The 142,235-nt window shown below is 43.2% G+C and overlaps 4 protein-coding genes across 4 annotated transcripts in view; all 4 read right to left on the reverse strand.

Annotated features, from left to right (window-relative positions):
* Positions 1-8,280: 8,280 nt before the first annotated feature.
* LOC141967807 (myosin-1B) lies at positions 8,281-28,625 on the reverse strand. The gene is made up of 38 exons (XM_074921956.1): positions 28,422-28,625; positions 28,188-28,331; positions 27,938-28,094; positions 27,314-27,341; positions 27,102-27,216; positions 26,930-27,022; positions 26,752-26,815; positions 26,571-26,669; positions 26,362-26,465; positions 26,142-26,280; positions 23,660-23,778; positions 23,415-23,564; positions 22,506-22,676; positions 21,518-21,827; positions 20,815-20,888; positions 20,550-20,637; positions 20,346-20,463; positions 19,417-19,540; positions 19,204-19,340; positions 18,264-18,519; positions 16,594-16,836; positions 16,312-16,488; positions 16,088-16,233; positions 15,910-16,000; positions 15,432-15,821; positions 14,772-14,898; positions 13,750-13,868; positions 13,278-13,474; positions 12,696-12,879; positions 12,445-12,610; positions 12,156-12,280; positions 11,634-11,942; positions 11,330-11,533; positions 10,287-10,412; positions 10,022-10,192; positions 9,831-9,935; positions 9,476-9,571; positions 8,281-8,835 (listed from the first exon to the last, which is right to left on the reverse strand). The coding sequence occupies exons 1-38, from the start codon at positions 28,623-28,625 to the stop codon at positions 8,683-8,685; spliced, it is 5,823 nt and encodes a 1,940-aa protein (XP_074778057.1). The 3' UTR covers positions 8,281-8,682.
* Positions 28,626-40,100: 11,475 nt separating this feature from the next.
* Positions 40,101-58,248, reverse strand: LOC141967808 (myosin-1B-like). The gene is made up of 38 exons (XM_074921957.1): positions 58,045-58,248; positions 57,811-57,954; positions 57,561-57,717; positions 55,599-55,626; positions 55,387-55,501; positions 55,215-55,307; positions 55,038-55,101; positions 54,857-54,955; positions 54,648-54,751; positions 54,428-54,566; positions 52,352-52,470; positions 52,112-52,261; positions 51,319-51,489; positions 50,726-51,032; positions 50,305-50,381; positions 48,946-49,033; positions 48,733-48,850; positions 47,907-48,030; positions 47,685-47,821; positions 47,328-47,583; positions 46,186-46,428; positions 45,909-46,085; positions 45,677-45,822; positions 45,499-45,589; positions 45,022-45,411; positions 44,774-44,900; positions 44,420-44,538; positions 43,948-44,144; positions 43,372-43,555; positions 43,122-43,287; positions 42,845-42,969; positions 42,381-42,689; positions 42,043-42,246; positions 41,545-41,670; positions 41,280-41,450; positions 41,089-41,193; positions 40,757-40,852; positions 40,101-40,253 (listed from the first exon to the last, which is right to left on the reverse strand). The coding sequence occupies exons 1-38, from the start codon at positions 58,246-58,248 to the stop codon at positions 40,101-40,103; spliced, it is 5,823 nt and encodes a 1,940-aa protein (XP_074778058.1).
* A 42,482-nt stretch (positions 58,249-100,730) lies between these two features.
* LOC141967805 (myosin-1B-like) lies at positions 100,731-122,612 on the reverse strand. The gene is made up of 40 exons (XM_074921953.1): positions 122,600-122,612; positions 122,348-122,394; positions 118,732-118,972; positions 118,508-118,651; positions 118,258-118,414; positions 117,115-117,142; positions 116,906-117,017; positions 116,725-116,817; positions 115,556-115,619; positions 115,366-115,464; positions 115,169-115,272; positions 114,950-115,088; positions 114,585-114,703; positions 114,339-114,488; positions 113,226-113,396; positions 112,058-112,364; positions 111,870-111,949; positions 111,361-111,448; positions 111,149-111,266; positions 110,859-110,982; positions 110,637-110,773; positions 110,280-110,535; positions 109,411-109,653; positions 109,013-109,189; positions 108,781-108,926; positions 108,603-108,693; positions 108,125-108,514; positions 107,768-107,894; positions 107,557-107,675; positions 107,087-107,283; positions 106,487-106,670; positions 106,236-106,401; positions 105,959-106,083; positions 105,457-105,765; positions 102,807-103,010; positions 102,309-102,434; positions 102,044-102,214; positions 101,853-101,957; positions 101,614-101,709; positions 100,731-101,018 (listed from the first exon to the last, which is right to left on the reverse strand). The coding sequence occupies exons 3-40, from the start codon at positions 118,933-118,935 to the stop codon at positions 100,863-100,865; spliced, it is 5,826 nt and encodes a 1,941-aa protein (XP_074778054.1). The 5' UTR covers positions 118,936-118,972; positions 122,348-122,394; positions 122,600-122,612; the 3' UTR covers positions 100,731-100,862.
* A 13,192-nt stretch (positions 122,613-135,804) lies between these two features.
* The window catches only part of LOC141967806 (myosin heavy chain, skeletal muscle, adult-like), a 19,685-nt gene continuing 13,254 nt past the window's right edge, over positions 135,805-142,235 (reverse strand). Inside the window, exons 30-40 of the mRNA XM_074921955.1 lie at positions 142,159-142,235; positions 141,559-141,742; positions 141,308-141,473; positions 141,031-141,155; positions 140,529-140,837; positions 137,879-138,082; positions 137,381-137,506; positions 137,116-137,286; positions 136,925-137,029; positions 136,686-136,781; positions 135,805-136,090 (exon numbers count right to left, since the gene is read on the reverse strand). The exon at positions 142,159-142,235 is cut by the window's right edge and continues 120 nt beyond it. Coding sequence (XP_074778056.1) covers positions 135,935-136,090; positions 136,686-136,781; positions 136,925-137,029; positions 137,116-137,286; positions 137,381-137,506; positions 137,879-138,082; positions 140,529-140,837; positions 141,031-141,155; positions 141,308-141,473; positions 141,559-141,742; positions 142,159-142,235 — 1,719 coding nt within the window. The 3' untranslated portion in view covers positions 135,805-135,934. The remainder of the gene's footprint in view (positions 136,091-136,685; positions 136,782-136,924; positions 137,030-137,115; positions 137,287-137,380; positions 137,507-137,878; positions 138,083-140,528; positions 140,838-141,030; positions 141,156-141,307; positions 141,474-141,558; positions 141,743-142,158) is intronic.

The following is a 142,235-nucleotide window of genomic DNA, read 5'->3' on the forward strand; positions in this document are numbered from 1 at the left end:
TGGACACATGGGCCCTCCAGCCTGTTGTCTGACTCCAGGTTCTGCACTCACACCCCACACACACTAAGTAGGGAGCCCTCACCCAGGACAGAACTAGAAAGGAGTTTGATAGCAAGACAGGAAAGACTGCAGTGATCAAGCACAGGGCATGGCCAGCAAGTGTACTGACCAGCCCCTATTTACTTGCCATTGGCCCTTTTTATCTTCTTACTCCTTTATTTTCCAGTGTTTGTTCCTGGCCAGATCACCAACCCCTCCTCTCCCACACCTTTTGTTCCTCCCTTAAACATCCCTGTGTGATCCTGACTGCTCTTCCCCTGCATCCCACAATGCGTCCCATACCCCAGCAGCAACCCTCCTCAGTTTGAAAGGAGAGCTGCTCCCCGTGGCTTATGGCAGTGGGTTTCATACTTGGATCTTGGGCCCTGTGGGAGCCCTGGAAGGGGTTAGCAAAGGTGCCTTGTTCCTCGGGGGTCCCCACTGCACCCTGAGCTGGAGGAAGAGTGCCTTTGATAGCTCCTGTGACAGACATGGGAGTAGCTGGGCAGGACTTCTTCTCCTGCCATTGTGTCTGTGTTGTTTTGTGGGTTTGCAGACAAGTTTTTATCACATAGTGTAACACAGGCCACTCAGATGCCTGCATGCTAGCTGTGCTTTCTGTGTGGGAACAATGTGGCATCTGCAAAGGAGGTGGAAGAGAAACCCTAAGAAGCACACACAGATCTTTCATGAGGTTTTGGGATTTATTCCTGTGACTGTCCTGCTCCAAGAAGTTGCTGCTATCAGCTATTGCAGGGGTGGGATCAGCTCCTCAGTCAACCTGTCTCTGCAACCTATCGTACCAGTGGGGAAGAACCCCAGCTGCAGCCCCATGTCTGAAAAGATTCAGCAGAAGTCAGCCAAGCAGAGACAATGTAATCGCTGAACCAGACTGAAGCCTTATGGTCTTCTTTCTGTAAAACCGTGAGTAAGATGGAGCCTTTTCCACTTACTGCTTTTGCTCTCCTTCAGACTTAGCTGAGGCATGATCGCTGTGAGTGAAATATTGTTTAACTGTTGTTGAAAATGTTTTCCCTGGCCAGAGATGTTTTTCCATATTGCTGTTGTGTTTTAAGACTTAGCAGCAGCAAGACACTGCTTAGCAATGGACATAGTATGGTACTGCAATAGTGTCTTCAGGCGGTATTGGAGAGTATCCCCCTGTCAGAGTGCCTCTAGTGCACAGAAGGCAGAACCAGGCTGATAGGGGTGTAGAAGCTTGGTGGTGCTGCTCTGTGAACAGAGTGTGTGAGCAAGCATGGAAAAGGGATGAGTGCAGGGCTGGTAACACACAGCTATGGTGTGATCACTCAGACTTGGGGCAGACAGGGATGGGGTAAGTCACAGATGCATTTTGAGGGAAAACAAGAAGAGTCAAACTTGGTGTTTTTACTGATGTTAGCATAAAGTCTGAGGCCTCATCAATATGATGTTGTGCCATTTGTGAATGTTGAGATGCCAGATAGGCTAGTGTGGTGGTTTAAGCCCTGCTGGGACCTGAGAGCACGTTGCCCCTCCCCCACCCTCAGCCGGTCAGGCTGGCAGTGAGGCACAAACCCCGGGTTAAAATAAGAAGAGATTTAATACAACAGAGTGATAAACAATCTGAACAACAACAGTAGCAATGATAACAACAATAAACAGCAATAACAATGAACAAATGAAACGATATACAGAGAAATACCGCTAACTGGTCACGGAAACAGGTTCCTGCCACCGAGCCCGCCAAAGAGCAAGGTAAAAAGGTTCCACCCCTGGACCTGACGCCAGCATGGTATGGATAACCCGGCTGGAGAGCCCTTCGCCCTCTCTCTCTGCTGGGGAAACCTAACCCTATCCTAGTTCAACCAGGACAGCTAGGTGAGAGCCTTCACATTTTTTTCTGGTGCCAGTGGTGTCACTTGAATGGCCCAATAGAGTACAGAACCTGAAGAGACCAGATATATTGCAACCATTCTGGTTGGCATAGCGCACCAGTGTCTGTGGTGTCTGCAAGGTGTGGCAGGCTAGCAAAGAGAGGGAGAAGCTGTTGTCCAGCCTCTTCTTTGGGGTTTGACTACTCACAGTCAGCCTGTTAGACACAGCTGAAGTGTACATATGACCTCCCCAGCCGGAGGAGGTTTGCTGTACTTGCCACAGCATTGCACAGCCCTGTGACCACACCAGCTGATGTCCATGGGTGTTGTCTGTCCCACAGGAAAAATGTTATCAGCTGCTGCCAGTAGGCTTACAAACTCCCCCTCATGGCTGAGCTGCCCTGTTCGGTTGATAAAATGGACCTGTCAACCTTGGTTTCTGTAATGAACTGATATACATCCCAGAGTCTGGAGAGATTTTGCAGCCCATGTTTTGTAATCCAGGGTTTCATCCTGTGCATACACTGCAAAATAGATAGGAAAGAGCCTGTGCAAAAGCAAACTCCTGTCTTTATACTGCAAGGCAAGCAAAGCTGTTTTCAGAGAAGGTAGTTACTGTCTGTAAAGTTTGTGTGCAGAGACAGTAACTACACTCTAGTTAGAATTCCACACACTTCCTGAAAGAAAAAGATGGACAGCCTGAGTCAGAGGCAGGAAAAAAAACATTATGAAAAGTAGGAATCAGGGCTCCCCAAAACCCAAACAGTTCTTTGGCAGGTAAGGGGGTTTCTGAGCAGGAAGTCCTTCTACAGCTTTTGTTTCTGTGGCATACATGAAAACAGGTCTATCTACATAGCATAAAGGCTGCATGCGGATTTGTCATGTTTTTTCTTCATCTGAAAGGAACTTGATAGCAAGACTTTTCACAGTGGCAATCAATCCTGGAGTCTTCATTTCTCAGGTGTCTGACCTGTGACTCTGCAAATGGGTTTGGAGATGTGATGACACTCAGCTAGGACTGCAGTCAGAGGAAGCTGTCCTGTAAAGCTGCAAAATGCTTATCAAAGTCTTGAAATAGGATGCTAAAAATAGTGACTGCTTTTGACCTTGATTATGTCTCAGTGATGAAACAGTAACATACATCTTCATGTTACTGTGTTGCTGATGAAAAAATAGCTTTGGAAACATTATATATATGTGCATGTGTGTGTGTGTGTGCATATTTATGTGTGTATATACACAGATATATGTATGTATACACACATAGATATATATGATGCATAAATTGCATGCAGTAAATACATTAATATGTAATGTTTCACACATGTATCTTATAACCTTGGAAAGCCTTTGAGGAATTTATTATTTCCATCTTCAACCTTGGTTTGAATAATACTCATTAAACACAAATCAAAGGGGAAAAATTCCTGAATACCTCTCAGTCATTGAATACTGTTTCGTAAGAATCAGACCTATGGAAAACAACTAAAGGTTATATAACCTATTACATAACCAAAGTGACTGTGGTAGACTGACCACCAATCATAATTCTGACTTCAGAATTCATAATTCACTATAGAATTCATAAAATTTAATAACTTTATTTTTTTAAGAGGAAACTGGAGGGTTGCGAGTGGCTGGCAAACCATTTAGAATGATGATCAGTTCTGAGACCTGTAGTATTGTTCAGTCTAACCTGTGTTCACTAAGAAGCATAGTGGCTGTAAGATTTGTCTGAGACAGTGATGTCTCAATGCCAAATGGCAGATGCATGGTGGGCTAGATCACTCCTCTCAGAAGAAGTCAAATGAAGAAACTAAAACCAGAAGTCTACTGTAAGGAAAGCAACTACATTGTGTTGTTTATCATAGCCTTCTGCTCTGGACTTCTTCAAAACACAGCAGATAGATAGCACCACAGACCTGAGGACAGGGAAGAGAGGAGGAAGAAAGTTTTAGGGTATGGCCCAACTCAAAATGAAAATCATTGAATTTCCTTGGTGCTTGGAAACTCTGATGAGTCACCAGGTTCATCATACCAATGAAAAAAAGGAGTCAGACAGGCCCATTGTCACACTAGTTAATTGCCAAACATTTAGTAGTGCTAATGGGTCTATCAAATGTAGTCATCCTTTTCCTAGATGGCTATTTTCTCTATTATCCTACTGTCCTGGTTCAACTAGGATAGGGTCAAGTTTCTCCAGCAGAGACAGAGGGGGAAGGGATCTCCAGCCGGGTTATTCATACCATGCTGACATCAGGTCCACGGGCGGAAACTTTTTACTTTCTCTTTGACTTTTGGTGGCGGGACCCATCGTGTCGGCTTTGTTCCCTGACCATTTGTGGTATTTCTCTGTATATCGTTTGTCTTGTTCACTGTTATTGCTGTTTATTGTTGTTACCATTCCTACTGTTGTTGTTCAGATTGTTTATCACACCGTTGTATTAAATTACTTCTTATTTTAACCCAGGTTTGTGCCTCACTGCCAGCCCTACCGGCTGAGGGTGGGGGAGGGGCAACAGCAACGTGCTCTCCGGTCCTGGCAGGGCTTAAACCACCACAGCCTTAATTGGCGCCCAACGTGGGACTGATATAAGAATAAAAAGGGACAGAACCTGACCAGAGTGTGATATAGCAATCTGTTGGGTGTAATTTTTCTGTTTGTATTTGTTTGATAAGAAATTGTTTGCAATGCTGGCCCACTTGCTTGCTTGCTTGCAGTGCTGGACATGCTAGAGCTCCAGTATGAACTGGAGTCGAAGTGGTACGCGACGACTGACATTGCTAACGCGTTCTTCTCCATTCCGATAGCGCCAGAGTGCAGGCCACAGTTTGCGTTCACTTGGAGAGGCATCCAGTACACCTGGAATCGATTGCCCCAGGGGTGGAACCACAGCTCCACCATTTGCCATGGACTGGTCCATACTGCACTGGAGAAAGGTGGGGCCCCAGAACACCTGCAGTACATTGATGACATCATTGTATGGGGGAACACAGCCGAGGAAGTCTTTGAGAAAGGGAAGAAGATAATTGAGATCCTCCTGAAGGCTGGCTTTGCCATTAAGCAAAAGAAAGTTAAGGGGCCTGCAAGGGAAATTCAATTCCTAGGAATGAAATGGCAAGATGGGCGTCACCACATCCCAATGGAGGTGATAAACAAGATAACAACCATGGCCCCACCAACCTCTAAAAAGGAGACTCAGTCTTTCCTGGGCGCTGTGGGGTTCTGGAGGATGCACATCCCCAACTACAGCCTGATTGTGAGCCCTCTCTACCATGTAACCTGCAAGAAGAACGATTTTGAATGGGGCCCTGAGCAACAACAATCCTTTGAGCAGATTAAACGTGAGATTGCCCAAGCAGTAGCCCTCGGGCCAGTCCGGGAAGGGCAGGAGGTTCAGAACATGCTCTACCCCGCAGCGGGGGAGAATTGCCCTACCTGGAGCCTCTGGCAGAGAGCACCTGGGGAGACCCGAGGCCAACCTCCAGGCTTTTGGAGCCGGGGATACAAAGGCTCTGAAGCTAATTACACACCAACTGAGAAGGAGATACTGGCAGCGTACGAAGGAGTTCGGGCTGCCTCAGAAGTGGTTGGCACTGAAACACAGCTCCTCCTGGCACCCCGACTGCCGGTGCTGGGGTGGATGTTCAAAGGAAAGGCCTCCTCCGCGCATCATGCAACCGATGCCACATGGAGTAAATGGGTTGCGTTGATAACACAACGGGCTCGAATAGGGAACCCCAGCCGCCCAGGAATACTAGAGGTGATTACGAACTGGCCAGAGAGCAAAGATTCCGGGATGTCACCAGAACAGGAGGTGACGCGTGCTAAGGAGGCCCCACCATATAACGAGCTGCCGAATGAGGAGAAGCGATATGCCCTGTTCACTGATGGGTCTTGTCGCACTGTGGAAAACATCGACGGTGGAAGGCTGCTGTGTGGAGTCCCACACGACGGGTCACTGAAGCTGCTGAGGGACAGGGTGAATTGAGCCAGTTTGCAGAGGTGAAAGCCATCCAGCTTGCTTTGGATATTGCTGAGCGGGAAAAGTGGCCGAGGCTCTACCCCTACACCGACTCGTGGGCAGTGGCGAATACCCTGTGGAAATGGCTGCAGCAACGGAAGCAGAACAACTGGCAACGTAAGGGTAAAACCGTCTGGGCTGCTGAAGTATGGCAGGACATTGCAGCCCGTGTGGAAAACCTTGTTGTGAAGGTCCGCCATGTTGATGCCCATGTACCCAAGAGTCGGGCCACTGATGAACATCGACACAACCAGCAGGCAGACCAAGCTGCTAAGATCAGAGTGGCTCAGGTGGACTTGGACTGGCAGCGCAAAGGTGAACTCTTCATAGCCCGGTGGGCCCACGAGACCTCAGGCCACCAAGGTAGGGATGCAACATACAGGTGGGCTCGAGATCGAGGGGTGGACCTTACTATTGACACCATTGCAGAGATCATCCAAGGGTATGAGACGTGTGCTGCAATCAAACATGCCAAGCGGGTGAAGCCCCAGCAAAATGGAGAGTGATGGCTGAAATATAGATATGGAGAGGCCTGGCAGATGGACTACATCACACTGCCACAGACCGCCACAGAAAGCGCCACGTACTCACAATGGTGGAAGTAACCACTGGATGGCTGGAAGCTTACCCAGCGCCCCACGCCACCGCCCGGAACACCATCCTGGGCCTTGAAACCCAAGTCCTCCGGCAACACGGCACCCCAGAGAGAATTGAGTCAGACAACGGGACCCACTTCTGATACAACCTCATAAGTGCCTGGGCAGAAGAACACGGCATCGAGTGGGTCTACCATATCCCCTACCACGCACCAGCCTCTGGGAAGATTGAGCGCTACAATGGACTGTTAAAAACCACACTGAAAGCACTGGGAGGTGGGACCTTCAAAGACTGGGACATGCATCTAGCAAAGGCCACCTGGCTAGTCAACACAAGAGGGTCTGCCAGTCGAGCTGGCCCGGCTCAGTCAAAACCTCCACGTGCTGTAGATGGGGATAAAGTCCCTGTGGTGCGCATGAGGAATATATTGGGAAAAATGGTCTGATTTAGTCCTGTGCCAGGCAAAGGTAAAGGCAAACCCATCCACGGGATTGCTTTTGCCCAGGGATCTGGGTGCACCTGGTGGGTGATGCAGGACAATGGAGAGGTCCGATGCGTACCACAGGGGGACTTGATTCTGGGTGAGAACATGCTGTGAATTATGCTGTGCCTTTGTAAATTATTATTTTGTTATTGTAAACTGCTAAATGGCAGCTGGACATGACGCAGATGGTATAGAATAAAGGGGTGGATTATGTCCCGGTTCAGCTAGGATAGGGTTAGGTTTCCCCAGCAGAGAGAGAGGGGGAAGGGATCTCCAGCCGGGTTATTCATACCGTGCTGACGTCAGGTCCAGGGGCTGAACCTTTTTACTTTCTCTTTGGCTTTTGGTGGCGGGACCCACGCGTCAGCTTTGTTCCCTGACCATTTGCGGTATTTCTCTGTATATCATTTGTCTTGTTCATTGTTATTGCTGTTTATTGTTGTTACCATTGCTACTGTTGTTGTTCAGATTGTTTATCACACTGTTGTATTAAATTTCTTCTTATTTTAACCCGGGTTTGTGCCTCACTTCCAGCCCGTCCTGCTGAGGGTGGGGGAGGGGCAATGGTGACGTGCTCTCTGGTCCCGGCAGGGCTTAAACCAACACACCTACAGAGGCCATTTTGAAAATTTTCATTGTTGATAATGTAGATCAGTACATCTTCAACAGGAATGGTTGATTTGACTTCTCCAATTATCTAATTACCGTGTGGAATATGTCACAATCATGAGAAGGTCTCAGTGGCTTGAATCCCTTCAGATTGTGGAAAGTTCTCTAGAGGTTAGATTATGACAGAGAAAGTAACACCTATTTCTCTCTTTCCAAGGAGGTGACCATGGCTTCTCGGTTGTATGCTGATATCTACGAAGTATGAAAACCCACAGTTTGAGTGAAGCCAAACTAAGCAAAGTTATCTGGATTACCCTGGAGAGTATGTAGGAGCTAAGTGGCTGCCTGACCAGCTTAGAAGATTCAGGGGACTATAAACAATAAACAATGAACACTGACCATGAGGTAGCTGGTTGTGCTGCCCTTGGAATGCTGGTTTGCACATCACTTCCATGATTGAAAGTTTAAAAGTAGCTCTCATTTTTATATGTCCTCTAAACTATGTTTCTAAGTGGCTTGAAGGACTGAAGGGGTTTAAACTGAAAAAAGATCTAGTAAGAAAGACACATGATTTAGTAGAACAACCAATGATTAGACTGGATTACAGGAAGATGCCGTAAATTCTTATTATTTGGACAGAACCTTTGAATTAAAACCTATTTTATTCCTAAAGCAGAAGTTTTAAGGGAAAATTTAATTCTATTGCAAAGAAATAATGTTTTTCTCCCTTAAGGAAGTCTTAGATAAAATTCCAGAATTTTAGAGAATGAAGGCAGATATCTGATTAGACCACTTTAACAGTGGCTGAAACACTTTAAAAATACCCAGAGCAAGATTTTTAATTGAATGAATTTAAATAAGGAAAAATATAAACCTTATTGAGAATTCAGAATAATGATTAAAATACAACAGGGCACTTCTCATTATTTCCATGGGAAAATCTCTACTATTTTTATTATCTAGGCATTAATTATCTAGAGGTTGATGAAGCACTAGGCAGTGATTACAAAATCAAAGTGATAGAATTTCACATTTTGTGCAATTCTCTTTCACTTTACACTACTGAAGGCATTTACTCTTCACTTTCTGCCTTCTTGCCAATTTCGCGGCTCTTTGCTCGGAGCTTGTTGACCTGGGACTCTGCAATGTCAGCCCGCTCCTCGGCTTCCTCCAATTCGTGCTGGATCTTGCGGAATTTGGAGAGGTTGACATTGGACAACTCCTCCTGGGAATAGGAATAGAGATAAAATAGGTTTTAAAATGCACTGCACTGGACATGCTGTGGTATTTCGCATTTACATTAGAAAAAACCTCTGACTATGAGTTAGTATGTAATTCTCTCCAATACTTCCAGGGGTAATCCAAAGAAATAGCTTAAATGCTAAATGTGTAGATGGTTAATAATATATACTAGGAATCCCTCTCTGGATATGAAGTGCTAATAAAGTTTGGAATTTTTGAAAAAAGAGTTTATAATTACAGATATTTCCATTAAATAATTTCCCATTTATTTACTGCTATAAATTATATATTACAATTTTTAAGGTATATTTTTTTTCCCTGCTAGGCAGAAATATGTAATAAAGAAAGTGAAAAGAAGCAGAGACCTACTCCCACATAAACCTGGCCTTTGCTGCTCTTCCCAGTGATGCAGTAATGCTCATAGAAAATGTATTCTACACCCCTCTAGACCTCTGAGCTGTTCAGCCAGAACAGCCGTTAAGCTGTTTTTCCTCAGTGCACAATGAGAAAAGGACACAAAATTTAAGGGTTCAAACACAGGTATGCAGGGGGAAAACACCACTACACCACCACAGAATTCCACCTCCACCTGGATGGAGACTGACTCTGCACACAATACTTACAGCCTCCTCAGCTTGTCTCTTGTAGGATTTCACTTTCATTTGAAGCTTGTCCACCAGATCTTGGAGCCTAAGAACATTCTTCCTGTCTTCTTCAGACTAAAGAGAAGAACAAGAAAGAGAAGCACCTCTTTGCCTTCCACATGAAAGAGAGAGTAACACTCTTCATAGACCATTGCTGCTAAGACAGAGGTAACAGGCTGAATCTTCCTAATGTGACCAGAAAGACAGTTTCTTCTGATGTTCTCAGTCTTATGCTTTTCAACTGTGTGACTCAGGACAGAAAGAAATACCTAAGGGCTATATTATGGCAATCTTCAAGAAGAGTGTGTGAGCTCATGGAGGCTTCCTGCCTTACCTGGTAGGTGAGCTCCTTCACCCTCCTCTCGTACTTGCGCACACCCTTCACAGCTTCAGCGCTGCGCTTCTGCTCAGCATCAACCTCTGCTTCCAGCTCCCTCACCTGCAATGAGAAGCCCGGCTTTGGAGCTTCCGTGCTGCTTACTTACATGACACGTTCTCTCACGCACAACTCAAAGCCCTACGCACTCTGGCCTCCAGCTTCTGGATTTGCTTCTTGCCTCCCTTCAGTGCCAACTGCTCGGCCTCATCCAGACGGTGCTGCAGGTCCTTCACCGTCTGGTCCAGGTTCTTCTTCATCCTCTCCAGGTGGGCACTGGTGTCCTGCTCCTTCTTCAGCTCTTCGGCCATCATGGCTGCCTGAAGGGAGCAAAGGGTGAAAGCCATTTTGGGGTTGGAGACATTTGGGGGAGAACACATCCACCATTAGCAGTGAAAGGAGCCCCCAGCTCACATCTGTGATGGCCTTCTTGGCCTTCTCTTCAGCATTGCGGGCTTCCTGGATCGTATCCTCCATTTCACCCTGAATTTGGGCGATGTCTGTTTCCAGCTTCTTCTTGGTGTTGATCAAGCTGGTGTTCTGTTGATCAGCATCAGAGGTTTGTTTTTGTTAGCTCATGTTTTTCAAATCAAGAACATTACAGGATTTTGAATAATTTCAGGATTAGTTACATGAAAGATGGATACCACAGATTTTTCTGTAAAATTTCTTATCACTGGGAACAATGCTGGGTTTTTTTTTTTGTCCAACAATTAATTTTATAAATTTGAAAAAGAGTACATAATCTGTGCCACATCTCATCCATGAAGGCTGGCACAAGAGAGTAATAAAAATATGGTGAGGGAAGTCAGCATAATGCCTTCTCATCCACATAATTAGAGAAGAGTAATTCACTCTCATCAATGGAAAAGAGAAAAAATTGTAATGTAGATAGGATAGATTCCTTCCAGGATCTTTTCAGCATTTTAAACCAGACACTTTCCATAGATTTCATCATTTGATTGTTGGATGACTGCTATGACATGTAGCTCATAGTAAAGCCTGACTGACATGGGCTGTATCAGAGCCAGGAGTTCATCTCTACTTTCTTGCTAGAGTGGACAGCAAATTTTTGAAGGAATATGAGAATTCTCTAGTGCTACATCTCAAAATAACAAGGAATTAATGTTGCTGTTGTTCCAGAGTTTCAGTTCCTGACTGCTCAGATGGCAGACTGTTTGGCAGGTGTGACTAAAATATCTGGTCCTGTGAATAAGCGTCTTTCCTCTAGAGTTCATGTTAGGATGAAAAGAAGGTAGAAGAATGGGTTTCATTGAATGAAACCTGGGAACACAGCTAGTATACACACTTCTCCAGAAAAGATCTCTTTAGTATCATGATGATTACTTCAGAAAAGATAACACTCGTTTTCAAAGCTAAGCCTCCAGTGGTGACTGGAATAAAGCATACAAGTGTTCTACTTACCAAGAGTGCCATTTCTAACTAAGTGACCTCACCTGGGTATGGAGGAGCTGCACGCGCTCACTTGCATCCATCAGTTCCTGCTCAGCCACCTTTCTACACCTCTCTGTTTGTTCCAGGGCTGCCCGTAGCTCCTCAACTTCAGCCTGCAGCAGGTTTGCTCTGCGCTCCACCATGGCCACCTGCTCCTTCAGGTCCTCCTGTGTCCTGAGAGCATCGTCCAAGTGGATCTGGGTATCCTGTAGAGCCATTGAAAGAAATTATAAGCAGATTCAGAGCTGTTTGGCACTGAAAATGTCAGCTAAAAGATTTCTCTGTAGGCAAATTTGTTCAGCGGACCTTGAGCACTGCCTGCGTGTTTCTCAGGTTCTTTTGTGCCTCTGCAGCCACGCGGTTGGCATGGCTCAGCTGGATCTCCATTTCGTTCAGGTCTCCCTCCATCTTCTTCTTCAGCCGCAGGGCTTCGTTCCTGCTCCTGATCTCGGCGTCCAGGGTGCTCTGCATGGACTCCACAATTCGGAGGTGGTTTCTCTTCATCTGGTCAATCTCCTCATCTTTCTCTGCGATCTTCCTGTCAATCTCAGATTTCACCTGGTTGAGCTCAAGTTGGAGGCGCAGGATCTTGCCCTCTTCATGTTCCAGGGAGGCCTGGAAAAGAGTAAATTAGAATAATTGCTATGTGAGAAATGTTGAACTTGAGGCTCTGAATAAAATGTATTGCCACATTTAGATAATATCTCTACACTTTTATACAAACACTCTTCTCCCTCTTCTCCTCTTGGGTCTGGTAATGACTTCACAGTGCTTACACTGAGATAGAGATCCAAGATGTGTAAGAGGAAAATAAATAATCCTGTGCACCTCAGCTTCTTCCAAGGCAGCCTGGATTTCAGATTTCTCCTGCTCAGTCTGCTTCTTGACTTTCTCCAGCTCATGAATCACCTTTCCCCCCTCTGCAATCTGCTCCGTGAGGTCGGAAATCTCCTCTGTGGGAACAAAGACCAGTGGTATGGTCAGGCACAGAGCTGAATGGGAAGGGCACTGCCACTCCAAGGTGACAAGCATTTATTCAGAACTCTAGGCACAGTTGGAATGCTCAATAACAAGCTTATGAGAAAGCCCTGCCAGGAGCAGAGGGCCAGGCACTTACGCTGCAAGTTCTTGTTCTCCCGCTTCAGCGTTTCCAGGTGGTCCAAGGACTCCTCATAGGCATTCTTCATCTTAAAGAGCTCCGTGCTGAGAGAGCGAGACTCCTTCTGGGAGGCTTCCAGCTCAGCCTGCGTTTCCTCATACTTCTGCTTCCATTCTGCCAGGATCTGAAGAGAAACGGGGCGTCAGTATGCAGGTGGCAGTCGGGAGGACATGCTCTGCCCAGGAGCCCCGGGGCTGGAGCCCAAAGACCTTGTCAAAGTTCTTCTGCTTCTTATCCAGAGCCGCGCAGGCAGCATTAGATCGCTCCACGTCAATCATCAGGTCCTCCACTTCATTCTGCAGCCTCTGCTTTGTCTTTTCCAGGGAGGCACATTTGGCATTCACAGCCTCAACGTGTTCCTCTGCATCCTGCAGGCGCTGTGCCAGCTTCTTCCTGGCAGGAGATAAGCAGAGCTCTGGGTGAGGAATCAAATAGGAGCCTGTGGTGTACAGCCAGTATGATTTGCACAAGAGCATACTTAGCCACTTGGTAGGGTGTGATCCCCATTTACACTGCAGTGTAGGATGTCTCCCAGCCAGCCACTGTATTTCTATGTCTAAATCTTGGGCTACATCAATTCCCTCTCGGCTATTCACACAAGCGACTGTCTGCTGTTCTGTGTCTGAAGAGATTTGTTGCTTCTGCTTTTCCCCAGTGCATACCTGCTCTCGATTACATTTCTCTCCTCCTGGCACCCCATCCCAAAGCAGAGCATTGACCTCTTGCTGACAGTGGTATCCTCAAATTTCCATTCTTAGTCTCTGCCAGCCTTCCCCACATGTCCCACGTACTTGGCCTCCTCCAGCTCCTCCGTGCGCTGGATAGCATCCGTCTCGTATTTGGTTCTCCACTGGGCCACCTCGCTGTTGGCCTTGGACAGGGCGCGCTGCAGCTCCCCCTTGGCTTCCTGCTCCTCCTCGTATTGTTCCCGCAGCAAGTCACAGTCGTGGCGAGCTGACTGCAAGGCGTGGGCCAGGGCGTTCTTGGCCTAGGAGAAAATTGTAGTGTGACAGTGAATGGAAATCTCCTGGGCAATGTCCTGTGTTGATTCACACTGGATTATTCTGCTGTGAGAATGATGGCAAGGTACTGAGTGAGAAAGGAAGATCTGGGTATCTACAGAAGAATTAATGGATAGACTGCAGGGAAGGGAGAGCAAAGCTAATATGAAAAGACTTTCACTGCCTTACCTAAGTGGTCATTTTCCCCCCTCTCATCTTGTTGATTCTGTGATTTGATGTGTTTCTGATAGAGCCTTCTCACCTTTATCTCTTCCTCTAGGTGCCTCTTGAGTTCCTCAATCTGTTGGGTGAAAGCCTGCTTGCCCCTTGACAGCTGAGAAATCAGAGCATCTTTCTCCTCCACCTGGCGTGAATATTCACCTGGGAGAGTTCAGATGAGTAAAAGAACATTTTATATGACTCATATAAAAAAATTAAATTTGATAATTAAATGCTTATAAAAATATTTTCTGTTAAACTTTTCTTTAATGGAATCCTAATCACTGATACCTATCCATATCTCTGAGTATGCCAAATTATTTATCTTAGAGGCAAGAAATTAAATACTTCATGCCCCTTTGTCCAATATCTGACTAGTTTTGCTGTATGTTTGCACTAAGTCCAGTGGTCACTTCAAGACTTGAGTTTACAGAATGACTACTATATTTTGTGCATTCTCGGCTATATCACTGTTCTCTCATGAATGTATTCTGAGAAGTACAAATATGAAGTCTAGGTCATGAGATAGGTGAATTCTTCTTTGAAACTCTTGTCATAGAATCATAGAGTAGTGCAGGTTGGAATGGACATTCAAAGGTCATCTGGTCCAAACTTTCATGGGAATGGCAGCCTAGATGAAATTATCTAGCACCCTGTCCAGTTTTGTCTTGAAAACCTTCAGTCATAGGGCCTCTACCACACCCCTGGGGAGGTTGTTCCAGTGACTGGTTGTTCCAGATCCTTAAACACGTTACTGGCCCTGATCCAGGATGTCTGTATCTCTCTGCTACTGGGAAACCTAGCACTGGACTCAGCACTACAGGTGAAGCTCACCTGTGCTGAATAAGGGGAAGGATCACCCCCTGTTAGCCTGGTGGCAACACTTCTCCGAATGCACCTCAGGATTCTGTTGGCCACCTTTACCACAAGAGCACATTTCTGATGTGTTCAGCTTACTTTCCACCAAGAACCCTAGGTCTTTCTGACCCCCACCCCCACCCCCCCCACCCTTTTTTAAGCCCCAGGTCATATACAGTGTTGTCTTAAAAAACAAAACTATTTTACCAGATTCTGTTTGTAGTCGAGCTCTCTGAGCACTGATGTCATTAATTGTGCGCTGTTGTTCCTCCTCCTTTGTCTTAATCTCACTGAGCTGATCCTCTAGGGAGCGACATATCTTCTCCAGATTTGCCTATTTGCATGAAGAACAGAATTAAAGATGACTGGTGATTCAATACATAATTATTGAGAATCTGAAGACTTATGAAGGGAAAAAAAAGCGCCAGTAATTTAAAAGTAAATGGATGATGGAACACTGAAACCAGGAATTATTTTAAATTTCTGTTTGGCTTTTCATGATTACATCATTGAAGTATTTAAGGAAGAAAAGGAAAATAAGAGCAAAAAGGAAAGTGTAGGGTAGGAGAAATTTTTCTTTAGAAGAAACTAAATCACTGTCCTTTCAATGTCACTGTATTCTGAGCAATGCAATGAGACCCTATAGTTCCTTAGGTCAGGTGCTTCAGGTAAAGCTTTTTAGATCTCCTCAAAGAATACAAAATATATATATATTTATACAAATTATACAAATACTGAAATATATAAACTCAAATTCAAGTTGTAAAGTGCAACTAATTATTTTAATAATTAATGTTAATGACTAACCTCCATTAAAATATAAATACTTCATAATGTTTGAATTACTATAAAGGAATATTTCAATACCTTGGCTTTGGAGACAGACTCCATGTTACTGGCCAAGTCATCAATCTCCATCTTCAGCTCACTCTTCTCCTTCTCCAGCTTCTGCTTCACGCGTTGCAGGTTGTCGATCTGCTCCCCAAGCTCAGCTGTGCTGTCCGCGTGCTTCTTCCGCAGGGCGGCAGCCGTGGCTTCGTGCTGCAGCGTGGCCTCTTCGAGGTCACGGCGCATCTTCTGAAATTCTGCCTCACGCTTCTTGTTCATCTCGACCTGAGCTGCTGTAGCCCCTCCTGCTTCTTCCAGGCGCTCGCTGATCTCCTCTAGCTCCCTCGAGAGGTCAGCCCGATGCTTCTCTGCTTTTGCCCGAGAGGTTCGCTCTGCCTCAATTTCCTCCTCCAGTTCCTCGATACGAGCCTGGGGAACATTAGGGACCCTTCACACCCATGCCCTCCTCCTTCCTGACCTCAGACTGGGTGAGAGGGGGCCAGGGACAGAGGCTCGCCTGCAGCTCCTTGATCTTCTTCTGTAACTGAATGCCCAGGGCTTGCTCATCCTCAGTTTTGCTCTGGATCTGGCTGATTTCAAAGTCTTTCCTGTGGGCAAAGCAAACCGTGTCAGAGCTCAAAGAGGAAAGACAAGTGCACCAGCCCAGCACTCAGGTGCCCCACAGCCACACTTACTTCTTCAGTTTCTCATCCAGCTGCTGCTTATCATTTTCTAAATCCATTATTGATTCCTGGTTCATCTTCAGGTCTCCTTCGAGTTTCCTCTTGGCTCTCTCAAGGTCCATGCGCAGTTTCTTCTCTTGCTCCAAGGACCCTTCCAGCTAAAGAAAGAAGACCATCAACGCTTTATATGCCAGGTCTAAAACCATACCTACCTTGTTCTGGACAGACATGCTTACGTCATCCACTTGCTGCTCCAGCTTGGTCTTAGCTTTGGTCAGCGTATTGACTTTGTCCTCTTCTGCCTGCAGGTCATCCAGTGTCTGCTGATGGGCCTCTTGGAGGGCTTTCTTCTCTTTTGTCAGCTTGGCAATGGTCTCGTCCAGGGCTGCCATCTCCTCTGTCAGGTTTTTCACCTTTGAGAAGAACAGAGCAAGTGTAAACAGAGGCAGTAGATACAGAAGTCCTGCAACAGCACAGAAGTCTTTTCTGAAGTTCGAGTGATAGGTTCTGCTTCATACCTTGTTTTCAGTGGCATGTTTTTCCTTCTCAACCTTGGCCAGTGTTAACTCAAGGTCATCAATATCTTTCTTCAGCTCTGAGCATTCATCCTCCAGTTTTCTCTTCTTGGCTGTCAGCTCGGCATTCATCTCTTCTTCATCTTCTGCTCTTTCTGTCAGCTCTTTAATTTTGGCTTCCAGTTGGATTTTGGTTTTGATGAGCTGGTCACATCTTTCTTCAGCATCAGCCAAACCATCAGCTTCCTACACATGATTCATTTAAATAAAATAGTTTTGAAATAGTTATTTTTTCTTACTGATTTTTAAAGAAATAATCATTATTTTTGAAGCAGCTTTACAATGTCCTTTGTAGTTAAAACATTGTTAAGAGTATGTATTTGATAGGGACTGCCTCCAGCCCATAAAATAAAGAGATATATTATCATACTATAAATATAGGCTCTGAGATTTTTTTTAAAAATGCCTTTTTGAAAAAGAAATCACAGAGGCAGATTTTTTAGCATACAGTGTTTAAAACTTGAATGCTAAAACCTCCAACATTCAACTGAGAAAACCTTATTACAACTCTCCCACGAAGATTTACTGAATATACATTTAATTTTTGTTTTGGCAAAATGTCATGTTAGGATCACTGTTTCAAAAATAATAGTTAAATGAGACATGTTTCTAGCCCTTGTGGTCAAGAAGAGTTTGGAAGGGAGACTGGTGTTTACCAGGGCAGTGTCAATTACCTGAATTTACATGCATTCTATGATGCAAGTTACTAAGAAGTATTCTTTATTTTCTACATACTGATTGTTCTTTTCCTCTTTGTTCTAGTGAAGAACCATGATACCAGCCAGGCATAAGACTTTATATAGCTGAGCAAAGTGTTGGGGCTTGTCTCATGTAGATTTAGAAATCTGACGTGATGTGATGCAGTCCATTCAGTGAAAAAAAAAACCAACCAAAACATTTTGGATGAATTGTATCATACTCTAACAGGATGAGTTTCTCATTTCTGAAAATGAAGGGAAGCTCAGGCTACTAGCTCAGATGTAGATATTTAGAGTGTGGACATCAAAAGGGGGTCAGATCAATCCTAAGTCTTGCTGGTAACAACAGTTTTAAGGGGATTATTGGTGCTACCTTTTTATTTCCAAGGAAAAAGGGAAATCTCCGCTTCTGTCACTCTTTTTCCCGAGGAGACAGGGGCCATAAATGCTAGAGAAATGCCTGACACTCTCGGCCTGTCCTACTCCACCTGAATCCACTTGTGGTTCTCCAAATAAGAGGTATTAATAGGAGCTTTAGACTACCTTCACTGATCAGATCAGATGATGATGAATCAAAATTATATAATATCTGAAGTTTTATAAAGACATGATAACTGCTGCTGTAAGTTGCCATATCTGAGTTAAAATATCATGCTTTAATCTGTAGTATTTACTAACCGGAAACTGATTACTTCTCTCTTGATTTAAAAGTGTAAGGAACCAGCTGCAATATTTCATTGCAAATTTATAAATATTTGAAGATTTCAAGTTAGCTTTTCTACATGGCTTTCCTTCCTATTTTATAAAACCTGTATGTTTTAAAAAATACTGGTTTTGGATAATGTGTCTCTTACTGAGACATTTGGGATCATTTTACATAAGACATTACAAACTAAAAACATTAGTAATACTCACAGCCTGCACTTGGAGTTGCAGATCATTTTTTTCCTGCAGTAAAGAAACCATTTTCTCCTCCAGCTCCTTCCTCTTTGCCTCAGACTTTGCAAGCTCTTCCTTGGTTTTCTCAAACTCCTCCTTCATGTTGGCCATCTCCTTCTCAGATTCTGCACTCTTCAGCAAGGGCTTGATCTTGAAGAACAGCTTCATCCAGGGCCAGTGCTTCACGTTCATGAATGCACGAATGTTGTACTGGATGCAGAAGATGGACTCCCTGAAAGGTAACAAAAAATATGTTACATATTTTAAAATTTATAGTACATATTTAATTGTAGATACGTATAATGTGATTTTCTATGTTCAGTACTAGTTTTATATCTGTGTATATAAAATATTTACTAAATCTTATTAAATATATTTTATTATTAATACTTAGTATATTTAATAGGTACAAAATACATATATCTCTGAAGAAAACCCCGTAGTGTGACGTAGATTGTCAACCTGTATGGATGGTTTTGAAGTCCAGATGTTTGGCTCAATTTCATGGCCACAGAAAAGTAACACTTCCAGAAGATGACTTGGTCCTTTTCATGAAAATTATCCAAGGGAAGAGAATATTTCTCTTGTGATAAAAGTATACATTTCTCACCTTTGATTATAGTGGTGAGCTAAAATAATTAGCGTCTGGACATACATGTAATGCAGCCATTTACTGAACTTATCAAAAAATTAGTACAAAGGGGGTTAATTATTTTTTTTTTTTCCCCCCTAAATTGGGATTTTATACTGCTTCATCTACTGCCAGGTTATACTCTCCAATACATCCATATTGGTAGACTGAATAAAAGAGTAATAAATGAGATTTGGCAAGAAGGAGCTTGTTTTCAGTTTTTGTTCATGTCGTTGTTATCTGATGGGGATTGACCCAGCAGGCTAAATAAGTATAGCTATCTACCTCCTCTCCATCATTTTCTTGAACTCCACTCTCATCAGGAAGCCCCTACACATGGCCTGGGTGCGAGTGATGAGCTGTGTCAGCTTCTCATCCCTCATCTCCTCCAGAAGTCCCAGCAGCCCAGCTTTGAAGAACACCTTGAGAAAGAGAATGTTGCAGCACATCACAGTGAGGTATTGCAAGCACAGTACATCAGTCAAGCAGGGTTTGTACCTTGGTGTGGCCAAATTTGTACTGGGTATGATCCACATCGATGGATCCAAGGAGCTTCTCAGAAGCCTTCTTGCTATCAATGAACTGTCCCTCTGGGATGGCACTGGCATTTAGCACCTTGTACCTATGGGGGGAAGCAGAAAATTAAGGTCAGATTCCTGAAAGCTCAGTCAAACCTGTACCAACTGATGCCATTGGTAAGTTTTTCTGAAGGGGGACCAAGATTGGAAGAGAGGTGAATAAGTATGAACTCCGTTTCACTGTTTAAAATCACATTGTCATTGGTAAATATATTTTTAGGAAAAACCTTGAATTTTCCTTAGTTCAGAAATTCTTGACACAGAATGGGTACTGCTTTCCATGGGTAACTGCTGACATACTCCACATGCCCTGTTATCTAATGCCTTATCTCTAAATGAGAACTTTATGTGCAAGAACAAAATATGTGGACAGGAGAAATTCTTCATCCAAAATAGTGGCAGTACATAATATCCAAGTATTTTCCAGCTGATATAGATCAAGACACAAGTTGGTTTTATTTATTTGGTTTTCCAACAAGTTAGTCTTGAATATCTTGTAGTTTCTTTATTCACATTTTGTGCTGATGGCCACAAGTCATCTTACTTTGCTACCCAGAAGTTAACTAATTCTAAGCTAGTCAACTTAATTCCTGGATAGTTAATTAAAAAATGCTTTATCCCATACCAGAGTGTGCATCAAGGATGGGAATAAATTGCCCTTTGAGAATGCCTGTTCTAGTTAGCTATAGAAAGAAACTGGATGGCTATCTTGGAAAATTGACTTTTGTATGCCTACAAGTAGGTACAATGAACCCCTCCCATAGCACCCACAGCACATAAAACAACCAGGAAATGCAAATTATTCAGCATTGGTAGATATGGTGGAGGGAGGATGACATGGAATCTGACCTCTGTTTAAAGTCTGCATAGAGTATTCTGCTGGGGAATCCTTTCCTGCAAATTCTGATCCCTTCCAGCACACCATTGCACCGCAGCTGATGCAGCACCAGCTCATGCTCCATGGCACCTAATAAATGACATAATGAATTGGTATTTCATTGAACTGCGCAGAGAAGAACAGAGTTATCATATCTTTGAACTTTAACAACTCACCAGGTGTTTTTGTTTCATTAGGAATAAGGCACCGCACAAAATGGGGATGTGTGCTTCGCAGATTGCTCATCAGCTTGTTTAAGTTTTCCTTAAGATCAAGAGCAAAGACTTGGGTTTAAAAATATTACTAACACAATCTCTATGTTAGATAGAGTAAAAGCACTGTAATAAACCATGATTAGTTTTGGTTTAGGTTGTTTTGTTGTTTGTTTTGTTTGTTTGTTATTTTACAGAACTTTTGGGCAGTTCTGAAAGAATACAGTACCCGGAAAAGTGCTGAGACAGTCTGGAAAGAAGAACCCTTCTTCTTGCCGCCCTTCTTGCCACCGCCACCACTCTCTAAACAGTAATATTTTAAAAAAGAACGACAAAAGCATGCAGTTAAAATCTGAAGAACTTTGTGTGTTCATCTTAAAAAGATTAAAAATGTAATAATATGATCAAAATATGCAAATGCATATACTATTTAAAGTTACAATGGGAGATTTGATTTATTCGAACAATAGAATGGAATCTAGTGACTTCAAGCTGAAGTTAAGGAAATGCAAGGAGGAAATAAATTGTAATATTTTGCACAGTAAGATATTTAAGGAATTAAATAAAATACTAGTAAATACAACAAATGTAGTCTTTATGTATCTTTCTATCCAAGGTTATGCATAAATTTAGCAGCATGTTGATACAATTGATTGTATCCCCTGAAGTATTTGGGATTGTCCCATATTGCAGAAATCTGGTCCATCAGCTAGCCTGTGTAAATGTTGAAGTACAGCTGTCTGATCATCAAACCTACAGATCTATAAAGGTCTCTAGGGAAATGTAATATCTTTTATTATTCTGAATGACTGAGTTCCAAAAAGTAAGTGAGGTTTTGGCTTTTCAGTTTTTGAACTGAAAACATTACTGTGAAATATTATAATGATCCCCCCCCCCTTAAATTATAGTAGAATTGATTTAAAAGAAATCACCTGCTTCTGCTCCACCAACAGAGGCAAAGAGTAATGCCAGTGTCTTCATTGATGATTTCTGGTACAGCCCCACAACAGTTTCATTCAAGGGATCCTTGTTCTTCTCAAGCCAGCCAGAGATGTTGTAGTCCACTGTGCCAGCATAGTGCACCAGGGAGAAGTGGGCCTCAGCCTTGCCTTTGGCAGGCTTGGGCTTCTGGAAGTTGTTGGACTTGCCCAGATGCTGGTCATAGAGCTTGTTCTTGAAAGAGGTGTCAGTTGCCTTGGGGAACATGCACTCCTCTTCCAGGATGGAGAAGATGCCCATGGGCTGGAAGAAATAGCAAGATGTGAAGGAAGAAAGTGTGGAAGCAAGAAGTAGAGAGAATGTATATAGGAGAGAGGAATGGAAAATAAAAATTGTAGAAATGTCCTCCCTTCCCGAATATGTAATTTTATATTTTTCCAGAAATGTAATTTTGTTAGTGGATATGCCATCAGATATATGAATGCAAGCTCACCCATAAGTTTCATGTTTGTGATCTAGCATGTAAAAATTCACTATATGCATGTTAGTTGAAGATAGAAAGCAAAATAAATTAAATCAATAGCATTCAGATATAAGGGAGATTTTACACTACCTAAATGTTTTTTCTTGGAATCAAGATCAGAAATTTCTTTAAGCATATTAAAATAGAAGTTGGTCAGTGTATTTACTCACTCAGCAGGCATTAAAAAAATACACTGATTTGAGTATGAAATCCAGAACCGTGATTAGGACTGAAATTTTTTCCTTATGAAAATCATATATACTATGTGACAGAATCCCACAGGCAGTGAAGGAACAGGCAAATAAAAATGTATATGAAATGCTTGAAACCCAGAAAGAAATCATGTTATGTGCTGCATTATGTGAGTGCCACACATTTAGAGTGGTCTAATTTAATCTTAGAAGATTCCTTTTACGTTTTACTTCTGGAAAACTATTAAGTATGTAGGGCCCAAGAACCTTCTCAATGAGCTCAATGCAGGCAGCCAGGTCCATGCCAAAGTCAATGAACTCCCATTCAATTCCCTCCTTCTTGTACTCCTCCTGCTCCAGCACGAACATGTGGTGGTTGAAGAACTGTTGCAGTTTCTCGTTGGTGAAGTTGATGCACAGCTGCTCCAGGCTGTTGAACTGCAGAATGCAGAGACTTACTTGTGAAGTTCAGTTACAGGAACACTTTTCATCTTCAAATAGGTATTATTTTCAGCCCATTATATCTATTATCGATTAGTCCACTATATCTATTATTACTATCCATCCATGATAGGGATCCTTAATTTATAGTTGTGGGTCTGGACAGGTGACTGACATATTCCATCCTCTAATATATCTACCATTTCAGGCTCTGGCACTGTCTCAACACATTTCTGTTCTCTGAAAAGAGTTGCAGATCTTAGTCCATGTCCAGCTTTTCACCTACTTGAATTTGTCTATATTGCCAAGCTATTCCCAAGAATTCAGAGGGAGTCTGGCTTCACCATTAACAAAATCTTCCTTCAAGACTGTATATTTTAACTTCTTCAGAATCTGTTTCTGCTATTACCTAACAATTATTCAACATTTTCATATTGGTTTTCAATGCAGTTTTCGCTTCTGCATGCAACAACAGACTTCTATAAAATTCTGCAGCCATTGTGGGATACTATGAGAACCAGAAGAGTGCCATTCCTACATAAATGTCAGGATTATCCAATAAGTAAAAAAAAATCCATAATTTAAAAAAACAAAACAGAAAAAAACCAACACCCCCCCCCAAAAAAAAACCAACCACAAAACCAAACAACAAACCAAACAACAACCAGCAGCCCCAAAGTATTCTAGTTTCTTAATGCCCTTTCAAGGAAACTTGTATGAAGATCCTCCTCTTACATCAAAGATCTCGAAGCCAGCAATGTCCAGGACACCAATGAAGTACTGTCTGGGCTGCTTTGTATCCAGCTGCTGGTTGATGCGGACCACCATCCACAAGAACATCTTCTCAAAGACAGATTTTGCCAGAGCACCTACTGAATTGTATACCTAAAGAAAAGTAAAATAAAAGTTACCATCCAGGGCAAAAGAGGAAGTTCAAACTTCTTAAGGTCATTTGTTTTCTATCATCACTTATTTCTTACCTGCTGCACGGTTTGACCCTTGGTCACATATTCATTCCCAACCTTGACTCGGGGGTAGCAGAGGGCCTTGAGCAGGTCTGCTGAGTTCAGACCCATCAAGTAGGCAGCCTTGTCAGCAACTAAGGAAAACAGCATACAGCAGTGTTTAATATTAGCTCTCCAGTAAACATATCTTGAAGTAATTCAGAATCCTTTCTGCAGAAGCCACATATACTTTGTCACATACTTCAAAATATGTCATTTTTCTTGATTTACTATTTTTTTCCCCATTTATTTTAGATGATTGGTAAATCATAGAATCATAGAATGGTTTGGGTTGGAAGGGACCTTAAAGATCACCCGGTTCCAACCCCCCTGCCCCGGGCAGGGACACCTTCCACTAGCCCAGGTTGCCCAAAGCCCCGTCCAGCCTGGCCTTGAACCCTGCCAGGGAGGGGGCAGCCACAGCTTCTCTGGGCAGCCTGTGCCAGGGCCTCACCACACCCACAATAAAGAATTTCTTTCTTACCTCTAATCTAAATCTTCTCTCTTTCAGTTTAAAACCCTTACCCCTCATCCTAACCCTACACCCCCTGATAAAGAGTCCCTTCCCCTTTCCTGTAGCCCCCTTTAAGTACTGGGAAGCTGCTATTGGGTCTCCCTGGAGCCTTCTCTTCTCCAGCTGAACCCCCCAACTCTCTCAGCCTGTCCTCACAGGGGGGTGCTCCAGCCCCTGATCATCTTCATGGCCTTCTCTGGACCCGCTCAAGCAGGTCCATGTCCTTTTATGTTGGATGCCCCAGAACTGGCAAGGGCACTGCAGAGGGGGTCTCATGAGAGCAGAGTAGAGGGGGAGTATCCCCTCCTTTGACTTGCTGGCCACACTTCTTTTAATGCAGTCCAGGAGATGGCTGGCTTTCTGGACTGCAAGTGCACATTGCTGGCTTCTATTTGGTAAAGATTCTTCCGAATGCCTTTACAATGAAAATACATTTTTTTGAAAGTGATTAGATGGATAAAAGGCCAAAGGGCCATAAAAATTGCGGGTCAAACAAGTCACAATTTCTGACTGCACAGAAAAAGAAACTGGTTGGTATTTAAAATCACTGTACTGAAAATTGTAGTCAGTGAAAATATAATGAGAGAAAGTATTATGCCAAAAGTATGACTAGGATATCTAATGCAGCTTTCATAATGGGACCACATTCTCCCTAAGGATAAATATCATACACATAGGTGTTTTCCAGCTCTCATATTCTGTGAATCTAGAGTATTAAATATAAGAACTGGACTACTAGATGTCATCACTTTCAATTTCCTATCTGTCTCTTGTCACAGCGAAGATTAGAGTGAACAACAGTACTATTCACAAAGTCTTTTAATGTGACAAGGTCAAAGGTGCTGATTTTGAGCTGCTTATTTTGTATATGTTATTCACAAGTAAGTATTTAATGTACATTTACCAGTAGAAATAGAAAAGTATGAAACAAGAAAAAATTGGTACTTATGTTGTATTTCACTTTTGTAGAATTATTTTTTAATAATTAAATGGTCAACTAATTATAACTCTTTCATTTGGTTATATTTATGTAATGATTTACCCCTGTTATTTGTAGCCTGTTCTACTGTTACTATTCATCATTATCAGATTCATTGCTACTGTAATCCTTGCAGTCATTTTCAGTTATGTGTCAACTTTCCTAAAAGAAGACCCAAACCACACACACGTTAAAAAAAAAAAAAAAAACTCAAGAAAAAAAACCCTTAATGGTGTGTGTTTATGATGTATACAAATAACTGTAGCTTCATAGAAATGCTTCCATGAACTTTTAGAGGAATGCACGTTTGAACAATTCTAGGCAAAGCAAATGTTATAGACGTATCTTAGACGCCTGTCTTTCAAACAGAAGTCCTGGAGACTTGATGAGATGCTGCAGAAAATGTAGAACGTATGATCCACAGCCGCAGTACTAACTGATGTTCGTTTTCAACCCCCCCATGTAAAAAGAAGCGGCACAATGCTCTCAGTTCAGGCACTGTGAGTTGTCTCCAGGAGACAGGTTTTGAAGCGGAGCAGCTTCAGGATCCTGGCTTCTTGTCACCTGGAAACAATGCCATTCGGAAGTGACTACGGTGATGGTAAATGATAGTAGCTCCCTATGAGCAGAGTGGCTCCCAGTTCTGTGCCAGGCCTGGGAAGCTGCCATTCAGTACAGCAGCAAAGCCTGCTTTTCTCTGGCCTGGCTCCCGCTGTGGCAGCCAATGGAACGTGCTTTAGGATTTGCTGGGCCTTATACTTCAAAATATAGTTTCAAAGTAATCTGCCTCCTCCACTGAGTTGTGTTCTTCCAGCAAAGTCCCCCGGCCAGGACACGCTTCTCTTCTCCAATACTAGCATCTGGGGGAATGGGCAGGCTGAGCCAATGGTTCTGACCCTGAATCACTGTCTGTATTAGTGCGCGTCCCGGCACGTAGTGAGCTCTGGTATATATTGTGCTGGTACCTTCTGTGCCATCGGGCTCTGCCTGCTCCTCCCGCTGCTTCTGCTTGAACTTCAGGTTCCCGTAGTGCATGACAGCCCCCGTCAGCTTGTAAATGGCCGTTTTCTCATCAGCAGTGAAGCCCAGGATGTCAATGGCACTCTAGCAAAAGAATTATTAGAGTAAGTACCATGCCTGTTAAAGGTCAGAGTCCTCCCAAGAAAACTTCTGTGCGTTACTTACATCTGTGGCCATCAGCTCTTCCTGGTCGTTAATGCTGGGAACCGTGATCTCACCTTGACTCACATACTGATAATCATACGGGTTGGTGGTGATCAGTAACATCTCTGGAAGGAAGGACAGAACACATGCAGGTCAAATGTATTTGGCATGTAAAGGAGTTAAATGTTGTTCCATGACCTTTGCCTGGAGGCATGAGTGATCCTTCCTACCAATTAGCTCTGGCTTCTTGTTGGACATGATCTGATAGAATATGTGGTAGCTTCTTTCTGCCTTGAGCTGGAAAGTGACTCTGGACTTCTCCAGCAGATCTGGCAAAGAGGGTAGGACAGAGTTAGCACAAGAACTGAGGGGGACTGGAAGGAAAGGGATCAGGCCAGAAGGGTCACTTACAAGTTTCAATGTCAGCAGAAGCCAGTTTCCCTGTGGCACCAAAATGGATTCTGATGAATTTACCCTGAAAAAAAGCACAAAAGTCAGTTGAGATCTATTTTACCAGTCCTGGCTGCAAGAATATTTGAGTCAGTGTGCTGATGCAGAAAAAGTAATTTGGACCCAGGCAACAACTTACAAAGCGGGAGGAGTTGTCGTTCCTCACTGTCTTGGCATTTCCAAAGGCCTCCAGCAGTGGGTTGGCACTGATGATTTGATCCTCAAGTGTCCCCTAAAATAGAAATCTTATTGTCATGATACAGCTCATCGATAAATCCGATGGATGCAGGTTCCTACCCCTAGGATCTCACCTGCATTTTGCCGGCCTGCTGCTCCTCCTTCTTCTTCTCCCCACTCGCTGCAATTGTTGCAAAGTACTGGATGACACGCTTTGTGTTCACAGTCTTCCCGGCACCGGATTCTCCGCTGTGAAACCGAAGAGAGAAGCAGAGAGCGTGTGGTCAGGCGGGAGGTCCCCCAGCACCGGGCAGCCCCACAGGGACCCGAGAAGGGATCTACATACGTGATCAGGATCGACTGGTTCTCACGATCTGTGGAAAGACAGAGAATGAAAGATAGTGTTGGCCGTTGACCTGGGTAACACTCAGCTGAATGAGAAGTAATGCTGTAAATGGAAGCTGGGGATTGTCCCAAGTCCAAGAGTAGTAGTCCAAATAGTTCCAAGTCCAAGACTAACTAACTCCCTTCCATGTCCCAACAGCATAAAGTATAAAGCAAAATAGATCCATAGAGCTGTCAGGGGTATGTGGTCCTCACACAAGCCGTGTACCCATTTACCCTTCACCATTCTTATCAAGAAATATAATCAAACTGCCTATCTGTATTGAAAAGAAAAGATTATATGGAATTATAGTTCTTTCTGTACATCAGTGGAAAAATCAGGAAAGTCAAGTAGTATTTCTGCAGTGGGACTGTGTTGAATTTCCTAAAATAAAGTGTAAATAATATATAGTGCTCAGTCCATGCATGCTTCTGGGTCCATTTAATTTGTAATTAATTCCTGCATAACTCGATCAAGTTTTCAGTAAAATATCTCTGTGGTGTTTTTAGCTGTCTTGTCATATGCTCCAGTGAGACCAGTGGGGCTCTTTGGTTTAGATTGCTGTGAGGGAGGTCAAGCACTCACCAGTCAGCATGAACTGGTAGGCATTGTCAGAGATGGAGAAGATGTGTGGAGGGGCCTCCTGGCGCTTCTTGCCTCGGTAGGCCAACACCACCTCCGGGTTGTACACCGGCAGCCACTTGTAGGGGTTGACAGTGACGCAGAAGAGACCCGAGTAGGTCTGTGAGGAAGGGAGACAGCATGTTGGCTTCCACCTACCCTGGCAGAGCAGTTCCTCCTCGCTGCCCAGAGGAAGACTGCTGCTGGTACTTACGTAGATCATCCAGGCTGCGTAACGCTCTTTGAGGTTGTACAGCACAGCGGGTTCGTGGAGGTGGGTCATCATGGCCATGTCCTCGATTTTATCGTACTTGGGAGGGTTCATGGAGAAGATCTGATCATCCTTCACGGTCAGGGTCTGCCAAAGATAAGAAAGACATGTATTTGCTATTTAAAAGTCTGCAGCAGGATTAAATTGTATTCTCAAGCTTTGTATTATTTTACTCACTTCTCCACCTTCAGTCTTGACAGTGACCTTTCCTGATTCTTTGCTCTGGATTGTGCTTTTCACATAGGATTCCTTTGCATGTACCACAAAGACTGATGACTTGGCATCAAAAGGCTTGTTCTGGGCCTCGATTCTCTCCTTTTCGGACTTTCGGAGGTAGGGAGCTGCCTCCCCAAAGGCGGCCATCTCAGAGTCTGACGACATGGCTGTCGTTTACTAGGGGCAGTGCAGCAAGTATCTGTCAGGGTGGAAAATACATTACAGTAGTGCATGATGGAAGATACACTCCTACAGCATAGTGGATTTGATAGTGCTCTGTTGTATGTATCAACTAATTTAATTGTCTCTTTCATTTTTCTGCTAATTCAGAGGTCCCTTCTATAATTTATCTGTCTTTATTTCTGTTTTATGTGGTCAGATCTCTAGGTCAACCAGACAACTGCATCTACAGAGGAATGCCTTCCGTGGTTTGGCTGTGGGTTTTTTTCCATGTGTTGAATTAACAGGATAAACAGATCCTTTCCAAGGTTCCAAACACTTCACTCACTAAATATTCCCAATTTTGAAATTGTGAAAGCCTTCTTGTATCTTTTTGTTTTAGCACCTTTCATAATATGAAATTTGTTTACAATAAAACACTGGAAGTTGCACAGGACACTGGATATGCAGAGAGTTAATATTGTTCTCACTTGTTGTTAAAGACATTCCCTTGGGATTGAATAGTCCACCTTGTCAAATATTTCAATTATTTCACAGATCCATCTGCTAACAAAGAAAGCTGATTGATATTCTCCTCTTTGAAATTTTTCATAGCAGAAACCAAGTAATCTTGCATCCATTCACTACTTTATCAGTTACTTATCAGCAATCCTGTTTATTATTGCCAAACAATACTCTTGACTGAAAAGTTTCATTCATTTGTGAAGCCGGAAAGCTGGAATTTAGATGTATTGTTCCAAAAGTATCCTTTTTTTTTAGTCTTAGAAAGTTTATCACCTGCATTTTGAGTAGCTTTTCTGAATAAATTAAGAAGCTCATTACTCTATCAATACTTTCACCTATGGCAGACCTCTTTGTGGAAATCATATAATTACTTAAGTTTTTCTTGAGAAACAGTTGAATTTGATTGCAGGAAGGATATTCTGAACTTAGAATATATTTTAAAACTCTCTTCTGAACACTTCACCATTTAGAAACCTCATTATTGCAGTATGGCCAGACTAACAGAGACAATATTTTAATAAACATCGCAATATTTTTATACATTATAAAGTTCGTTCCATCAGTATTCCACTGCTTACACATGAAAAAAATTGCTTTGCCTTCTTAGCCAGCAAGGACAGACTTCATAACACAACTTAGTGTTATCAACTTAAAATGCATGGGTACAATCTCTGACTGATGGGTTTGTTTCAAACTACATGATTTTCCACTTCATTAAAGTGTTATTAATCAAACAAGACCATATCACAAAATAATTATGTAAGGTTGTAAAATGGACCCAGTCTTTCACCAGCAGTTTTATCATTGCCTACATTACCTCACATTTTCTTACAAGATTCCTAACAGGAATAATACTAGTGTATTATATATATTAGTATATAGTATGTTAATATATATTAGTATATATTATAGTATATTAGTTTACATTATGTATATTACATATATAGTATATTGTATTTTTGTGTAGATATCTTTATGGTATTATGACAATGTATAGTATATATAGTAGGTCAGTATATATTATATTAACATATTATGTAAGTTATAGATTGCCTTCTTAAAGTATTTGCTGACTATTTTCTTTTGACTGTTCTATAGGATTTTTCCTGAAATCAATGATATGCTAACTCTCCTCCACGTATTTGAAGCATGCTAGGTATATTCTTTACACATGGTAGCCTGTTGACATCTTATAATTTTGAGGGATATATTCCAGTGTCAAAATTTGACAAAATTAATGTAAAAAGGAAATATGAAGAGTTAATTTTCCTGAGTGCAAATATTTAAAACTTTGAATTTAGTTGATGTTCCATGTTTCTTTTTTCTAGGTATCCAAGAAAGTATTGTCCTTTCTTAATTTCCCTGTGATTATTAACATTTGCCTATATAATTATATAACAATTAGACAATATTTTCATAGGCACAAGCAAGCTTATAGGGAAGTTCCGACTCAAATGTTTTGTTGTTTTGATACACAACATTCTAACCTCATTCCCTAAGCTTCCCTTTGAAAAAACAAAATATTGTTATTTAAATATGTATGTCTTTTTCTGTTGCTTCACAGCTAGTTCCAGTGACCTTTGATTTTTGAGCTAAATGCAAAAAAAAAACCTTTTTTTTTTTTTTTTTTTTTTTTTTTTTCCAGTCAATAATATATTTAATTTATGGACAAGTAATTGCAAACTACTTCCTGATGGGGTTTTTGCTTCTTAGGACAGTTTCTCCTAAATTTAGGATGAAATGTCTATTAATCTAGGAAACCACTCCCTATAGAAGAATTATGGGGAGAATATAGGCGATGCAGCAATAATCATTACTTTTAAGACCACTGTCTTTGAGAATCGTGTGGCAAAACCACTGGCAATCCAGCCCAGATCTCATACTGTATTTATACTATAGACATAAATATAAGGAATACAGGGATTGCCAGCATGCCTGTGTAGGAGTCCTACCTTAGAGCAACTCTAGAGTGAATAAATGAAGATCTTACCTTTTGTGAGACAAGATGAATGGCTTGCAGGCTGGAAGCTGGTTAGTATTGTAAAACAAAATTAGCAACTTCCTTCTTACTGCTGCACAGAATTCCAGAGAAAATTTATAGATAGAAAACATATGGATGCCTTGAAAGCAGGCTGAAAATCCCAGCTGACACTGGCAGTCCCCCATTGAATGAATGTGAGTGTCTGTAGGAATGCACTGGTGCTTGTGGAATGCAGAACTAGCTTCCCTTCATCCCCCACCTCCCCAGCCAAATCCTCTGACACTCTTACCTTAGAGATTTCTGAGGAAGGACAAGACACACTGGTCCCAGGGTACTTTTATAGGGTCTGATCTGCATATGTAGCCACCACCTCCTCTTTCTTAGGTCAAAACATTTTTGGCAATCTTAACTCCTAGCAGAATTGCCATTCATATCAGAATTGAATGGATATAATTAGACATAACAGGTCTGTGAATCAATCTCCTATAAATAATTTGACAAGAGAGCCTGAGAAGGGGGGGAAGCAGGAGGGTGTGCTAAAAGAGATGAAAGGGGCTACATTGGTACTATAATGCGTTTGATGCTGACTTGAGCAGAGGAAGTGAAAAACAAGAGCCAGTGTATTGTAATAGGAAACATGTAGGGATAGAGAGGTGAAGGCATAGGCTTCTTTATGATGCAAATACTCTTGAGTCTGCAATGTGGAAAAGCATCAGGGATCCTACTGAGATGGAGATCATTGTTAGTAGAAGGAAATCCCAATGCAGGAGGAAGCATCTGAATAGGAACTGAAGTCACAGGAGTGAGAATCAAGGGATGATATGAATTACAATTAGTAAAATGGACCAAAGGCAAAGCAAGAGAAGGGTGGAAGGATGAGACTGAAGGTAGTGATGAGGGAGGATATGTGACTGAGGAAGAGGAAGTAAATAGGGGTGTGATTCCAAGGGGATAACAGCAAGCCACCATGGACACAAGGACCAATAAAAGAGTAAAACGAGTTAAGTATGGAGTTGAAGATAGAACCCTCTAAGATTGAAGTGTCCAAGTTAGATCTCAGAGAAAAAGCATAGAAATCCCACTCCTGTTTCTGGGGCTGAAGGGCTTCAAAGACCATATGAACAGGCCTATGATACCATTGTACTGAATTTAAGATATGTCTCCCACTGGAAGTAGGAGAAATAGGTGCTGTTTCAACATAGGGGAGTCATTCAGCACTGCTTTTGCAGGATAGGTGTGCTAGATGGAGGGAAAGGATTAATAAATTTACATTCTCTAAAACAGTCTGGAAGAGAGGCAGTTATTAGAAGGAGCTGAACCTCATGCTAGTTTGTGAAAAACAGCCAATCAGCTGTACTGATCCCTGGGATGTTCCCCACCCAGATTAAGGAAGTGGTTGTAGATGTTCTGTAACAGCACAAGGAGGAGAATGATGAAGAGGGCCGTGGGACCCTGTGCTTTGTTGAGAAACAATTTATTTCCCATGAACAGATCTTGATTTTTTTTTTTTTTATGTGTTGGCCTTCACTTTCCAAATGACAGTTCCTATGACAAGCTAGGCAATCTGAACTGACTTGCAGCTTCTCCTGATCCCATAGCGTACTACGTCCTCACTGCACCTGTTGTGTTCCACTCCCTCTTAGCATCATCTACTCAGAGGTCTCTATAAGAAAGTGAGGAAATTCCTTCCTCCTCTTCTCTCAGCTGACTGTGTCTCTGTGATGACACTGTAATCCTGGGGGTGGGGAGTGAATTGGCAAAGGTCAGCTTCACATTTGAAGTAAATTCACACTGAAGAATAAGCTTATGGTTTAACTCTACCAGCTAAATACTCACCTGGGTATAAAACAGCACTTCTTTTATGTCTTTTATGTCAATTACATTGTCTGACAACTGGAATTCACTGTGAATTTTAGGTATTTCAATGACTGTGTGTTGTCTCATTTTGTTAGTGTATGCAGTTTTGACCTGGATTAAAATTGGCTATAAAAAATTAAAAATAAAAACTCATGGTTTTCCCACAGTCATATGTAATACTGGCATAAAGCTGACAACTGGCTAAAAGCTTTTATTAGCAAGATTGTTTTCATATAGAAGAATAATCTTTTTAAGAGTCACATAGAAGAATACTTTTTTTAAGACTCAAAAGGACTTAGGAGAAACAATTTTTCAGTCTTTTTCAAAATGATATTTAAATTGAAAATTTCCACAACTGTAACATTTTGCTTGATCTGTTTTAATTTATATTTTTTCCTCTTGCTCTTGTTTGCTTTTATATTGCTAGTCAATATAACAGAATACAAAGTGACTACTGTTTTTCTTCTGTATGTTTGCTTGCTTTTGCTTTTTCCTTTTTGTCATTTTAAGAGCAAAGTTTTCTTAATTTGGAAAAACACAGTAGCTGTCAAAGAAAAACTGAACCTGTGACTTTCTGAATTAGAAAAACTTGGAAAAAAGTACAGACACATAAAGCCAGAGGTCAAGAAAATAATGTGTGTGTATCTGGACAATTAAGCCTTGTATATAATTTATTCTGCTACCTATTCTGCTACCTTTGGTAGTAAAAGAATAAACTCAAACTTAAAAAATATAAATTATGGCAGCTCATTAAAAAATGCATTTTTTTCCTCCTCCAAAATATCAGGAAATCTTTTGCTTTAATACAACAGGGTGTTTTCAGTCAAGCAGAAGAGAAGCAGCCGAAAGTTTTCACAGCCTTCTTACAAAAGACATTTTAACATAGTTTTGCCAGCTATAATATCCTCTCGGAACCTCTCCTTCTCTACCAAATCCACTACAACTCCCTCCCTACTACCTGCACAAGTACGGCCCTGCTACTGTATACATGCACTTCTCATTTGTTCAAGTCTTCCATCAACGACAACCCTTCACAGCAAACTAGAGGTAGGCATGCTCTCATACCCGTGAGCTGGGTGTCTGAGATGTTATCATTGATGGAGCTTGAGCTAACAGAGTCTAGAGAAGGATTCAGTTATCCTAATGTGGTTGCCTACCTTAGAGTGAACTGAAACATTCGCTTGACTGTGGTAATGTCCACAGTGGGAGTTTAGACACTCAGCTCACTCATCTACTTGTTTATTTAGACATGAAAATGACTAAATGTAGATATTTGAGTTTGGAATTGAATCTCACCCACACAAGTAACAAGTCCAAACCTGGTATTGCACATCTATCCATCACTGAAATTCCTCTCTCCTTGTTTCCAAATCCTGCTCATTTTGCCCCTTGATTCATTCTGAGTGTGTCCACACTGACAAGAGTTACTGAAGCTAAAACTGCTGCACTGCTGCTTGAGAAAGGGGGCCCCTGTCCTCAAGAGCCAGCCGGGGTGGTGGCCACTGCCCCACAGGAGAGGGTGGCATGAAGCACTTGGCTGAGGCTTCCTGTCTCTCCGCTGTGCTCAGCCACCAGCTGCCTGCCTCCCACTGCTCTCCTCCCATGCCCTGCTTTTGTGGTACAGGAGCTGCATGTAGGTGAGCAGCTACAAGGGGAAATAAAACCAATCTCTTTCCTGGTTTACGGCCAGAGGAGTGAATTCATTAGCGGAACAGCTCGTTGACCTCCTGCCACCCTTTCTGAAATGTATCAAAACCTGTAATGTATTAATGAAGGTCTCTGATGAACCCTTAGAATAGCAGAGCATGTGTTAGAACACTTACAAATCCTGCCACGAGTGATGCTTCTTCTCACTGCAGTTGGGTTGTGTTCAGCATTACCAGTGTCACAGGGAAAACAGGTGCTGCTCACACAAAGGGTGCCACAGTAACCCAAAGGGTCCAAGGGGGCACCAAAAGCACCAAAGATGCTCAGCTATGGTGGATCCTGAACTACCATTTCTAAAATGGATGGAGTAGTGTCCCTTCCTAACTCCAGCCATCTTCTGCTGTCCAAATGTTATTTACATGTTTTATTAAGAACCCTTAGCATTTGAAGGCAGTGTTTTTTTACAGCACTTGAAGGCTGGCTGAAGGATTAGAAAAGATATCCAAAAAGGACACATGGAGGTCAGCTAGGGACTGACAATTCTGGAGGGATGGCCAAAGATGTTTAGCACTTGCTTTAAATAAACAGCAAATTTGAGGTAGCTGCTAAAGCTTGTCACATATGCCAAAAATACCAACCAAGTCAATCTCACACTCTCTCTGTGGCTTGGCAAAAACAAATTTATTTAGCGGTAACAGGAGCTTCACTTCTAATTTACCAGAGCCCTTAGATATATTGAAGGTTATTTCCAAATCATCTGATTTACTTACCCATCTGTAAGGTGTGATCAGTAGTTAGATACCTTACACAACCAATGTTGTACTTTATCTTATCTTACATTTGCAATCAACATGCAAATATTGAACGTCTTGTTTGACACAATCCAAACTATAATTTTGTGGGCTAATAATCTGTTCCTAGGAAAGTAAGCAGTCCCTGTATGTTGAGAATGACAATAAACAGGCAAGGAAGTTAGTCTGTGGACAGAGGAAGGTGAGTGTAAGGGGTGAGGAGAGGAGGGAAGAAAGAAGGCAGGAGAGTTTGTGGACCTGAGTAGGACCGCTAGTCCCAAGGCCTGATGTGGGCTCATGGTCTGAGTAAAAGGTCATCTTGTTTTGTTTATAGAGGATCCTGGCACAGTGCAGCAGCCTCTTTTACCTGCTATGAGGGTAATGAATGCATCACCCTCTTCTCACCGCCTGAGTTCTTGTGGATGGCTGGAAGCCTATAACAGCATGTCATGTCTGGCCACAGTGCTGGCCATAGCTGTCAAGATCTGGTAACAAGCATAGATTTATTCCCTCTGGTGTCAAGGTTTTGCCTTAATAATTCAGGGAAAAGGACTAAATTCTTTATCAACTGCCCAGATTGGAGGGTTCCCTGCCCTGGAGCTTGTTGTGTAGGCAGGAAGACAGTGATGGACCTGTGTGATAAAACAATGGCATTGCAGCCGACAGAGAGGACCAGCTTGTTTGGCTGACATATTCATCTAGAAGTGAATGATCAACAGAAACAGTCACTGACATGTCACTCCTATGAGGAGGCAGTTATATCTTTGCTATGATTCTGGACACTGGTAAAACCACCTTTTTCCTGGGCCTGTTCTTGGATTACTCTGCAATAGACTTTGCCTGGACAGAAAGAGAGAATAAAGACTCCTAGAAAAGTAGGAGAAGGCTTGACTGAAATTATAAATAAATATACTGTGATGGCTAAACCAAATGACCACCAATTCTAGGACACCCTTCAGTCCTCTAAGATCCTTGTGAAAGAAATGGCAATGCAGTGTGAAAAACAAATGAGGGGCTTGAAGAGCATCACTCTGTGGTTTCTACCACTTATTTACCCAGTGAGTCTTCCTCTGGTGAAAGGGCTCTGAATTCAGAGGCAGTGACAAGTATCACTCCTTTATCCAGCCTGGCTCTGCTATGTTCCCACACAGTGCATTGTGGAAAGAGCCTCCAGCCATGGTCACAATATCCCTTATATTCTCTTTCTGATAATCCAGTCCCTGCTGGTCCCCTACATTCTGGACCACACAGGATATTTCAGAGCAAAGACATTGGTTTGTGAGAGCAGGAGACCTTTAGGAGTGTGGTCTGAGCAGGGATCTCCTTAAAGTGATTATTCTGCTTGTAGAGACAATTCAGAGAACAGATGTGCTCCCAGGGATCCCCCTTGGCACTTTCCTCCTCTGACACATACCTCTAAGACAACATTGCTTGCTGCCAAAACATACTGACGTAATGATTTTCTGATTTACTTAATCATTTTTGTGTGACAAGCCACGATGATTGCCTCTCACAGTTGAACAGCATGAAGTTCTCCACTGAGCACCTTTTCCCATCTTCAGTGGAACAGGTACACTACCACATGAAAGTAGTGTACCTGTTCAGTTGTCCAGCTGACCATCCAACTGGGCTTTGTATGGTTATGTGTGGAAGAAAGGCGAGGAGATAGGTGATGGAGGTCAATATAGCTATTTCCCAGACTCTTTATAATAAATCCCTTTATGCTTTCTTAAGGAAGTGGAGATATCTATTTCACATTGTAGCATATAGTTGCTTATGTTGCCCTTGGCTGGGTTTCCCTGTATGTGTCCACCTTCAGGGCTATCCATTGGACATCACATCAACTTGGTGTCTTGGACCTCCTCGCTTGGCTGTTTATCTCACTTGGGGACTTGTTGAGGAAATCCTGCTGGGATGCTGAGGTAATAAAATCCTTTAGATCATCTTTGCATGTATTGTGTTTGTGTATCCAACCCTGCTTGGGGCTGGTAAGGTGTCACCACTGGCAGAGGCCAGTCGGTGACACCAGCGGGATCTGACATGGTTCTGTCCACCTTTACTAACCGACATTACTGTGATGTAATAGCCTGAAGAAAGAATTTCCTTAGGTCTTTGCATGAGATTCCTTGAACTTTAGCTGGAATTACTTAGGACTATATGTGAAGTTGGCCAGGACTTGGCCTGTGTTGAGAACAGGTCATGGAGCAGAAGGGCATGCACATAGGGAAAGAGGGATAAGGGTGTGTGCTTAGCTAGGAAGAGAGATACTTTTTGCCACCTTAGAAAGTTTCCATTGCAATGCAGAAATCTGCCAGTCTGGCCCTGGTCATCTTCCAGCTTACTTCTCCCTTATCATATTCTTCAGTATCCAACTGGACTGTCTTTGCCTTGTATTTACCATTAGATTTTGGGTCAGTGAGGTTGCTGAAGATGGTCAGTACAGTTTATCAAATATGAGGTTCACAGCATTGTCAGTCAGAATCATAGAATATCTCATACTGGAAGAAACCCATTAGGATCAGAGTCCAATTCCCTGCTCCTTGCAGGACTACTTAAACCATATGACTGAGTGTCATCCAGACATTCCTTGAACTCTGACAGTCTTGGTGCTGTGACAACTCCCCTGGGGAGCCCTTTCCAGTGATTGACCACCCTTGCAGTGAAGAACTTTTTGCTTTGTCCAATCTGAACTTCCCCTGATGCAGCTTCATTCCATTTCCTCATGTCATTGTACTTGGGGATTGTCATTGTATTTGAGGATCTTGTTAAGGAGTATTTCTTGTAGTGTTCTTGACCATAGGGACCCTACTAAGATTTAGACCTGTAAAGATTAGTGTGGGTGCCTTTACTGCCAGATGAGGAAAGCGGTATTCTGTACCATCTTCTCCCAGAGCTGCTGCATACAATACTGGCTGGTTGGACTTGACCTCTCAGGAAAGACCTGCTCTATATTCCTCTCATTTCCACAGGACATCTTTCTTCAGGGACTCCTTCTGATACAGGACTTCCTTGTCTTGGTCCTGCTCCTCCAGGGAGGCAGATACTCTTTCATCCCTCTTGATGTCCAAGCACAGACAAATAATCTGTTATGTCAGAATGTGGAGAATATAGAAAGACCTGACAAGTATGTTTACTTTTCACAGAGACTGTTTTGCAGGTCTTTCTACAGCAAGCATGCATGCAGTGTATAGTGAAAAGAAGCAGTGAGATGAGATAAACTCTTCAATGAGAATACAATAGGTGAATCTTACCCAGAACATGTATTTCTCTTATGAAACATTTGATTTCTATAGAAGACAGTTTTAAAATATAAGTACAGCAACAAAAGTAAAAGATCTCCACTGTTGATAGCTGCTGCATCTCTTACATTCTAAACTTTTATGTCCATCAAGTTTTATGGTAAAAAGTTTCCTTATTGTATAAAAAGGTGATTTAAGTAGACTTTGTGTATCCTTTCTTTTAAACTGAATCAACCCATTATCACTTAGGAGGTGATTATGTTGCACTTAAATATTTGCTTCTAATACAGTTACTTAGCAAAATCAGTGGTAGATTGTGACCTCCTCATGTTTCACAAACAGCTTGCTGGGGAAATACAAAACCCCACAATCATGTTTTATCTTCAGTCTGTGTTAGGGAAGTCAACATGAGAATATAATTTACAGAATTATTTCTCATTTTTATGATACAGAAAGAACTATCCGTGTTCAAAACCAACCTCTGGTAAGTGTAGCAGACTTTCCTGATACATACTAATACTTAGTAGAAATTTCTATCATTCTTGAAAGTGATTTTCACTTATTCTTTTTATCTATGACATCACTACTTTACATTATATTGTATCTATACTGGAAAAACAAACAAACAAACAAACGAACAAACAAATAAACAAAACCCACACCAAACCACTCCATCACCTTTATATGTCTTAATATATGTTCAATTATCTTTCAGTTGTCCATAAAATGCTTCGTTTTATCCATGCTCAGGAGTATGCAGCCTTAGCTATTTTTTCTTCCCTAGTCTTTTAACTCTGGATTCTTGTCATTCACCCCATCTGTGAACTGGCTATCATTTTGTGCTGTGTATGAAATAAAACAGCTTCAGAGAAAGAGAGTGAGGATATCTCTTTGTGCCACTACCTCACCATGTTGGTTTGACTGCTTGTCAATGCTTGGAGTGAATGTCAGTCTCCTAAATCAAAGTAGAAATTTGAGTTTCTCACACACTTAAGTCTAATCAAATAAGCAATATTTTTCAGTTAATAAAAATACTGTATATTTGTTTTTAAATGCTGCAGGAAGCTTTTTCTTTTCCTTTCTTTTTCTCCCTAAGAATTCAGCAGAATAACTTGGAAGAATGTAGTCTTAATCTATCAAAGAAATGCATACTTCTCATTGCAAGGTGAATAGTGAATCCCTATAATTGTTATTATTCCTCATGCATTTTTAAAATTGTAAATGAAAAAATGTATTACTGTTCAACATATATTTTTAATATGTACATGTACTCCAAAAGTAATGAATATTAGAATGAATAAATAAAGCACGCTAATCACTATTCCTATGCAGAGGCCTCTACTGTATTTATTACCTAGACATAAATTATAATTACAGAAGAAAGCAACACAGAGATTTACATTTTATGCATGCCTCAGGTCACTTTTTAGCCTTGACATCCTCACTCCTCCTCTTCTACCTTCTTATGAAACTCCCGGCTCTTTGCTCGGAGCTTGTTGACCTGGGACTCTGCAATGTCAGCCCGCTCCTCAGCTTCCTCCAGCTCGTGCTGGATCTTGCGGAATTTGGAGAGGTTGACATTGGACAACTCCTCCTGTGTGGGGAGAAGGAGTTGTGAAAACAATAGGCAGCATGTGGACAACCAATATCTGTAAGCTGGGCAAACAAAAATTTAAAGAGCACAGCTGAGCAAGGAAAGTAGGTTCAAAACCAAGGTAAAAAGCTGCTCAGAGCATTAAGTGTGCCAGAAGAGAAAAGAGCATCGGCCTGTTGAAAAGGCCATGGCCACATAACACACAGCATGGTCTAGGCAGAGTGCAAGGCAGAGTGCTGAACAGACAGACTAGCAGGTGCTTCTGACTCCCAGTGCAGGGCAAGGAGGAAGAAACTGGAGGTGGGAAGTGAGTCTTAGAGAAAAATAGAGATAGGGAAGTGTAGTTTCTTCCCAAACCAGCAATTCTTATACATTCCCGTTGCCTTACAGCAGAAAAATCATCCAAAAAGTCAAGGTTTCAAAAAATTGGACAGAAGAAAGTACCAACAGAGAATTCTACCTCCACCATAAGGAAGACTGGCCTTGGTCAGAGTGGTACTTACAGCCTCCTCAGCTTGCCTCTTGTAGGATTTCACCTTCATTTGCAGCTTGTCCACCAGGTCCTGGAGCCTGAGATTATTCTTCCGGTCTTCCTCAGACTACAGAGAATGCAAAATAACAGAAAACTTTGTTTGCCTGTTTCTCTAGATTTCATAAATGTGAAACAGATGAAGTAACATTTCTCATGGAGCGTTACTGTCAAGAAAGACAGAATGCAGAATCCTGTTAACTGTGTCACTGAATAAGGTATAGAAATCCCTCCAGAAGAAAATGTGACAACTTCTTGACTTTCTGGAAGAAGAATGTGTCAACATAAAGAAGCTTCCTGCCTTACCTGGTAGGTCAGCTCCTTCACCCTCCTCTCGTACTTGCGCACGCCCTTCACGGCTTCAGCGCTGCGCTTCTGCTCAGCGTCAACCTCCGCTTCCAGCTCCCTCACCTGCAATGAGAAGCCCGGCTTTGGAGCTTCCGTGCTGCTTACTTACATGACACGTTCTCTCACGCACAACTCAAAGCCCTACGCACTCTGGCCTCCAGCTTCTGGATTTGCTTCTTGCCTCCCTTCAGTGCCAACTGCTCGGCCTCATCCAGACGGTGCTGCAGGTCCTTCACCGTCTGGTCCAGGTTCTTCTTCATCCTCTCCAGGTGGGCACTGGTGTCCTGCTCCTTCTTCAGCTCTTCGGCCATCATGGCTGCCTGAAGGGAGCAAAGGGTGAAAGCCATTTTGGGGTTGGAGACATTTTGGGGAGAACACATCCATCAGTAGCAGTGAAAGGAGCCCCCAGCTCACATCTGTGATGGCCTTCTTGGCCTTCTCTTCAGCATTGCGGGCTTCCTGGATCGTATCCTCCATTTCACCCTGAATTTGCACAATGTCTGTTTCCAGCTTCTTCTTGGTGTTGATCAAGCTGGTGTTCTGTTGAACAACAAATAATATCATCCAGTTAGTTACAAAACAAAACCCTTAGAAACTTTTAGAAACTTACTGTTTAATTTTAAACTTAGCATTGATATACCTATTATAACCATCCTCCTTCAAATGATGCATTTTGTCAGGTCATAGTCAGTGAGATAGCAGAGAGTGCTTAAAATTTTACGAAGCACATCTGACTCCTGTTAATGGAATCCTACTCATTTAGCCATAATCCAGTTCTTTGTACAAGGGTAATAACTCTGGTTCAGTTTAAGATTTTTATGGCAAGAGATTATTTAAGAAATTACACAGATGAACAATCTGGAAAAGGAAAAAGAAAACGGTCCTTGAGACTTTGAATCTCATGAATCTAACCTGAGTGTGGAGGAGCTGAACTCTCTCAGTCGCATCCATCAGTTCCTGCTCAGCCACCTTCCTCGACCGCTCCGTCTGCTCCAGGGCTGCCCGTAGCTCCTCAATTTCAGCCTGCAGCAGGTTTGCTCTGCGCTCCACCATGGCCACCTGCTCCTTCAGGTCCTCCTGTGTCCTGAGAGCATCGTCCAAGTGGATCTGGGTATCCTGGAATGAGAGACAAGACAGATTGTGTAGTGTATTTTACCTATTTTCTTATTTCCTATTTTCACATCAGTATAGAACAGGAAAATTTTGAGCTGTGTCAGATACCAGTTAGCACATGTTTAATTGTGCGATACCTTGAGCACTGCCTGCGTGTTTCTCAGGTTCTTTTGTGCCTCTGCAGCCACGCGGTTGGCATGGCTCAGCTGGATCTCCATTTCGTTCAGGTCTCCCTCCATCTTCTTCTTCAGCCGCAGGGCTTCGTTCCTGCTCCTGATCTCGGCGTCCAGGGTGCTCTGCATGGACTCCACAATTCTGAGGTGGTTTCTCTTCATCTGGTCAATCTCCTCATCTTTCTCTGCGATCTTCCTGTCAATCTCAGATTTCACCTGGTTGAGCTCAAGCTGGAGGCGCAGGATCTTCCCCTCTTCATGTTCCAAGGAGGCCTGGACAAGTCAGCAGGAACAGTGGCTCAAACTACTGCGTCCTTTCTAAGTAGTCTCTTATGCGGTACCTCGTGAAATCTGGGCTTGCTTTCCTGCCATGTCTGCAAATAACTACTCCCATACTTTCAGTCTGGACACCATTTCTTAGCACGTACCTCAGCTTCCTCCAGGGAGGCTTGCAGTTCAGATTTCTCCTGCTCAATCTGCTTCTTGACTTTCTCCAGCTCATGAATCGCCTTTCCTCCCTCTGCAATCTGCTCCGTGAGGTCGGAAATCTCCTCTGCAAGGAAGGGTGAGAAGTGGCACGGTCAGGCTCAGAGCTGAAGCGGAAGGGCCCAGCCACACCAAGGTGACAAGTATCTTTGCAGACCTGCAGGCGGTAGTGGTGGACAGGGAGAAAGCCCTGCCAGGAGCAGAGGGCCAGGCACTTACGCTGCAAGTTCTTGTTCTCCCGCTTCAGCGTTTCCAGGTGGTCCAAGGACTCCTCATAGGCATTCTTCATCTTAAAGAGCTCCGTGCTGAGAGAGCGAGACTCCTTCTGGGAGGCTTCCAGCTCAGCCTGAGTTTCCTCATACTTCTGCTTCCATTCTGCCAGGATCTGAAGAGAAACGGGGCGTCAGTATGCAGGTGGCAGTCGGGAGGACATGCTCTGCCCAGGAGCCCCGGGGCTGGACCCAAAGACCTTGTCAAAGTTCTTCTGCTTCTTATCCAGAGCTGCGCAGGCAGCATTAGATCGCTCCACGTCAATCATCAGGTCCTCCACTTCATTCTGCAGCCTCTGCTTTGTCTTTTCCAGGGAGGCACATTTGGCATTCACAGCCTCAACGTGTTCCTCTGCATCCTGCAGGCGCTGTGCCAGCTTCTTCCTGGCAGGAGATAAGCAGAGCTCCGGGTTAGAACGTAGAGCAGAGACAATTTTCACAAGAGGGCAGTTGGCCACCTTGGGGGCTTTGAGACTAGTGCTTTTCACAGTGTTCCAAGATTACAAGAAGCCTAAAGCATCTACCAAGACTTTTTCCTAGCACTTACTGGTTATTTGTCATGTCTCAGCATTTCTAGCCATAAAGGCTCCATTTGTCCTTCCAATCCACACTTTTTCCACACCAAACTCTTCCTTTCTCTCCCTCTCCTCCCTCTACCACAATGACACTATATCGCTGCCTTCATCCCACCCCTGTCCTAATGCACTCGAAGACGCTCCAATTTCCCTGACAGGCTCAGCCTTCTCCAGCCATTCCACATCCCGTGTCCCACGTACTTGGCCTCCTCCAGCTCCTCCGTGCGCTGGATAGCATCCGTCTCGTATTTGGTTCTCCACTGGGCCACCTCGCTGTTGGCCTTGGACAGGGCGCGCTGCAGCTCCCCCTTGGCTTCCTGCTCCTCCTCGTATTGTTCCCGCAGCAAGTCACAGTCGTGGCGAGCTGACTGCAAGGCGTGGGCCAGGGCGTTCTTGGCCTAGAAGAAAATTGTAGTGTGACAGTGAATGGAAATCTCCTGGGCAATGTCTTGTGTTGATTCACACTGGATTATTCTGCTGTGAGAATGATGGCAAGGTACTGAGTGAGAAAGGAAGATCTGGGTATCTACAGAAGAATTAATGGATAGACTGCAGGGAAGGGAGAGCAAAGCTAATATGAAAAGACTTTCACTGCCTTACCTAAGTGGTCATTTTCCCCCCTCTCATCTTGTTGATTCTGTGATTTGATGTGTTTCTGATAGAGCCTTCTCACCTTTATCTCTTCCTCTAGGTGCCTCTTGAGTTCCTCAATCTGTTGGGTGAAAGCCTGCTTGCCCCTTGACAGCTGAGAAATCAGAGCATCTTTCTCCTCCACCTGGCGTGAATATTCACCTAGGAAAGTTTGCAGATATACAAGACTTACTGCCATTGATGAAAGCATTGTGAACATTTAGGGCTGTGAAGCTTGATAGTAAGTAGACCCTGAAGAGGCTTATGATCCCATCTCATACATTTCTCATTGCAGGGGAGGCAAAGCATCTTGAACAGACCATGTGCCCAGAAGGGTCATTGTTTCATTAACTGTCTGACATTATTCATTTGCACAACAGATATTTTACTGCCTTACCTGATTCTGTCTGTAGACGAGCTCTCTGAGCACTGATATCATTGATCATGCGCTGATGCTCTTCCTCTTTTGTCTTAACCTCACTTAACTGATCTTCCAGTGCACGGCACATCTTCTCTAAGTTTGCCTGTGCGTCAACATACATAAGGGGATGGATTAATCATTAACACCTTAAAAACAGCAGGTGTAAAATGTTGCGTTGTATAGAATTCCACTGGTGTAGAAATGCCTATGAGGAATTTGTGTACCTTGGCTTTGGAGACAGACTCCATGTTACTGGCCAAGTCGTCAATCTCCATCTTCAGCTCACTCTTCTCCTTCTCCAGCTTCTGCTTCACGCGTTGCAGGTTGTCGATCTGCTCCCCAAGCTCAGCTGTGCTGTCCGCGTGCTTCTTCCGCAGGGCGGCAGCCGTGGCTTCGTGCTGCAGCGTGGCCTCTTCGAGGTCACGGCGCATCTTCTGAAATTCTGCCTCACGCTTCTTGTTCATCTCGACCTGAGCTGCTGTAGCCCCTCCTGCTTCTTCCAGGCGCTCGCTGATCTCCTCTAGCTCCCTCGAGAGGTCAGCCCGATGCTTCTCTGCTTTTGCCCGAGAGGTTCGCTCTGCCTCAATTTCCTCCTCCAGTTCCTCGATACGAGCCTGGGGAACATTAGGGACCCTTCACACCCATGCCCTCCTCCTTCCTGACCTCAGACTGGTGAGAGGGGGCCAGGGACAGAGGCTTGCCTGCAGCTCCTTGATCTTCTTCTGTAACTGCATGCCCAGGGCTTGCTCATCCTCAGTTTTGCTCTGGATCTGGCTGATTTCAAAGTCTTTCCTGTGGGCAAAGCAAACCGTGTCAGAGCTCAAAGAGAAAAGACAAGTGCACCAGCCCAGCACTCAGGTGCCCCACAGCCACACTTACTTCTTCAGTTTCTCATCCAGCTGCTGCTTATCATTTTCCAAGTCCATTATGGTGTCATGGGCCAGCTTCAGGTCTCCTTCGAGTTTCCTCTTGGCTCTCTCGAGGTCCATGCGCAGTTTCTTCTCTTGCTCCAAGGACCCTTCCAGCTAAAACAAACAGGACCATCATTGCTCCATCAGTCAGGTTTAACTCTATTACCTGTCCTGGTTTTGCTGTACACCTCTGTGCTTACGTCATCCACTTGCTGCTCCAGCTTGGTCTTAGCTTTGGTCAGCGTATTGACTTTGTCCTCTTCTGCCTGCAGGTCATCCAGTGTCTGCTGATGGGCCTCTTGGAGGGCTTTCTTCTCTTTTGTCAGCTTGGCAATGGTCTCGTCCAGGGCTGCCATCTCCTCTGTCAGGTTTTTCACCTTTGAACAGAGCAAGTGTAAACAGAGGCAGTAGATACAGAAGTCCTGTAACAGCACAGAGGTCCTTTCTGGAGCTTGAGTGACATCTTCTGCCTCATACCTTGTTTTCAGTGGCATGTTTTTCCTTCTCAACCTTGGCCAGTGTTAACTCAAGGTCATCAATATCTTTCTTCAGCTCTGAGCATTCATCCTCCAGTTTTCTCTTCTTGGCTGTCAGCTCGGCATTAATTTCCTCCTCATCCTCAGCCCTTTCAGTCACCTCTTTAACTTTGGCTTCCAGCTGGATTTTGGTTTTGATGAGCTGGTCACATCTTTCCTCAGCATCAGCCAAAGCATCAGCTTCCTGTTAGAGGAACATAGTTTTGTAGTTAATGTCAAGTTTTAGCACCTACTGATGAAAAACTGAACATGGAAATATCTTTTCATATATTGTGGGAAATTATTTTTGCACAGCGTCTTAAATAAGATTATGTTTTTATTAAAGTTATTTTTTTTTACTAAGTATTCTCTCTGTATTTATAGATATCTATCTAAAACTACTTTTTCTACTAAGGATTTTTATTACTTGTATGTAATTGTACACAGATTTTTTTTTTTGTTTTATCTCTGTAAAAGCTTTTTTTGACAAGGCTCACTTAAAATTTGTCTTCTTCATTCCAGATAAATTGGTATGTAATCTAGATGCAATTGGTTGTTTTCATTTGAACCTGACTTTATTTTGAAGCTGCGAAGTAGACACTTAAAGACAAGAAAGCATTGTGTAAATGTTGCCAAAACTTTTAATCTTCCAAAGGACATTGGAGACACACTTGGGGCTGAAAGTTAAGATGTAGAGGGGATTTATGTCCTCCTGGAGTAGGAGGATAGGTGAGTTATTGTCTATCATAAGAAATTACATAAGGTTGTTTTATGATAGGTGATTAAAACCAAAGTACTCAACTGAAATTGCTCTCCAGACTCTGTTAAATGTATATGCTAAATATCTAATGACTACAGTTGGACTTTATAGTGTGAGCTTGCATGAAGAAACATACCTGTAGGCATAGAGACTTAAAAAGTAATTCCCAAGTTAGAATCTCATATTATAATGTTGACACAGAGTGGTATGAATTTTACCTTTAGTAATTCAGATTAAGATATTTTCTAAGGTAAATTACCATGCAGTGTAATTGTTCCATACTATGAGAGAGTATTTAGACATTGCTTATTTTTCCCTGGAAGAAATATATTAATTGTTCTTACAGCCTGCACTTGAAGCTGCAGATCATTCTTCTCCTGCACCAGTTTCACCATTTTCTCCTCCAGCTCCTTCCTCTTTGCCTCAGACTTTGCAAGCTCTTCCTTGGTTTTCTCAAACTCCTCCTTCATGTTGGCCATCTCCTTCTCAGATTCTGCACTCTTCAGCAAGGGCTTGATCTTGAAGAACAGCTTCATCCAGGGCCAGTGCTTCACGTTCATGAATGCACGAATGTTGTACTGGATGCAGAAGATGGACTCCCTGAAGCATAATTAAAATGTACGTTGAATATTTGCAGTATGATGGGTGCCAACATTTTCTCCCAAGTACAGTGACTTTAACTGAAGGTGAGGAATGTCTACCTCCTCTGCACCATTCTCTGGTATTCGACTCTCATCAGGAAGCCCCTGCACCTGGCCTGGGTGCGAGTGATGAGCTGTGCCAGCTTCTCATCCCTCATCTCCTCCAGGAGTCCCAGCAGCCCAGCTTTGAAGAACACCTTGAGAAAGGGGATGTTGCAGCACATCACTGTCGCATAGAGCAAAGCACTGACACGCAGTGAGTGAGTCAAGCAGGGTTTGTACCTTGGTGTGGCCAAATTTGTACTGGGTGTGGTCCACATCGATTGACCCAAGAAGCTTCTCAGAAGCCTTCTTGCTATCAATGAACTGTCCCTCTGGGATGGCACTGGCATTTAGCACCTTGTATCTGTGGAATGAGAGGAAATACAAATGAAATCAATCTCAAGTCATAAAGTCATTGGAATTGACATAAGCCTTTGCAACAGAATGAGGCTGAGGAAGTTGGAATTTCATCCCTTGTTTAGATATACAGTTATAATGAAATCCTAATCTGATAACAAAATTCAGGAAACTCTTACTCTCTTTTGGTGATCAGTCATAGATTAAAAGAGGACACTGGTCTCCAGCCATTTCAGTCTGATACCTTTTTCACTTAAACTATGTTGCAGAAAATGACTAGAGAGGAACACTGCCACTATGTGTATAGGAGGAAAGCATCTTCCCCTGAAACTTGTAGCTGATACAATGGTAGAAGTACTCTGTCTGAGTTTGTAACTTTTGTCTGAAAACATGTTGCATCCACATCCTTATCTGCATTTTAATCACTGGCTTGTGTAGCTGTACTTTACTTCCATTTCTGAGACACTGTCAAAGTTCGGTTCTGAGATGAACAACAATCAGTGAGGACACCTGACTTATCTCTTAATTTCTCAACAATTTCTGCTTTGCTAGCCATACATGCTGCCCTTGGTTATACATTCCAGAATTTCCACCTTCTTTCAATTATAATCAGATAGAGTTGGCACTAAAAATAACCAGAAATGTTAAAACATTTAAGATGGACAGCTTATTCTGTAATGACAGAATGATGATCAGGAAGGAGACTGACCTCTGTTTGAAGTCTGCATAGAGGATTCTGCTGGGGAATCCTTTCCTGCAAATTCTGATGCCTTCCAGTACACCATTACAGCGCAGCTGGTGTAGCACCAGTTCATGTTCCATGGCACCTAAGCAAGTAAGACAATTATTTCATTCTTCATGATAAAGCATAGAGAATAATGACTATATCACACTATCATTTCTCTGTATTTGAGGGTCTTACCAGGTGTTTTTGTTTCATTAGGTATGATACAACGCACAAAATGAGGGTGAGTGCTCCGTAGATTGGTCATCAGCTTGTTTAGGTTCTCCTGTGTGTTCATGAGCAAAGGTTTTTCATTAAAAATTGGTACCTCTGCAGTTATACTGTCAGATGTGAGAAAAGTGTTGGAAAGCAATAATGGATTTATCATTCCCACCTATAGCCATCCTAATTTGAGTTTTCTTCTGCCTTTCAGTCTTGAGCATAAAAATCAGAAAACTATGTAATATGTTTTCATGAGACTGAGGGATACATCCACTCACACAGAACACCTATGGAGAATGGTGACCAGAAGTTCGTAGCAAAGGGCATAGAGTGAAAAATGATTCTTTGTAATTACCAGATTCTCACTCTATGGAATATATTGACTATTGATGGGAACAGAGACAGAACCAAAAATAGGACAAAAAAGAAGAGGGACAAGGACTAAGTCTGCAGAGAAAACTGGGAAAGGGAAACTTAATGGCATTAGGTGCCACTTGTGAAGATATACTTGACAAAGGTTGAATGGGGAAGACAAGAAAGACTCCTTGTTCAGTGAGAATGGGGTCACAACTCATAGAGAAAAGGCATGAGTAGCAGGTCCTACAGCACCACTTAGAATTGTTTTTAAAAGTATGCCCTCAAACTATCTCCAATTTTAACAATCACTTTCAGGTCCTAACAGTTCTCATTTTAGCCTGGGTTTGGAGCAGGGGCAAAGCTGCCTAGACAAATATATCTTTCATACTGTGAAAAACTGGTCAGTACGCCAGATAGTAACTAGCTGCCACAGATGCTGAAACAAGAGTTTTTCCATCTGCCTTAAAGTCTGTTCATTGGTGGAAACGTAACTGGCCTTGAATTTTCCCCATTGCCTTGTCCTCATATGTATAATTATGTGCAAACAATTACATCTTATGTATTACTACGTGCAAATGCACATACATTTGTATGTGCTGGTCCAGACTTGAGATTCCCTGAGGCAGATAGCCAGATCCACCATTTTCATCCCAAGGCAAAGGGAAAGGGGGAAGAGCTTAATCCTACCAAATAGTGTACACGGGTAACAGAAACTGTAGCTTGACCTAAGTACTTTTTCCAACTCAAAGAAAGGCTAGATCAAGATGTATCTTCCTCAACTGACTTCATCTGAATGGCAGTGAGCTCCTTTAAGAATAAATGAAGAGATGTTCTTGATGCAGAATAACATTAATAGGTGTAGGAAAATAGCATTGTTGGAATTAGTGTGAGGTCTTACAATCCCCTACAGAAAATAAAAAAATGAAAAAAAAAAAAAAAAAAGAGGAAAAAAATAGAGAGAATGACTTCTCCACTTACCCTGAAAAGAGCTGATACAGTCTGGAAAGAAGAACCCTTCTTTTTCCCTCCCTTCTTGCCACCACCACCACCACTCTCTGAAAAACACCAAACAAAGATGGTTTTAAAACTCTGATTTGAAAATTTTTTCTTTATGAGACTGCAAGAAGCTTCATCCTAGGAATTGAATTTAGGATGAAGTAGGAAACAGGGTCAACAATCAAGCTAAAGGAACAAAGGACCAAAGTTGGGTGATAATACAAGGGATTATCATGGATGAGTGGGAGGATTGAAATACATTTGATCTTTTCCTTTATTAATAAACTCAAGCCATGGGAGTCTCTGCACCACGTGCAGTTTCTTCAGAACAGTCTAGCTAATATTTATGGCTCTGGTAGAGTAATTAAATAAAAAATGAAAATATGAATCTCACACAACTGACCTGCCTCTCCTCCAGTAGAAGCAAAGAGCAAGGCCAGGGTCTTCATTGATGATTTCTGGTACAGCCCCACAACAGTTTCATTCAGGGGGTCTTTGTTCTTGTCAAGCCAACCAGAGATGTTGTAGTCCACTGTGCCAGCATAGTGCACCAGGGAGAAGTGGGCCTCAGCCTTGCCTTTGGCAGGCTTGGGCTTCTGGAAGTTGTTGGACTTGCCCAGATGCTGGTCATAGAGCTTGTTCTTGAAAGAGGTGTCAGTTGCCTTGGGGAACATGCACTCCTCTTCCAGGATGGAGAAGATGCCCATGGGCTGGGAGAAGCAGAAGGAAGGAGGAAAAGGTGGAAAGGCAGTAAGACTCACAGATAAAGAAATAGCTTCCTGACTGGGACAATATTAATGCTCTCAGGGGCCGTTCTGCTCAGCAGAGCAAATTGTAAAATAATCTAAACATGTGTATTTACAATAGCACACTTGCCCTTCCAAGCTACATCTTAATAAATATTTATACATCTAAATACATAGTAATAAATATTATTAATAAAGGAAAAATTAATGCATTTCTGAAAATACTAGACACTGTTAATTACACAAATACCTTCTCAATGAGCTCAATGCAGGCAGCCAGGTCCATCCCAAAGTCAATGAACTCCCATTCAATTCCCTCCTTCTTGTACTCCTCCTGCTCCAGCACGAACATGTGGTGGTTGAAGAACTGTTGCAGTTTCTCATTGGTGAAGTTGATGCACAGCTGCTCCAGGCTGTTGAACTGCACAGTTGCAAATAGAGATTACTATTAATGTAAACTTAGAAAGCTAGGGGTAAAGAACAGTACCAAATTACAGGAGGATCTGTGAGTGTTCCTTCTTTGCTCAGCCAGGAGTTTGGAACTTCTCTCAATGTGTCTCTTATGTCAAGCTAAACTTTATCCATATGCTTATGATCCCCAGAAGCTTAGGCCACTTTAATATTTCAGACTTGCCAGTTTTGATATGTACTATGATAGACTGAGCTAACTCAGTTATGGAAAGTCCACAGTGCAACACTTTATCTAACATCTCCAAATGTTGATTTCAAAGCATGTCCCAAGCTTTCTAAGCACAAATTGTGTCTATGGAACTGGTATCTCTGCAGCAGAATCCAAATGCCATGTTAGTCTACTGTTTGTAACCAGTAAAAAAAATGCATTAATGTATTTCCACTGGCATATGTGCAACACAAAAATCTATTCCCAATAAAAAACCTGTGGGAATACTGATGCTTTTGATGCAATCTGAAAGGATCAAATCACTTCTATAAAAAAAAAAAAAAAAAGGCATCCTTCCTTCTTAAGTGCTTTGGCACACAATAGAGTTACTTCTAAAAGCATGGTAATAAAGCATTGTTCTTACATCAAAGATCTCAAAGCCAGCAATGTCCAGGACACCAATGAAGTACTGTCTGGGCTGCTTCGTATCCAGCTGCTGGTTGATGCGAATAACCATCCACAAGAACATCTTCTCAAACACAGCTTTTGCCAGAGCACCCACTGAATTATATACCTAAAATAAAAGCCAGAAGTTTTGTAGTTATCATATAGAGCAAAAGAGGAAGTCCAGAGGATTTGTCAATAGACCAGGGATTTCTGTTACCTGCTGCACGGTTTGACCCTTGGTCACATATTCATTCCCAACCTTGACTCGGGGGTAGCAGAGGGCCTTGAGCAGGTCTGCTGAGTTCAGACCCATCAGATAGGCAGCCTTGTCAGCAACTAAAGATAAAAAAAATCAGTTGTTAAGGTCCCAACAGACATCAGCGTTAGTTTAAAACAAGTGCTAAATGGTAATTCTAGTAAAGATAAAATTAGTAGTTAAAATAAAAATGTAATGTATTTGTAGTTCACCATAAGCAATATTCCCCAGTAATTATGGGGGACTTGTACTGGCTGGTTTTTATTAACCTGTTCTTAAGTTATTGTAAATTTTAAATGAAAACTCAGTTTAGAGACATTTAGGTGTGCATAATAAATAATATATGCTGAATAATAATAAATAAATGCTGAAAAGGAAAAAGGAAAGACAGGTCTGGGATGATGATCAGGTTGCAGACAATCGCAGATCCTCTCAGAAGAAAATGAAGTGCAATTTGGTTCAGTGATTTGTGGTAGGGTAACTTTAAAGACATAATAATCAAGACAGACATAATAATCAAGACAGCATAATGAATAAGTGTCAATTATGCCATTAAATATCTACAGCTAAACATATGAGATGAAGGGCTATTTCCAGAAGTGCAACCTCAAACAAAAACTTTGGCATTTTACCTTGTGCTATTGCTTTTACTACTGAAATCAAACTCTGCAAACAGGCACATCATGTAAAATGATTTGTTCAAGACTGTTTGTATAATTCATATGAAATCATGATAAAAATGTACAGCAGATTTCTGCATGAATTTTGCACATGATCTTGAAATCGTGTCAGGCTATATTTAGGCTAGAAATTGGGGAAAAATTTCCAATGAGTAACAATAGTGAAGTATTGAACTAGATTGCATGTTTTTTCTCAATGTTTTCCGAAGTAGATAAAGAAAGATTGCACAGTAAATGGAGTCCACAGGAAGTGGAGATGTCCTATCCAACCTTTAGGAGCAAATAAAAGCAGCAAAATAAAAAATGACTTTGCCACATTGAGAAATTTGTTCACAGGTTCAGAGTGATCCTCATGAGAAGATTACAGTGTCTATGCAAAAGAAATTTCAATGAAATCCCTGCTCGAAATGTTTCCAAGATTTGGTTGGCAAAATAGCATGACTAAGGAAAAGTTACAGCTGTTATTTGTAGCCTGTTCTACTGTTACTATTCATCATTATCAGATTCGTTGCTACTGTAATCCTTGCAGTCATTTTCAGTTATGTGTCAACTTTCCTAAAAGAAGACCCAAACCACACACACGTTAAAAAAAAAAACAAAACTCAAGAAAAAAAACCCTTAATGGTGTGTGTTTATGATGTATACAAATAACTGTAGCTTCATAGAAATGCTTCCATGAACTTTTAGAGGAATGCACGTTTGAACAATTCTAGGTAAAGCAAATGTTATAGACGTATCTTAGACGCCTGTCTTTCAAACAGAAGTCCTGGAGACTTGCTGAGATGCTGCAGAAAATGTAGAACGTATGATCCACAGCCGCAGTACTAACTGATGTTCGTTTTCAACCCCCCCATGTAAAAAGAAGCGGCACAATGCTCTCAGTTCAGGCACTGTGAGTTGTCTCCAGGAGACAGGTTTTGAAGCGGAGCAGCTTCAGGATCCTGGCTTCTTGTCACCTGGAAACAATGCCATTCGGAAGTGACTACGGTGATGGTAAATGATAGTAGCTCCCTATGAGCAGAGTGGCTCCCAGTTCTGTGCCAGGCCTGGGAAGCTGCCATTCAGTACAGCAGCAAAGCCTGCTTTTCTCTGGCCTGGCTCCCGCTGTGGCAGCCAATGGAACGTGCTTTAGGATTTGCTGGGCCTTATACTTCAAAATATAGTTTCAAAGTAATCTGCCTCCTCCACTGAGTTGTGTTCTTCCAGCAAAGTCCCCCGGCCAGGACACGCTTCTCTTCTCCAATACTAGCATCTGGGGGAATGGGCAGGCTGAGCCAATGGTTCTGACCCTGAATCACTGTCTGTATTAGTGCGCGTCCCGGCACGTAGTGAGCTCTGGTATATATTGTGCTGGTACCTTCTGTGCCATCGGGCTCTGCCTGCTCCTCCCGCTGCTTCTGCTTGAACTTCAGGTTCCCGTAGTGCATGACAGCCCCCGTCAGCTTGTAAATGGCCGTTTTCTCATCAGCAGTGAAGCCCAGGATGTCAATGGCACTCTAGCAAAAGAATTATTAGAGTAAGTACCATGCCTGTTAAAGGTCAGAGTCCTCCCAATAAAACTTCTGTGCGTTACTTACATCTGTGGCCATCAGCTCTTCCTGGTCGTTAATGCTGGGAACCGTGATCTCACCTTGACTCACATACTGATAATCATACGGGTTGGTGGTGATCAGTAACATCTCTGGAAGGAAGGACAGAACACATGCAGGTCAAATGTATTTGGCATGTAAAGGAGTTAAATGTTGTTCCATGACCTTTGCCTGGAGGCATGAGTGATCCTTCCTACCAATTAGCTCTGGCTTCTTGTTGGACATGATCTGATAGAATATGTGGTAGCTTCTTTCTGCCTTGAGCTGGAAAGTGACTCTGGACTTCTCCAGCAGATCTGGCAAAGAGGGTAGGACAGAGTTAGCACAAGAACTGAGGGGGACTGGAAGGAAAGGGATCAGGCCAGAAGGGTCACTTACAAGTTTCAATGTCAGCAGAAGCCAGTTTCCCTGTGGCACCAAAATGGATTCTGATGAATTTACCCTGAAAAAAGCACAAAAGTCAGTTGAGATCTATTTTACCAGTCCTGGCTGCAAGAATATTTGAGTCAGTGTGCTGATGCAGAAAAAGTAATTTGGACCCAGGCAACAACTTACAAAGCGGGAGGAGTTGTCGTTCCTCACTGTCTTGGCATTTCCAAAGGCCTCCAGCAGTGGGTTGGCACTGATGATTTGATCCTCAAGTGTCCCCTAAAATAGAAATCTTATTGTCATGATACAGCTCATCGATAAATCCGATGGATGCAGGTTCCTACCCCTAGGATCTCACCTGCATTTTGCCGGCCTGCTGCTCCTCCTTCTTCTTATCTCCACTCGCTGCAATTGTTGCAAAGTACTGGATGACACGCTTTGTGTTCACAGTCTTCCCGGCACCGGATTCTCCGCTGTGAAACCGAAGAGAGAAGCAGAGAGCGTGTGGTCAGGCGGGAGGTCCCCCAGCACCGGGCAGCCCCACAGGGACCCGAGAAGGGATCTACATACGTGATCAGGATCGACTGGTTCTCACGATCTGTGAAAGAGGCAGAAACAGATAGACTTTGTAAATGAAGAACAGAAAAACACTGAAAAATAGTACAGTAAATGGAAGTTATGAGAAGAAAAAATTATGTATTTTTTTTCCTTTATTTTCTCCTTTTTTTTTTTTTAAATTTCAATTACTTATAAAACAATTTGTACTACATTCTTACCTCTAAACATATCCACAACATTCTTGCCTCTAAGTTAGAGAGATATGTATTTGATGGGTGTAGTGTTACATGGATAAGGAATTGCCTGGGTTGCCACATCCAAAGAGTTGTAGTCAAAGGGTCAATGTCCAATTGGTTATTGAGTGGTGTTGCTCAGGTCTTTGTATTGGGACCAGTACTACTTAATACCTCTATTAATGATATACATTTTTGGATTGAGTGTACCCTCAGCAAGTTTGCAAATGACACCAAGCTGACTGGTGCAGCTGATACACTGGTAGGAAGGTACAACATCCAGAGGTACCTTAAGAGTCTTGAGGAATGGGCCCCTGTAAAAAGCATGAGGTTCAACAGGGCCAAGTGCAATGTCCTGCACCTGGGTTGGGGCAATGCCCAATATCAGTCTAGACTGGGGGATGACTGTCTTGAGAGCAGCCCTGCAGAGAAGGTCTTGAGTGTACTCGTGGATGTCAAATTGGATATGAGCTGGCAATGTGTGCGTGCAGCCCAGAAACCCAACCACATCCTCAGTACATCAGAAGGGTTGAGGGAAGTGATTCTGTTCCTCTACTCCACTCTTGTGAGACCCTACCCTGAGCACTACATCCAGCTCTGGGGTCTCCAGTAAAATAAAGACATGGACCTGTTAGAGCGAGTCCAGAGGAGGGCCATGAAAATTATCTGAGGACTGGAACACCTCCTCTATGAAGAAAGGTGAGAGTGCTGGGGTTATTCAGCCCAAAGAAGGCTTCAGGAACAACTTATTGAGGCCTTCTGATACTTAAAGGGAGCTTGTAAGAAAAAACAGAGGAAGACTTTTTAGCAGGACCTGTAGTGACAGGACAAGGGGCAACAGTTTTAAACTGAAAAAGAGTAGATTTAGATTGGATATAAAGAGAAATGTTTTATGATGAGGGTGATGAGCCACTGGAACAGGTTGCCTAAAAAAGTTGTGGATGTCCCATCATTAGAAGTGCTCCGGGTCAGGTTGCACAGAGCTTTGTGCAACCTAATCTAGTGGAAGATGTCCCTCCCAATGCCAAAGGAAAGTACTACATGTTTTTTAAAGGTGCCTTCCAGCCCAAACTGTTCTATGATTCTAAGATTCAATAATGCTTTTCCATGAATAATGAAAACCCTTAAAGGGACATGTGTTTCTTCCATACTGGACTCTATGGTCTTTTTTTTCCTGCATACAGTAAATTGTTTCTGGTTTTGTTTTTTAATTTTCTCCTACACAGACTGTATTTAGAGCAGTAGAGAAAGGGAGAGGAAGGACCCATGATCAAGGAATCCTGAGCATGGCTAATAGTTCTGAACCCAATAGCATGGAGAAAAAAAGGAATGAAAAGTAGAAAGCAAAATGAGAAGCAATATATAGTTCCATTTCATTTCTTCATGTCATGGTATTATCAAGACAAATCTGAATATCTGTGTTATTGATGATTCCTGTAGCCATTTAGTGAATTGACATCACATCATTAGACAGAATTTTCACATCACATATGAATCTCATACCCTGATACCTTTCAGTATGTCATTACATTTGGCTTATTGTTTTTCCTAACACACTAACTATACTTACTTTTTAGAAACACAGATGTGAAAAAATCCCATTTAAATTAGTAGCGATTAATTGCATGACTGAAATAAAAATCCAATGATGTGTTAAGAAAATATTAGCATATTTATCAGGAAAAATTTGTGATTACTTTTAAAATGTCTTTTTGATAGAAACGCTCTGAGACCAACTCACCAGTCAGCATGAACTGGTAGGCATTGTCAGAGATGGAGAAGATGTGTGGAGGGGCCTCCTGGCGCTTCTTGCCTCGGTAGGCCAACACCACCTCCGGGTTGTACACTGGCAGCCACTTGTAGGGGTTGACAGTGACGCAGAAGAGACCCGAGTAGGTCTGTGAGGAAGGGAGACAGCACGTTGGCTTCCACCTACCCTGGCAGAGCAGTTCCTCCTCGCTGCCCAGAGGAAGACTGCTGCTGGTACTTACGTAGATCATCCAGGCTGCGTAACGCTCTTTGAGGTTGTACAGCACAGCGGGTTCGTGGAGGTGGGTCATCATGGCCATGTCCTCGATTTTATCGTACTTGGGAGGGTTCATGGAGAAGATCTGATCATCCTTCACGGTCAGGGTCTGCCAAAGAAAAGAAAGACATGTATTTGCTATTTAAAAGTCTGCAGCAGGATTAAATTGTATTCTCAAGCTTTGTATTATTTTACTCACTTCTCCACCTTCAGTCTTGACAGTGACCTTTCCTGATTCTTTGCTCTGGATTGTGCTTTTCACATAGGATTCCTTAGGATGGGTCACAAAGACGGCTGTCTTGGCATCGAAAGGCTTGTTCTGGGCCTCGATTCTCTCCTTTTCTGACTTTCGGAGGTAGGGAGCTGCCTCCCCAAAGATGGCCATCTCAGAGTCTGACGACATGGCTGCAGTTTACTGCATGCAGCACGACACAAGACTGAAGTGGAGAGACATACTGGTGTTGAGTGATGGAAGAAATGTCTTTGTACCACACACCTGACTCTTTGTAGCGTTCTGCTCTGCCTATTCTTATGGTTTCCTTTGCTGTCTTGACTGCTTTTCACCCTAGATATCCTTTAATTTATTTAGATCCTGAAGAGGATTGGTGTCTTTAGTTTAGCTTATTTTAAATTTCTCTCCCTTATTCCGGTTTACATGTTCAGTCTTTAGAGCTAGTAGTGTTTCAGTAGGCTATACAGAAAAATTGGATTGATTGGCACAACACAAAAAATTTCTATATGAAGCAGCAGAGGTTCCAAGGGCAGTAATCTTATTAAAATTATGAAAGCACAGTTATATCCTTTGTCTCTTGCACATTTCAGACCATGTAATCTGTATTGACTATATTGATGGAGCAACATAAGAAAAAAGGTGAGGAGTAAGGAGAAGCACAGGTGTGAATTGTCTATATAAAGCTGTTTCCTCAGCTAGAAATCATAGTTATATCTTCTCCAATTGTTCTGTCTTTTTTAGTATCAGAAGAGGAAAACTCAATAAAAAATGCTCGGAGGGATTTGACAAAATCTTAACTATATATATGCTGTTCATTCATCTTTTCCCTGGATTTCTGTTTACAATCTCCTGTTAACAGTTCTGTGTGGTCAGAGGTTAACTACTTCTCATCAGGTACGTAACAAATATGGCCAAACCAGTTGTGAATGGAAATTGGCTGTTTTAGAAAACACAGCTCAGATAGAATTACACTGCATTAGTATGCACAGATGTAAAGGGATATGGTAAGTGCCCATACAGCTGCAAAAAAAACCCCAACATCTTGGACAGTCTATTCCTATGGAGTAGGTAAATCAGTCTTACCTCTTGTGATACCAACTGGCTCTCAGGCTGGAAGCTGGTCAATACTGAAAAACAGAAATTACATCTTCCTTCTTATTTTTACACAGAATCCCAAGAATAAGTCACAGGGCAAAAAATATGCAGGTGACTTGAAAGCAGAAAGAAAATCTCTAATGACACAGACCGTCCTTTGATAAAAACAGTTCTACAAGCAGCAGGAATGCAGTGGGATTCTGCCAGCACCCAGCCCTCCATAGTCTTACCTTGAAGCTTTCCGTGGAGACAGAACAAACTTGTCCTACCAGCACTTTTATAGGTTCTGGTCTGCACATACAACTTGCCTCCTCCTCTTTCTTAGGTCAAAAATTTTTGGCAAAGCATTGTTTGGCAAACTCAACTGAGTGCATGATTTCCATTCGTGCTCGTGGATATATTTAGAAATATTTGAAGTCTCACTAGCTATGTGAATAAATCTCCTATAAATATTTTGACTAGGAATCTGAAAGGAGGAAGTGCTGTCCAGCAAATAGAGCAGGACGCTGGGGCTTGGAATTGTTGGCTTCTCTTCTCCTGACTCGGAATTGCTGTTTGACATACAAGATTTGTGTTTCTCAGGACTCAGCAGTAGTGAGAAGGATTAATATTACAAAGAGCTTTGGGGACATTCTATTCTGAAATATTCTGGAAATAAAGAATAATACCAATCTAATATAATTACATCTTTTACCTTCTTCTGAAGTATTACAAACTGGCTATTTGAAATTGGATTTTAAAGGTATTGTTTTGTTGTTCTTCATATCTGGCTGTGGTGGTTTGCTCAGATGTATGTCCAGCAGAAGTTTTGGTAAGGTCAAATTAGCAGTCAATACTGGCATTTTGCATCCTTTGTCTTTAGGTTCATTGGTAGTTTTAACACACCAATTTGCTGCTATTGTAGAGACCTTGGACAGTGTCTATAGTTACCAAATGCAAGAATGGGGTTTAGATCACAAACACATCTCCTCCAGCTTTCCCAAGCACAAACACAATCTCCACAGAAATTCAGATAATTCCTGGGAGGCTCCAGGTCTTGACATGTTTAACCTGTGGATGTAGACACATTTCCACCCACCCCCACACCCCCACCCCATAACAATCCAGTAAAAATCCTATGTATTCCAGGTAGATTTATTCTACAAGAAGCTTTGTTCAACAGAATGTATTAACAAAGGTAACCTAAAACTCACATTAGGAATACAAATCTACATCAAGAAGGAAGTTTTTTCTTAATCTTAAAATGCCTTGTAATTTCTAAAACAAACAAACAAACACAACCAAAAAAAAGGATCATTAATTTAAGCAAAGGTTTAGGTTGCTGTTTACACAGAAGAAGAAGAGCACTTGACTTGCTCTGATAAATCAAAGACAGTGCACTGTGTCTTAAAACAGGCATGTTGTTTTGCTGTGTACAAATAAGTTTAAGTAGTGCAGATAGCTTTTAAACAAAGCATGATAGTTCTCAGTGAAGGTGAGTGTTAGGTAAACCTGGGAAGAGATGCATTAAGTAACTGGGAAAAAAAAAAAAAAAAAAAAGCCACTCACATGACTTTTAGCAATTCATAGGGAATTTTAAGGATCTGCCACTTCAGTGAGTGTGGTGTGGCCAGAAAGTTTATCTTGTGGGAAGGGTGTACATGGGAAAAGACACAAGTAGAACACTCTAGCTGCTCTAGATAATAAAAGTTTGAGATGCATGACGTGTCTGAGAATACCTTCTGGGTCCTGCAGAGCTGTCATTTCCTTTGCAAAGAATTAAGTATGATCTGCTATTTGAAGTTCTTCTATGGAGCAAGGTTGATGTGCTGTGATTCTGTACCATATTCTGAAAGATCATGCTCTTCCTTGAATGCCTGGGAGGTGAAGTGCTGTAGGAAGGGTCAGAGAGATGACCAGTCTTCTCAATTTACTGCTTTAAAGAACTTTTTTATATTTCCAGTGCTGTATGTATAACTGAAACATCTGAGATCAAGTGTTCTTTTATGAGGCTTCCAATGACTTTCTGAAGAATAAATGTATAGATTTTGTAATTTCTGTTTCAAAAATAACATTGGGTATGTGTAGAAATGTCATTGAAGAAAATGAAAAGGTCTTATTCATCCTCTAGCATGCAAAACAGGATAAAGGGAGAAAAAGAAAGGATGGATTTTCCCCTCTTCTAATGCATTATATAACTGTTTCATAAAGAACAGATTTGACTGATTTTTATCTGACACATGAAATTAAGCTGGATCTGTATTTTTTTGATAGACTTGTCTCTGACTGTTGATATAGTGACTTCCAACTTGGGCAGAAACTGAAAGCTTAGCAGTTGAAATCTATATAGTTGTAAAAAATTTCTCATCCTTTTATTTCTGATCAAGTCTCTCTGTGATCCTGGCGATACCCAGTTTTACAGTCATGTCTGTGTTTATGTGTCTAGTAGTAGCTGCAAAATGATTCTTTATATTTCAGCTTCCTTCTTGGGTCCTCTGCTCATGTTAATTAAAGAGGATGACTTAGATTCCAGTACACTGGTTCAAAGATCACACTTGCAGTATATCATCCTCTCTGTCAGCTGGACATCTTGTATTTTGTTTCACCTCCTAGGGCAATGGGAATCATTTGGGAAGGCAACAGATTCAAGAGGGAATGACAGATGACTTGATTTTCTGTTCCCTGTGTCTTTAACTTCTCTTGCTAGAAAACTGTTAGTAAACAACCGCCTTCTACAATGCATGGCTTTCATCTGCCTAGGTCAGGAAATAGCACCTCACACATATTCCCCCCATAGTAAGTACACCATCAGGTCCCAAAGCCATCCTGAGGGCCTGAGTTCTTGTGGAATAACTTGTCTCTCCACCTGGCTTGGAAAAGTGAGAAGAGGGAGACTAACCAGTCTGGAAAGAAATTCTATCCATTACCTCTCTAGAAAAAGGACTTGCCAAGGCAGAAACATTTCTCCACACTTTGCTGTATAAGAGGTGTGGTGCTCCTCTTACCCCTATCCTGATCCTCAGCCTGCTGAGGAGATAAAGTGCAATAAGTGAGCTGTTCCTTCTTTTACCAGGATGATTTAGCCCACAGTTTCCCCTTCCACCTGCTGAGTAAGACTGATTCTACCCAGGGTGTTAACATCAGATCAGAACACAGTGAAGGAGGACAGTTACAGGTCACAGAAAGCATCTTCAGACCCAGCCAGGAGCTGTGGTCTTCAATATCAAATTCCGTGTTCCCGAGGAGACTCTTAGAAAAGCAAGGCTATGGTCAAATAAAGGCTTTCCTAAAAAAGGTCACTACCCTACACTCAACACTTTCTGGGTCTAAAATAGTTGGTAGAATGCAAAGGCACAACTATCAAAAGTTGGTTTAGGAATTTTTCAAGCTGAAGTATCTTTCATATTTTCATGGTGCATTGATGTTTTTTCCTACAGCCAACAACATCAGGGTGCAATAGAGAATGAACAAATGCTATGGCAGCAGTAGACAATGTCATAATGCAAAGTATCTGTAGGATCTAAGTCAAAGCTGGCCAGATCCATAGTATACCATCAGATTTGAATTGCTATTGCTTGCAGTAATCTCTGTAATCTTCAATGTCTAGAAAAGAAGAAAACAACAAGTTATTATTACAAAAAAGTGATAGTTTAATGATCTGTGAATTCTATGAATACTTTTTTTCATGTTTGTGACATTCTTATGCTCCCGTTAAACTCAAGATTTTTTTACAGAATTTGTTAAACTGGGATGGTATAGTGTCAACTTGCACTTCAGCCACTTCCTGTTATTTTTAAGTTTTGGAAAAGACAGCATAAAGTTTTTTCACTTACGGATGGGAAAAAGATTCATAAATGCAAAGGAGTGATGGTTCTGCATCTCCTGTGCTTGATTGTAGAGGTGGACTTCATGCTACTGGCCAAGCCATTGATTTCAAACTTAACTCACCTTTCTCCTTTGTCAGTTTCTGCTTAAGGCTTTGAAGATTTTGCTCCCCAAATTCATCTGTCTGCAGCAAAAAGAGAATAATATCTTCACAGAACCACAGAAATGTTGGTGATAAAGGAACTCTGGAGGTCCCTAGTCATGTTTTCCAGTCATTAAAACATCCCAGCTTTCTCAAAAATCTGTTGCCATGGTGTCCTATATTCTTACTGAAAAAACAATGAACGTGCAGGTTGAATCTTCTAAGCTGCTACCTGTGTTTTATCATCTGACCCTACCAAGAAAGGTTTGTCTTTATCACTTTTCTAAAGCTGTCAGGTAGTCATAGGTTGCTATCCCACTCTCCAGACTCTTCGCCAGTCTAAACTCCTTGTAGGTTTAGTGTGGCAACTGACTAACATGGTAGCCTGCCACTGCACTCTAGTTTATACAGTTCTTTTTTGAATAGAGGGAAAATAATAACTTCCTTCAATCTGATGATGACACTCTTCCTAATGTAGCCTAACATATGGTTTGTTTCCTTCACAATAAGAGTGCACTGCTGACTATTATTCACATTTGCCATATGAAGATTTGCCAAGGATACTCTCTGTATCATCATTGTCCAAGGTGCTGTGGAAAATGTTGAACAATATGGGCCACAGCACTGAACCACTGTTTGTTATTGTCAGCTGACTGAATATCAAGCCATTCATCACTATCTCTTGAACTCAGCAGCCAATTTTTTTAACAAACCTAATAATCCACCTATCCAATGCATTCTTCTGAATAAGGTGGCTGTAGGATATGATGTCAAAATCCTTACTCAAGTTCACATTTTTTTTTCTATCATCCCCCTATCTATTTATTTAATCATAGAAGCAATCTCTTCCAGCACATTTTTTTTTTCTTTCCTTCTTCTCTTCACCAGGTGTTCCATAACTTTTGAGGGCTTCTTAAGCTTTTAAAAGTTACAGAGAGGAAATATAGAAATGAAGTCAAAAATACTTAGAAAAGAATAAAAAACCTGCTTCTCCATTCATTTTGCCTATATCGGAATGATCATAGGAAAAGAAAATAAGAGAAGGAAAGGAGGAAGAGGGGAAAATATAACCAACAATTGAAAATTAATTCAAATTCAAAATTAAAGTAATTTCTAAATTATTAATAAAACTACTTTTAATCTAGTCAGCACTTTGTTTTTCATGCTTTTTAGGTCACCTTGGATCTAAAAGAGTGAAATTCACACAGATTGGAACAACGACATGGTTCATCACATTTTCTGGTTAATTTTCATTTTATCATGTTCTGTTTTCTAAAATTCTGGTTTAAGTGATTTTCATCTTGCAGAAATAAAATGATTACTGAAATAATAAAAATTGTTTGTAACAATTTTTATTGGACTTCTAACTACAGGTTATAATGTTGCATGAAATAAGTAGAAGTCTGGACTTTGTTCCAGGTATTGCCTATCTCAGCAACCTGTTCCAGCACTTGAATGCCCTCACTGTTAAATTAATTTTTTCTGATGTTTAACTGCAATTTCCAATGTTTCAGTTTGTGCCTATTGCACAAGTCATTGTGATATGGTGTTGATCTCAGACTCCCCTCCTCAACAGGACAAGGGGACACAGCAGTACGCAAAAGCTCATGGGTAAAGATCAAGACAGCGAGGCTACTTACCAGTTACTGTCATGGATAAATCAGATTCAACTTGAGGAAAATCTATTTAATTTTGCCAATTAAAATAAACTTGGCTAGTGTGGAAGAAGGAGAAAATAAACCCAACAACTTCTCCCCAACACTTCCCAGACTCAACTTCATGTCTTCATTCCTGACTCCTCTGCCCCCACCTCTGAGCAGTGCAGGTCGAAGAGGAATGGGGTGCAGCAGTCAGTCCATAACAGCTCCTCTCTGCTGACTCTTCCCCTTCATACTTTTCTCTTACCCCAGCATGGGCTCTGCACAGGATGCACTTCCTTCAGGAAATTTTCACCCACTCCGGTGTGGGGTCCTTCATGAGCTGCAGAGTGCAGCTCAACTCTGCTCTACTGTGGTCCTCTCCATGGGCTGCAAGTATGTCTCTGCCCCAGTGCCTGGAGCACTGCCCACCCCCCCACCCCCCACCCCTTTTTCTTCTCTGACATTATGGAACACAGGATCGAACGGGTCAAAAGCCTTGCTAACTGAACAACAGGCTGCTCTCTCCCTATTCACTAAGCTAGTGATTTCACCACAGAAGGCTATTAGGTTGATCAAGTATTATTTCTCCTGTTGACTACTCCCAATAATCTTCTTGTCCTTCAATGTACATGAAAATAATTTGCATGTGGATTTACATCAGTTTCCCCCAAATCAAGGAGAGGCTGACTGTCATGTAGTTTGCCGCTTCCTGTCTTTCTTGAAGATAGGATCAACATTTAATGTCTTCCAGTCCTCAGGAACCTCCCCAGTCACCATGACCTTTCAAAGAGAATCAACAATGACTTTGAGATGACATCAGCCAACTTCTCAGCATTTGTGTATGCACCCCACATGGATTTGACTGTGTCTGAATTCTTTCCCTGTTGTCTAATTTGATTCTACTCTACCGAGGATAGGTTTTCATTGCTCCAGAATTTCCCACTGGTCTTAGGATTCTGAGATTTCTGAAGACATAACTTACCAGTGAAAATGAAGGAAGGCTTTCAGTATCTTGGCCTTGTCTATTACCCTGCCTTGTTCATCAGAAGACCCACATTTTCCTCAGTCATCTTTTTGCTACTGATAAACCTGTAGAGGCTCTTCTTGCTCTTCACATCCCTTTGCCAGATTCAACCTGAGATGGGTTTTGGCTCTCCTAACCCAACTGCTGCACTCGTACACCAAATTTATATTCCTCCTGGGACACATGACCTTGCTTCCATCTCTTGTATGCCTCTTTTTTTCTGTTTGCTTTTAGTCAGGAGTTCCTTGTACATCCATGCCACTACCTCTTTTCCCTGATTTCCTGCATGCCAAGATAAACCAGTCTTGACCTTGGAGGAGGTGATCCTTGAATATCATCCACACTTCCTGGACCCTTCTTCTCTCTAGGACAGTCTCCCATGGGACTTTTCCTAAGTAGATCCCCAGATAAGTGAAAGTCTGCTCTTCTGAAGGTTGCGATCATGCAATTGTTTCTTTCCATCCTCCCTAGGCTCCTGAATCCCAGCATCTCATGGTCACCGCAGCCAGAGTTGCCCCTGACCTTCACATCCCATTCTACCTAGTTTCTAAGTATCAGATACAGCAGAGCACGTTCCCTTGTTAGTGCCTCTATCACCTGTAGCAGGAAGTTATCATAAATGCCTTCAACTCTTCTGGACTGCTTGTGCACTCTTTTATTTCCCTTCCAGTAGATGTGAAGGTGGTTAAAATCCCCCATTAGCTTTATGCTACCTATCTTCTCTAGATTCTTGTTTTGACCTTTATTTAAACATACAGCACAGATATTTTCTACTGTAAGGAAAAAACAGTGGTGACCTAACTGAATGAATTGTGTGTCTGTGATGAGGTTTTGGTAGGAGGGGTTGCAGGGATAGCCTCATAGCCTCTGTGAGAAGAGACCAGGAGCTGCCTCCCTGCTGGACAGAATTCCAGCCAAGTCTAGACATACCACAGGACACAGCTGACCCCATCAGTGAAACAGGTCGTGGCTCTGTGGAAATATATTTTTAAAAGTGTAGAAAATGTTGGAAAGAGAGAGGAGGTGGGAACAAAAGGAGTGAGAAACAGCAGAGGGAACATCAAAGTCAGAGGAAGTGGAGGACGAGGGGTTCTGTGGCTCCTGTTATCTCCCCATGTCCCACTGAGGGCATGAGAGAGGGGGAAAGAGTGAGTGCTAGCCAGGGCTAACCTATATTTTAGGTTATATATTCAAGCAAACAACGTGTAAGGCTGAATAATGCTGTAAGTTAAAACACTGCTATAATGCACTTCCAAGTATTTCCTTGTATACTAATTATTTGCGAAAACAGACAAGAGCAAATCAATGCAGGATTCAGGAATTTCCAGACTAAAGTTGGAAAATTCTAAGGAAACACTTCATGTTCAGTAACAAGGAATATTGGTGTTCTTTGGAATTTAGACACACAGGCTACTTAAATGTCAGATTTTAATTTTAATTTGATAAGCCAATCTAATGTAAACAGTTTGCAGACTGGAAATGGCTCAAGTCCAGGAGACAGAAATGTCAGGCTCCTTCTTACGGCTGCACAGAATTGCACAGAGAAGTCAGAGGTCTCTGCCATGCTGCTTTTGAGTGTGGAGTGCTCCTACTTCCCAGGAGTCTGCAGAAAAGCCTCCTGAGACTCTTCTGCCATGTTGGACAATTGTTTTCACAGATGCAGGAACAGCTGTAAAGCATCAAGTGCAGTATTAGAATATGGTGCTTCTCATTCATTTTATGTAGCAGTTTGCTCTTTGATGCTGTGTTAAGTGGCATGGACCTCTCCTGCAATGGTGGATTTGAGAGTAGAAAGACTGGGGAGAGGTGCTTAGATGACCTTATTCTGACATACATGAGGACAGGAACCTGTGAGTTTATTTTTATTAAGGTCAGATATTGCCTGTTACTCAGCTACGTGATCCTATTTTTTCACTATCATGGGCCTGCCAGACTTGACACTGTCTCAAGACAGGCATGTCCACAAGACAGGCATGTCCACAGGGCTGTTATATATTAGAACATCCACTGAATAACAGATTGGCAAGTAAATTCAACAAAAACATATAATAAGGGTTCAGAAAAAAATGAGAAATATTGATGGGCATTTTACAGCTCTGGGGAGATGTAAGGAGAGAGGAATGAGGAACTGGGACAATGGATATTACAGTCTGGATGGGGATCTCTGTATCATGTGGAGACATGACCATCCGTCCTGTGTACTGATGTATTTTGCTAGGAACACTTGGGCCGTATCTCTCACAGTGCCATGCCTTTGTTGAATCTCCTGACTCCCTGTCTGCCTCCCAGAACTGAAGTGCTGTGGGAGGGGGAAGGGACATCAGTCTCTGTGTCTATTACAGGGCTTTCCTCCAGCTGTGTGGAGAAGGCAGGATGCAGAACTCTGCTCCTGGTGCTTTTCCTTGGCTCATGTGTGACCTAAAAAGTTCCTTCAGCTCATATTTATATTCCCAGCATCATTAACTTCTTGAATCAGTCACTGACATTTACTGAGGCCCAACTATGATGGGAATTCAATAAATTTAGGTGTGGATTCTCACCCTTATGTCTCTCTTACATCCACTTCCATCATTTCATTTATCTATGTCTTATAGCCATACTTACATGTATTACACTGAAAGAAGACCCTATCCAATATTTCTTAGTTTTTGGCACTCTGCAGCTGTCTGTATGTCTCTATATACTCTGTCAGGTGTGCTGAATTTAGGACAAACATTACAGAGTTACTGTATGTACTACACGGGAGGCAATCTTTTTGGAACTGTTCTGTTACCTTTTTTTGCTGTGCTTGGTGCCCTCCGATGAAGTACCTAATCTGGTCCAAAACCAGACACTTCTGAAGCCAGCTGGGAGACTTGCTGACATTTTAGAAAAGAGGACAGCAGGACTTCACACCAAATTACCTGCTTTTATACATTCTCTCAGTCTTTAAGAACTCCTCTATATTTTTAAAAAATTTTAACAAGGTAATTCCTGACTCCGTGGTAGTTGGAGTTTGGCAGGAAAACTGGTATACCTTGGCCACAAGAATTGCTGGAAAATACTTTTAATTAAACTTTCTTTCTCACCTGCAGCTCCAGTGGTAGCTAAGAGCAGCGATAACTGTAACACCATGACTTGACTGGTGGAAAAAGACCAGGTTTGAATTCTGAGCCTTATTAAAACACCAGCTCAAAGCCCCGCCCAGAAGCCTAGGTAAGCTTGATCAGCTGATCTGAGCACCTTCCTTTTCTATTGCTAACGTATCAACAAGCAGACTTATTGAAGAGTATATTATTGGAAAGATTATTAAAAAACAGAGTAATATGTGAGAGGGCACAATTAGTCACTAGTGTCCTCTTTCTCTTTAGAATCTCTGGCTATTACCTGACTGCATTTCCTGGAGTCAGAGTTTAGAACACGAATGCCCACAAATGTGAGCCATTTGCAGGTCTATGTTCTTTGTTCGCTGTCCCTTGCAGCAGCTCCATGCTGCTGGACATCCTGTTAACTGCACCTGACCACAAATAGTCCTCACAGCTATTTCAGACACTCTTTCGTAGATTTACATCTTATTCTGATATCCCCTCTTCATCATGATCTTCTTGCCGAAGGAACTCCCAAATACTCCTTTGTCCCTTCTTTGTCCAGGCTTCCTTCATCCAAGGTTGTAACTTATTGTAGTATACAAAATTACTGTTGTTGACTCTGGATGTGTTTTTCCTGTGTTCTTATAGCAGATCACAGAGAGTTCACAGCAAATCTGAAAGTCACTGAAAGGGAGAAGCAACCTGCCTGTATGTAAAGAATAGGGGGGATTTATTTATAGAATCTTCTGATCTGTCTGTTTCTGATTTTTTTTTTTTTTGTCCTCTTACAAACTGTCCTTCATAGTACAACCAGGTTTGGGGGTATAGTGGTCCTATAATAGTGGTGAATTCATCACCTTACAAAAATTATTTGTGCAGACCAGCTGCAAATTTTTGATCACTTCAAGGTCCTCACATAATCAGACATCTCATCTTTTTGAAAAAGAAAGTAAAAAATGTATTGAAAAAAATGTAAAAAATGTAAAAAATGTATTGAAAAAAAGAAATAAATACGTCAAAGCTTGGCAGCACTCAAAACATTATTAGAGTATAAATCTGGGAAACATTACTACGCTATGCTATTAAATTGATTGGGCACCCACAACTTGCCTGGGGAGTCCATGTGATTACTCCACTTAAAAACGTATGTATGTAATAGAAACCAAAATATAAAAATATATGGAGAGTGATCAGGCATCAGGAGTGGCCTGCTCATAAAGAACACTACATAGGACAGTACCCTTGTTTTTTGGAATGGAAGTGGCTGATTACATCTAGGTCTTGAAAATCTGGAAAATAATGACAGGCCTGCAAAGGTGAATATGGAAAAATAGCTAAGGGACAACCAGTACCAATGAAGTTTTTTTTTTTCTGAGAGTGCACAATTAACTATAGAAATAATTTCCATGGAACACTATGAAGGTCAAAGGGTAAATGAGTTTAAAAGAATTAACAAGTTTTATTGTGTTTCTTTTTTACAATTTCATAAAAATTTAAAATAATTTTTGGAGAGTAGGTCCATCAGAAGCAATTATTCATACTATCCCAGGTAGACAATCCTGTATCTCTAAACCACTATCTTTGTTTTTCTTTCTGGACCTTATCCAGTTCTGTTATCTCCTCTTTGAGATGAGGGATAAAAACAGCCGCTGCATTCAGCTGTTATAGATTTACACTGCAATGCAGCAGAAATCTGAAGACTTGTTCTGTTTTGTTTTTCTCTATTCCCTTCTCTGATAATTTCTGCAGTTTATTTTACCCTTTTACCAGTGCTGAGCAGAGGGGAAGGGTCACCTTCCTTGACCTTCCTGTGATGCTCTTCCTAATGCAGCTCAGGATCTCATCCTTTGCTGCAAGAGCACGTTGCTGTCCACCACAACTGACTCCTCCTCTGCAAAGCTGCTTTCCAAGCTGTTGGTTCTCAGCCTGTGCATCTGGATATTCTTTCTTGGCTACAGGACTTCACACTTCCCTTTGTTGAACAACACGTCAGCCCTTTTCTCCAGCCTGCTGCCAAGGTCCCTATCAACTACTACTCACAATTTTGTATTGAGTACAAACTTACAGAGAGTGTCTTCTGTCCCATCATCCAGTTCTGTTAATGATGATGTTTAACACATACTTTCTGGCCCTATATTTCCTGTATTGCGCATTGTTTGCAGTTTTGGTGGTTGTGCCTGGGGTTTTTTGTTAAACTAGAGGATCCCAAACAAATCTGTATCTTAGGAATGTCACGGAATATCATGTGTAACATGGGACTATCTAGAGATGGTTCTAATGCTTCTTCTGCAGGAGCATCAGGTTGCCAGCTTGCCTGACAGTCTAAAACAGCCTGCAATTATTTTACATCTTTACAATGACATTTCGCACTCTTTGGATTCCTAGGATCTTTACACATCTCATATCAGTCTGGAGCACAGCATAATCGCAGCTTTCCTCTCTGAAAAAAATAAACCTTTCATATCAACAGCTGTCAAATGAATAGCTTAGAGGAGATGCACATTATTCTTTGCCGGGCCAAGCAGAGGTGATGGAGAAATTTAGTAAGATTTCTTTGAAACTGTTACTGTCAGCACGTCTCGTTATTTTGCTCCAATGTGACTCCAGATATAAACATGGTACTTTGCTCCCATAATCCAAACGAGCACACTGGCTGGTTCTCTTCAGCTGGCAGCCATGGCACAATGTGACACATTAATTTACCCCAGCATCTCTTCCAGACAGACAGTATAGCTACTGAACAGGCCACCTGTATCCTAATGCAAAGTAGTGCAACACGTGCCTTCCTCATCATGCTATACGAATGTCGCTGTAGTGAGCAGCAGCTTCGTCCTCATTGTACTGAGGCCTAGGAAATGGAGAACTGCAAAACAATTACTGTGTTTCAGTATCTCAGCACCAGAGGCGCATCACACCAAATGCTATGCTCTGTACCTACCTGATCCTGTTAGCTTTGTTATCACGACCAGTATTAAGAAACACATTTTTAAACAAACCTAAAAAGAAGGTTCTAGCTTTTTTTTTTTTTTTTTTTTTTTTTACTTTAGCAGTTTAATAATTATAATTTCCATTTTGTTAAATAAAGAGGTTTAAAGGGAAATTTTCAAACTGTCATGTTCCAATACTCTCTGACCAGGATCTTTTGGTTATTCCACACAAAGAGGGTTTAAATTTTTAATACCAGTTTTAGCTATTTGAAGATACTTGACATTACACAGTATTTCGATTTAGCAGAGTGATCATGTAAAATATGGAAATCACAACACAAACATAATATAGCAATTACAATATGCAGGTGAATCACAGAACAAACATGATTCCCTTTACCAGTCTCTAGATGTGCACCACCATGATACTGGGCATCCACAATCACTAGAAAGGAATATGTGGGTTGAAGCCAGTCCAAGCTCATTCCAGTCTTCAAAGTACATTTTGCTTACTGTTTGATTTTTATACTCTATGTTGGCATAAGTCACATAGAGACTTCTCCCCCATCCCTTCTCTCCTCCTGCCTGGTGTGACTGGTTCAGGAGGAGTATACTTTCTACTGGTTATTTTAGGGAAAATTATTTACTTAAACAGTTGTGCCACTCAACTGATACGGCTGTATATCTAAAACAAAGATCCCCTTTGTGTTGAGGTAAGTTCAGTTCCCTTTAGGATAGCTGTGATCGCTTCCTACATTCTTCTCTGATCTTCTTGAGCACATCACCCTTGCTTACCATCTCTGAGCCTTCTTCTGTTGTGGGTGTTTGTTGATCAGTCATGCAGACTGTTGTTTGAATTGATGTTATTGAATGTTCTTATTGCATTGTATGCTTCTATTCAGAAGGACCTTGACAGGCTGGAGAAATGGGAAGAGAGGAAGATCATGATATTCAACAAAGTGAATACAGTGCACATGTTAGTGTCAGGTAGGTACAATCCAAGTAAAGTTAACAATCCTGGGAGAGAGGATGTGTGTATATGTTTGTATGTTTTAACCAAAAAAACCCAAAACAAAACACAAAGTGTTCCTACAAAAAAAAAAAAGAAAGTGATTATGAACACAAATACAGAATGGCCTCTGAAATTTACAATAGGATTGCATTCAGTCTGTGAATCCACATGCTGTATCTCATCAAGATTCAGCTAGATGATGCAGACAGTCCTGAAAGAGCCAGCAGAGTTTGGATGCAAAAATTAAAACAAGAAGGGTCCTGCCAATAACTGACTTTCTGCCACTTCTGTTTCCACCTCTGTTGGACTCCACTGGCGCTAGAAGCAAAACACAGCACAGCCAGAAAGAAGTGGTTGATTGAAAGCCATCTCTGGATATAGAATATCCTGCACAGCAATGTGATGTGAGCAAGGCACTGGAGTGCTGACATTCCTTACAGAGGAGGGCGGATTTGGGTACGCTGAAAATAGATCTTTCTTGAGATGGAGATCAGGCAGCTGCCTCACTTTCTACCAGCTCAGAAGATATGCCTTCCCTTCTCCCATGCTGAGAGGGGCCAGAAAGGAAAGACAGGCAATTGCAGCAGTTCAGATAAAATAAAGTTAAAATATCTCAAAATTCTCAATTTATGGCCTGCCCCTTCCAAGACCCCCAAAAGAAATTATCTCTGTTCATTCTGCTGTGGAGTGACTTTTACATTTCAAGTGGGAATGACTGATAGAACAACATACTGTTCTGAAAGGAGCATTTACTCATAAAACAATAGAATCTTTATGCTACTATTCTCATGCAAAATTGCCCACAGATTTTAAGGTGGCACACTAAACAGTCAGACAGAAAAGTCAGCATTACTGTAATACTTGCAAAAAATCTTGGGGGTTAATGACATGTAAGTGCAATACAATAATCATGTGGGCTCTGGTATATCCACAGTAATACTTTCTTGTAACTGTAAAATTCTCCCCGAGACATTTTGGTGTTTGGGCTCTATATTGAGCTCCCTTTGGTTAATATATTAGGTGCTTTTTCCTTTTTTTCCCATGTCTGATATTATTGTTGGACTCCTAGATTTTCCCTCTTGGGCTCTTTGTTACAGACTGTAAATTCCAACCCTGCCCTTCACTGGTGTGGTCTGAAGCTTCTCTACCCCACCCGGCCTAACTGCATGAGTAATATTAGTCATTGCCCAGGCTGAATCTTTTCTGAACTGGCTGTCATCTCTACTTGCACCATAACAAAACAGAAACTTCCAGCTTTACTAATGCTGCTGACTCACCTGGCGTTGGGTTCTGTCCTTCCTCCATCTCCATCAGCTTTGATGAACAGAAAATTGTTTTGCTTTATTTTAGTTGGGCAGGATATTTGCACAGAACCAGTAATCTTTGCATTCCTTGGGGCAATCCATACCAAGTGGTGTCTATTCATGGTTAGTTGTTTGAGAAGTCTGCCAAGAGGAGAGGAGTTGGAGCTTGAGCCTACAATAATGCAGCAGCATCTCTCAGAATGGGTTCAAGAAATACACATGGCAGGTGTCCCAGGACAGGTGACAGCTCTAACCAACTGCAAGTGGCACTGCAAAGTAGCAGTAGGATATGTCTCTCTGGTCAGTCTGCATAGGTTCTTCTGCTGACCTGTCATAATCAGATCAGTACCATAACCTGAGTATTTACTATGACATAAATTCTTTGTTTGCTTGACAGTTACCCACTGTTGCGTCCAGCTTTCAAAGTACTGGGCATCAGTTCTTTCTTTCTCTCTTAGTTCTTCCTTCCCCAATCCATCATGCTCTCTCTAGTGAGAACAGTGCAATTTGGCTAGTATTTTCTTTGTGTGAGAAGGTTTTGTATCTGGTGAACCGTAAAATAGACTGTGCCATCTCTAGTGCTGTCTTGGACTGTGAAATACACTGATGATTTCCTTTCATAAACAAGACGAAGGAAAGGCATTAATGTTTTTGTTCAGAATTTTCCACTGGTTTTGGGTGCAGCCAGAGACATAAAAGGACTTGAAGAAGTTCAGTGAAGAGACTGGCAATCATGTTAAAGAAATTAATGGCCTCAGAAAGGAGGTTTTTTCATGCTATATGAATTTGCCAAGACAAAGGAACAGTGACAGGAGTGGGAGAAAGGCAATAAGGAGAGGACCTGCTAGCAGCAGCTATTACCTAGTGTGGTGGTTTAAGCCCTGCAGGGACCAGAGAGCACGTTGCCGTTGCCCCTCCTCCACCCTCAGCCGGTCAGGCTGGAAGTGAGGCACAAACCCGGGTTAAAATAAGAAGAGATTTAATACAACAGTGTGATAAACAATCTGAACAACAACAGTAGCAATGGTAACAACAATAAACAGCAATAAAAGTGAACAAGACAAAAGATACACAGAGAAATACTGCAAATGGTTACGGAACAAGACCGCCGTGAGCTCCCCTCCACCAAAAGCCACAAAGGAAAAGGTTCCCACGCTCCTGCCCTGGACCTGACGTCAGCACGGTATGAATAAACCGGCTGGAGGTCCCTTCCCCCTCTATCTCTGCTGGGGAAAACTAACCCTATCCTAGCTGAACCAGGACATAATCCACCCCTTTATTCTATACCATCTACGTCATGTCCAGCTGCCATTTAGCAGTTAACAATAACAAAATAATAATTTACAAAGGCACAGCATAATTCACGGCATGTTCTCACCCAGAATCAAGTCCCCTGTGGTACGCATCGGACCTCTCCATTGTCCTGCATCACCCACCAGGTGCACCCAGATCCCTGGGCAAAAGCAATCCCGTGGATGGGTTTGCCTTTACCTTTGCCTGGCGCAGGACTAAACCCGACCATTTTTCCCAATATATTCCTCATGATCACCACAGGGACTTTATCCCCATCTACAGCACGGGGAGGTTTCGACTGAGCCGGGCCAGCTCGAGTGGCAGACCCTCTTGTGTTGACTAGCCAGGTGGCCTTTGCTAGATGCATGTCCCAGTCTTTGAAGGTCCCACCTCCCAGTGCTTTCAGTGTGGTTTTTAACAGTCCATTGTAGCGCTCGATCTTCCCAGAGGCTGGTGCGTGGTAGGGGATATGGTAGACCCACTCGATGCCGTGTTCTTCTGCCCAGGCACTTATGAGGTTGTATCAGAAGTGGGTCCCGTTGTCTGACTCAATTCTCTCTGGGGTGCCATGTTGCCGGAGGACTTGGGTTTCAAGGCCCAGGATGGTGTTTCGGGCGGTGGCGTAGGGCGCTGGGTAAGCTTCCAGCCATCCAGTGGTTACTTCCACCATTGTGAGTACGTGGCGCTTTCTGTGGCGGGTCTGTGGCAGTGTGATGTAGTCCATCTGCCAGGCCTCTCCATATCTATATTTCAGCCATCGCTCTCTATTTTGCTGGGGCTTCACCCGCTTGGCATGTTTGATTGTGGCACATGTCTCACATCCATGGATGATCTCTGTAATGGTGTCAATAGTAAGGTCCACCCCTCGATCTCGAGCCCACCTGTATGTTGCATCCCTACCTTGGTGGCCTGAGGTCTTGTGGGCCCACTGGGCTATGAAGAGTTCACCTTTGCGCTGCCAGTCCAAGTCCACCTGAGCCACTCTGATCTTAGCAGCTTGGTCTGCCTGCTGGTTGTGTCGATGTTCATCAGTGGCCTGACTCTTGGGTACATGGGCATCCACATGGCGCACCTTCACAACGAGGTTTTCCACACGGGCTGCAATGTCCTGTCATACTTCAGCAGCCCAGACGGTTTTACCCTTACGTTGCCAGTTGTTCTGCTTCCGTTGCTGCAGCCATTTCCACAGGGTATTCGCCACTGCCCACGAGTCGGTGTAGAGGTAGAGCCTCGGCCACTTTTCCCGCTCAGCAATATCCAAAGCAAGCTGGATGGCTTTCACCTCTGCAAACTGGCTCAATTCACCCTGTCCCTCAGCAGCTTCAGTGACCCGTCGTGTGGGACTCCACACAGCAGCCTTCCACCGTCGATGTTTTCCCACAGTGCGACAAGACCCATCAGTGAACAGGGCATATCTCTTCTCCTCATCCGGCAGCTCGTTATACGGTGGGGCCTCCTTAGCACGCGTCACCTCCTGTTCTGGTGACATCCCGGAATCTTTGCTCTCTGGCCAGTTCGTAATCACCTCTAGTATCCCTGGGGGCTGAGGTTCCCTATTCGAGCCCGTTGTGTTATCAACGCAACCCATTTACTCCACGTGGCATCGGTTGCATGATGCGTGGAGGAGGCCTTTCCTTTGAACATCCACCCCAGCACCGGCAGTCGGGGTGCCAGGAGGAGCTGTGTTTCAGTGCCGACCACTTCTGAGGCAGCCCGAACTCCTTCGTACGCTGCCAGTATCTCCTTCTCAGTTGGTGTGTAATTAGCTTCAGAGCCTTTGTATCCCCGGCTCCAAAAGCCTGGAGGTCGGCCTCGGGTCTCCCCAGGTGCTCTCTGCCAGAGGCTCCAGGTAGGGCAATTCTCCCCCGCTGCGGGGTAGAGCATGTTCTGAACCTCCTGCCCTTCCCGGACTGGCCCGAGGGCTACTGCTTGGGCAATCTCACGTTTAATCTGCTCAAAGGATTGTTGTTGCTCAGGGCCCCATTCAAAATCGTTCTTCTTGCAGGTTACATGGTAGAGAGGGCTCACAATCAGGCTGTAGTTGGGGATGTGCATCCTCCAGAACCCCACAGCACCCAGGAAATACTGAGTCTCCTTTTTAGAGGTTGGTGGGGCCATGGCTGTTATCTTGTTTATCACCTCCATTGGGATGTGGCGATGCCCATCTTGCCATTTCATTCCTAGGAATTGAATTTCCCTTGCAGGCCCCTTAACTTTCTTTTGCTTAATGGCAAAGCCGGCCTTCAGGAGGATCTCAATGATTTTCTTCCCTTTCTCAAAGACTTCCTCGGCTGTGTTCCCCCATACAATGATGTCATCAATGTACTGCAGGTGTTCTGGGGCCCCACCTTTCTCCAGTGCAGTATGGACCAGTCCATGGCAAATGGTGGAGCTGTGGTTCCACCCCTGGGGCAATCGATTCCAGGTGTACTGGATGCCTCTCCAAGTGAACGCAAACTGTGGCCTGCACTCTGGCGCTATCGGAATGGAGAAGAACGCGTTAGCAATGTCAGTCGTGGCGTACCACTTGGCTGCCTTCGACTCCAGTTCATACTGGAGCTCGAGCATGTCCAGCACTGCAGCACTCATTGCTGGCGTAACTTCATTCAGGCCACGGTAGTCCACAGTTAGCCTCCATTCACCATTAGGCTTTCTCACTGGCCATATAGGGCTGTTGAAGGGTGAGTGAGTTTTGCTGATCACCTTCTGGCTTTCTAGTTGATGGATCAGCTGATGGATGGGGACCAGGGAATCTCGGTTGGTGCGGTACTGCCGCCGGTGCACCGTCCTGGTAGCAATCGGCACTCGCTGCTCCTCAACCTTAAGCCGCCCCACCACTGAGGGATCCTCTGAGAGGCCGGGTAAGGTGCACAACTGTTCAACCTCCTCCAGGGCAGCTACACCAAAAGCCCACCGGTACCCTTTTGGGTCTTTGAAGTGCCCTCTCCTGAGATAGTCTATGCCCAGGATGCACGGGGCATCTGGGCCAGTCACAATGGGGTGCTTATGCCAGTCCTTCCCAGTCAGGCTCACTTCAGCTTCCAGTAGGGTCAGCTGCTGGGATCCCCCTGTCACTCCGGAGATGCAGATGCATCAGTGTGCACTGTGCACCAGTGTCCACCAAAGCCTTATACTCTTGTGGGTCTGACGTGCCAGGCCATCGGATCCACGCTGTCTAGTAAATCCGATTATCCCTTTCCTCCACCTGGCTGGAGGCAGGGCCCCTCTAATCCTGCTCATCATCACTCACTTCTTTTAAGAACGATTTACTGGTCCCCTCAAGAGGGTCAGACATAACGTTCACCATTCTATTCTGCCTGGGGGATTTCTGACTGGACACTGGAGCTGTGCTCCTCTTGGAGGACTCCCCTTTTGTGATGGTCTTCCCTTTCAGCTGCTCTACTCGTGCAGCTAGGGTGGCAGTGGGCTGTCCATCCCACCTCCTCATGTTTTCTCCATGGTCACGGAGGAAAAACCACAGGGTGCCTCATGGTGTGTACCTTCTGCTGCCTTTCTCTTGGGTGGGGAAACGTTTACTTCTAATGGCTGAGACATTAGCCCGTGTAGGTGGAACGTAGGACATGTCCTCTTCCATTTTCTGGACCCTTTGAGACAGTTCCTCCACAGCTAAGAACAGAGAATGCTGAGATGAAGGGAGATTTCCCTCATATTGCCGGAGCTTGCCAACCACTCCATCCACTGTTAGAGTCTGTGTGTCTGTCCACCAGGACACTATTGCCAATGCTTTCGAGTGCGCTTCTGGTGCACTCTTCAGGAACTTCCGCCACATCAGGTGTGTGCGAGGGGCCTGATCTGGGTTCATGGGTGACTGCTCATTATTCAGATCACCATAGATCATCTCAAACACAGCCAGTTCCCTGAGGTTCTGGATGCCTTTCTCAATGCTGGTCCATTTGCTCAGCTGACATATCATCCTTGTAGGGGTGCCTCTCCCTTACACTGAGCAGGAGTCACTTCCAAAGGCTGAGGGTTTGAGCCTGTTTCCCTATTTCCTTATCAATGCCAGCCTCCTTGGCCAAAGATCCCACCTGCTTGGCCTCTCTCTCCTCCATCTCAAAAGCACTGGCTCCATTGTCCCAGCATCGGAGCAGCCAGGTGCAAATCTACTCACCTCCCAGGCGGCCGAAATCTCTCCGCATATCTCGCAGCTCAGTCGGGGACAGAGATCGGACGATCACCTCTGACCCTTCCTCCTGTTCCCCTGATGGGCCTGGGTCATCCCCATCCCTTACTTTGTGAGCTGACTTTCTGGTATATTTTGTTTTCTGTATTGGGGCGACTGACACTGGCACTGCCTGGCTCTCTGGCTCAGTGACTGTGCTGGTGGAGGCGACTGAGACTGGTTCTGCCTGTTCCCCCGGCCCAGATACTGTACCAGAAAGTTCACTCTCAGGTTCTGTAGCCTTTTCTTCCCCTTGAGGGCAGCGGGTGGTATTAAAGAGGACACGGTATGCATGGGCAAGCCCCCAACACACTGCAGCGATTTGTGTCTCCTGGGTTTTTCCAGCTTGGTAACACACCCTTTCTAAGCACTCCATCAGCTTCTCAGGGCTCTGCATTTGCTCAGGAGTGAAGTTCCAAAGCATTGGGGTTGCCCACTGACTCAGGCCTTTGCCCATCTTTTCCCACACCCCTTGCCACTCACTGTTATCTGACCTTGGGGCAGGTTTCCAGGCACTGCTATTGTTAGAGAAGCGCCACATGGCCAAAACCGAAATCAGGCAGACATTCAGAAAGCATAGTGCCGCAATCACACTGGCCTGCAGGCTCCAAGAATAATTGAAACTCCCCAAAGCCGAGAGGATCTCTTCCCCTGGCTCACCCATAGAGGGGTGAGACCCCTAACAAAAGCCCAAACGGCAAACAGGTACCGGCCCCCCCCCACACACAGCGATACAAAGGCAGCATAAGCAGTCAATAGCCCATATAACAACATAAGACCCTTTATACATTTTGCACCAATAACAAACGTCACCACTGGGATCATACATGGGATATAAGGATTAATCCAGCCCTACCATGCAAGCAAGTGGGCCAGCATTGCAAACATTATTACACAGTACAAACACAAACAGAAAAATTACACCCAACAGATTGCTCTAACACACTCTGGTCAGGGTCTGTAATTTTTTGATTCTTATTTCAACCCAATTCGTGCTCCACGTTGGTGTGCCAAAAATGCTGTGTTGGTTTAAGCCCTGCTGGGACCGGAGACCATGTTGCCGTTGCCCCTCCCCCACCCTCAGCCGGTCAGGCTGGAAGTGTGGCACAAACCCCAGGTTAAAATAAGAAGAAATGTAATACGACAGTGTAATAAGCAATCTGAACAACAACAGTAGCAATGATAACAACAATAAACAGCAATAACAATAAGCAAGACAAAAGATACACAGAGAAATACTGCAAATGGTTATGGAACAAGCCTGCCGTGAGCTCCCCACCACCAAAGCCACAAAGGAAAAAGTTCCCGCACTCCTGCGCCGGACCTGATGTCAGCATGGTATGAATAACCTGGCTGGAGATCCCTTCCCCCTCTCTCTCTGCTGGGGAACCTTGACCCTATCCTAGCTGAACCAGGACACCTAGTAGTCTGTACAGAGGTCTGAGACTGGAAGGCAGGAGAAAGCTGTGTGTGAGAAAGCAACTGTAACACTGATTGGAGACACTTTGCCTTCATCTCTTCTTCCTAGGCAGAGCCTTCAAACTCTACATTCCATCTCTCCAGATTATTTTTCCGTATCTTCTCCTGATGTCCTCTCTTCCTCTCCCTCTTCCCCTCCCCACTCCTATTAGATACAGACCCTGAAGAACCTCACTTCTGAGAGTGTGACAGGGAGAGATACCACTTAGAAGATCTGTATATACAGATATTCTAATGGGGCTTCCTGGCAGAAATCTGAGCTGCTACTGCCTGCATAACTGTTATTTGAATAACGAAACCCCACAGAACTTCAAAGGCATAACAGACAGACATTTTGCACAAAATTATTTGCTAAAATATAATTTGAGATGCAGTCTTCTAGGTTTTATTGGGCAAAATGAAAATGCCCTGGTGGCTGTGGTCCCTCCTTAGCTTCATTGTCTTAGCCTTCATCTCTCATTTTCACCTTGTTCCACTAAACAGTGTGCAACGCATACTGGGAAAACATGGCTTTGTCCAGGAAACAGCAGTCAGGTTTCAGACAGTCAAATACATGAACTATAGCTATCTTGAAGATGTTTGGAGAAAAAAAAAAAAAAAAGAAGAGCTGTTGGTATTCTTCTTTAGAAACCTATTTTTTAAAGTGCCATTGCTCAATTATATAGATAGGGTCACATAATACCTTAAAAACAAGGACCACAACATGTGTTGCGTAATCAGGTGATACAATCACAACAGGTTTGTTCTGATATCAGGAACATCTAAAGGGATCTCTGTAAGAGTCCTTCAGCTTTCTTAGTAGTGCCACACCAATAGCAGCTCTTCTTCCCAAAGACAAAACATGGGGTACCTGCAGACATTTTGCCACAGTAGGCTCACTTTCATTGTCAGCCACTAGACCTGCTACTTTATATAGCAGGTCTTTCATATCTTGAACCCACTTTTTGGTACAGGGATTCTGGCACATGATGCATATACCTAAATCTCCATCTCCAGCTTCCAGCTGAGCGCATAACATGCAGTATATGGACAGGATTGGATGTAAGCCACTATGCATCTGTCCTGGTTCAGCTAGGATAGGGTTAGGGTTCCCCAGCAGAGAGGGGGAAGGGATCTCCAGCCGGGTTATTCATACCATGCTGATGTCAGGTCCAGGCGCGGGAGCGCGGGAACATTTTCCTTTGTGGCTTTGGTGGAGGGGAGCTCACGGCGGTCTTGTTCCGTAACCATTTGCAGTATCTCTCTGTGTATCTTTTGTCTTGTTTACTGTTATTAATGTTTATTGTTGTTATCATTGCTGCTGTTGTTGTTCAGACTGTTTATCACACTGTTATATTAAATTTCTTCTTATTTTAACCCGGGGTTTGTGCCCTACTTGTGTCCGAGGGTGGGGGAGGGACAACAGCATCGTGGTGTCCGGTCCTGGCAGGGCTTAAACCACCACAGCATCACAGCACTTCAGTAGTGTTTTGACACTGACCAAGTGCACATGTTTTTTTTCTGACTAGTGTGATATTATCTCTGAAGTTTTTACTAAGGCTCATCTGAGGACCAGAAAGGTTTACCTGAAAAGGGAGCCAGTTCCAGATATCCTTACAGGACAGCTGGGCCCTCGCTGAATGAGGCTTGATGGAGACAAGATGAGGTTTAGTTGAACTGCATTATGAGGTGGCAGGCCGCCTACCTTTGACACCACAAGACAAAATCACCATAGGACATGTAATCGGAAAATACAGCAGAAATAGATGTTTCCGAAGTCATGTCCACGTGCATATGCTGATCCAATGCTTTCCCACATGTTGTTTTAGTAGTGCACAAATCTAAGATGCACTTTTATGCCTTTCACACCCTGTGTAGATTTAATGACAGTTCCTATCTGATATTCTCCTGATTAGTTACTAAAAAATACTAATCTTAACCACTTAGGAGCTCTTATTAGAAGTATACAAAAAGATCTTCCCAGAAAAAAACAAACCAAACCAAAACAAAACAACCACAAAAAACCCACAAACCAGTATTTTCCAGGAATAGTGAATTCTAAAATGTGTAAGTTGGCATTACTATGTAATTCTTCATAAATCGTTTCTCACTGCCATTGCTTCCATTACTATTTCCAGATTTCCAATTAAGGTAAAGAAGGCCATAATTTTAACTTCCATTGAATACTGGTAGGAAGTAAAGCAGTTCAGTAGTGTCTTGTAGGGTGAGGAGAGCATGTGAAGAGGCCAGAAGTTTAAGAACCTAAACTTTGATAGCTGGTTGATGGTATAATGTGCAGGTTTTCTGCTAAACCATTCTCCACTTCGGGATGCAGAATCCTGCATGCTTTGAGGTCTGTTCCCATAAACCCTAGTTTCAGAATTAGGCAGAAGCTAAGTGGGAATCTGGGCATCTAAATTTTTTTTATTGGCTCTGTCAGTACTCACCCCTTCTCACTGGCCTTTCCAAGGTCCAGTAATTTAGGCCATTTAGGCCATTATTCAATCTGTCTCTCTATTTCTATAGGAAGGATCAGGAGATGTGATGTTTTGTTTTGTAATTCTGTGGAAGGACCTTAATGACATTTCTCTAATTTTGAAATGGTTAACTTTTAAATGGTTTTCAAAATCATACTGTGCCAGGATGCAACAGAGGACACCATACTTTTATGATAGCAACAGCACCTTCATTTTAGTGGAGAACTTTGCGCTGCCATTAACTGACAGTAAGTCTTTCTGGGGAGATGAAAGAAGAGAGAAAAAGTTTGTTAAAGCTTGTTTGTAAAAGTTTGTGGAAGAAGACTACATTCTTGCAGTTAAATGAAAAAGGAAATCTCAAATGTGTTGAGGTAATAGCTTTTTTCCATGTTTACTCTTACAGCACTGGAAGGCCACCTCTTTGTATACCTGTTCTTCTTATCCTTACTTTACCAGTCCCCTTCAGGCTCTGTAACACTCAAGTGCAATTGTGAATTTAGTCCTGAATTAGGAGGACATTAAAAATATACACTAAAAACACACCAGAGATGAATGCAGGTGCAAATTCATGGCCACTAGTAGAGTGATTATACAACATGGATTTATTTGTATGACTATTGTGCAGCCATGCAGCAGTCTTCATATAGTGTCTTGTCACTGAAAAGTGTGAGAGTGACTCTGTGTGTACTGGAGTTCAGAGTCTGTGGATTTTCATAGTAACTATGATTAAGACTGAATCTCTTTGAATCAAGATGTCTTTTAATTGACATCATAGAGATAAAACCCAGGCTGTTATCTATCCTTTAAGTCACAGTCACATATGTGTGTATGTTTATTTTCATAATCCTCCGTTACATTTCATTTCCAGCTAAAATTCACCTTAAAGTTGTGCCAGAGATTTGATCTGGGGTGTTGGGCTAAACCAGAAATCTTCTTAGAGGCCATTTGTACTGGGAGCTTTGTGTGAGACACTGTGGTCAGTGTCTTATACAAAGTGTAAGATCAGTGATACTGAACAAGCCATATCTACTCTGTTGGTCCTTGTATTTAGGGCTTGAGAATTCCATATGTTAATAAGCTTTATCTTATTATATCTATGAGAAAGGTACACTGTGTCTGCATCAAGGGGTGGAAAGATCTTGATCCTAACCAGGAGACCACTGTACATGGAGGAGTCAGTGATCCACATTGCAATTAACCTGAGCATGCCCAGGACCTCATTGTGCTGTGCTGTGCTGCCCATCCAACATGATCTTTGGGCTGTGCTGTGCTGCACAAGTTCCTTGGTTTCAGGGCACTCTCAGACAGATCATTGTAAGACAGGACCCTACAGGAAGCTCACTGTTGGTACTGGTAATGACACTGCCTGCTTGGCCTTGACTGTATCTAAAAGTGCGAAAAGAAGTTCTCATCTGAATATCTTTTATGCATAGATTGGGGACTTTTAAAGAAAATTGTAGTAGCACAAATGATCTGAAAATAAGGAACCTCTCCAATCTGTGCAATGTACAGTAGGAAAATCCATCATGGGTCCATCCGATGCTGTATGAACAAGAGGTGCTGAGCATTTGAAGGGATATAAAACTTATTCAGCAACTATGTTCATTTTTTTATTCAGTCGTATCCAACTGACTATTAAGACATTTGTTGTTGGACCGTTCTTACCGAGATCCAGAAAGAAACCTGTATTGTCTACACACACACACACACAAACACGCCCTTGCAGTACACCATTGGATATTGACAATATCAATGCTGTTCACACCTTCTCACCTTGGGCCATGATTGCACCTTGAGTTACTGTGAAAGTCCTCCTTTGGGGGCTAATTAGAAAGAGCATATTCCCTTCTCAGGGGGAAAAAATAACTGTCTGAGAAACTTTCTCTTTCTAAGAATGTTTCTACAACTCAAAACCAAAAGTGTACTTTACTACCTTTCCTACCTCTGGTGGAAGCCAGTTATTATATTAAGAAGTGGGAACTGAATGAAATGAACTACATTTACCAGTCTGAGTCCAGAAGGAAAAAAGTCTGTCGCCTTCCCCAGCCACTTTATGGTCTGTGGAAGATAAACTCTGACAAAATAAACAATGTGACCAGCATTAAAGTCATGGCAGACTTCAGAATACAGTAGTCTGGAATTCTAAAAGCAAGTGAATTCCAACTTGGCTTTCATCGAGTTCTTATTAATTTTCTCACATTCTTTACTGTTGACCTAGGTTCCCAGAAGGACTTGCTTCCCATACAGATTCAGCAATGTAACCAGTTCTTCATTAAGAATAAGTCTTGCCAGAGACTACTTCATTTCTATCAGTTGTGACAAGCAGCATACTCTCACCATGCCTACCCACAACAGATCCATCTGTCAGCACCTCCCATGAGATTATACCCTTTAGCTATTCCACATGAAGAGGGTTTAAAGTTTAATACCAAATTAATACCAACAAGTTTGGCACTAGAACACAACTTACAGTTGGATTTGAATAAGTTTCTGACAGTGGTAAATAGTAATCAGTCTACTCAACTCTGATGTCTCCTTGCAAGCTTTCTGAAAGAGTGGTTAGATGCCATATTACACATTATAACTCAAAATTTTCGTTATTCCCTTCTCCCAACAGTACATTTCCTGCAGTTCTACTGCAGGCACATGAGTTCTTTACAGGAGTGCAGTGCTTGAAGCCTACACAAGCAGCAGTTCCTTTTTTCAGGGCATCATATCAGAACAGGTGACTCATTGGCCCACAAAGAGTGCCGATGCTTGATAGTTAAGCTTTGTCTGTATTATTAAACTTAAAATGTGGCACAAGATGATTTGTGACCTAGAGGCCAACAAGCTTGGTTTTGCTTTGTCTCTGACATTAAAGGAATCACAGACTCTTTGTAGGTCCTGCCTTGGTGTGGCAAAGATACTTGTGTGGGCAGCCCTACCCACTGGTTGTTCCTGGATCAGTTATGCTGTTGTTGTCTGAACTGGAAGTGACAGAAGGCTCATGGCAAGAAGATGAATCTGTAAGAATCATGTCCAGTGTTTTTATTTCTCTGTGATACAGAGAGACATGAAAAGTTATGGAGATGGGAATAAACCTCTATACAGTATCTTTTTTAGTCTTTCAAGCACTGCAAGCCCAGGCCTTGGAATGTTGTCACCTCTCTAGATACGATATAAAGAATATGTACCAGCCGCCACTGCTCTAGAAAGTCAGATCAGAATTGTAAGTATGATCCCTGGTACGATCAAGAGTTTGAAATAGTTCTGGTACAGCTGTGGAAATGTTAAGGCTGATGTATGAGCCCCTTTAGAATACTAGTTGCTGTTTTGTCATTTCTAAAGAAAAATGCCCCGACTTATTCAGTCTGGAACTGGTGCAGGAAACAAAAAGGGATCTAGAAAACTAACTACTGACTTAAGTAGCAAATAAAAGAGCTCAGTTTGTTTAGTCTGGTCAAAACCAAAACTTCCAGTAAAAAAAGAATACATGAGTCGAGCTTATTTCAGTGAAAGGAAAGATGTTTTGATATAAGGAACTGTTTTTACAAAAGCACTGTAAAACTGCTAAGAACATAACATCATCATAAATAACTCTAGATAAGAATTTGGTTTCTAAGGACTGTTTCATAGTCTTAGGGACACCAAGATGGTCAGGGGACTGAAGCATATGATGTATAAGTAGAAGCTAAAAGAAATGTTTTTTTTTCAATCTGATGAAGAAGAGACTAAAGGGAGATCTCACTGGTATCTACAGCTATCTGATATGATGAGTAAGAGTGGGCACAGGAAAATTATTTTTACTATGAAAGTTATCCAAGAAAGGACAGACTGTCCAGAGAGTCTTCATCTGTGAAGGTGTTTAGGACTTGACCAGACAAATCCCTGAGCAAATTGATCTAATTAGGCCTGCTTTGACAGGGTGTTGGACTAGATGACCTTTGGAGGTCCTTCCAGTCTCAGCTATTCTATACGATTTCATGATCCCTGCTACAGAGCAGGCTAAACAGCACAAGGCTCTTCTACTTAGGCAAGCATACAGCTGGTTTGGGCACCACTGCATGGTATTGCAGAGTGCAGTAGCAGACATGCAATAGCAGCATGGCACATTCAAGTTAACTTGTATCTTGCTAGTCAGATAGCATTAACACTGAGGTTATGGGCCAGACACTGAGGAAGAAACCCAGGATCTATGAGAAATTCCAACAGCTTAGCTGAAAACCTTACTGATGTGTCCCCACTGCCTGTAGCAGCATGTGAGTAGGATTTGCTCAGCTGTGAGCCAGCCCAGATGTGCTGCAGTCACACCTCCACATCTGAACCCAGTAAGCATCTGAGGTTGTGGCTCAGCAGTCATGGTACAGGTGCATGGAGTGCTTTACCTCCCAGATGCATGCTCTGCACAGACCATAAGCAGTGGCTGCATCTGGTGCTGCCCGTGCTCAGCCTGCCTGCCTGTGCAGAAGGGCATCCTCCCTGCCAGGGACCAGAGCCTGCCCTGGCACCAGAGCAGCAGCACCTGGGCTCCAGGCTTTCTGCTGCCCAGGCTTTTGCCAGGTGCTGACCACAAGGGGCACTACCTGCCTTGCTGATGTGTGTCAGCTGGTGGTGACAGGCATGCCAGGACAGGGCAGTTGCTCTGGGCCAGCCCAAAGGCCAGCCCAGAGCTGTGTCTCCCTGCCAGTAGCTGAGAGCCTTGCTGACAAATTATGTCAATTATAAGAACAGGCAGATGTGCTGAGGCTTTTCCTGAACACTGCCCCACTCCCCACGTGCTCCTGGCTCAGGCACGTCCCAATCCTGATGCATTTGTTGGGGGTGGGGGTTGGGGTGTGGTGGTCAGGAGTCTGCACCTGGTTCTCCTCACGTGGATTGGTGTGGCGGGTTTTTGAAAAAATGGAAACATTTAGCAGCCACTCCATTGGTGGTGAGGACCTGTGCAGATTAACTATGAGAGGTTTAAAGGATCCCATCCTTCTGCCTTTGGCCACCTGCTAATATCACTTAATGCCCATACTTCTTGTGCAGGGAAATTCAGTCATTCATCCACTCCCTCTCGTTGTCCTCTCTTGATTTTAAAGACCTTATATTACATATGCTGACTGTCTCCTCTCCAGCTTGAAGGGCCCAAGGCTGACTGGGCATTTTCAAGTGCTGAAGGACATTTCAGATGCCTGTGCCAGATGACACTGAATGCTCTTTCCAGTGGGAGGGACCCCTGTCAGGTGCTTGAAAATATCTCTCGTTCTGATTCATGTTTGTGTTGAAGAGATGAAAAAGTTGTCTGTCTCTCCAGGGTACATAAAATGTATGATGTTCCCCTCAAAATTAGCTTGCTTATACAGGGGGAACCCAATGGAGTCTGATTTGGTATGAAAATCTCTTACATCAGCAATTCCAGTACAAACATATCTCTGAGAACCCCAGCTGAAGTGCCTATTTTTATGGTTATTGATATCACTGCCCTCAAGGGTCAGGTTTCAGAAGAAAGAATCTAATTTTTTGCTGACATTGTAAAATTTGAGGGGGAGGTTAGAGGTGTCTGGGGGGTAAGTGAAACATTTGGCTCCACCAGCTGCACAGGGAATATGATCTGGGCCAAATATAAGAACTTGGGGATTTATACATTTGGTTTAGATGTTAGAAGTTCATTTGAAGTTCTCCTTACAGCCATACACACATATGACTGTTCCATACCATTTATAGTATTCTAATGTTTCTCCTCTGGATTGGCCTTGCTGTTGCTGTGCAGAGTCTGAAGCCTTCCTGGGAGGGAATCTCTGGGTGACTGTGTAGATGGACTAGTTTTTTCTCAGAGAGCTATGGACGCTGTTGACCACGACCATGTTCACCCTTTTTTTCTGTTTCATCATCCCAGTTCTTACATAAGTATACGAAACAACATCTATAGCTCCCTCTGGTAAAAAAAAAAAAAAAAAAAAAAAAGAGGTTCCTGTGTGCCAGAGAGTATACATTTTTCCCTCCTTATATGATAAAATTTTTCCACAGAGAGAGATTCCTCCACTGCTGCTTTTGCACTGGGAGGTGAACTCTTTTCCTTCTTTGGCAGCAGAAATATATCTGTGGAACTGTAGAAAAAGAGTCCTTATATCCTGTTGGACTAACACTTACCTATTCTCTGTGTAATACAACAGGAGGGGGGTCTCCTACATGGCATCAGATTTCCATAGGGAACCAGAACCATCATGTGTTGGACTCATAAGAAGTGTCTGAGCAGCATCTCTGTCCTCCACGTCTTCATTATGAGGAGTCTTAAGAGGCTCTAACTCAGACAAATTGTAGGGAAAGTTTTATCCCACTTATCTGAATATTATCATGGAAGATTTCACTTAGCAACCTATTTCATGCTCAAATGAGTTCTGTCCTCCTTCTGTTCACCAAGAATGTTACATCAGTGCCAGAGAAAACATCCTGTGCTAGGTGACCACAGAAGTATTGCAGAAAAATGAGCTGTGTTATCAGGAACTTGACAATATACCACAGAGACTGGAGAAGACCAGCCTGTTGTTGACAGTGGCTTGTATTTAGCTCAGGGAAAAGAGCTGGGCTTCCATCAGTTTACTCTTGCCAAAGTAGCAGTTCTCTCATGTCCTCAGCTGAGATGCCCATGGGGCAGTCCTGCCAGCAGAAAAGGGCTTGTTAACATGCCCAGGAAACAATCCACACATGCAATGGCTACTTGGATTGTTTGGGAACAGCCTGTGGCATGGCATCTACTAAACAGTGGATTATCTGCATAACAAGGAAATTTGGCACCTAAGAGTTTGGCTTCCACATTATGCAAAGCATTTAGGCCGCTTCCAGCACAGGTCAACCATGCAGTGTGGTAGGAGAGAGGCATGCACAGAGCAAGTAGTTTGGAGCCAGGACAGGGTGCAGACTGGATGCTGATACTAGCACAGCTTTGTCTTCTCAGAAAAGAGGAGGGAGAAGGAGGGGTTGAACCTTAAGTCTTAGAGGAAAAAATGCTGGAAAGCTGTTTCTTGAATTGTGACTGTCAGTTTGAAGATGACAAAAAGAAAAATAAAATAAAATTCAGGCTATATACAAGTGTGCAAGAGAATGCGTGTATGTGTGTGAGTCTCTGTAGCGACATACAGGGGTTCCCACACACAACTGCATTTTCTATTGTCTTGAGTCAAAGGCTGTGCCATCATCTTTCCTGTTGGGACATGTCCCAAATGAACAAGGCTGACTGGCCTATGGCAAAAGGCTTTTAATAATGGTCCTCTGAGGGCATGCTGGGCTAGACACTCTGATCACAAACATGACATTTTGGTTCCTCTCCTTTTATTTGGATCAACTTGTTTTCCGTCAAGCTTCCTCCTTGTCAGCACTGAGCAAGTAACACGTGTGGGTAATACAGAAAAGGAACAGTGAGGTTTGCCTTCCCAGCCAGGTCAGCCAGAGCAACTTTCCAAATATGCCTGTCATTCACTTGTTATCTCAGACACTGTCAAAATATTTTGAGCAGCAAAAGCCCTTGCAGCTCTGCCAGCTGGAGGGGGTCAGCTGTCAGGATGGTTATCCTGTAGAGAAACACTGCTTTCCCCACCTGACAATGCTCAATACCTGACTGATTTCCATTTTAACAACAGTTTCCCTGATGGCTTTGTTCCAGAAGTTTTTCTTGTCAGGGAACAGGGCTGACAAAGGCAAGACTGCCATGGTTCTAAGCTCAGATCCAACCAAGTACTGAGGCTGAGCATGTTTTCCCAGAAGCACACCCAGCATGCGTATGCAACACATATGTACACAGTTGGCCACACAGATCAGCACAGGTGAACGCACCTCAGCACTTGCACAAATAAAGAGAACGGCCTCATCCTGTTCCCCTCCAGTAGTGGCAACACAGATACACATATGTACAAAGTGAAGGTGCCAGTACCTGGGCACAGACAGTGTAGCCAGTAACTGTCCATGGATCCCAGTCTCCCCAGGACACATGATGTGCTCTTCACAGCTTCTAAGAAGGCAGCTCTGGAAATCCTTCCTGAAGTGGGACTGGCAGGTGTTAGATGTCTGAAGGAATGGGAGGACTTTCTCTCTTTCCTTCAGGTAATCTGTGTATGACTACCGACTGCCATTGTGCAAAACAATGTTTTACTGCTTTGTTTAAAGATACAGTTTTTAGGGTGTGGTTCAATGTTTTCTCTTACAGCTCTGTTAAAAACCATTGCTGTTTGGTTTTTCTTTCTCATGCAAAGTAGTGGCTTCCCCAGCTCCTTTAAATTACACCTTGTTGAAATCTGCAGAAAACTGCAGTCTGTGATGTTTCTAGAAGAGTTTTGTATGCCTGGGCCCCAGCGGCTCTAATTCTCTGATGATTGTGGTTTTTTTTCTGTTGTCAGAAGATCTGTCATTGTTTTGGGCATTGTTCTAGAGCGAAGATTAAGTGTGCTGTTGCTTAATGGTATGATGGGTCAGTTGCTGTCATTCAGGTGGATAAAACTCTTGCACATTGTTCACTAAGGGCTAGATGACTGGATCATGCAAAGGAGCAGATGAACAGGGGTTGAATATTCCTTCCCTTGTGTTGGACTTGGTTTCCCTGTGTACATTCCTGATGGAGGTCAGTCCCATTCCTGTCATTAGGAGACAGGGCTGGTGCCTGATGTGTATTGGCATCTATCTTGTGCCTGATTCCAAAAATACTATGACATTACTCATCTCCTCGGCTTAGAAAAGGAATTGGACCACCTGGACCCTGCTCCATTTGTACATCCATGGGTTAGAAATCCCAGCATTTGGTCATGCCTGTATGGATATCCCATGGAATTTTCTTTCCCAGGTCTTTTGTGATAACGTTGGCTGGTTATGGGAATTGTATAGCAAATTTGTGCTGTGGCTGCACTGTGCCCAACACACTTTTCCTTGATGTCAGAAGGTTATTTGGCACTTTAAGTCCATGCTGCTCTTCAACCCAGAGGCTGTACTAACTTACCTTTAATTTCTGCCTGCTTTAATTTCATAGAGTCTAATTCTCTATTCTTGTTTTATTTAGATGTTTTCTGTTTCAATTCCTTTCTTATGGTGCAGTTCATTTTGAGTTCTTACTGTACCTCATACTCCTGAGTGTGGACTCTGACTTTTTTTTTTTTTTTTTTTTTCTTTTCTTTCTGAGCTACTTATACCTATATCTTTTCTGAAGTCGTTCTGATGGGAACCCATTCTTACCAACCTTTTGTTAGTAATGCTGATTTTGATTAATTCTGATAATAACTGTGAGGTTCTTTTGTAGCAATACCGGTCAAACAAAATTTTATCTCAAGCTTCTGCCCTCCTATGTAGAGAAACACAGCTATTTCTGTTACTGCACATGAACTGATTAAAGGAACTGTCAAGGTTAAAAATAGCTGACAAAAAGAGGGTGCCTATCTCTCATAGCCTCTTCTACTTTGAACTTTCTTCACAACTGAACTGCCTTCACTGAATCTTATTGTCCCAGGCAAATAGAAGATCATTAGGCCTGAGATGAATGTAACAGTGTTGTGGACAAATCTTTCTCATCCAAATAGAGGGATGATGGACAGTTCTGTTTTCCTTGATAACCCATTTTATTTTTTTTTAGATATAAACAGGCATAACTCTGCACTTGGAGTGGTTCTGGCTTCAACCAGAGACGTGACAGTAACCTTATGTTGCTGCCACTAAATTTTTCCAGCAGAGCTGGACTGACTAGTAGTGATCATCTTCTGTGCCCTGCACCACTCTGATTTGTATGCCTGCCTTAGCAGCAGAAAAGTGGGAGAAGCAAAGGCTTCTTGAAAGTGTGCAAACGACAAGGACAGCTTGTATGCATTTAGAGGCTTATTAGTGAGTCAGTGAAGTGCAATTTTGTCTTTACCACATCTAAAGGCACTTTCACAGTGACCCTCCAGTCAATATTACGCTGTATTGTGAACTGTTCTACACTAGAGGTTCCTCTGATGACATCACATTGACAACATTTCACCCAGACGCATGGGCCTATCAATACCTGTGGTGCTAGAGGAGCAAGGCAGTCTTAGCACTGCTTCAGTGTGAGCATTGAGGCACCCAGCAGTGATGCAGACAGTTTTTGGCACACAATTACTGGTTTGTAAGACATTATTCTACAAAATCTGTGCTGGTACTTATGCAGCATATTTTCTTTCTTCCTTTTTTAGCAGTATCAGTTGACATAGAATTGCACGTGCTGGAATGTATTCTCAGATTCACTCTTCAGTCTCTCTTAAAGCCTGATGTTACATCTGCCATTTCTCTAGCATTGATTTAAGCACGTGCTTATATGCTCCAGAAAATATTTCAATTTCTTCAGATTTTAATTCATTTAGCAATATTGTGTAGGTACCATCTATTCCTGGTACATTCTTAGTCTTCTGTTTATTCCAAAACCTATTGTATAAAGTGGGAATATTCTTAATTGCTCTGTAGTGAAAAATCAACTTTTCTCCAGAGGTCTTATTTTCTTCTGTGCCCTTTTTACAGCTGGATCATGTGTTGGCTTTTTAAATGCTCCTGAAATCTTCACTGCAACCAAAAAACTCACAAGCAACTCCCATGGTGTTTCTGGTAATCTAGAGGCAGCACAAGCTGCTGTCCATTTAAAAATAATTTTTCTCTCGTTCACAATCATAAAAATTATTCTTCATGCAGCACCTTTGCTATCACAGCAAAGTAGATGTCTCTGAATGATCAACATAAGAACCAATATATCTTCAGAAGCCATTGCCAACCTTACTCACAGAAGCAATTTTACTCCCCCACTATGAATAGTATTTTTTCTTCTTTGAATTTAGCTATACCAGACATGAATCTTATCTGACAAAAGACTAAACTGTGATTCAGAAAGAGCTAAAGCTATCAATATCTCAAGAAAAAAACAAAGTGGCCAAATCTTATAAATCTATAGATTCTTCAGTACAAGACTTTATCAGAGACATTCCCCATGGGATTTGCAGCTTCTAAGTGCTGTTGTCAGCCATTAATAGATTATTAGATGTTCCTTCTGGAAACTTCGTCCCTTCTGAAGTAAAAACCAGCACAAATTGTTTAGCTTTTCTGATTGTTTTCCTGTAGTGCTCTTCTTGTACTTCAACGGTTACTGTTTCTTACACATTCTCTCATGCAGGCCTTCCACTCATAAAATGCTTATAATAGACATAAACATAAATAGACATATATTGGTGCTGGAGGTGAGACCATCTGGATCATTGTTTAGAACTTTTCCTCACATTGGAACAGATTAGTCCCAAGGATGCAGTTAATGGGGCCACTCTTCAGTGATGGCTTTTGTCACTTTCAAGTTAGTATTGAAGCTGTCAGAATTGTAGCAATCGCTGAAACACTCAGACGTGCAGAGACATACCTGCTATATAGTAAGCTACATTAAAAAGGTCAGAGATAACACAGAAAATGTACCGACATTTCCAGTTAAACTGAGTTTTGTACTTCTTTGGATTATCTGATACGACAGATTATTTTATTCAAAATGTTCCTCACTGGATTTGCAGCTCGCGAGTGCTGTTGTCAGCCACGGTCTCAGTATAAACAAGGAATGCTGGAGGTATCAGTGCACCCTGTGAACCCCAATTAACTGTCTGTCAGGGAATGCTCAGCCTCTGCTGTAGCAGCATTTCTGCTGCCCTCTGTGTAAAATGAGAGCTCCCAGGAGTGTTAGCGCTGAAGAAACAGAATTGCTGAAACACTGCTCGTTCAGAGCAAAACTTCTCATCCCAAAACTTCCCAACACCAAGACGCAGCTGGGCACTGGACTCCGGAGATGGTAGGACACTTTCCTTATTAAAACCTCTCTTCCTCCTGTTGACTAATGAAAAGCATGCTTGTAATAGTCCCTGCAGGAACTGTCTAATATTAAGTGATGCTGGTGTGCTATGTAGTAAAAAAAAATAAAATTAAATCCCATAAGGAGCATGAGATAAGAGTAGAGATATTAACTGAGTTTTGAGGAAAACAGATTGATGAAGAAAACTACCAGAAACTTAAAAATACTCAGGGGGAGACATGTAGAGTGGATACAGGGTAATTCTGGCCCTTCATGACATTGGCCATGGCAAAAATAAGCTATCTTTTCTGTGGCTAGAACTTACTCATGAAGACCGTCCCATCCCATGCACCAAAGCATGGAGGGACTGTGAAGATCTTTTTGTCTCCTAATGGTACTCTCTTGACTGCTCCAAGGTTAATTTTTGCAATTCATTTGTGGTATAGCTTAATGGCATAGAGAAGTCTGCCACATAAATACATACCATGTTTCACACTTATAATTTCTTTCAGAAGAGAGGGCAGAAGAGAGAAATTGGGACTCCAAAACTGTCTCAGTACAACTTAACTGTGAAGGTAAGATATAATACCTGGCCAGGTGCTGAATGAATGTCAATGTTGCACGGTTACTTAGGCTCCTCCTATCTTTCCAGCAAGCATCAATGGATGAGAACTGGAGAGTGAGTCCTGGATGAGGACATGACATTAAGAATGCCCTTTCCATCACTCACCAAAGCAGCTGAGGAGCTCCTGTTACAGAGCATGTGAGTGGGCTGAGAAGGCTAGGTGGTCTCTGGGTAGAACAGGCAAAAAGAGAGACAACAGGTGGTAGAAGGAGTTGAAGAAGGAGAAGGATTTGGTGCAAAGGGAAATAGGGGTTATTAGTATAGTGTAAGCTTGAGAAAGTGACTACTCCCCCAGAAAAAAAGTCTGAGAACATCTTGATCAGTTGTAAATGCTAACAGACAGCAGCAATTAACTAATGTTAGCTGATTAATATGGTTTTGATGTCTTGCTTTTGAATGCTATGAAAAGAAGGAACATGCACATCATCCTTTTTCTGAGCTGTGGCTGTACCCTTCTTAGATACTGTCACAGATTATTTATGATCCAAACACCAGTTTGAACACTCCAGAAAACAGAGTAAGGTGCATGCAGTTCCATACAGAAATATTGCGGGTTATCTGATGTTATCTTTTTTATGCCCATTTTCCCTTCATTTCCATGAGGGTTCATCCACAATCTCAAATCACCCCTAGGAAAAACAGATTTTCTCTGTGTTCATCCTAAGGGTTTCCTTGTTTGATTTCAGTGGTTCTGCATTGCAGTGTGGAGTCATGGACACAGTCCATCCTTTAAGGCCAGCTTTTTGGCCACCCAAGGCAGCTGTCTTGGGATGGGACGAATATTAAAAAAGTGGTTTGGAATACTGTGATTTCACATACCAAGACAGGAGGAAATTCTGAATATTTCCAAGAGCACTTAAGGATGCAAGAACTTCCTGCCTAGCTTAAATTCTAATACTCTGTTCACTTAATAGTGTGTCTGTCATGAAGTTTGTCACATTTAGGCTCTCTGTATCTAAAAACTAAACTCTGTATCTAAAGTAGTGGTATGTCATGCAATGCTCAATATGTAAACCTAATCTCTAAGCTCTCCCAGGAGCATCCCACACTCTACCTGCCCTCCCAGACCCCACCAGTACCTCTGTTTTCTCAAGGTGCACCTCCCTTCGGTGTTTTCAGCCTTTTCTTTTGGCACTATCACTCACAAGGACTTGAGTGAGGAGGAATCAGACACAGCCTGCCTGCTTGCTTCTCCTTCAGTGCCAGGACAAAGCAGAGATTCAGAAAACAGATCTCTTTCCCAAGGCACTCTTTTACCCAGCAAGACATGCATTGAGGTACTAAGGCAATGGGCATGAAATGGGTGGATGGACAGTGGTTCACAAGAGCAGCGTGGATTCCCCTTCTGGAGTGTAGGTACAGCTATGACAGTCACTCCCAAGCAACTTTCTGCATCCCTGCATTCCTCTTATCACACCTCTGGCCACCGAAGACACAATTCTGCACCTAGGAAAAGCAGCTACATGAACTGTGTCCAAACTATTTGAAAAGGGCTGATGTCATAACAAGCAAATGCTCTCACAGATGAACAAAAGCAGCAGATTCAAAGTACAAGGTCAGGTAACAACAGCTAGATGATGTTAATTCCTTCCTTCCTTCCTTCCTTCCTTCCTTCCTTCCTTCCTTCCTTCCTTCCTTCCTTCCTTCTTCCTTCCTTCCTTCCTTCCTTCCTTCCTTCCTTCCTTCCTTCCTTCCTTCCTTCCTTCCTTCCTTCCTTCCTTCCTTCCTTCCTTCCTTCCTTCCTTCCTCTACATTTCTCATTTTTTGCTCTTTCTCAATTTCTTTAAATCAGTTTCTGTTCCCTCTCCACCTCCTTCTCTCTCTCTATCTCTCTCTCCCTCTCTCCCTCCTCTCTTTTTCTCTTTCTTTCTCTCTTTCAGTCTCTTCCCCTCCTTTTCCATCACTGGGGAGGAACACACATTTTGGACAAGGCATCATTTCTGTATCCTGAGTGTATTGCTTGGAAGTGCTTGGAAAACAGCAATGATGAACATTATTATGACAAGTTATTGACAAGAGGCATCTGATACTAATCATGTTTTTCCCAAGATCAGTTACCTTTGCATCAGCACTTATCAGGTCACAAGCAGTCTGACTCCAGAAATAGTGTGTCAATGCAAAATGACTCCTGCCCTCCAGCTAAGGCAGCAAATCACAAAGTGAGGAGAAATTAGTTTTCCTTACCCCTCCCATTACTATTCCACTCTGATTCCAAGCAGTCGTGCTTTCTGGACGGCTGGTGGCAGGGCCAGGTCAGCCCAGTGCAATGCACTTCTCTCCATTTCCCACACATGCACTTTGAAGCAGATAACGGGACCAAGATGTTGTCGTTTAAGGAACCTGCAACATTACCTCTCATCATCTGAGCACTGAGGAATAAATGCTCATCCATCATGCCTTACAGAGGAGAGAAGAGCCCTAGCATTTTCAAGTGCTTCAGGTGCATCACGGTTCTTCCACAGTTAGGCCGCGTTGTTCATTTTGGATGGTCATTCCAATATTGTCCAAGGGAGACAGGGGTTTTAGGCATCCGAATATCGTCCCCAAAGCTGTTGTGGCATTTGTTAGTCAGTCAGCAGCTTTTAAAAGGTGCCCGTGAAGCTAGAGATACTTCTCCACACTTTTACTGAGCCACAGTTGCAATACACTGACTCCAGAATCAAGCGCTGGCATTTGGTATGGTTTGCTTGTTTGTTTGTTTAAAGAAATATGTGCTTTAGTAGTACGAACAAAATCCTTCTGCTTCCTTTGACGGTGTGGAAAGAAAGGTTTTGTCTGGAAAGAAAGAATCCCAGCTATTTCCTGGGAGCATACTGTGGGAAGGGAGAGAGGAGAGAGGTGGTTTTCCTTCTTTGGTGCGCAGATTTTGCTGGCATTGGTGCAGGTTTCACAGCTTCACACATAAAGATGCTGTCTCTCAAGAGCATCACTTACAGTGGCACAGGAGTCAACACAGGGTGTCATTTTTTCCTTAAATATATTTAGCTGCTGCCTAGCAAACACCTTCCATATTTAGTTATAACATGGGAAGGTTCCTTGGGTGTAAACCTCTGTGTGCTTGGGAGAAGGAGGCTCTCCTAATGCTCAGTGCTGCTGCTGCTGCAAACACACTGAGTGCTGTGGTGGGTGCAAAAGGCTTCCTTCCTGCTGTCTGCTGTCTCCTCCCCACTTCCCCTCCAACAAGTCCAGCTCCCTTCCCCAGCAACTTCACAGCTCCTGGGAATGCAGCAGTGTAGAGCTAGCCGGGAACCTCGAGGGACCCATGAGTGTCCCTGCAGTGAAGGAGAGCCAGGTCTCCTTTACCGTTCCTGATGTCTGCTTGTAGAATCTGCCCGTAGAGCTACGCAATGCACCAGGGTCCGGTGCTGCCAGAACGGTGGCTCCGTATGTTAAGTATTGCTTCTTGCCTTACGGGAAACAGGCTGTCATTTGGTTTTAGACTTCAGGCCAACACACATTGTGTAGGTGACTTGTTTTTCCTCTGTCCAGCCAGGATGGAGTCAGCATCTTCATTCCAACTCATCCATTGCCACAACAGTCAGACAGGTAGGATGCAGTTTGGCATTATCGTAATCTTGCTCTTTCTCAATTTCTTTTTCTCAATTTCTGTTCCCTCTCCACCTCCTTCTCTCTCTCTCTCTCGCTCTCTCTCTCTCCATCTCTCCCTCCTCTCTTTTCCTTTTTCTTTCTCTCTTTCACTCTCTCTTCCCCTCCTTTTCTGTCACTGGGGAGGAACACACGTGTTGGCCAAGGCAACATTTCTGCATCCTGAGTGTATGGAGTATATTTTCTCCATAAAGTGCAAGATTTGGTGACTTTTTTTATAGCTGTAATGTCCCCATAATTATTCCCACTTGAAGTCTTATCTTACATGGCCAAAACCACTTCCTTTAGGTTTTTGTATTTATGCATAACTCCACATTGTTCCTTGGCACAAAAGCTTGTTATACTCTTCGATAAATATTTCAGTACCTGAAAACACTATCCAGTACTGCAGCAGTTCCTAGCTTGCTCTGGTGGCTCTACAAGGTACACTGGTTGGGGTTATCCCACGGTGAGTCCTCTTGTTCACACTTACTTCTACCATCCTTTTCATCAATCTCCATTTCATTTACAACAGGAGCATTCTCTCTTAATATTGGCTATTCTGCCTAACAGAGAAAGCAAGGAACTGCACTGTCTTCCTATACAAATACATTATTTGTTTTGCTTTAGAACTGATTGTCAATAACTTCTCCCATAAATAAAACCTTTTGCCTAATCCTTAATTTTGCTCAATAAAAATCCACTCTCTAGAGTTTGTGGCCTTCACCTGCCTTGTTCAAAGGAGGCAGCATCTCAGTCCTTGCCTGAGTTCCTCCATGAGGGCTCACAGACATCCAGATGCCTTTGGAGCTCCATATATATATATATATATATATATATATATATATATATATTTATTTATTTATTTATTTATTTTTAAATGGGGCAACTTGCCTCAGAAGACAACTTGCCAAAGTGAGACCAGCAAAGAGATCCTCTGTGTACTGCACCCATTTAGAAAGAGAACTCCCAAGGCAGAATCATATTTTGCTGTGCCAGGAATGACAAGGTACTCAAACTGCCTTTGACCTGATCCTCTCCTCTTGCCAGTATGGGAATTAAATTCCTGTTATTCCCTACCCAGTAATGTAATAGGACACATGGAGAAATACTGGAGATGGGCTAATTAAATCTCTACTGCTACCCAAGGGTTAAAGTGAAATAAAATGTTGTGTTTGAAAATGCCCCAAACTTACATAAGTGCAGAATTCAGTTGTAACAACCAAACGCAGTGTTCTTCTGCTGTGTATGCAAAGGAACCTATGATCTTTATTCTCTAGACATTGACATGGTTACAAACATTCATTGCAGGCGAAAGCGACAGAGGTTCACATTTTGTGCATCCCTCAGGTCACTTTGCTGCCTCATGACATCCTCACTCCTCCTCTTCTATCTTCTTGCCATGAAACTCCCGGCTTTTCACACGGAGCTTGTTGACCTGGGACTCTGCAATGTCAGCCCGCTCCTCGGCTTCCTCCAGCTCGTGCTGGATCTTGCGGAATTTGGAGAGGTTGACATTGGACAGTTCCTCCTGTGCGGGGAGAGGGAGTCGGTGGTGAGGAGCCCAGGGCAGGGGTTTCACTCCTCCTGCGCCTCGTCCTTGCGGGTCTGCTGCTCTTCCCTGGGGGAAGGCAAAACCTCCATCCCCCACCCACCACCGCCTACACGGAAGCCTCACACAGACCTCCTCATCCTCCCTTATTCAGGGCCCCACTGTGACAAGCCTCAGCGGCACTGTGTCCCTCCTGAGGAGCAATTCTGTCACTTGGATTTGTCATTTCTGGACTTATTCCCCCATTATTGATGCCCAGCTATCAGTGTGGCTTAGCAGGTGGAGAAAGACCCTGAAACCCTCTGCTTTTGGTCTGTAGCAGAGACTCAGGAACTTCTCAGTCAGTAGGTGAGAGCCCTGGGTTTGTTTAGTCTGACTTTCTGTATCAAACAGGCCGCAGAACTTCCCTCAGTTCATCCCTGAGCACAGGGTGCCCAGAACTCTGCAAGGCCTCGTGGCGTGGCCAAGACTTGGCAGTTCCTCTCATGCCCCTTTCCTGGGATTTGTACTCATCTCAACGAGCATGCTGCCCCGCTGGAAGGTGACTCTTGCCCAGTCTTCAAGCAATACTTACAGCCTCCTCAGCTTGCCTCTTGTAGGATTTCACTTTCATCTGCAGCTTGTCCACCAGGTCCTGCAGCCTGAGATTATTCTTCCGGTCTTCCTCAGACTAGAGTGGTTTGTAAGCAGCAAACAGAATGAATTATTGGTTCTGCGTCGTGTGTGGTTAACAGTTCCCCTTGGGGATGGTGTGTGCAAAATTCGACTACTTGTGAGAAAGCTCTGTCAGCCCAAGGAGGCCTCCTGCCTTACCTGGTAGGTCAGCTCCTTCACCCTCCTCTCGTACTTGCGCACGCCCTTCACGGCTTCAGCGCTGCGCTTCTGCTCAGCGTCAACCTCCGCTTCCAGCTCCCTCACCTGCAATGAGAAGCCCGGCTTTGGAGCTTCCGTGCTGCTTACTTACATGACACGTTCTCTCACGCACAACTCAAAGCCCTACGCACTCTGGCCTCCAGCTTCTGGATTTGCTTCTTGCCTCCCTTCAGTGCCAACTGCTCGGCCTCATCCAGACGGTGCTGCAGGTCCTTCACTGTCTGGTCCAGGTTCTTCTTCATCCTCTCCAGGTGGGCACTGGTGTCCTGCTCCTTCTTCAGCTCTTCGGCCATCATGGCTGCCTGAAGGGAGCAAAGGGTGAAAGCCATTTTGGGGTTGGAGACATTTGGGGGAGAACACATCCACCAGTAGCAGTGAAAGGAGCCCCCAGCTCACATCTGTGATGGCCTTCTTGGCCTTCTCTTCAGCATTGCGGGCTTCCTGGATCGTATCCTCCATTTCACCCTGAATTTGGGCGATGTCTGTTTCCAGCTTCTTCTTGGTGTTGATCAAGCTGGTGTTCTGTTGAACAACAAATAATATCATCCAGTTAGTTACAAAAACAAACCCTTAGAAACTTTTAGAAACTTACTGTTTACTTTTAAACTTATCATTGATACATCTATTATTATCATCTTCCTTCAAATGAGTCATCTTGTTAGGTCATACTCAGTGAGATAGCAAAGAGTGCTTAGGATTTTGCAAAGCACGTCTGTCTCCTGTTAATGGAATCCTACTCATTTAGCCATAATCTAATTCTTCATACAAGGGTAATAACTCTGGTTCAGGTTAAGATTTTTATGGCAAGAGATTATTTAAGAAATTACACAGACGAACAATCTGGAAAAGGAAAAAGAAAACGGTCCTTGAGACTTTGAATCTAGTGAATCTAACCTGAGTGTGGAGGAGCTGAACTCTCTCAGTTGCATCCATCAGTTCCTGCTCAGCCACCTTCCTCGACCGCTCCGTCTGCTCCAGGGCTGCCCGTAGCTCCTCAATTTCAGCCTGCAGCAGGTTTGCTCTGCGCTCCACCATGGCCACCTGCTCCTTCAGGTCCTCCTGTGTCCTGAGAGCATCGTCCAAGTGTATCTGGGTATCCTGGAAAGAGAGGAAAGAGACATTATAAGGTGGCACAACACGGTTACAGCATGGCAATTACCACCAGTCTAATCATTACTATGTCAGTATAATACATCTATATATGTATTTATAGATAAAATGTATATATTGGGCAGAGGAAAGAACCTTTCCTCATCCTCTAAAGTGCTGCTTCATAACAGAGTCAATGCTCTGGGGCTGAAAAATGAAGAGCCCGTGATCAAGAAAAGGATCCAGGAAAAGTCAACCATGCAAAATGGATCCAACCACCCGCATTAGAACCAGTGCCACAGGAAAAGCCCATAAGGTATTATTATATAAGGTATTAGGGACTGGAGATTCCTTACTAAAAGGAACCAAAACACCCACTTACCATCCAGACAATTGCTCTAGAGAAGTTTGCTGCCCACAAGGAGCTCTCTCTCATTCGTGATGTCACTGAGAGGCTGCCAAGCCTGGTGAGCCCTTCAGGTTATCATCTGCTCCTACTAGTCCATGTAGGCTTTAATGATATTGCAACAAGGCAATGTAGAAGCGTCAAAAGAGACTGTATGTCCCTTGGAGCAATATCAAAAGGATATAGAGCACAGGTGGTGTTCTCCTCTACCTTCCCAGTCAGAGGAAGGGGTTCAGGAAGGAGGAGAAAGATTAAACAGGTGAATGCCTGGCTGTCTAGCTGGTGCCATATTCAAGGTTTTTGCTTCTATGAGAAGCTCGGTCTGTTGGGAGCTGACGGGATTCACCCAAACAAGTGTGGGCAAGAGGCTCTTTGGCCGCAAGCTGGCCAGAGCTTTAACCTGGAATAAGCAGGGGAAGGGAATGGAGTTTTGAGTAATGGAGAAGAGCCGGGGGCTGCTGATATGTTAGGAAGCAATGAGGAAACATCTGTTGAAGGTTCCAAAGGAATTAGGGTTTGTTCCCCTAAAAGGTAATATGGTTGATTGCCCAATTAAGTGTCTCTGTATCAATGCACATAGCATGGGTAAGGGATGGGAGGAGTTGGGAAGCCGCTGTGCACCCAGAAAGCTATGATCTGACTGCTGTTACTGAAACCTGGTGGCATGAATCATAAGATTGCAGCGCTGCAATCAATGGCTGTAAATTGTTCAGAAAGGACAGGCAAAGAAGGAGAAGTGGGCAGGTTGCCCTCCATGTGAAAAATGGGTTGATTGCAGAGAGGTGTCTTTGAAAAACAGTGATGAGCCAGGTTGAGAGCTTATAAGTAAAAATTAGAGGCCACGCCAACGAAGGAAACCTCGTGGCTGGTGTTTGCAACAGGCCAGCTGACAAATTGGAGCCTGTTGGTGAAGTGATATTACTTCAGCTATGGGAAGCATCACGCTTGCAGGCTCTGATCCAGCTGGGGAACTTCAATCAGTCTGACATATGCTGGAAAAGCATCACAGCAAGCTGTAAGAAGCGCAGGACACTCCATCCAGTCCAGGGGACTTCATGCAGGGCATAGACAGCCCAAGTGGAGGAGAAGCATTACTGGACCAGCTGCTTACCAACACAGATGAAGTGATTAGAGATGCCAAACCTGCTGGCAGCCTGGGCTTCAGTGATCATGCCCTGGTGGTATTCACAGTCTTGAGGGACATGGGCCAGATGAAGTGTAGGGTAAAGACCCTAAGTTTTAGGAGAGCAGACATTCAGTTGTTGAAGGACTTACTGGGTGGGACCCCCTGGGAAACTGTCCTCAGGGCTAATGGAGAAGAAGAGAGTTGCTCTTTAAGAACACTTGCCTTGGAGTGCCAGAGTGCATGGGAGTTCCCAATTCCCATGTGTAAGCAATCAGGCAAGGAAGGCAGGAGAACAGCATGGCTGAGTATGGACCTCCTGGTCAAACTGAAGGGTAAGACGAGAATGCATAGGCAGTAGAACCAAAGACACCTGTCCTGGGAAGAACATAAGGCTGCTGCCCAGATGTGGAGGGATGGGATCAGGAAGGCTAAGGCACAGCTGGAGCTGAATTCCTAGTGTATTAAGCAGCATTTCATTTAGTTCTGGGCCCCACAACTGAAAAAGGACGTTAAGGGGCCTGAATGCATCTGACAGAGGGCAACAAAGCTGGCGAAAGAGCTGGAAGGCATGTCCTCTGAGGAGCGGCTGAGGACATAGGATTTGTCTAGTTTGGAGAGAAGGATGATGAGGGGCGACCTCATTGCTCTCTACGGGTTCCTGAGGAGGGGACATGGAGAGTAACATGCTGATGTCTTTTCCCTGGTATCCAGTGACAGGATGCTGTGGATGCCCTATCACTGGAAGTGTTCAAAGTCAGGTTGGATGGAGCTTTGAGCAGTCTGATCTTGTCCTTGCCCACCGTAGAGAGCCTGGACTAGAGGATCTTTGAAGGTCCCTTTCAACCCAAGTCACTCTACGATCCAGTGGTTCTCTGATATTAGACAAGCGAGACACCTCTGTGCACGCCCTTAGCTTAACATACCTTGAGCACTGCCTGCGTGTTTCTCAGGTTCTTTTGTGCCTCTGCAGCCACGCGGTTGGCATGGCTCAGCTGGATCTCCATTTCGTTCAGGTCTCCCTCCATCTTCTTCTTCAGCCGCAGGGCTTCGTTCCTGCTCCTGATCTCGGCGTCCAGGGTGCTCTGCATGGACTCCACAATTCGGAGGTGGTTTCTCTTCATCTGGTCAATCTCCTCATCTTTCTCTGCGATCTTCCTGTCAATCTCAGATTTCACCTGGTTGAGCTCAAGCTGGAGGCGCAGGATCTTGCCCTCTTCATGTTCCAGGGAGGCCTGGACAAGTGGACACAATCATTTGTTATGTCAGTAAAGCTACTGCTTGCTTTCTGGGAGATTCTGAAATATTCCAGGAAATCTCAGCTGGCTGCATTGCCCAGCCCAAACAGAGGGGGACCATGCATTTTTCAGCCATATTTCCTCATTGCTCATATTTTCAGGGCAGACACCAGTGACTGTGGGTGTGTACCTCAGCTTCCTCTAGAGCAGCCTGGATTTCAGATTTCTCCTGCTCAATCTGCTTCTTGACTTTCTCCAGCTCATGAATCACCTTTCCCCCCTCTGCAATCTGCTCCGTGAGGTCGGAAATCTCCTCTGCAAGGAAGGGTGAGAAGTGGCACGGTCAGGCTCAGAGCTGAAGGGGAAGGGCCCAGCCACACCAAGGTGACAAGTATCTTTGCAGACCTGCAGGCAGTAGTGGTGGACAGGGAGAAAGCCCTGCCAGGAGCAGAGGGCCAGGCACTTACGCTGCAAGTTCTTGTTCTCCCGCTTCAGCGTTTCCAGGTGGTCCAAGGACTCCTCATAGGCATTCTTCATCTTAAAGAGCTCCGTGCTGAGAGAGCGAGACTCCTTCTGGGAGGCTTCCAGCTCAGCCTGCGTTTCCTCATACTTCTGCTTCCATTCTGCCAGGATCTGAAGAGAAACGGGGCGTCAGTATGCAGGTGGCAGTCGGGAGGACATGCTCTGCCCAGGAGCCCCGGGGCTGGAGCCCAAAGACCTTGTCAAAGTTCTTCTGCTTCTTATCCAGAGCCGCGCAGGCAGCATTAGATCGCTCCACGTCAATCATCAGGTCCTCCACTTCATTCTGCAGCCTCTGCTTTGTCTTTTCCAGGGAGGCACATTTGGCATTCACAGCCTCAACGTGTTCCTCTGCATCCTGCAGGCGCTGTGCCAGCTTCTTCCTGGGAGGTGGTAAGAACAGCTCATGGTTTGAGAGCAAAGGGGAGGCTGTGGTGTGTGGCTGATGGGATTTTCACGACAGGACATTTTACCACTTCACTGAGTACGTGTCCTGTGCACAGACAGTGAAAGTCCTCCCCCAGCTTGTCATTGTTTTCCCAGTTCAGATTCCCAGGCTTTCACAGCCACTGTGCCTTCTGTGTTCAGTGTCCAGAGGTTTTCTGTACCATTCCCTGGGTCAGGGGAATATTTTCCTCTACATTTCCTAAACCACAGCCTTTGGAGGATGTACTTTACCTCAGCCCTTACCCTGCCCCAAAGCACAGCTTTAACTTTTTAGGACAACATCGCAGTCGTGTCTTCAAATTTCCCCTGTTAGCCTACCCCTTATTTTGTCTTCCCCACATTGCCCACGTACTTGGCCTCCTCCAGCTCCTCCGTGCGCTGGATAGCATCCGTCTCGTATTTGGTTCTCCACTGGGCCACCTCGCTGTTGGCCTTGGACAGGGCGCGCTGCAGCTCCCCCTTGGCTTCCTGCTCCTCCTCGTATTGTTCCCGCAGCAAGTCACAGTCGTGGCGAGCTGACTGCAAGGCGTGGGCCAGGGCGTTCTTGGCCTGGGTAGAGAGGGGGATTGGGACAAGGAATGGTAATGTCTGGGAAATCTCTCCCAATGAGTTCATTTAACACTGCCAACATGACCGCTGGGAGGGTATAGGTGTTTGCAGTGAAGGACAGATGTGAGCCTGCAGGACAAAATCCACCAATCAGACTCCCTGCAGAAATGAATGTCTTCTCCCAGTATGGCTTCTGCTAAGCAGACCCTGTCCCCACTAGGCAGTGGGAAGTTAAGAGCATTTTTGTTGGCCAGATGTAGGAAAAACCATCACCTTTATCTCTTCCTCTAGGTGCCTCTTGAGTTCTTCAATCTGTTGGGTGAAAGCCTGCTTGCCTCTTGACAGCTGAGAAATCAGAGCATCTTTCTCCTCCACCTGGCGTGAATATTCACCTAGGAAAGCACAGAGGAAGGAAATATTTTCAATGTCGTTTCTGACGGGTGTAGCATGACCTCCTGTTCCACAGCTCAGAGGGGGCTCTCACCTGATTCTGTCTGCAGACGAGCTCTTTGAGCACTGAGGTCATTGATCATGCGCTGATGCTCTTCTTCCTTTGTCTTAATCTCACTCAGCTGGTCTTCCAGTGTGCGGCACATCTTCTCCAGATTTGCCTGTGGAGAAGAGGGAGAGTGAAAGAAGATTAGTATCTGGACACCTCGTGATTCTTAACAGCTCAAATCCCAGCAGAAAAATGTGCACAGGCATGCAAGTTATATACTGCTCCTTGGCATTAGAGGGTTAGAAATACAGTTCCATACGGAGTCAGAGAGTTATATTGTAACCTGACCATATGTTTCAACATGATTTATTTGCAAGTTGTTTTCAGGATATTTTTCAATACCTTGGCTTTGGAGACAGACTCCATGTTACTGGCCAAGTCGTCAATCTCCATCTTCAGCTCACTCTTCTCCTTCTCCAGCTTCTGCTTCACACGTTGCAGGTTGTCGATCTGCTCCCCAAGCTCAGCTGTGCTGTCCGCGTGCTTCTTCCGCAGGGTGGCAGCTGTGGCTTCGTGCTGCAGCGTGGCCTCTTCAAGGTCACGGCGCATCTTCTGAAATTCTGCCTCACGCTTCTTGTTCATCTCGATCTGAGCTGCTGTAGCCCCTCCTGCTTCTTCCAGGCGCTCGCTGATCTCCTCTAGCTCCCTCGAGAGGTCAGCCCGATGCTTCTCTGCTTTTGCCCGAGAGGTTCGCTCTGCCTCAATTTCCTCCTCCAGTTCCTCGATACGAGCCTGGGGAACATTAGGGACCCTTCACACCCATGCCCTCCTCCTTCCTGACCTCAGACTGGGTGAGAGGGGGTCAGGGACAGAGGCTTGCCTGCAGCTCCTTGATCTTCTTCTGTAACTGCATGCCCAGGGCTTGCTCATCCTCAGTTTTGCTCTGGATCTGGCTGATTTCAAAGTCTTTCCTGTGGGCAAAGCAAACCGTGTCAGAGCTCAAAGAGGAAAGACAAGTGCACCAGCCCAGCACTCAGGTGCCCCACAGCCACACTTACTTCTTCAGTTTCTCATCCAGCTGCTGCTTATCATTTTCCAAGTCCATTATGGTGTCATGGGCCAGCTTCAGGTCTCCTTCGAGTTTCCTCTTGGCTCTCTCAAGGTCCATGCGCAGTTTCTTCTCTTGCTCCAAGGACCCTTCCAGCTAAAACAAACAGGACCATCATTGCTCCATCAGTCAGGTTTAACTCTATTACCTGTCCTGGTTTTGCTGTACACCTCTGTGCTTACGTCATCCACTTGCTGCTCCAGCTTGGTCTTAGCTTTGGTCAGCGTATTGACTTTGTCCTCTTCTGCCTGCAGGTCATCCAGTGTCTGCTGATGGGCCTCTTGGAGGGCTTTCTTCTCTTTTGTCAGCTTGGCAATGGTCTCGTCCAGGGCTGCCATCTCCTCTGTCAGGTTTTTCACCTACAAATATGAGCAAGTGTCAAAACTGGGTAGAAAATATGTTCACTGGTGCCGTGACTTTTCCTCTTTACAATATTTTGCCAAGTGTTTCATTTATCCTTTGGATGCTCAGAGAAGTACCAGCTGAAAATTTTCCAAAGGCAACATGTCTTACGGTAGCAGGCTCTTGCCCTAAGGGTCAGTGATGTTTTGGCCCTTGATGTGTCTCCCCACATGTGTACCTTGTTTTCAGTGGCATGCTTTTCCTTCTCAACCTTGGCCAGTGTTAGCTCAAGGTCATCAATATCTTTCTTCAGCTCTGAGCATTCATCCTCCAGTTTTCTCTTCTTGGCTGTCAACTCAGCATTAATTTCTTCTTCATCCTCAGCCCTTTCAGTCACCTCCTTTACTTTGGCTTCCAACTGGATTTTGGTTTTGATGAGCTGGTCACATCTTTCCTCAGCATCAGCTAAAGCATCAGCTTCCTGGTGGGAAAATATAGGAAAGGTCATTTAATGCTGAAGGAACAGATGTGCATCAGTAACGCCTCAGGGATTACTTTTGGGGAAAAGGTTATCGCACAATTAAATTACAAATTACAAATTTCGAATTCACCTTAAGGTCGTTGCCTTAATATTGCCTAATAAGTTTCCGAGAGGCCAAATGCCTTTGGTGACAAACATCCAAGGCTGGCACTTGTCTCCTTGGATGTAATGGGCATCCGTGTCTTCTGGGAGCAGTAGCTACAGAAGCTCGGGTAAGATATGCCATAAGAAATGTCACTAGGGTCTTCATTTCATCAACAGAATTAAGGCAGAGTAGCTGGTCAACTGAATCATTAGTCTACTTAATACGCTACAGTAACTATAATGCAGCTTCATGTCATGAACTCACATGGGGGCATGTACATGTAGGCATTAAGACTGAAAAGTCATTCTTTAGCTTAAGGTCAACTTTGTAATACTGAGATTTGATGGGGAAAGACTGTAGCCTGAATTTTGCCTTTAGTTACCTGGTATCAGCTTAGAATATTTTGCAAGGCGGTTTACTGGACAATTTGAGTTCTGTAGTACAAAAGAAGAGTTAGATCGTATTTACTCATGTTACTCACAGCCTGCACTTGGAGCTGCAGGTCATTCTTCTCCTGCACCAGTTTCACCATTTTCTCCTCCAGCTCCTTCCTCTTTGCCTCAGACTTTGCAAGCTCTTCCTTGGTTTTCTCAAACTCCTCCTTCATGTTGGCCATCTCCTTCTCAGATTCTGCACTCTTCAGCAAGGGCTTGATCTTGAAGAACAGCTTCATCCAGGGCCAGTGCTTCACGTTCATGAATGCACGAATGTTGTACTGGATGCAGAAGATGGACTCCCTGAAGCATAATTAAAATGTACGTTGAATATTTGCAGTATGATGGGTGCCAACATTTTCTCCCAAGTACAGTGACTTTAACTGAAGGTGAGGAATGTCTACCTCCTCTGCACCATTCTCTGGTATTCGACTCTCATCAGGAAGCCCCTGCACCTGGCCTGGGTGCGAGTGATGAGCTGTGCCAGCTTCTCATCCCTCATCTCCTCCAGGAGTCCCAGCAGCCCAGCTTTGAAGAACACCTTGAGAAAGGGGATGTTGCAGCACATCACTGTCGCATAGAGCAAAGCACTGACACGCAGTGAGTGAGTCAAGCAGGGTTTGTACCTTGGTGTGGCCAAATTTGTACTGGGTGTGGTCCACATCGATTGACCCAAGAAGCTTCTCAGAAGCCTTCTTGCTATCAATGAACTGTCCCTCTGGGATGGCACTGGCATTTAGCACCTTGTATCTGGGAAAAGAGAAAGAGGAAGATAAGGCTATTTTTGTCCCAGCCAACACACCCTAGCCGCTGAACCCCATCAGCTCACATACAGCTATTTTTGACAAAGGAGTCCAGCCTGAATGAACCGACATTGTTTTTAATGATGCTGGGGAGTGCAGTGCAGTGCTCTTACCTCTGTTTGAAGTCAGCATAGAGAACTCTGCTGGGGAAACCTTTCCTGCAAATTCGGATCCCTTCCAGCACTCCGTTACACCGCAGCTGGTGAAGTACCAGTTCATGCTCCATGGCACCTAGCAATTCAGAGCATAAATGCATACCACAGCTTCCAGTGCAGAGGGGAACGGTTGCATCAGAGCAACTCCTCTGCCTTCTTGAGCATCTTACCAGGCGTTTTTGTTTCGTTTGGGATGATGCAACGGACAAAATGGGGGTGAGTGCTCCGTAGATTGGTCATCAGCTTGTTTAAGTTCTCCTGTGGGATCATGATTTAATGTGTGTTTACATGAAATACGGAAAAGATAACTCTTATGTTCTTTGAACTTAGCATATAAAAGTCCTATCAATGGAGAAGTACTGGGCTGATATTATCAGCTGATACTACCTCAATCAATATCTCAATCTCCTCTGATTCTGAATATTGAACATCACATTTTGCGACAGAAAAATTTTGTCATCATTGCAATGAGAAATAGAGGGGGGGTACTTCATATTTTAATGACAAAATCCAGTTTTAAGTGTAAATTTTTGACTTTACAGTGTCTTTTTCTTTCTTTTTTTTTTTTTTTTAATGAGGATTAGAGCAAAAGTTGTTTGTTCAGTTACTGTGGCTGACCCTGTTGAAAGAGCAGTTTAATTCTAATTTCAATAGATGAAAAGAGGGAGTGTTTACTTACCCTGAAAAGAGCTGAGACAGTCTGGAAAGAAGAACCCTTCTTCTTGCCACCTTTCTTGCCACCACCACCACCACTAGCCTCTGATAAAATGAAGATAATTAAACATTTATGGTTTTGGGTCTCATTCATGATTCCACAGTTTTGCAGAATCACTGTGCACCAAAGGGATGACATTTCAGAACACTGACCTGCCTCTCCACCAGCAGAGGCAAAGAGTAATGCCAGTGTCTTCACTGATGACTTCTGGTACAGCCCAATGACAGTTTCATTCAGGGGATCCTTGTTCTTCTCAAGCCAGCCAGAGATGTTGTAGTCCACTGTGCCAGCATAGTGCACCAGGGAGAAGTGGGCCTCAGCCTTGCCTTTGCCTGGCTTCGGCTTCTGGAAGTTGTTGGACTTGCCCAGATGTTGGTCATAGAGCTTGTTCTTGAAAGAGGTGTCAGTTGCCTTGGGGAACATGCACTCCTCTTCCAGGATGGAGAAGATGCCCATGGGCTGGGAGAAACAGAAAAAAATAACAGCAAGAATATACAGATCTGCCTTCAGAAGGAGACTGCATTAAGGCAAAGGAAACTGAAAAATTGATTAAATTGTTGGATCAAAAATGGATCAAATCTTTGTTACATTTTGCACATCGAGTACTTGATAAAATATGAATTTGTGTCTGAAACTAAAACATTTCAGAACTAACAGTGTGACAATAGTCCCACAAATTTTTCTAAATAATTTGGAAAATCTGATGAATCAAAAAGAGATTTTTTTTTTTTGCATTTATACTTTCCCAAAGTAAATTGTCTATATGAAACTGTCTTACTAAAATTGACCTTTGTTCAACAGAGCAACAGATCTTTCATCTACTTCCTGAAATCTTACTTTTTGTAACATTTGTTTCTTCATTCCTACACAACAGGATGTATCAACTCATACTGAGGTTTTTTTCATCCCTGTTCAGCTAGTACCTCTTTTTCATATACAGGTATGATTTTGGTTAGAAATTTTGTTTCAGAAATCACAGTATTAATATTGAAATCATAATTGTAATACTGAAAAGTTGTCTGGGTTTCTGAAAAGAGATCTTTCATCTTTGTAGATTTGAAAACACACCTACAGTGTGTGATTCTTCTATTGCCAAATAAACATAATTAGTTATTTTTTAATAAATTGCATTATAATGTAATTAGTGCATAACCTGAAGTTATTTCATGTGCAGCCTAATCGCAAAGGTCCTTAGAAATTATTTTCTGAATACATACAATATTGGAAATGAAAAGGTATTCTTTGAATACCAGTAGCCAGGAAATTCTAAAATTCTGTCACAGAGAGGAAATAATAAAAACTTAAATGTAATCAACATACCTTCTCAATGAGCTCAATGCAGGCAGCCAGGTCCATGCCAAAGTCAATGAATGTCCATTCAATTCCCTCCTTCTTGTACTCCTCCTGCTCCAGCACGAACATGTGGTGGTTGAAGAACTGTTGCAGTTTCTCGTTGGTGAAGTTGATGCACAGCTGCTCCAGGCTGTTGAACTGTTTAATGCAAAGACAAGATTTACTCATTCTCAAAATGAAGAATTGCCTGTACAGTTTTCTCCTGTACACTCAGAATTTCATTCAGGGATGCTTAGTTAGAACAAAACTTTTTAATGTTAAAACATCCTATTATGTATTTTTAAAGAGGTTGAGGGTTTTTTCCTCTTTGCTACCTGAATCATGTTTAAATATATAATTCATTCTTATATGAAATACCAAAATTATTCGGCAGTCTTATCCATATCAAGGTGCAATTTATATCACTTTTATCTCATTGTATTCTGTAAGTTTTTCCATTGCGCCTACAGAAAAATTAGATATTCTCAGTGTTTGTCAGTCCTGGCTTGGACTCAAGTACCTTCCCCAAGTGTGTGTAGAATTCTGTCAGCACTAAAGGCAGCCAATGTGTTATTCCTGTTAGGATCACCCTTTGACTCTTCATAAGCAAAGGACATATATTGGTCTCTTTTTCCAAAGACTTGGCACAATTTTGTGGGGGACTTATGTCTACCTTTCTCTTTCTACTCTCCAAGATATTGTCTCTTCAGTATGTGTGTGCTGTTTCTCAGTGGATCTTTTTAATATTAAGCTCAAATTATTGAAAAGCTTCAACATCAGCACTAATTATGTAAAGGCAGCTGTTCTTCCTTGTGTATGACGCAGATCTTTTGAAGCTCATGATTTGTGCTGGAGAAAAAGCAAGTGACATATACAAGGAAAGAAAGCATTTCCAGGAAAAACAAAACAAAACAAAACAAAACCAAAACAAACAACCAAAAAACAACCCACAGGTTTAAAAAAAAAAAAAAAAAAAAAAAGGAGAACTTGATTTGAAATTGCAAGTGAACGGAATGTTTTCAAAAAAGACAGCATAATTCTGGTTTTGATTGAGGCCTAATAGACTTTTAGAGATTTTACTATGATTTCTGTGGTACTTGCATCAAAGATCTCGAAGCCAGCAATGTCCAGGACACCAATGAAGTACTGTCTGGGCTGCTTCGTATCCAGCTGCTGGTTGATGCGGACCACCATCCACAGGAACATCTTCTCATAGACAGCCTTTGCCAGAGCACCCACTGAATTGTTCACCTAGAGCACAGAAGAATGGAGCAGAAGAAAAACAATGTCTGGAGCAAATAGTAAATGATACAAGCCAGAGGTTCCCAGTCACCAGCTGGTTGTTACCTGCTGCACGGTTTGACCCTTGGTCACATATTCATTCCCAACCTTGACTCGGGGGTAGCAGAGGGCCTTGAGCAGGTCTGCTGAGTTCAGACCCATCAGATAGGCAGCCTTGTCAGCAACTAAACACAAAGAGAGAGGAAGACAGTCACAGAGGAGAAGCGATCATTGAAAGTAGATGTCTTCTAAGATGTAGTTGTAGGTTTCACTATTGCAATCCTGTGATAGTTTGAAAGGAAATTTAGAAGCATGAATATTATGGAAGCTGAGATTTATGACTTTATGAAAATAAATTGGAGCAAGATATCTGAATGCCAAGTTCCAGCTATGTAAGTGTTTCTGTTACTGGGAGTTCTAGATTTTAATACCTTCTGTGCCGTCCGGCTCTGCCTGCTCTTCACGCTGCTTCTGCTTGAACTTCAGGTTCCCATAGTGCATGACAGCCCCTGTCAGCTTGTAGATGGCTGTTTTCTCATCAGCAGTGAAGCCCAGGATGTCAATGGCACTCTGGCAACAGAATCAGTGAAATAAGCCTCTGGGCCATTAAATGGAACTTTCGCCATACCAATATGCTCTGTGTCACTTACATCTGTAGCCATCAGCTCCTCCTGGTCATTAATGCTGGGAACAGTGATCTCACCTTGACTCACAAATTGGTAGTCATATGGGTTGGTGGTGATGAGGAGCATGTCTGTAAAGAAGAATAGGACATATCTGGGCATAAGAATAAAGATAAATGTTAAACATGTTCAGATTCCATCGAACAACTTATAATACTTCCTACCAATTAGCTCTGGCTTCTTGTTGGACATGATCTGATAGAATATGTGGTAGCTTCTTTCTGCCTTGAGCTGGAAAGTGACTCTGGACTTCTCCAGCAGATCTGGCAAGGCAGGTAGCAAGAGTTAAGCCTGAGAAAGTACACTGAGGTGGAAAGGGAGGAAGGAAGGTGTTCAGGTCAGGAGGTCTCTTACATGTTTCAATGTCAGCAGAAGCCAGTTTGCCCGTGGCCCCAAAGTGGATTCGAATGAATTTACCCTTTAGAGGGGAAAGAAAAAAGACATTTTGAAATTTCACTAAGACTGTCAGTATTTAAGCACAGAGGACAGGTTTCCACAGAAAACAGGATTTAATCTTAGAAGTTGTTTTGAATGTTTTTCTTATTTTTCTTTAAAAAGGCAAGAAAAAATTTCAGGAAACTATACTGGCAATACTAAGGTAAAGATCTGAGCCGAGTTATTATTATTTAGTGGGTAATCCTGAAAGCACAGGAACAAGAAAACCACGTAGCAAGCCTTTTATTAAGTCATTTATGCCTCAGTTCAAACGGATATCAAAAAAGCCAAGATGCACTAGTTTCATTTTTTATATTCAGATAGAAATCTGCGAAGGCGGATTTTGGTGGTGTAAATGTTGAATGGGATTTTCTGATTTTGTGGAAAAACAGAAGGCATCTGCTATTTTCTGAGTTATGGGGATAGGGACAACAAACCCGGAACACAGAATTTCAGACTGAGAATGTGGGTTGGTATTGTGATTATTCAAGGACATTCACAAATTATCTAACAAAATTTTGCACTAAAATGACCAAAAAGAGATATCATAGAGTAGTCTGGTGTCTGCTGGGATGTCCTGAAGACATCTTTGTCCTTATCCCTCTCCAAATAACTTGTATCAATACCTGAACAGTCAGATTAATAGACCTGCCCAGTTCAGTGTCTAAAAGAAACATATTCATGTTTTTGTTGATCTGATGCAGGCAGTTTTAATGCTCTCTGTCTGTCTTTTCCTCCCTCCTTTCTGAATAATATCGATTTACACAGATTAAATTTATAGTGTGTATGACATATGCCAGGAGTAGGTATGTGTGTGTGTATATATATATATATAATTATCAAATAATATAGATATTTATACCTATTTAAATGGTCTCCATTTGTAAATATTTCCTTGCTGTACTAAATTTTTAAAGTTATAATGTTAATTAGATAGTCTAGTCAGATAGATTTTAGTTGATGAAAATATGAGGAAAATATTAATTCAATGAATACAACAATCCACTCATGACACATCAGAAGTAGCAGCTTCTTCTCTGACATCTTTGTTCACCTGTAAATGTCGACTTCTCTAATCCACAACTTACAAAGCGGGAGGAGTTGTCGTTCCTCACGGTCTTGGCATTTCCAAAGGCCTCCAGCAGTGGGTTAGCGCTGATGATTTGATCCTCAAGCGTTCCCTGTAGGATGATAATTACTGTTGGTTATCCTTCCCCAAAATCATGTCAGGATCAGAGAAAAACATTGATTTCAGCATTTTAGATTTACCTGCATTTTGCCTGGCTGCTCCTCCTTCTTCTTCTCCCCACTCGCTGCAATTGTTGCAAAGTACTGGATGACACGCTTTGTGTTCACAGTCTTCCCGGCACCGGATTCTCCGCTGTGAAACCAAAGAGAGAAGCAGAGAGCGTGTGGTCAGGCGGGAGGTCCCCCAGCACCGGGCAGCCCCACAGGGACCCGAGAAGGGATCTACATACGTGATCAGGATCGACTGGTTCTCACGATCTGTGAAAGAGGCAGAAACAGATAGACTTTGTAAATGAAGAACAGAAAAAGACAGAAAATAAATGCAGTAAATGGAAGTAAGTTATCTCAAGAAAAGTGTCTGCTTTTTTTTTTTTTTTTTTTCTTACTAGTAACAGTCTTTTAAAATTCAGTTCTTTGCTAAGTAATTCTTTTCCATGAATAATGAAAACCCTTGAAGGGACGTGGTTTTCCCCCTCTGCATTCTTTATGATGATCTTTTTTCTCCCATATGTAGTAAATTGTTTCTGTTTCTGCTTCTTTTTTTTATTTTATTTTATTTTATTTTATTTTATTTTAATTTGCTACACTGACTCTATTTAAAGCAGTAGAAAAAGGGAGAGTAAGGACCCATGATCAAGGAATCCTGAGAAAGGGTAATAGTTCTGAACCCAATATCATGGAGAAAGAAAGGAATGAAAAGGTGAAAGAAAACCAAGAGGCAATATATAGTTCCATTTCATTTTTTCATGTCATGGTTTTATAAAGACAAATCTGAATATTTTTGTGTTATTGATGTTTCCTGTAGCCATTTGGTAAATTAACATAATTAGACAGAATTTTCACATTACATATGATTTTTGTATCCTGATCACCTTCACTATGTCATTACAGATATAAACATATTCCTTGCACCTCCTAGTCCATTTGGCTTATTGTTTTTCCTGACACACTAACTATCTATGGTACTTTTTATAAATACTGATGTGAAAAAATCCTGCTTAAATTAGTAGTGATTAATGGTATGACTGAAATAAAACTCTAATGAGGTGTTAAGAAAATATTAGCGTATTTATCAGGGAAACTATGATTATTTTATAAGTGTATTTTTTATGGAATCACTCTAAGACCAGCGCACCAGTTTGCATAAACTTAAAACAAACAAACAGTCAAATTGCCAGAACACTTCACCATGTACAGACATGTCTTTTATTTAAAATAGTAGAAATAATGGTGTGGAGATAGTAAAACACACAGTAGTATGTATGTATCAGAACAATGAAAGCTTTGAAAAAGACTCTTCATGTTACTGAGACAGAGTATGCCTCCAGAGAATTTAATGGGACATTCCCTCTGAGAGAGATGGAGTCACTCACCAGTCAGCATGAACTGGTAGGCATTGTCAGAGATGGAGAAGATGTGTGGAGGGGCCTCCTGGCGCTTCTTGCCTCGGTAGGCCAACACCACCTCCGGGTTGTACACCGGCAGCCACTTGTAGGGGTTGACAGTGACGCAGAAGAGACCCGAGTAGGTCTGTGAGGAAGGGAGACAGCACGTTGGCTTCCACCTACCCTGGCAGAGCAGTTCCTCCTCGCTGCCCAGAGGAAGACTGCTGCTGGTACTTACGTAGATCATCCAGGCTGCGTAACGCTCTTTGAGGTTGTACAGCACAGCGGGTTCGTGGAGGTGGGTCATCATGGCCATGTCCTCGATTTTATCGTACTTGGGAGGGTTCATGGAGAAGATCTGATCATCCTTCACGGTCAGGGTCTGTCAGAGGCAGACCATATGTCAGCTAAGAGTTCACAGTGACAATCAAATAGTGTCCTTCAGCTTTGTTTCTTACTCACCTCTCCACCTTCAGTCTTGACAGTCACCTTCCCTGTTTCTTTGCTCTGGATTGTCCCTTTCACAAAGGATTCCTTAGGATGGGTCACAAAGACGGCTGTCTTGGCATCGAAAGGCTTGTTCTGGGCCTCAATTCTCTCCTTTTCTGATTTTCGGAGGTAAGGAGCCGCCTCCCCAAAGATGGCCATCTCAGAGTCTGACGACATGGCTGCACTTTATGGAGGGACTCGTCAACAGAGAACACTGTGGAAGAGCAGGTATGTTGCCCAAATGAGTCAATATTTTTTGTTGTCACACAGTTTATTGAAAAACTTCAACAGCATCATAGAATGTGTGATTTGGAAAGAATGTCAGGCATTTCTTTTGCCCACCTTCCTGTGCAAAGCGGGTCAAATATTGGATGAAGTTACACAGAGCTTTTTTCCAGCAAAGTTTTTATTATCTCCAAGAATGGAGATTCCTTGGTCCCTCTGCATCTCTGTTTAACGTCTGACCACCCTGATGGTGAATTTTCTTTTCCTAATACCTGATCAAAATTTCTGTTGCTGCAATATGTGTCTGTTGTCCCTCATATTTTCACTTCACACATTCAAGAAGAGTCTGCCTCTTTTTGCTGCATAACCACCCACTTTTTGTTGAAGATAACAATAAGACAACCACATTTTCATTTTGTTTTCAGAGTGGGCAAACTGTATCTTTCAGCCTCTCCTCCATACATCATTTGCTCCTTTCTATGTTGGAAGTTCTTTGCTGGACTCATTCCAGAATGTCAGCGTCTTTCTTGTCACCAGGGAACACCAAACTAAGCACAGTGCTCCAGATATGGGAGCTGAATACAAGGGAAGAATCACTTCCCTTTACCTGCTGTTGGCCTACTGTTATGAGTGCCTGATAGTATGCTGTTGGCTTTCATTCCTGCAAAGGCACACTGCTGACACATGGTCACAAGGACACATGACCTTTTTCTGCAAAGGTTTTTTCTAGCCATACTACAGTCAACATAACACATTGTATGGGGGTATTCCTTCCTACGTGCCAGAAAGGCTTCATACTTCACACCACCTTTACTAAAATTCATTATGTTCTTGTAAGCTCCAGGCTGAAGACTTTTGGGAGCCTCCTTAAGGGTAATATTGCTCTGTAGCATATTCATGAGTCCCTCAGTTTGATCTCATCTTCCCAGTTCCTGAGAATGCATTCCATCCACCATCAGGTTGCTAATGATGCTCTTAGCATTGACATATTTCTAGCACTGATATATTCTATAATGTGATTCAAATTTGAAAAACGCTGAGGGGTCTGTGTTTCTTTTTACATTTCTGGACATCTACATAACTTTGTGAGATGGTTAAGTTTTAATGCCTTGTCAAGTTGAGCAGGGCAACTTCTACATTCTTTGCACAGTCTCTGTGTACAGTCCCCAGCCACTCCTCAAAAAGTTGCTCTTTCCAATTAGATTGATAGGCATCAGGAAACTGGAGATACCATCAGGGAAATTTTAAACAACATTTGTGGAGGAATGCCACAAAGCTACCGTGATTGAATGAACATCAAGGAAGCACTTGCCATTTTGGAAGCTCAAAGCTTTGAAGCATATTGTAAATGCTTTGTGTCCTTCTGCAAATAACTATTAACAAACAGTTCCAAACAGAATGAAGCATCACAGTGAGGGATAATGCCAGAGGAAAAGCATATTCACATCACCCACCTGGAGTTCCCAGACCAAAAAGCCATTAAAAACCTTGCTTGTCTATACACACAATAGAGTCCAGAAGGTGTTTGGAGGACTGATTCATGCATGATGTCTTTTGCTGGTGCTCTGAACCATTCACTAGAGTTTTTTGCTTCTCATCACAAACTCTTTAAGCAACCCAGCATCATAACATCAGTCTTGGAAATAAGGTGTGTACCTTCTCTCTCTGTGCCACACAAAGGTGACTTTTAGGGCCAGAAACACCAAGGGCAGATTCTAAACAGCGACACCCTTCCAGCAACTGTCATCCTGCTTGTCACCCTGCCATACTGATGAACATTGCTTTCATAATGGCACACCTCCTCCAGCAGAAGGAAAGGTCCTGTTATGAAGAATGCCTTCCAATTTTATGGCAAGGGAAATTATGTAAAGTATGAGTGTGGCAAAATCCCTCAGGCTAAAGGAAGCTCAGATTCCAGCCTCCTCATTTTTTCACATAGATTCTAATTATAAAGTGGGAGTTAGATGTGTACAACTGCTTTCTTACTGTTGAAATCTGTAACTGTTAGCTGTGCTATCAGCTGTACGCTGTACTAGTCGGTGCTAGCTGGGCCCCCTTTTCTTATCAAATTTTGTCCTTTAGGTATCTTAAAGATATAAAAAAAATTGTTTCTGGGTTTAAATATACCAAGATCTAAATCAGAAATAGTCCTGGGCAAGGACATTACAACAACTTAAATAATCTAAGAAAGTTGTACTGGAAATTTTAGAGATCAGTTCTATCTGAACAAAACAAGATTCCCCCCCTGCCCACCCCCCCCCCCCCACCCCCCCCCATGTTCCATTGTCCAAATTAAGTTCTAGTGTAAGTTCTAATTAACTACATATTTCATCTCATGCTTAAATTTCAGTGTGGCTCTCATCTTAAATCGACTGCACTCATATTTCCTTGACAATGGCAGAAATCTGTTGCAACTGTCCCAACTCTGGGAAGTAGTATGTGAGCAAATGGTATATAAGCACAGATAATATAATGTTAAAATACTGCATCACCAATTATTTCTTTCTATGCAAATCATTTGTGAAAATAATTATTTGCAAAGTTAGAAAATTCTAACTTTCTTAGTTCAAGAATTTACAAATTAAAGCTGGGTATCTAAATGCAGTATTGGATTTCCAAGGATATACCACATGTCCAGTAATAGAACACACCTGAGTTCCTAGGAAGTCAGGCAAACAGACGATTTATTTAGATGTCATGTCATGACTTTTAGTTATCTAAATAAGCCAACCAAATGTTAACATTTGCAACAACTCCTAGTAGCATGTAGATCCTCCACTTTACTCTGATGTGTTTCAGAGGAACAGGAACAGTACATCTCCTTTTTTTGTTTGTTTGTGTAACTGATTAGTTGATTTTCACATTTTTAACAAGTTTCCTAGTACGAAGCTCACATGCAGATTATAACCCTACCCCTACAGCATAGTCTAAAAAGTATTTTAATATATATTTTTTGGCCAATATAATATACAGTAATAGATATAATTTGTTACAAACCTGTAAGATTTTGCAATAGTCTGTTCTGTTGGCTGGCTCTGTCTATCTGGTCTTCATGCCAGAGCAGATCATTTACTTCACTGATCCATAATTAAACATGAGGAATCCCCAAGAAGCATTTCCTGGCATGACATCAGTGGCTAGTGGCTTCAAGCACAGCCACTTTGGAAAGCTTGCTTGCCATGAGCAGCCTACCCAACCATCAGCATGCTCCATTTACCATAACTAATCAGTGGCCAGGAATATAGGGGCATACAACAATTGCCCATAAAATTTTACAGAAATTTGTCACCACAAAGAAAACTGTTCTACAGAAAACTAACACCTTTTTGTCTGTCTCTTAAGTGTGAGTAAATTAGGGTCTTACCTCTTATGATAAGAGAAAATATCTTGCAGGCTGAAAGACGATCAGTGCTGTAAAGCAGAAATGGCAGATCCCTCATTACTGCTGCACAGAATTCCACAGGCAAGTCACAAAGTGAAAATACCAGCATGCTTTATCTTACAGATATTAAATCCTTGTGGATGCAGAAACATACACCAGGACAGCAGGGCTGAAGTGGGACATGTATACTGCAGGGACGCTGTCCCTTTCTGACAGTCACAGACATGCACTTACCATGAAGTTTTCTCTGGAGACGGGACAGCCCAGATTCAAGGACTCTTTTATAGAGTCTGGTCAGCACATGCTGCAGATGCCTCCTCTGTCTTTGGGCAAAGCATTTTTGGCAAACCTTGTTTTTGGCAAAGCATTGTCTGGCAAACTGAACGAACTGAAAACTAGAAAGTGATGTTACTAGATATAATTAGAAATTTTTTGTTCTCTCACTAGCTGTGTGAATAAATCTCCTATAAATAATACGAGATGATTCCTGAGGAGGGAATTTCAGCTAATGCTGACTAGAGGGATGAGGGTAGCTACTAATAACTATAGGCCATAGATGCTCCATGAATCTGAGCTAAGGGAGCAGGGACAATCTTTCACTGGGCAAGCACAGTGACATTTGGGTACATACCTTAACCTTTTCTGAGGCTACCATAAGTCTGATGACAGCTGTCCTTTTACAGAGCTCTCTACTTACAGACCTTGGATGTGAGGTATCGATTTTACTGTTGTCTGCACTGCTTAACTTAATCAGATTATTAAATATTGGTCTGCTTCACTTCTTTCAGCTGTAACATAACATAGCACAATGTATTGGAGAGAATAACTACTTTGAACCATACTAAGTGTCCATTAAGTTTTATTCCATCTCTGGATATAAATATAAAATAACATTCACTTGTGTGTCTTCTAACATTCTGGAAATCTTGAGTTTAGACATTCATAGGAGTACATATGGCTCTGTTCAAGAGACTTTGTTAGATTTTTGTTCCTTTGACTTAATCACTTTAGGACCAATTTTACTTTTTTTGCATCCAAAGAGCTCTCTGGCAATGAGATTTATAGTTTAAATTAATTTATTGAAAAATACTTTATTTACTTTAGTGGTGTTTATTTCCCTGTCAATCCACAGTTGTTCCTGTAATAGAAAAAAACCAATAATCCTTTTCCACATAACAAGGCAAATAGTATGTCTGTCTTATCTGTTTTTGTATGAAATTATTATTTAGTTCTCATTAGCTTTGATGTTCTCCCCTACAGTTTTTTAGTTCTATCTTCTCTCTTTCAAGATCTGATGACATGCAATGTTAATACTGCATCTCCATAGATTTGAACACTGTTAATCACTATATTTGATAGTTAGGGTTGCTTTTCCTATACACATTACTTTGCTCTTATCAGCGTTTTTTTGCCCAGTGTTTCACAAAATTCTTTCACAGTTATTCTCAGTTCGCTTTTTCCCACTGAGAACAATTTTGTGTCATCAAGGACATGCCTGAGATACCTAGACACGTTTTTGCAAGTCCAGAAGTATTTAATCCTTAGCTGACAGAGCTCTTGACATGTAAGACTCAAATATGTGAAACTCCATATGTAACAACAGGTAATCTTACCATTTGCCTTTACTGAGGCACATGGTCAGAACAAAGTAGTAATTCAATTAAAGAAAATGCCAGGAGGGCTCTGTGGATGAATAAGGAGCTCATAGCAAAACCCAAACCACAAAAAGGTAATAAACAGAGGGTGGAAGCGAAGGAGGAACCTGAGACACACTGAGCATCCAGGGATGAGGTTAGGAAAGCCAAAGCCCAAATGGGATTGAATCTGACCAAAGATGTCAAAGACAGCAAGAAGGGCTTCTGTAAGCACATAGATGACAGAAGAAAGACTATGGAAAATGTGGGCCCATGGCTCAAGGGCCAGGGACCCTGGTGACACAGGATATGGAAAAGGCTGAGGTACTGAATGGTGCTAACAAGACCTCCAGGAATCGTAGGTCCCAGAGAGTGGGGAGAAAGTCTGGAACAAGGCAGACATACCCTTGGTAGAAAAGGGTCAGGTGAGGGAATCCATAAGCAAACTGCACATAAAAAAGTCCATGGGCACTGAAGGAATACATGTACAATTTCTGAGCGAGCTGGTACTTCACTGGCCCCTGAACACCCCCAAAGGCAACAAAACATGTCTCAGGCCAGCCATCAGTCCAGGAGGAACTGACAAGCCACTCACTTGCTCTCAGGTGGGACATATCCTTACAAAGCAATCCTATGAGGTGTTGCCTCCCTGAGCTCTCTGTCCCACACACTTGACATTGATGACTTGACAGATTTGAAACCAACAGCAGCCTGGAGCCAGTATCACTGGGCACAGCATGAGCTGATTTGCCCATACAAGAAGGCGGCCCCAGATAGCCCTGGCTCTGGCAGCTTTGCTGAAAGCCCTGCTTTCAACTCTGAGTAAGCCCAGCTGTGCTGTGATCACATGCTTGCATCTGAACCCAGTAAGCATCCAAGGCTGTGGCTCAACAGCCATGGGATGGATGTATGGTGTGTTTTGCCTCCCATGTGCACACCCTGCCCAAAGCTACAAGCAGTGGCTGCATATGATGCTCCCTGTGCCCAGCCTGCCTGACCATGCAAAGAGAGGGGCTGAAGTGTTGAGGCAACAGGCCCAAGTCAGAGTTGACCTATATATAAATCCTGTATATTTTAGAACTGACAACCATTGTGCTAGTAGGTATTATATTAAGTTATAACAAACCACCTGTTCTGATGTAGAAGGCAGAAGTATTGAAGCCTGAACAACAGGCCCTGAGCCGAAGCTGCTAACTTAGTATGTAGTCATTAATGAAATATGTATGCTCATTAATGAAAGATGTAGCTTAGATATCATATACTCATTACTGGTGATGGATGAAATGAAAACATGTCTATCCTGAATGTATCTTTCTTCATCTCTGGGTAGGGGTAAGTTAACAAAGCAATGAAGCCAATGGTCCGGCATTGGGATAGACGTATGGCCTTATTTTAAAAAGAACATAAATATATTAGATAAGGAGGGAAACACCCTTAGCTTCTCTCTTGAGCCCTGGCCAGGCTCTGGGGCAATCTAATGAAAGAGTGAAACCAGATGTTCCGCTCAAAACAAAGGTGCCAGCTATTCTGGCCTGTCGATCTCTGGTATCTAAGGCTGGACCCGCTCACAGCGACTTTGGCAGCCTCACCCATGGGTGGATGCGCCACGTAGGATTTCCCACTTGCCGGGACAGGCTCTCCAAACCCTCGCTGTAACCAGAGCTGCCCAGCGACTGTGGATCTGGATGATGGTAAAGTATGCAAGTAGCAATGGATCTTTCTCAATCACTATTCTCTCAGGTAATAATGATTTGATGCATTACCCTGTATTTTCCTATTTGTTTAAGTGCACTATTCTGACTTTTCTTACTGTATGTTTTCTGTATTGTTCTGTTATATTATTTAGTTATTTCTAGTAAAATACACCTGCTCTTTTCACTCTGGTGTCTGAGTTTAATTGGTATCCCTAATCAGCAAAACAGGGGCATCCTCCTTCCCAGGGACTAGAACCTATCCTGGTTCTGAAACAGCAGCACCTGGGCTCCAGGCTCTCCATGGCATGGCCCTTTTGTCAGGTGCTCACCCTGAGGGGGCTACCTGCCTTGCTGTTGCATGTTAGCTTGTTTTGACTGGCATGTTAGGACATGGCAGTTGCTCTGAGTCAGCCCTAAGTCCAGCCCAGAGCAGTGTCTACCTTGCTGGTGTCTGAGGCTGCGTGGGCAATGTATAGCAAGTAACACGTGTGGGTAATACAGAAAAGGAACAGTGAGGTTTGCCTTCCCAGCCAGGTCAGCCAGACCATCTTTCCAAATATGCCTGTCATTCACTTGTTATCTCAGACACTGTCAAAATATTTTGAGCAGCAAAAGCCCTTGCAGCTCTGCCAGCTGGAGGGGGTCAGCTGTCAGGATGGTTATCCTGTAGAGAAACACTGCTTTCCCCACCTGACAATGCTCAATACCTGACTGATTTCCACCTTAACAGCAGTTTCCCTGCAGGCTTTGTTCCAGAGCCTAGCTGTCCTAGTCCAGCTAGATCAGAAATGTCACAATTCCTTTGCCTGGACAGTTGAGTGTCTTATCTGAGGAAGATAACAGGTTATTTTGTCTTGGCCTGCCTTTGGCAAACTGCTTTTCATCCACCTTTCCTTGTAATGCAGACTGTGTTGCAGGGTGTTATGTTTTGCTGAAGTCCAGAGCCTGTTTCCTGACCCTCTGGACAGTTATTCTTCCCCAGACCTTGTCATTCCTAGGCCTTGCTCCAGCCCATGTATGGTGTGTCCATAGTGTAAGAAGACAGCTCTGGAAATCCTTTCTGAAGGGGGACTGGGCACATGTCACCTCAAGGTATGGTTCCACTACAACAGAAGTTCTCCTCAAGTTGTCATCTGGCCCCTCAGAATGTTGAACTCTGGCCTGGCCACTGTAATGGCCACAATAAGTCCCAACAGGAACACTACACTTCAGACACTCCAGCAAAAGGGGTTTCCAATGGGCAGCACTTAGATCCTCCCATGACTCACAGAGGCATTGAAAGCTGGCATGACTGGTGGGAGAATCTTTCAGAACCTCACTGAGAATTCCTTGCTATTCTGGATCATTTAGGCGGTCTGTTGTAAATTTGAACCAGAATGGGGTTCAACCAGATGGGGATGTAGGGAAACTTCTGTCTTTTTACCTACAGGCAGGCAGAGAGTTTTGGCAGCAGAAATGCACTGCCTTTGTTATCATGAAAGTTTACTTATATTTTTGATAGGGGACTTTCACTACATATGCCTGAACCTTGGACTTCCTAAATATAACTCCTGGCCCTGAGAAAACTCCAAAGGATAGAATGTGATTAATCTTAGATTTTGTCAGGGATTGGTGAACAGTAATGTTTTGTTTTGATGGAAACAGATGCTATGTCTTGCAAGGGGAGGAACCACATATGTATGCATAAGTTATGGGCTGAATTCTTGTGTGGGGGAAGGATTAAGGTGTTTGTGTTTAATGTGGATGCAAAAGAGTCTGTGTCCTGAAGAAATAAGAAGTGTGTTTAAAGATATCCTGGACAGGGTAAGCACTTTTCAGTAGTGCATCTCCAATGCACTGTTCTTTGTAGTGTAAGGTTTGTTCTTGCCTGAACCATATATTTGCATATGCTGCATTATCACTTTTCTCCCATTCTTGGAGCCAAGGACATTGGTAGAAGGGGTAGGAAGTGGCAGACAGGTAATCTGGAGGGTCTTATCCCACTGTTTGCACTTATTTCTGCAATACCTCACCTGACGATATAAATGCCACAAGCCACCAGTGGTGGTAAGAACTCACTAGGACCTTGAAACCAGAGACAGAAGGTATGTGCAGCTTTGGCCTGTCATGCCTTGTTGAAGGGGCAATGCCTATTCTGGTAACTCCGTATGACTCGGGGAAGGAGAGGATGAGTGCTGTCATCACCACTGTGGCACTCATCAATTGCAAGGGCTGCAGACATTCTTGGAAGAAGATGTTGACCTATCTCTGGAAGAAGTTATCATCATAAAGCATCGTTATCATAAACTTAGCTATTCTAACTAGTTGCATGATACATGAATATTCTCTAATGAACAAGGACCATATACAATAAAAAAAGGTCTTTCATTTACTTAAAATAACAAAGTGATAGTGCTGCAAATGTAGGAATATATCCCACAGTGGGTGAATCCTTTCTAAGTGAAGCTCCTGACAAACTCCTACAGACTACAGGGAAAAGCGTGGTCTTCAAGATGTCAACAATCAGCAGGCTTATGGTGAACTAGCTCATCCAGTTAGCTCAACACAGATCGTTGTGAGTGAGACATTCCTAGGCTCCAGAGAAGAACTGATATTTCCATGGGGAGTAGCCTTCTTGCTCATAGCAGATCTGTAGTCTCACTGCTTGGCACTTTTCCTTAGTAACAGAGGTCTGATTTGTGTTGCTGCTGGTAACCAGGCCATTAAGGTCACTGCTGGCCTGGCCTTAGGCTGCCACATGAAGGCGGCTTCAAATCAAACCCTCAGTGTCATTTGATCTCTATGGAAAACAGTAAATAAGTAGGCAACAAGGTGATACAAGAAGTGCTAAGCAGAAGCTAGAATTTATTTGGGAAATAGCCCATTTTATAGTGAATGCTGGTGTGCTTATGACATAAGTAGCAGAAAAGTCATGTGCACACTGTGCAATAAAGATCAAGGCTGTGGAAATCCAGAGAGCTGTGGAACAGTGGTCACAGTGTCCTGCAACGCATGCACAGAAAGAAGACAGTATACCGTGACCAGAGGCCACAGTAGTGGTTGTTACTAAGGCTGCACCAGGGTGTGGTCTCTTGAGTACGGTTGTTGCTGTTGTGAGTTACCACTCTGGCAGGGCAGTGTGCTTGAAGAGTGGTCTCCTAGGTGCATAGCTGGGCCATAGGCTGTCAGGATACATCCTGCTGTGTCTCTCAGAGATGCTGCAGTTTAACACTGAACTCTCACATGAGGTGCTGTTTTACATGTGCCAGATGTCACAGGAAAATTTATGTGCTGTTCCCTCATGTAGCAGCTGACAAAGAAATGCAGAAAGGCAAGATTGTGTTACTAACATTAAAAGTATGTTTACTTGCTGATGATTGTTTCATGTCTACACATGATACAATCTATTTATCTTCCCCTTCTCCACACACTATTGATTTTATAGATTTCCATCACATCTTTGTGTCCTTGTATGGGAGAAGTTCTCTCTCTCTGATATTACTTGGGAGCCTTTTCTGCTCTCAAGCAACTTTTTTGGGATCTAGTTACCAAAACTAAATCCAGTATTCAAGCTTTGGGCACATGAAGGATTTATACCATGACATAATTATATGTTCTGATCTGTCATCAGTGTCTTCCATAAAAGATACTCTTTTTCCATCTGTATTGTCAATCTGCTTTTTGGTTGACAATTCAGAGAATCATCATAAGGATACCAAGACCTTTTTCATGAATAAACAGTTTTTTGGGAGGTAGAGAAATGATTAGTTTATAAATGTTAAATACCACTAACCTAAATTTCTGCTGACCTGTTAGACAGTCATTCTCTCGTGACATTCTCTGTCAGAATGTCATGACAGAGAATGTGAATTTTAGTGACACAAGAAGATACTAGCATGATTTTAACATTTTTAAAGTCCTTTTTTCCCAGACCATTTATATATACATTGAACAGCACAGATCCTAATTCACCTCTCTGTAGGACTCTTCTTGTGGCTTCCCAACTCAGCTAAGCATTTATTTCCATGTTTCATGTCCTGTCTTTCAATCTACAAGGTAAATATTTCTTTCCAGTTGAAGCACTTTTTGCCCATGTCATGTAGGAGCATGAAACTACTTTTAAAAACCTCATTGTACTTCATTGACCAGGTCATTCTTATCCATGTCCCTGTTGAGTCTCTTGAAATCAAATGTATTGTGAGACACAGCTTTCACTTTCAAATTCTGTTCTTACTGTGTTTTCTATCAATTTATCTTACACAGGTGTCAGACTGAGAGATCTACTTCCCCACAACCTGGAAAATTTTAAGTCTAATACCACAGGTACAACATTTTTTTCCCTTGGTACTAAGCATGATTTAAACAACAGGTCACTTCCACAACAAATCAATCTGTTGGGTTTTTTGTTTGTTTTGTTTAAGTTTGGGGTTTTTTTAAATATTCCTCGGTATACAGATTATTCTGCAACACATGTGTTGTTGTTCAATATATTATCTTCTCCTCAACCTGAAGTATCCAACTGAGACCTTAAGTTAAGAGGGTTCCTCACATTTTACTCTATTATTAGATGTTCCTTCTGGAAACTTCGTCTCTTCTGAAGTAAAAACCAGCACAAATTGTTTAGCTTTTCTGATTGTTTTCCTGTAGTGCTCTTCTTGTACTTCAACGGTTACTGTTTCTTACGCATTCTCTCATGCAGGCCTTCCACTCATACAACGCTTATAATAGACATAAACATAAATAGACATATATTGGTGCTGGAGGTGAGACCATCTGGATCATTGTTTAGAACTTTTCCTCACATTGGAACAGATTAGTCCCAACGATGCAGTTAATGGGGCCACTCTTCAGTGATGGCTTTTGTCACTTTCAAGTTAGTATTGAAGCTGTCAGAATTGTAGCAATCACTGAAACACTCAGACGTGCAGAGACATACCTGCTATATAGTAAGCTACATTAAAAAGGTCAGAGATAACACAGAAAATGTACCGACATTTCCAGTTAAACTGAGTTTTGTACTTCTTTGGATTATCTGATACGACAGATTATTTTATTCAAAATGTTCCTCACTGGATTTGCAGCTCGCGAGTGCTGTTGTCAGCCACGGTCTCAGTATAAGCAAGGAATGCTGGAGGTATCAGTGCACCCTGTGAACCCCAATTAACTGTCTGTCAGGGAATGCTCAGCCTCTGCTGTAGCAGCATTTCTGCTGCCCTCTGTGTAAAACGAGAGCTCCCAGGAGTGTTAGCACAAGCTGAAAAGAAATGCCACTGCTCTAATCCACTAGAGCAAAACTTCTCATCCCTACCCTTCTGCTAAGATGCAGCTGAGTACTGGACCATGGCAATGGTAAGGACATACTTTGCATATATAAATGAGTAAGAATTAGGACAGATTAAAGTGAGAGAATTTTTTCGTATTTCTTGCAGGCTGTTTGTCTACCATACTGTGGCTGGCATCATGTGTTGCCTCATAAGGAAACAAACATATCTCAGAGATCTGCTCTGGCATCCCTAGTGGAGGAATTCCATAGTAGTGCAGAAAAAAAGAAGTGGGAAACCTGAACTGACTTCTGAAAGAAATTTGCTAATGATCATACCTAATGAGGGACTTGAATGCGTCTTCTGAGATAAAAAAAACAGTTCAGGATTTTAATAGCATGGGCTATGAGAAATGCAAGCTGAAATCTATGGAGCTAGAGCATAAGCTCCAGGATAGTGTTGCTGGTGAAAGCTGGGGGGAGTTGTTGGGATTTTTTTCATATAAATGGCTAGCTTTTCTCTCTCCACATCCTTAGTGCTTGGTATACTTGCGATCTTGCTTCACTTCATGGAAACCAAAGTAGTTACTTCTCCTGGTATGCAGTGTCGGAAGTTGCATTTTTGTAAAGCTGATACCATGCTTTTTCAGTGTGGATTCCAAGCAGCTTCCTGAAAAGCTACAATGACATATAATCTGCAGTTAAGGGGAAGGTATCATTTCACTGAGCACTTGGCAGGAGGGTAAAAACTATGACCTGGGATATTAGGATAAGCAGTTCTTGAAAGTACATCACAGTTAGCTAACTATCCTTCTCCTACCATCACAGAAAACGAGAGGGTGACAACTGAACAGTGTTTTAAATAAGATGAAGGTTATATAGAGGATAATTTTTCCACCATTCACTGGAACTACAGTTACACAGAAGCTGAGTAGGGTAGAAAGAAGTCAATGGGAAGAAGAAGATGTCTGGAAATGTCTGAGATGTTGGAAAGTGAAGCAGAAATGACAGAAATCAGTTTTTAAACAGCTTGTGTGAGAGAAGGAAAAAAAAAATATTATGAAGTATGATTCATCTACAGTAGAAACTTAAATATCTTTGCATGGAAGTATATCAACTTCATTTTCAAGCCTGACTCTTTTGAGGATATAAATTGAAGTTATACAGATATTGCATCTCTTTTGCCACAACCTTCCTTTTGAAAAATGTCTCAAATGACAGAATTTTAGAACAGCCCCCATTGGAAGGGACCACAGCAGATCATGTGGCCCAGCATTTCATAGGAAAGGGAGCCTAGATGAAATTATCTAGCACCCTGTCCAGTCACATAATGGAAACCACCACTGATGGGGAATCCACCCCTTTCCCTGGGGATGTTGTTCCAGTGAATGATTGTTCTCATGGTAAGAATTTCTTTCTTAAATCAAAATGAAATCTCTCCCGGTGCAACTTACATATATTACCCCTTGACCTATCCATGTTGCTCCTTGTCAGGAGAGAACATGTGTCCTCTTTGTATCACCCTTTGTACCATCCTTCTCCAGGGTGAAAAGATCTAACTCCTTCAGTCTTTCCTCATAGGGCAGGTTCTCCAGTACTTTGATTATCTTTAAGGTCCTCCTTTGGACCATCTCCAGTCTGTCCACGACTTTCTTGAATAGTGGAGATCAGAATTGGACACAGTACTCCACAGATCTTTCTCCCTCTCCCTCTTTCCCCCTCTTTTGCTTTACTTTTCTTTCTCTGTTCCTCTCTTCTTCTGTCATTGGGGAAAAATGCACATTTTGGTCAAGGAAATGTTTCTGTGGCCTGAGTGTACAGCCATGAAGTATTTACAGAAATGGAAAGCTGAATCTGGCATTGTTGTCAAGAAGTCTCTGTAAGGAACATTTTTCTGTAGGTCAAAAATACTTTCTCCATGTTTTAGTCGCTCTTCTAAGACAGATGCTTTTGTGCTCAGGAGACACAACACAGTTTTTCTGTTTAAGGTCAGAGAACTCTGTAGTCCACATGTGGCAGCAGCTCTAGTGGAACTCATCAGATGTATCTATTTTAAACCTTCTCTTAGAGATGTTCTTTATGCCTATTATGGACCCATGTTTTTCCCAAGATCAGTTACCTTTGCATCAGCACTTATCAGGTCACAAGCAGTCTGACTCCAGAAATAGTGTGTCAATGCAAAATGACTCCTGCCCTCCAGCTAAGGCAGCAAATCACAAAGTGAGGAGAAATTAGTTTTCCTTACCCCTCCCATTACTATTCCACTCTGATTCCAAGCAGTCGTGCTTTCTGGACGGCTGGTGGCAGGGCCAGGTCAGCCCAGTGCAATGCACTTCTCTCCATTTCCCACACATGCACTTTGAAGCAGATAACGGGACCAAGATGTTGTCGTTTAAGGAACCTGCAACATTACCTCTCATCATCTGAGCACTGAGGAATAAATGCTCATCCATCATGCCTTACAGAGGAGAGAAGAGCCCTAGCATTTTCAAGTGCTTCAGGTGCATCACGGTTCTTCCACAGTTAGGCCGCGTTGTTCATTTTGGATGGTCATTCCAATATTGTCCAAGGGAGACAGGGGTTTTAGGCATCCGAATATGGTCCCCAAAGCTGTTGTGGCATTTGTTAGTCAGTCAGCAGCTTTTAAAAGGTGCCCGTGAAGCTAGAGATACTTCTCCACACTTTTACTGAGCCACAGTTGCAATACACTGACTCCAGAATCAAGCGCTGGCATTTGGTATGGTTTGCTTGTTTGTTTGTTTAAAGAAATATGTGCTTTAGTAGTACGAACAAAATCCTTCTGCTTCCTTTGACGGTGTGGAAAGAAAGGTTTTGTCTGGAAAGAAAGAATCCCAGCTATTTCCTGGGAGCATACTGTGGGAAGGGAGAGAGGAGAGAGGTGGTTTTCCTTCTTTGGTGCGCAGATTTTGCTGGCATTGGTGCAGGTTTCACAGCTTCACACATAAAGATGCTGTCTCTCAAGAGCATCACTTACAGTGGCACAGGAGTCAACACAGGGTGTCATTTTTTCCTTAAATATATTTAGCTGCTGCCTAGCAAACACCTTCCATATTTAGTTATAACATGGGAAGGTTCCTTGGGTGTAAACCTCTGTGTGCTTGGGAGAAGGAGGCTCTCCTAATGCTCAGTGCTGCTGCTGCTGCAAACACACTGAGTGCTGTGGTGGGTGCAAAAGGCTTCCTTCCTGCTGTCTGCTGTCTCCTCCCCACTTCCCCTCCAACAAGTCCAGCTCCCTTCCCCAGCAACTTCACAGCTCCTGGGAATGCAGCAGTGTAGAGCTAGCCGGGAACCTCGAGGGACCCATGAGTGTCCCTGCAGTGAAGGAGAGCCAGGTCTCCTTTACCGTTCCTGATGTCTGCTTGTAGAATCTGCCCGTAGAGCTACGCAATGCACCAGGGTCCGGTGCTGCCAGAACGGTGGCTCCGTATGTTAAGTATTGCTTCTTGCCTTACGGGAAACAGGCTGTCATTTGGTTTTAGACTTCAGGCCAACACACATTGTGTAGGTGACTTGTTTTTCCTCTGTCCAGCCAGGATGGAGTCAGCATCTTCATTCCAACTCATCCATTGCCACAACAGTCAGACAGGTAGGATGCAGTTTGGCATTATCGTAATCTTGCTCTTTCTCAATTTCTTTTTCTCAATTTCTGTTCCCTCTCCACCTCCTTCTCTCTCTCTCTCTCTCGCTCTCTCTCTCTCCATCTCTCCCTCCTCTCTTTTCCTTTTTCTTTCTCTCTTTCACTCTCTCTTCCCCTCCTTTTCTGTCACTGGGGAGGAACACACGTGTTGGCCAAGGCAACATTTCTGCATCCTGAGTGTATGGAGTATATTTTCTCCATAAAGTGCAAGATTTGGTGACTTTTTTTATAGCTGTAATGTCCCCATAATTATTCCCACTTGAAGTCTTATCTTACATGGCCAAAACCACTTCCTTTAGGTTTTTGTATTTATGCATAACTCCACATTGTTCCTTGGCACAAAAGCTTGTTATACTCTTCGATAAATATTTCAGTACCTGAAAACACTATCCAGTACTGCAGCAGTTCCTAGCTTGCTCTGGTGGCTCTACAAGGTACACTGGTTGGGGTTATCCCACGGTGAGTCCTCTTGTTCACACTTACTTCTACCATCCTTTTCATCAATCTCCATTTCATTTACAACAGGAGCATTCTCTCTTAATATTGGCTATTCTGCCTAACAGAGAAAGCAAGGAACGGCACTGTCTTCCTATACAAATACATTATTTGTTTTGCTTTAGAACTGATTGTCAATAACTTCTCCCATAAATAAAACCTTTTGCCTAATCCTTAATTTTGCTCAATAAAAATCCACTCTCTAGAGTTTGTGGCCTTCACCTGCCTTGTTCAAAGGAGGCAGCATCTCAGTCCTTGCCTGAGTTCCTCCATGAGGGCTCACAGACATCCAGATGCCTTTGGGGCTCCATATATATATAATATATATATATATAAATTTTTTTTTTTTTTTAAATGGGGCAACTTGCCTCAGAAGACAACTTGCCAAAGTGAGACCAGCAAAGAGATCCTCTGTGTACTGCACCCATTTAGAAAGAGAACTCCCAAGGCAGAATCATATTTTGCTGTGCCAGGAATGACAAGGTACTCAAACTGCCTTTGACCTGATCCTCTCCTCTTGCCAGTATGGGAATTAAATTCCTGTTATTCCCTACCCAGTAATGTAATAGGACACATGGAGAAATACTGGAGATGGGCTAATTAAATCTCTACTGCTACCCAAGGGTTAAAGTGAAATAAAATGTTGTGTTTGAAAATGCCCCAAACTTACATAAGTGCAGAATTCAGTTGTAACAACCAAACGCAGTGTTCTTCTGCTGTGTATGCAAAGGAACCTATGATCTTTATTCTCTAGACATTGACATGGTTACAAACATTCATTGCAGGCAAAAGCGACAGAGGTTCACATTTTGTGCATCCCTCAGGTCACTTTGTTGCCTCATGACATCCTCACTCCTCCTCTTCTATCTTCTTGCCATGAAACTCCCGGCTTTTCACACGGAGCTTGTTGACCTGGGACTCTGCAATGTCAGCCCGCTCCTCAGCTTCCTCCAGCTCGTGCTGGATCTTGCGGAATTTGGAGAGGTTGACATTGGACAGTTCCTCCTGTGCGGGGAGAGGGAGTCGGTGGTGAGGAGCCCAGGGCAGGGGTTTCACTCCTCCTGCGCCTCGTCCTTGCGGGTCTGCTGCTCTTCCCTGGGGGAAGGCAAAACCTCCATCCCCCACCCACCACCGCCTACACGGAAGCCTCACACAGACCTCCTCATCCTCCCTTATTCAGGGCCCCACTGTGACAAGCCTCAGCGGCACTGTGTCCCTCCTGAGGAGCAATTTTGTCACTTGGATTTGTCATTTCTGGACTTATTCCCCCGTTATTGATGCCCAACTATCAGTGTGGCTTAGCAGGTAGAGAAAGACCCTGAAACCCTCTGCTTTTGGTCTGTAGCAGAGATTCAGGAACTTCTCAGTCAGTAGGTGAGAGCCCTGGGTTTGTTTAGTCTGACTTTCTGTATCAAACAGGCCGCAGAACTTCCCTCAGTTCATCCCTGAGCACAGGGTGCCCAGAACTCTGCAAGGCCTCGTGGCGTGGCCAAGACTTGGCAGTTCCTCTCATGCCCCTTTCCTGGGATTTGTACTCATCTCAACGAGCATGCTGCCCCGCTGGAAGGTGACTCTTGCCCAGTCTTCAAGCAATACTTACAGCCTCCTCAGCTTGCCTCTTGTAGGATTTCACCTTCATCTGCAGCTTGTCCACCAGATCCTGAAGCCTGAGAATATTCTTCCGGTCTTCCTCAGACTAGAGTGGTTTGTAAGCAGCAAACAGAATGAATTATTGGTTCTGCGTCGTGTGTGGTTAACAGTTCCCCTTGGGGATGGTGTGTGCAAAATTCGACTACTTGTGAGAAAGCTCTGTCAGCCCAAGGAGGCCTCCTGCCTTACCTGGTAGGTCAGCTCCTTCACCCTCCTCTCGTACTTGCGCACGCCCTTCACGGCTTCAGCGCTGCGCTTCTGCTCAGCGTCAACCTCCGCTTCCAGCTCCCTCACCTGCAATGAGAAGCCCGGCTTTGGAGCTTCCGTGCTGCTTACTTACATGACACGTTCTCTAACGCACAACTCAAAGCCCTACGCACTCTGGCCTCCAGCTTCTGGATTTGCTTCTTGCCTCCCTTCAGTGCCAACTGCTCGGCCTCATCCAGACGGTGCTGCAGGTCCTTCACCGTCTGGTCCAGGTTCTTCTTCATCCTCTCCAGGTGGGCACTGGTGTCCTGCTCCTTCTTCAGCTCTTCGGCCATCATGGCTGCCTGAAGGGAGCAAAGGGTGAAAGCCATTTTGGGGTTGGAGACATTTGGGGGAGAACACATCCACCCGGAGCAGTGAAAGGAGCCCCCAGCTCACATCTGTGATGGCCTTCTTGGCCTTCTCTTCAGCATTGCGGGCTTCCTGGATCGTATCCTCCATTTCACCCTGAATTTGCACAATGTCTGTTTCCAGCTTCTTCTTGGTGTTGATCAAGCTGGTGTTCTGTTGAACAACAAATAATATCATCCAGTTAGTTACAAAAACAAACCCTTAGAAACTTTTAGAAACTTACTGTTTACTTTTAAACTTATCATTGATACATCTATTATTATCATCTTCCTTCAAATGAGTCATCTTGTTAGGTCATACTCAGTGAGATAGCAAAGAGTGCTTAGGATTTTGCAAAGCACGTCTGTCTCCTGTTAATGGAATCCTACTCATTTAGCCATAATCTAATTCTTCATACAAGGGTAATAACTCTGGTTCAGGTTAAGATTTTTATGGCAAGAGATTATTTAAGAAATTACACAGACGAACAATCTGGAAAAGGAAAAAGAAAACGGTCCTTGAGACTTTGAATCTAGTGAATCTAACCTGAGTGTGGAGGAGCTGAACTCTCTCAGTTGCATCCATCAGTTCCTGCTCAGCCACCTTCCTCGACCGCTCCGTCTGCTCCAGGGCTGCCCGTAGCTCCTCAATTTCAGCCTGCAGCAGGTTTGCTCTGCGCTCCACCATGGCCACCTGCTCCTTCAGGTCCTCCTGTGTCCTGAGAGCATCGTCCAAGTGTATCTGGGTATCCTGGAAAGAGAGGAAAGAGACATTATAAGGTGGCACAACACGGTTACAGCATGGCAATTACCACCAGTCTAATCATTACTATGTCAGTATAATACATCTATATATGTATTTATAGATAAAATGTATATATTGGGCAGAGGAAAGAACCTTTCCTCATCCTCTAAAGTGCTGCTTCATAACAGAGTCAATGCTCTGGGGCTGAAAAATGAAGAGCCCGTGATCAAGAAAAGGATCCAGGAAAAGTCAACCATGCAAAATGGATCCAACCACCCGCATTAGAACCAGTGCCACAGGAAAAGCCCATAAGGTATTATTATATAAGGTATTAGGGACTGGAGATTCCTTACTAAAAGGAACCAAAACACCCACTTACCATCCAGACAATTGCTCTAGAGAAGTTTGCTGCCCACAAGGAGCTCTCTCTCATTCGTGATGTCACTGAGAGGCTGCCAAGCCTGGTGAGCCCTTCAGGTTATCATCTGCTCCTACTAGTCCATGTAGGCTTTAATGATATTGCAACAAGGCAATGTAGAAGCATCAAAAGAGACTGTATGTCCCTTGGAGCAATATCAAAAGGATATAGAGCACAGGTGGTGTTCTCCTCTACCTTCCCAGTCAGAGGAAGGGGTTCAGGAAGGAGGAGAAAGATTAAACAGGTGAATGCCTGGCTGTCTAGCTGGTGCCATATTCAAGGTTTTTGCTTCTATGAGAAGCTCGGTCTGTTGGGAGCTGACGGGATTCACCCAAACAAGTGTGGGCAAGAGGCTCTTTGGCCGCAAGCTGGCCAGAGCTTTAACCTGGAATAAGCAGGGGAAGGGAATGGAGTTTTGAGTAATGGAGAGGAGCCGGGGGCTGCTGATATGTTAGGAAGCAATGAGGAAACATCTGTTGAAGGTTCCAAAGGAATTAGGGTTTGTTCCCCTAAAAGGTAATATGGTTGATTGCCTAATTAAGTGTCTCTGTATCAATGCACATAGCATGGGTAAGGGATGGGAGGAGTTGGGAAGCCGCTGTGCACCCAGAAAGCTATGATCTGACTGCTGTTACTGAAACCTGGTGGCATGAATCATAAGATTGCAGCGCTGCAATCAATGGCTGTAAATTGTTCAGAAAGGACAGGCAAAGAAGGAGAAGTGGGCAGGTTGCCCTCCATGTGAAAAATGGGTTGATTGCAGAGAGGTGTCTTTGAAAAACAGTGATGAGCCAGGTTGAGAGCTTATAAGTAAAAATTAGAGGCCACGCCAACGAAGGAAACCTCGTGGCTGGTGTTTGCAACAGGCCAGCTGACAAATTGGAGCCTGTTGGTGAAGTGATATTACTTCAGCTATGGGAAGCATCACGCTTGCAGGCTCTGATCCAGCTGGGGAACTTCAATCAGTCTGACATATGCTGGAAAAGCATCACAGCAAGCTGTAAGAAGCGCAGGACACTCCATCCAGTCCAGGGGACTTCATGCAGGGCATAGACAGCCCAAGTGGAGGAGAAGCATTACTGGACCAGCTGCTTACCAACACAGATGAAGTGATTAGAGATGCCAAACCTGCTGGCAGCCTGGGCTTCAGTGATCATGCCCTGGTGGTATTCACAGTCTTGAGGGACATGGGCCAGATGAAGTGTAGGGTAAAGACCCTAAGTTTTAGGAGAGCAGACATTCAGTTGTTGAAGGACTTACTGGGTGGGACCCCCTGGGAAACTGTCCTCAGGGCTAATGGAGAAGAAGAGAGTTGCTCTTTAAGAACACTTGCCTTGGAGTGCCAGAGTGCATGGGAGTTCCCAATTCCCATGTGTAAGCAATCAGGCAAGGAAGGCAGGAGAACAGCATGGCTGAGTATGGACCTCCTGGTCAAACTGAAGGGTAAGACGAGAATGCATAGGCAGTAGAACCAAAGACACCTGTCCTGGGAAGAACATAAGGCTGCTGCCCAGATGTGGAGGGATGGGATCAGGAAGGCTAAGGCACAGCTGGAGCTGAATTCCTAGTGTATTAAGCAGCATTTCATTTAGTTCTGGGCCCCACAACTGAAAAAGGACGTTAAGGGGCCTGAATGCATCTGACAGAGGGCAACAAAGCTGGCGAAAGAGCTGGAAGGCATGTCCTCTGAGGAGCGGCTGAGGACATGGGATTTGTCTAGTTTGGAGAGAAGGATGATGAGGGGCGACCTCATTGCTCTCTACGGGTTCCTGAGGAGGGGACATGGAGAGTAACATGCTGATGTCTTTTCCCTGGTATCCAGTGACAGGATGCTGTGGATGCCCTATCACTGGAAGTGTTCAAAGTCAGGTTGGATGGAGCTTTGAGCAGTCTGATCTTGTCCTTGCCCACCGTAGAGGGCCTGGACTAGAGGATCTTTGAAGGTCCCTTTCAACCCAAGTCACTCTACGATCCAGTGGTTCTCTGATATTAGACAAGCAAGACACCTCTGTGCACGCCCTTAGCTTAACATACCTTGAGCACTGCCTGCGTGTTTCTCAGGTTCTTTTGTGCCTCTGCAGCCACGCGGTTGGCATGGCTCAGCTGGATCTCCATTTCGTTCAGGTCTCCCTCCATCTTCTTCTTCAGCCGCAGGGCTTCGTTCCTGCTCCTGATCTCGGCGTCCAGGGTGCTCTGCATGGACTCCACGATTCTGAGGTGGTTTCTCTTCATCTGGTCAATCTCCTCATCTTTCTCTGCGATCTTCCTGTCAATCTCAGATTTCACCTGGTTGAGCTCAAGCTGGAGGCGCAGGATCTTGCCCTCTTCATGTTCCAGGGAGGCCTGGACAAGTGGACACAATCATTTGTTATGTCAGTAAAGCTACTGCTTGCTTTCTGGGAGATTCTGAAATATTCCAGGAAATCTCAGCTGGCTGCATTGCCCAGACCAAACAGAGGGGGACCACGCATTTTTCAGCCATATTTCCTCATTGCTCATATTTTTAGGGCAGACACCAGTGACTGTGGGTGTGTACCTCAGCTTCCTCTAGAGCAGCCTGGATTTCAGATTTCTCCTGCTCAATCTGCTTCTTGACTTTCTCCAGCTCATGAATCACCTTTCCCCCCTCTGCAATCTGCTCCGTGAGGTCGGAAATCTCCTCTGCAAGGAAGGGTGAGAAGTGGCACGGTCAGGCTCAGAGCTGAAGGGGAAGGGCCCAGCCACACCAAGGTGACAAGTATCTTTGCAGACCTGCAGGCGGTAGTGGTGGGCAGGGAGAAAGCCCTGCCAGGAGCAGAGGGCCAGGCACTTACGCTGCAAGTTCTTGTTCTCCCGCTTCAGCGTTTCCAGGTGGTCCAAGGACTCCTCATAGGCATTCTTCATCTTAAAGAGCTCCGTGCTGAGAGAGCGAGACTCCTTCTGGGAGGCTTCCAGCTCAGCCTGCGTTTCCTCATACTTCTGCTTCCATTCTGCCAGGATCTGAAGAGAAACGGGGCGTCAGTATGCAGGTGGCAGTCGGGAGGACATGCTCTGCCCAGGAGCCCCGGGGCTGGAGCCCAAAGACCTTGTCAAAGTTCTTCTGCTTCTTATCCAGAGCCGCGCAGGCAGCATTAGATCGCTCCACGTCAATCATCAGGTCCTCCACTTCATTCTGCAGCCTCTGCTTTGTCTTTTCCAGGGAGGCACATTTGGCATTCACAGCCTCAACGTGTTCCTCTGCATCCTGCAGGCGCTGTGCCAGCTTCTTCCTGGGAGGTGGTAAGAACAGCTCATGGTTTGAGAGCAAAGGGGAGGCTGTGGTGTGTGGCTGATGGGATTTTCACGACAGGACATTTTACCACTTCACTGAGTACGTGTCCTGTGCACAGACAGTGAAAGTCCTCCCCCAGCTTGTCATTGTTTTCCCAGTTCAGATTCCCAGGCTTTCACAGCCACTGTGCCTTCTGTGTTCAGTGTCCAGAGGTTTTCTGTACCATTCCCTGGGTCAGGGGAATATTTTCCTCTACATTTCCTAAACCACAGCCTTTGGAGGATGTACTTTACCTCAGCCCTTACCCTGCCCCAAAGCACAGCTTTAACTTTTTAGGACAACATCGCAGTCGTGTCTTCAAATTTCCCCTGTTAGCCTACCCCTTATTTTGTCTTCCCCACATTGCCCACGTACTTGGCCTCCTCCAGCTCCTCCGTGCGCTGGATAGCATCCGTCTCGTATTTGGTTCTCCACTGGGCCACCTCGCTGTT

This window comes from Athene noctua, chromosome 18 (assembly GCF_965140245.1).
Source record: "Athene noctua chromosome 18, bAthNoc1.hap1.1, whole genome shotgun sequence".
Taxonomy (NCBI): Eukaryota; Metazoa; Chordata; class Aves; order Strigiformes; family Strigidae; genus Athene; species Athene noctua.

What these genes read in the sequence shown, in the direction of transcription:
- LOC141967805 (XM_074921953.1), bottom strand. Translation starts at nt 118,935, where the DNA reads ATGTCGTCAGACTCTGAGATGGCCATCTTTGGGGAGGCGGCTCCTTAC. An exon ending in ACGCAGCCTGGATGATCTAC is followed by an intron (nt 118,415 to 118,507) that starts GTAAGTACCAGC and finishes CCTTCCTCACAG; the next exon opens with ACCTACTCGGGTCTCTTCTG. An exon ending in ACGACAACTCCTCCCGCTTT is followed by an intron (nt 115,620 to 116,724) that starts GTAAGTTGTGGA and finishes TCCCCTCTAAAG; the next exon opens with GGTAAATTCATTCGAATCCA.
- LOC141967807 (XM_074921956.1), bottom strand. Translation starts at nt 28,625, where the DNA reads ATGTCGTCAGACTCTGAGATGGCCGCCTTTGGGGAGGCAGCTCCCTAC. An exon ending in AAGAAAATGATGGAGAGGAG is followed by an intron (nt 18,520 to 19,203) that starts GTAGATAGCTAT and finishes GTTACCTTTCAG; the next exon opens with GGAGTCCATCTTCTGCATCC. An exon ending in CTGGATGAGAAACTGAAGAA is followed by an intron (nt 16,001 to 16,087) that starts GTAAGTGTGGCT and finishes CTTTGCCCACAG; the next exon opens with GAAAGACTTTGAAATCAGCC.
- LOC141967808 (XM_074921957.1), bottom strand. Translation starts at nt 58,248, where the DNA reads ATGTCGTCAGACTCTGAGATGGCCATCTTTGGGGAGGCAGCTCCCTAC. An exon ending in TGGAGCAGCAAGTGGATGAC is followed by an intron (nt 45,823 to 45,908) that starts GTAAGCACAGAG and finishes TGTTTGTTTTAG; the next exon opens with CTGGAAGGGTCCTTGGAGCA. An exon ending in CCAAGAAGGCCATCACAGAT is followed by an intron (nt 41,451 to 41,544) that starts GTGAGCTGGGGG and finishes TGCTCCCTTCAG; the next exon opens with GCAGCCATGATGGCCGAAGA.